Source organism: Eulemur rufifrons, chromosome 8 (genome assembly GCF_041146395.1).
Source record: "Eulemur rufifrons isolate Redbay chromosome 8, OSU_ERuf_1, whole genome shotgun sequence".
Classification (NCBI taxonomy): domain Eukaryota; kingdom Metazoa; phylum Chordata; class Mammalia; order Primates; family Lemuridae; genus Eulemur; species Eulemur rufifrons.
The window spans coordinates 80,372,240-80,474,476 of record NC_090990.1 but is presented as its reverse complement, the minus strand read 5'-3'; the positions used below and the strand labels follow the sequence as shown (position 1 = coordinate 80,474,476).

General features: G+C 37.7%; 1 protein-coding gene and 1 pseudogene across 2 annotated transcripts; both read left to right on the top strand.

Annotated features, from left to right (window-relative positions):
• The first annotated feature begins 27,524 nt into the window (after window positions 1-27,524).
• Window positions 27,525-28,721, top strand: LOC138389736 (keratin, type I cytoskeletal 19 pseudogene; annotated as a pseudogene). The gene has a single exon (XR_011234510.1). The product of XR_011234510.1 is annotated as a keratin, type I cytoskeletal 19 pseudogene (transcript).
• Window positions 28,722-59,450: 30,729 nt separating this feature from the next.
• Window positions 59,451-93,688, top strand: DPH5 (diphthamide biosynthesis 5). The gene is made up of 8 exons (XM_069478301.1): window positions 59,451-59,536; window positions 59,738-59,895; window positions 65,546-65,670; window positions 74,070-74,178; window positions 83,239-83,359; window positions 88,996-89,035; window positions 90,829-90,932; window positions 92,776-93,688. The coding sequence occupies exons 2-8, from the start codon at window positions 59,761-59,763 to the stop codon at window positions 92,970-92,972; spliced, it is 831 nt and encodes a 276-aa protein (XP_069334402.1). The 5' UTR covers window positions 59,451-59,536; window positions 59,738-59,760; the 3' UTR covers window positions 92,973-93,688.
• The last annotated feature ends 8,549 nt before the right edge of the window (window positions 93,689-102,237 follow it).

Below are 102,237 nucleotides of genomic sequence, written 5' to 3'. Positions count from 1 at the left end.
GATAGCTCGAGGTCAGGAGTTGGAGACCAGCCTGAGCAAGAGTGAGACCTTATCTGTACTAAAAAATAGAAAGAAATCAGCTGGACAACTAAAAATATATAGAAAAAATTAGCCGGGCATGGTGGTGTTCACCTGTAGTCCCAGCTACTCTGAGGCTGAGGCAGGAGGATTGCTTGAGCCCAAGAGTTTGAGGTTGCTGTGAGCTAGGCTGACGCCAGGCACTCTAGCCAGGGTGACAGAGTGAGACTCTGTCTCCTCCCCCCCCAAAAAAAGCATTGTGGTTTTCTCTTTAGACAGCCCACCTGTGGCCTATTCTGGCATGCCAGGGTGAACCCTAATTCCTTGGGAAGAAACAACTAATAGACAACTTTTCTTTCACCTGTGACACATAGTACTAGCGCTAGAGGACAAGAGCAGAGGCAGTTTTGCCTCCGTCCACAACCCCTGACCCTGAGAGAGCCTGGGGGTGTGAGTTTTTCTCTCATTTCTGTATAGAAAGTAAGAAAATCAGAATAAGGGGAAAATAAGAGCAAAAAGGTAGGATAAAGTCAGAAGGATGATAAAAAAATGCATTCAGTGCCACGTACTTATGAGCCATCACAGAGTGATGAACAAAACAGAAATGGCCTGTGCCTTTACAGCATTAACAATCTGATACAGAAAATAAGAGATATAAGGTAAACTACTAAGTAATTATCAATGGGGGCAAGTCTAGTTTGTGCGAGGCAGGGTGGGGAGAACCCCAGTTAGATGGGCTTGCATAGAAAGGCTTCTCCGAGAACGAAAGCTCGAGCAGGATGTAGGCAGGGAGGGGCTGGGAGAAGGTTCCAGGCCGAGGAACCACATGTGAGCAGCGTGGCTTGGGCCAGCGAGAGATCTCCAGGGAGGCCCGCACCACTAGAATGCGGTGGCGGTGGAGAGAACGCAGTGAGATGTCCTCGGAGAGAGGGCAGGGCCAGGCCACCTGGCCTCATCAGGTATGATGAGGAATTTAGATTCTCTTCAACATGAGTTGGGAAACTCTTGGAGAGTCTTAGCGGGGAAACAGCATGACTTGATCTGTGATTGTGAAAAACCTGGCTGATTTGTAGAGAATAAACTAGAAAAAGGCAAGAGTTGAAGGGACTAATTAGGAGGCCATTATAGTGGTTCAGGTGAGAGATGGTGGTGGCTGAGCTTAGGGTGGTGCAGTGGCCACGAAGTGATGTGGATGGATTCTAGACACATCTTAGACGTCGACATGACAGAACACGAGGGACTGGATGTGGGGGTGCGGGGCAGCAGGGAACCCAGTGTCTGATGTGAACAGCTGGCAGATGGCAGGCTGTTTACTGAGACAGGGAAGGTGAGGGAAACCAAAGGGTAGGCAGGGAAACAGTTTGGTTGGGAGACTCAAAATTTCTATTTTATACAGTTAATTTTAAAAAATCATGTGGTAGGCTAAATAATGACCCCCTCTAAAGACGTCCTAATCCCTAGAACGTGTGACTATATTACCTCACCTGGTCAAAAGGAACTTTGCAGATGTGGTTAAGGGTCTTGAGATGGGGAGATTATCCCAGATTATCCGGGTGGATGCAGTGTAATCACAGAGTCTTATAAAGGATCCTTATAAGAGCAAGGCAAGAGGATCAAAGCCAAGGGGAGAAGATATAGGGGCAGAAGCAGAAGTCAGGGGGAGAGAAGATGCTACGCTGCCACTTTTGAAGATGGAGGAAGGGCCACAAACCAGGAATGCAGGGAGCCCCTGGAAGCTCGAAAGGGCCAGGAAATGGATTCTCCCCTAGCACCAAAGGAACAGTCCTGTCAACACCCTGACCGTAGCCCAGTGAAACTGATTTCAGACCTCTGATCCCCAGAACTGTAAGATAATAAATTCATGTTGTTGTAAACCACAAAGTTTGTGGTAATCTGTTGCAGCAGCCATGGGAAACTAATGCAAAGTCCATGAAATATATAAGTGGAGATGTGAAGAAGGCACTTCTTAGAACTGTGGCATAATTGTGGCTCTGAGCTTCCTAGCAGCCAATGGAGAAGGGAAATATAATCTGGCACACATTACACTGTGTTCCTAAAATAAAAGCAAGCCATTTGCCTATGAGAAATTTCCCCTATAAACCTTCGCTAGGAAAACACTGTGTGATACAGTGACTATTGTCCTCCCAAACAACCCACAAATTCTGGTAAGACAAGGATCCCTGCCTTCAAATAGTTTTACAATCTAGGAGAGAGAATAAGACATATGCTTAAGGAATTTCAATACAGAGATGTGAAGTGTTTTGAAAGCACCAGTAAGGGTGATAGTCCCACCTTATCCACAAAATTTATGAATTGTTTATTTCTGGAATTTTCTATTTAATATTTTTGGACCACAGTTAACTGTGGGCAACTGAAACCATGGAAGATGAATCAACAGACAAGGGGGAGATTACCGTAATACTGTTTTTCTTATTAGGTATATCCCAAACAGTGTGTTCCTGTTAACCAGGTTAGCACAAGTCTCTTCAACCAGTGGACCCAGGAAAAATGGCTCTTCGAGAAAAGAGTATGCAATGGCTGGGTGGCAAACCCTAAGACAGGGCCTTCTAACAATAAAAAATGGTCTACACTCTCTTCACTTTGAATCTGGCCTGTCTAGACAATGACTCCACTTTCCAGCACTTCCCAGGACTTTCATACAGTTCAACCTAATATCAATAACATAAAATCCTTTAATACATCTATATAATATCTTTTTACTTGGATGATTGTGTTCTGATTAATAAATATCTTACTGTAGACAATTTTGAACAATATAAAGAGGAAAAGAAATAAGAAAATATACCCATAATCTCAACATCCAGAGATGACCTCTGCTAACACATTGGACATACATATTTTTTGTTATTTGCAAATATATGCATACCTTTTCCTTTAAAAAGGGGATTCAAAAATGCCTCTGGTTAGACATGGCAGATTGAATGCATACTTTTATGTCTGCTCCAAACCCCTCTAAGATGGCACTAGGGTAGTATAAAATGTAAACCCACAAAGCTGCACAGTGCAGGAGAGGAAGCAGCAGCAGACAAGAAGTAGGAACAAAATTTTGGAAACTGAAAAACAAATGCCTGAGGGGTAACTGATGGAGCAGATCCCAGAAACCTATGTCTCGGGGGAGAAGCCAATAAGAAGCAAGACAATTTATGCCACAGAACTCTGAAATGTCTCAGGGATTGGATGCATCATTAATTCTGAAGGGAGAGGGGTAGCTCTGGCTAGGACCAAATAGAAGGTATCTTAAAATTCTATCTTTTATATAAGAAACAGTTAACCTTTGAGATCTCACCCCTCAGCCAGGCAACTGTCCCTTCCCTATTGCAGCAGAAAACAAGAGACTGGCTTTCTGAAGGGAGTGGACCTGGGAGGGTCTGTGCTGAGAGACACCAGTCACTCATGGGGGTAGGGGTGAGGACCCTACTGAAAACAGGGGATTAAGAGGATTACACTCCTCAGGTAAGAACTGGAGGATTCCCCAATGAAAAATGAACTGGCCCATCCCCAGTTCCCGACTCCCCCAGTCAAGTGTGGAGAGCCACATTTGTAAAGCCCTGCTGTGCACAGGGGCGCCCTGCTGGTGTTTGTGGGTCTTACCCCTAAGCATGACCATCAGACATCACACATGGAAGTCAGAGACCAAAAAAACAAACAAAAGAATTCTGAGGAAACAGAGTTCATGGAGGGAGCAGAAGATAACAAAAGAAAACAAAACCAAAAACTATAATTTTTATGCCCTTAAAGTTACAGAAAAATCTCATTTATGAAATAAGATAAGGGTATGTGAGGAAGGGAGGGAGAGACGGAGGGAGAGGGGAAGAAGGACAAACATAGCAGCTTAAAACAACACACATTTATTATCTCACAGTTTCCACACGTTAGAAGTCCAGGCATAGTGTAGCTGGGTTCCCTGCTCTGGCTGGGACTCACATGACTGCAGTCAAGGGGTCAGCTAGGGCTGCAATCTCATCTGAGCCTTGGGTCCTCTTCTGATCTCTTTCAGATTGTTGGCAGAATTCCAGTCCCTTTGGTTTCCCTTTGGTTGCAGGACTGAGGCCCTCAGTTCCTCAACACTCCCTGTCTCCATTAGCAGTTTAGAACTTAGCTGTTTGTTTTCGGCCTCCAGGGTAGGAGGAAACTGCTGCTGCTGCTGCTGCTGCTGCTTGTCTAACTTAGCTCACCTGATTAGGTCAGACCCACCTAAGAGAATCTCCTTTTTTTTTTTTTTTTGAGAAAGAGTCTCACTCTGTTGCCCCGGCTAGAGTGCCGTGGCATCAGCCTAGCTCACAGCAACCTCAAACTCCTGGGCTCAAGCGATGCTTCTGCCTCAGCCTCCCTAGTAGCTGGGACTACAGGCATGCACCACCATGTCCAGCTAATTTTTTCTGTATTTTTTTTATATTTTTAGTTGTCCATATAATTTCTTTCTAATTTTAGTAGAGATGGGGTCTCGCTCTTGCTCAGGTTGGTCTCGAACTCCTGAGCTCAAATGATCTGCCTCCCTCGGCCTCCCAGAGAGGAGAATCTCCTTTTTTATTAACTCAGAGTCAACTGATTAGGAATCTTAATTACATCTGCAAAGTCCCTTTTGCCACATAATGGACATAGCATAATCACAGTAGTGATGAACCATCATATTCAGAGGTCCTGCCAACACTCGGGGGAGGGGATTACACAGGATATGTATTAGAATAACATGGACATCTTTCCAAGCCAAGCCATAGGCTAGACACAAATGCTGGAATGTCTCTACATACTTATCAGGATGATGTACACCAGGGGGCAGGAATCTTGGAAGCCATCGAAAAATTCCAAAAAGAAAATATAACTACAGACCACTGCAGTTCAACTAGAAACACAGTTGTAAAATGTAAATATTGGCCAGGTATTGACTCACGCCTGTAGTCCCAGCACTTTAGGAGGCTGGGGCAGGAAGATGGCTTGAGGCCAGGAATTTGAGACCAGCCTGGGTGACACAGCGCAACCTTGTCTCTACAGAAAATAAGAAAAATTAGCTGGGTGTGGTGGCACACACCCATAGTCCTAGCTACTCTGGAGGCTGAAGCAGGAAGATCACTTGAGGCTAGGAGTTCAAGGTTGCAGTGAGCTGTGATTCTGCCACTGTACTCCAACCTGGTTGGCAGAGGGTGACCCTGTCTCTAAATAAATAAATAAATAAATATTGAATATTGATTTAATCACATATTATGAAATTGGGGTGATGAGAGGAGGGAAAGTTTGTATTACAGGAAAAGAGATGCTAAATTTTCACCTTCCATGGTAGGAAGATAGTAAATAATGGTAAATTATATCAAAAATGGAAAAATTGAGGAATAGCAATAGGCCAGGCATGGTGGCTCATGCCTATAATCCCAGCACTCTGGGATGCTAAGGTGGGAAGATCACTTGAGGTCAGGAGTTCTTGACCAGCCTCTTGAATGGAAAAAGCCGGGCATAGTGGTGCATGCCTTAGTCCCAGCTACTCGGGAGGCAGGAGGACCACTTCAGCCCAGGAGTTTGAGGTTGCAGTGAGCTCTGATGACCACAACACTGCACTCTATCCTGGGCAACAGAGTGACACTCTGTCTCTAAAATTAAAAAAAAAAGAAAGAAAGAAAGAAAGAAAGAAAAAATGAAATAGCAGTATAAATATAATGCTTAGAAACCTGGAGGTAAATAGCAGAAATAACATCAAAAAGAGAGCAAAGTCCAGGTGTGGTGGCTCACGCCTGTAATCCTAGCACTCTGGGAGGCTGAGGCGGGTGGATCGTTTGAGCTCAGGAGTTCGAGATCAGCCTGAGCAAGAGCAAGACCCCCCAAAATAGAAGGAAATTAGCTGGACAACTAAAAATATATAGAAAAAGTTAGCCGGGCATGGTGGCACATGCCTGTAGTCCTAGGTATTCAGGAGGCTGAAGCAAGAGGATTGCTTGAGCCCAGGAGTTTGAGGTTGCTGTGAGCTAGGCTGACATCACGGCACTCTAGCCCAGGCAACAGAGTGAGACTCTGTCTCAAAAAAAAAAAGAGAGAGGAAAGTGACTGCCTCTGGGAAGAGAGACAGATGAATGCTGGGTTTGTTCTTTATAAGAACTTTTTTTTAACTATATAAGTAAATATAAAAAGCTACTAAGATTTATCATTTTGCAATCTAATTTTTTAAACTTTACAGTGTATAAAGAATATTTTTTCTTGTGTCATCAAATAATTTTCTACCTTATTATACTGACATTTGCGAATTATCCCATCTTATAATGAGTCATGTTTTATTTAATCTTTATTTAGTCTTCTATTTATATATTTACTGTTTCTCTGTTTTTATAATTTTAAACAATTAGATTAAAATTCCAGACAATAAATATTTGTGAACACCCAGGATTGTATTTTTAGAAGTATTGCTAATCGACAAGAATAAAATATATTAGACATATTGACATCTCACTTATAAAATCCTCTAAGGCTGAGGTCCCCAACCCCCGTTACCATGGCCCAGTACTGGTCTGTGGCCCGTTAGGAACCAGGCCGTGCATCACCGCCTGAGCTCCGCCCTCCGCCCCCCCCCCCCACCGCCGACCCCTCACCCCTCACCCACCCCATCCATGGAAAAATTGCCTTCCATGAAGCTTAGGAACTACCAGCTGCACAGCAGGAGGTGATCAGTGAGAGAAGCTTCATCTGTATTTACAGCCGCTCCCCATTGCTTGCATCACCACCTGAGCTCCGCCCCCCATCCCCCAACAAGGTCTGTGGAAAAATTGTCTTCCCTGAAACTGGTGCATTGTGCCAAAAAGGCCAGGGACTCTGCTAAGGTAAAAGGTATAATCATATCCATTTTACAGATGAGAAAGTTGAAGGTCACAGTAAGTAACTTGCCTATAGACCGCTAGCCAATGAGTAGTAAGGCTGGTATTTGAGCCTAAGGAGTAGCTCATGCTCTTAACCATAAGTTATACTGAACAGTTACTATGTACTGGGCACTAAATTACATGCTTTATATACATGATCTCATAGAATATTCATAATCTTGCAAAGAACAATTGCCACCACCTTTTTTTTTTTAAAACAGGGAGGGCACTGAGGCTCTGAGGGATTGGATATCTTGTCCATGTCAAATGTCCAGTAAATGGTAAAGCCTTTCTGACCTGGGTCATTCTCATTCTAAAGGCTGGGTACCAACCTGGAGTCCAAGCAGATAGACTTTATTTTAACCCTTCCATCTGCAGGAATTAGTTCATTCAGTGTCATAATGAGAAATTCAGGAGATCCTATTTACCTCCATATTATAGATTTAAAAACCAGGTAAGAAAGGAAAAAAGACTCACCCAATAAGCAATGAAGCAGGAGAAAGGTTAGAAAAGGAATGACCTTCCCACCCCCAATTTATCTCCACCTGAACACAGAGTACCCAGGTGTACAAATCGTGTCACTTTTAGGGAACCAGAAAGAAAAACTGTCATATGCGCGGCCCTCCATCCCCTTGCTAGACTGCATTAGCAGACGACTAACCACCCTGCTATACTTTCTTCAGCCACAGAAATTCTTTTTTTATGTATTATGTATTGGGCTGCCATGGAACTTTTTGTTAGGGAAAAAAAGAGGTGGGAGAGTGTTCTCACATTTTAAAAATTAGACACACAAATTTTTTAAATAAGTTTTAAAATTCCTGGACCATGTGATGCCTAAGATATTTCCTAACCCTAACAATCTGGCACTTCCTCTAAGTACTGATGGTACTGCTGTGATTGTTGTTATTTTACTTACTAGCAAGGGACCAATTATTTTATGTATATATTTGTTAAGAGCTCATAACACTTCATGGAAGCCTCATCTTCTTCAGACATGATATTCTGGCTTTCTATTATAGTGGGTTACTGCTTTCTGAATTATTTTCTAAGAGCTTCCAATTTGTGTTTCTGGCATATTACATAAGTAGGGAGTTCTGGTCAGTCTGCTTAGAAAACGTATCACTCATATTTTTCTCTCTTCCAATGTCTTTGCAGCACAATGCTTCCATGAAACACAGAGTTAAATCTTAGGCAATATGTGATATAGTATCATGTCTTCAATATTTGAAGATAGAGACTCATGTCTGCATCTTAGAATTAAATTACTAAATTGTTTTGTCTCTAATATCATAATCTCATGTTACTTTAACCATAAAACCTAGTAGCTAGGACCTAATAGGTCTTCTATTAGTATTGTTTGACTTATTATTTAATATATCAAGATATAATGAGGTAAAAACTGATATTATTAAGAAAAATAACCATGTTTACTTAGTTATATACATTTAGAGGCATCAAAATGTATTTTTGAGACATTTTTAAGAGAAAACTAATATTTAATAATCTTTTCAGGAATATTTTTGTTTTTAAACATTTTGCTATATTTGGGATCATCCAAAGGAATTTTGATGAAACATGTTAAAAGACACTTTTCCTTTTGAAATCTAAAAACATTTTACAAAATAATGAACAACAAAACTGTTATGTTTTAAGTTAAATGTTATATGCTTCCCAGAAGTGTGTGCACAAAAGTCAATGCAAGTTTTAAAAAACCTGACAATTCTCAGTCTATGAAGTTATGCCCTGGTGATTTAACATTAGCATGGAGATAGATGAATTGAGATGTCATGCAAAACACTGAGCACCTTAAAACTGTGGCTTAGGTGAAGCATTCCAGGAAAAGAAGAATAGGCCAGGCGTAGTAGCCCAGGCCTGTAATCCTAGCACTTTGGGAGGCCAAGGCGGAGGGTCGCTTGAGGCCAGGAGTTCGAGACCAGCCTGAGCAAGAGTGAGACCCTGTCTCTACTAAAAATAGAAAAACTAGCTGGGTGTGGTGCATGCCTCTAGTCCCAGCTACTCAGGAAGTTGAGGCAGGAGGATCACTTGAGCCCAGGAGTTGGAGGTTGCAGTGAGCTATGATGACACCACTGAACTCTAGCCCAAGTGACAGAGCGAGACCTTGTCACAAAAAAAAAAAAAAAAAGACAGACTGTCAGAGTGGAAAAGAAGGAGAATTAGAGGAAGGCCCCAAGAGTGATTGACAGGAGTGAATCAAATTAGCCAGGCACAAGAGGCACTAGAACTGCTTCTCTCACTGCACAAGGGTGTCTCATTCTCACACTAAACAGCTCAGTTTCATTCTTATGAAAGTCTAAGTGCTGAGGCAAATATCTGAGTTGCTTTTTCAGCTTCTCACCCCAGAGCTCCAGAGAGTGAGTAGCACGACCGTGGCAGGGCCAAGGTGGGAGCCCCAGTCACTTGAGACTTCCTCCTGAGCTCGGGGCCTGCATGTGCCCACCTGCATGCCCATGTGGGCCACCTCGTCAGGAGGAATCTGAAATGTTGAGGTCCATGTTATAGCCTAAGATGCGAGAAATGACCATCTAAAGACCGAATTGAGCCAAATTAGGAGTCTTTATTAGCTGGCCAGCGACCACCCCCTGTCCTGGGAAAGTCCAGAGACAGAGAATGGCCCCGAGCTTAAAGTGAGAAGGGGTTATATACCTTCACCACTAACAATACTAACAATACACATATGGCTAAAAAAACATGTTGATTACAATAATTCATAAGCAAGCAAACTTACAGAAGCAGACAGCATCCATTAAATCAAGGAACATTTTCTTATGGAACATCTAAGGAATATTTTTCCAAGGAACTGCCAAGTGTAGTACAATGTAACTATACACCTAATGATTTTAAACAATCACTTACAAATTAATCACTGTATAAATTTTTTTTAACTTTATACAACAGTGGGTCCGTACACAAGAGGGCTGCACTAGCCTGCATACAAGATGGCCTCACTGTGGCTCACAGAGCTATACTGATTACTGTGCCTTATCACAGTCCACAGGAAAGAGTAAAAGAACATGGGTTCTAGACTCTACCATGAATAATACTGTATCCACAGGCAGTTAATTTCACAGTGCCTTTTTCTTCACATGCTGGGAAGAGATCTCCCAAACGTCCTCTGAATTCATCATGGGACTCAAGATGACAAGGATGGAGGCAACTTCCCTGCCATCATTTCATCTGTTCATTCTCCCAACATCACCGGGAGCTGACTTTGTGCGAGGCAGCACATCTGACCTCAGGGAGCTCACAGTGAGGCAGAGACCAACAAGTTTCTTGCAGTGGAAGTTTGGAAGGGGAGTTGTCTAAGGACGAGCAGAAAAGAGAAAGTCTGCCACTCCCTGCAGGAGCCAGAGGCACCTTCACAGAGCAGAGTGTGACACGTAAGCTAAGCTGAGTTTTGAAGTAGAAGTTTGCCTTGGGCACAGGGAGGAACTACATTCCTGGAAAAGAAAATATTCCATGAAGAAGGTCAAATGGCTTTAAAGCATTGAGTATTCAATAGCAGCAAGTTCGGCCAATTGAATACTAGACTAGAGAGGAAATAGTGAACTTTGAAAGTTCAGTATTTCACACAAGGAAACAATTTTAGGTGGCACATGGACTAACATTTGCTATTATAAAAGTTATACCAGAGAAAGGCAAATAGACTGTGAAAGCCATGCCTTTAAGGAAAGTATTCCTTAGGACAAGTCAGAGGTAAAACTAAAAAGAGAGAGTGGTATTTTAAATTAAAATGCTAACATAAAGGAATAGTGGAGGTAACACTTGAAAATCACAAAAGGTGGTAAGAAGATGGCTGAAGTTTAAGCAATTGCTGCTATAGGTGATTAAGAACCACTGGATAATTTTAATCAAGTAGACAACCTGATCGGATTTGCATTTTCAGAAGAGCGTTTCGGTGGCTGTGTGGCAGCTGCATGGGAACGGAACAGGACTGCAGGCAGGTGAGGAGACTGCTACAGAAACCCTCAAGATGGGTGGCGAGGAGGAATGGGCGGGCACAATGCAGGAGGAGAGGACGCAACAGCAGTAAGAGCTATTTGGAGGGTAGAACCCATGGGAGTCAGTCACCACTGGATGTGGCTACTAAGGGAGAAGGCATCCAGCATGATTGCCCAGGTGTCCAGCTGGACACGAACTTGAATATTTGGAACTGGGAGCTGGGGAAAGGAGATGCCCAGTTCTGTTACCTCTGGCCTTGAACCCTGCTGAAGGGATTAAGATCGCTAACTGTTCCTCTTCTGCCTGTCACCTTAAGTTCTATCTCACAGGCCCAGCAGCCTGGTTGTTGGCAGGGATCGGGGGTGGGGGTGATGAGCTATTAATTAAAGTGTGCAGTCCAGCTGACATCTGATAGTACTGCTGTGTCCTCTGGCACACAGTGGCCCATGTCTCTGACTTAAAGGACAGAAATTAAAAGCCATGCAACCTGAGCTCACGAGCTTGAGGCCCCCTGAACTGTGCCTGGATCCCAAGGCACACACCAGGCAGAAGCCACGTCTGCACATTCAGTCCCTGCAGCCTGCAGAAACCTAACACCTTTCTCTACCCACCAGCGGTGCCACCAGGAAATTAACACTTACCCAGGTACTTGGTCATAATTAAACGGAACAAAAAGACAGCTGCTCCTACCTTTCTTTTTTAATCACCAACATGCAGCCTTGGGGATTACTACCTTTTGGATGATTTAGGGAGGATTACTCTTTCATTAGTCTCTGGGGTCAGTTCCAATACTATGTCATAGGAGCCTTTTAAGATACCCTCCATGTCAACAGCTCATCCCTTTCCATGTCTGAAAGGTTAGGTTTTTGCAAGATGCTGGCAGCCTGCCATATGTCAGACCCCCACATATCTATGACTTTTAACCAGAAACATCACCCCAAAATGATTTCTTCACTGAATTTCTAGGTATCTGTGAGTGCAATGGACAAGCCTCACCCTGAGAAAACCACCTTCGTGATCGTGGTATGTCCCCTACCAGGTAAGTATTTAGGTATCTATGAGAATAGTATTCTAAATCCCCAGTGTGGTTTCTTGATAATGATGAAAAAGAACAAATTTGGGATAGGAATATGGCTGATCCTCCATGTTGGCAAAGTTAAAAGATCCTTGACTTCCCCATAGTTACCCACTGTACATCTACCATGCCCTCATGTAGCTTAACCAGGAGACACAAACATGCTGACAACACAAGCAAAGGCCGGGCATGTCAGAGACTGAGGGAAAGGAAAGTCCCATGTCCATTCAAGGGCATCAAAAGACAAAGAACTTTAACTGTTGTAGGGGATAAACAAAATGTGTCTGTAGGCTAAACTCTGTCTGCCTGTTCACAACCTCCTTTACCTATGTATACTTTCATGCTTTCAGCAAATATTTTTTAAGTGCCTATTCTCCCTTGGGTGTATGCTAAGTGCTGGGAAGATGGTGGTTAGCAAAAATAGACACTGCTGAGAACGATGCTACTGAGTCAGGGAGGTCAAGGAAGGCCTCCCTGAGGACGTGAGGGTTTCTCAGAAATCTAAAGGGTAAGTAGGGTAACTTGGCACACAGGAGAAATACAGGCAGATGAAACAGCATGTGCAAAAACCATATGGCAAGAGGGAATATGACAAGAGAAACTATCTGGGAAAAATGAAAATGAGAATGGAGGTGGAAGCCAGACCATTCAACGCCATATACAGTCTTAGAGGTCAAAGTACAAAACATAAGAAACAATGGAAAAGTGCATTTTGCAAAGATCACTTCACTCTGGCTACAATAAAGAGGCTGTGTTAGAGAGGGTGTTAGAACACATGTGGATAGACAAATCAGTAGACGGCCAAATAGCCCCAGCAAGCCATGGTGGTAAGTTGGACCGCTTGTATTATCTCTCAGAATCACAAATGTCTTGTTTACTCCCCTGCTAAATAATGTGAATCTGAAATGGCCTCCTTTAATCTTCAAGAAGTGACTCTACTTCTTGGATTCAAGGATTTGGTGCACCAGTCTGCTTTCTCATATGACTCCCATTCTCTTCACAGAGATAGAGTCTTCATTCATAGCCCCTTGGCTAGTTTCATTTTTCTATCCTAAAGATAGAAAAGATATCCTAAGATCCCAGAACATTTTATTCTGACCCCATTCAGAAGTCCTGGGATTTTGTGAACCATTTCTAGCTCTACCACAGCTTTCTTGAAGTGGGCAATCAGAATTGCACCTACTGTTTTGGAACAAAAACACCATGGGGAGATTTTCTACTTTGTTTATAATACCTATCCATCAATGTCCGAAAGGACTCCAAAGTGCCTTTCAAGGTCTGAAAAGGCAAGCTGGAGCCCACAATCGTAAACATAGTTTAGGCTGCTTTCACCGAAGAACCTATGATGCTTGGTCATCTCCACTTTTCTGTTCATTGATAAGATTTGGTTAGTTTTCCTGCACTTTTACATCAGATCAGAATTTTTACTCTTCAGGTGAACTTTGCCCCAACTATAAATTTTTCAGTTTTACTTTGTAATTCCTCGAGGAATATGTATATGGAAAGGTTAAAATAGAAGTAACCTCAATTTTGATCCTAATGTGCCTCACTATTTGACATATTCCTTATTTCTTACTTTAATCTCCTCAACCTCACAGTAATGTAGTAGAGTTTTACTTGTTCAGAAAATAAAATATTTCTATGTAAACTTGCTATTAATGATAATTGTTTTTAGGATATTGCCCGTTGGTTGATTGTCTTACCTACCTTACAAGCTGTTTGACATTCTGTGTAGGGGCAACATTTTCCTCTTCTTCTTGAGCTGGCTTAGGAATAAACATGACTCTGGAGAAGAGAAGCATGATCCCCATGAAACAGCTCAGAAGAAAATAAATTGAAATAATTTGTCATGGGGTTAGTTTAAAAAAATGTTTTATTGAAATTAGATGTTAAATTATCTACTATGTGCATATGTAAATCTAATGAGAATCACTTTTAAAAATAGAAAAAATACAGCCAGGCACAGTGGCTCACACCTGTAATCCTAGCACTCTGGGAGGCCAAGGCAGAAGGATTGCTTGAGGCCAGGAGTTTGAGACCAGCCTGAGCAACAGCCAGACCCCGTGTCTACAAAAAACAGAAAAATTAGCCAGACATGGTGCCTGTAGTCCCAGCTACTCTGGAGGCTGAGGCAGGAGGATTGCTTAAGCCCAGGAGTTCGAGGCTGCAGTGAGCTAGGCTGATGCCACTGTATTCTATCCTGGGCAACAGAGTGAGACCTGTCTCAAAAAAAAAAAAAAAAAAAAAAAGAAAGAAAGAAAGAAAGAAATTAATATAGCAACTCCAGCTTTCTTTCCTCTTTGTTGCCTGGGCTAGAGTGTGCTAATGTCATCCTAGCTGCCTGCAACTTCCAACTCCTGGACTCAAGTGATCCTCTCGCCTCAGCCTCCTGAGTGGCTGGGACAACAGGCGCCTAACTAGTTTTTTCTTTTCTTTCTTTCTTTTCTTTTCTTTTTTTTTTTTTTTTAGAGAGATGGGATCTTGCTGTTGCTCAGGCTGATCTCAAACTCCCTGGCCTCAAGTGATCCTCCCACCTCAGCCTCCCAAAGTACTGGGATTACAAGCATGAGTCACCTCAATTGGCCCTTAATTTCTGACCAAGTAAATTTCAGAACAAGGATTACGAGGGATAAAGAGGAACATTCCTTATGTATCAACATATCAAAAAGACATAATAATTCTAAATGAGGACACACCGTGTAATAAAGAGTTGTTTTTTGGGGTTTTTTTTGTTTTAATGTTTGCTGGTATCTTTTAAGGCTCCCCGCTTCCTCCCCTGCCGGGCCTTGGCCAAGGCATAAGGAAGCCTGTGTGCTGCCTTCACTGGAGTCAGCAGCAGAGTCCAGCCAGGCGAGCTCCTGTGCACAGGAGCCTTTGCACTTTCCTTGCTCTCTCAAGCTATGTGAACCTGCTTGGGAAGCCTCCCTTCCTCTCCCCAGAAGTAAGAAAGTAATAAACTTCTCATATTGTCAGGTCTGGCCTCTTGGTGGACTGTTGTTCTGGTTCTTTGGCTCCTTGCTTGGAAAATTCACAAGTAGGGCCGGTGTGACAGAACGATCGCAGACAAGAAGGAATTCCACACTAACAGCTTTTATAGCAGAGAATAAGGGAGCTATACAAAGCAAGAGTATGTGTCAGAGAGGAACAGGTCAGTCTCCAGGCCTGGAGAAAGACATTGACTCCCAGGTGGTTTCGTTTGATTGCTCTGGTCCAGGGGAGGGCTCACGGGAGGTGTGGGATGTTACCAGGTAATTGGTATACATGATTGACAGGTGTCCTTATAACGCCGTTGCAGCTCCACAGGTGTGTGTGCCTCATACCTCAAGTTCCTGCTCTTAGCGGTTGTTAGCTGCGTTTTCCTGCAGTCCCTTCCCACCCCCACAGCCCTGCTTCTCTGCCCCTAGGAACCGCCCTCCTGGCCTGTATCGGCCACCTGCAGATTTGGTCCCTGCCTAACAATATCCTTTTGGTATGTGTGGCATCATGAGTCTTGATATCAAACCAAATTTTAGGTGGAGCCCCTCTCGCTTCTGTGGAGTGTCACAGCACACTAACAAAGCCTCAAAATACATGAAGCAAAACTGATAGAATAGAAAAGAGGCATAGCTAAGTCCAAATTATAATTGACACTTCTCTCTCAACAAATGATAGTAGACAGAAAATCAATAAGGTTAAAACATGAACAACACTATCGATCAATTTGACTGAGTATTTATAGAACACTCCACCCAACAACTACAGAATATACACTCTTGAAGTATACATGGAACATTCACCAAGACAGACTAAGATGGCAGGCCACAAAACAAGTCCCAATAAATTTAAAAGGATTAAAACCATTTAGAATATATTCTCTGACTACAATGAAATTAAATTAGAAATCAATAAAAGGTATCTGGAAAATCCCCAAATGTTTAAAAATTAAACACACTTCAGAGTAATCAATGTGTCTATAAAGAAATCACACAGGAAAATAAGAAAATATTTTGAGCTGAATTAAAATGAAAACATTGTCAAAATTTGTGAGATACAGCTGAAACAGTACTGAGAGGGTAATTTATAGCTTAAATTATATTAGAAAAGAAGAAAAGTCTAAAACCAATGATTTAAGCTTCTACATTAGCTAGCTAGAGGGCAAATTAAACCTAAAATATAAGGAAGAAAATAATAAAGAGGAAAAAAGTCAAATAGCAGATAATGAATAGTGAAAAATCAATGAAATCAAAAGCTGGTTCTTTTATTGTAAAACATATCAGAAAAGTAAAGAAACAAAAAAGTTATGTATACGGCACAATGACTTATCAAATACCTTGTACCTACCACTTGATCAAGAAAGAAGACATGACCAGCATCGGGGGCACCCTGTATCATGTCCCCTCCCAATCACTACCCTCGCTGTCCCTCCCAAAGTAATCACTATCCTTTTACTGAGACAGAGTCTCACTCTGGTGCCCGGGCTAGAGTGCCATGGCATCAGCCTAGCTCACAGCAACCCCAAACTCCTGGGCTCAAGCAATCCTCCTGCTTCAGCCTCTGAGTAGCTGGGGACTACAGGCACACACCACCACGCCCAGCTAATTCTTTCTATTTTTAGTAGAGTTAGGGTCTCGCTCTTGCTGAGGGTGGTCTCGAACTCTGACCTCAAGCGATCCTCCTGCCTTGGCCTCCTAGAGTGCTAAAATTACAGGCACCTAAGAACTTTAGAGTTATTTTACCTGTTTTTTTAAACCTCATATGATTATATAGTATATACTAGATGTGTTTTTTAGCTATTCATATATCTTTGTTAAATGTGTGTTTAAATCTTCTTAACCAAGTTACTTGTCTTCAAAAAGACCAGTTTAAAAAACTGATAAACTCCTAGCTACATTGACCAAGGCAAAAAGAGAGACAACTCAAACTATCAATATTAGCAATCAAAGAAGGGGCATAAATTCAAATATTACAGATATTAAAAGAATAAAGAAACATTATGAACAACTTTATGTCAATTAATTTGACAACCTACTTTACAGAAAATAACTAAACCTGCTAGGTGGGCAGGAATATCCCAAAATAAACACTTAAGGAAATTTCTTACCTTTCAAAAATCTTCAAAACTGTTCTTAGACCCATGTGAAACCCTAAAACCCTGAGAGGACTACGTATCAATTTAGCTCCCTCCAAAATCTTTAAGTGCCTACCAGGTGGGCTATAACACTACAAACTCAAATTAAAGATACGATCTTTTCTAGCAGTTGTGCAATCTTCATTTTTCTTAGTGACTCCTGGAAAAACAGATGTGAATAAGAGACAACACTAGATTTATTAAAGATTATGCTACCATTTATTGGAAAAAGAAAAACAGCAAATAATAATAATTGTGATGGAGGAGGGGAAACAGCAACATTCTCTTTGAAATAAGTTAGTAAAAAGAAAACAAGATTCATTATATGAAATAGATTCTCAAGGTAGGAAAAGTAGTACTCAAGAATATATTTCTGGATATAAAAATTCAGTTATACAATGAGTAGCACTGAAAATTACTTATGAGTATCTACACAATTACAAAAAACTGATTCATGTTTTAACAAAGTATTTTAAAAAGCTCATCATACTAAAACAGGCACAATGTTCTGAAGGCATATAAATTCACCATGGGCTTTTGGACATTTTCACTCCCAACTTCACAATCAGAATTTACAAAAGTAGCAAAAGATCAGAGTTCAGAGCATTTTTTCCTTTCCTTATTTAAGGTTGCTAAGTCAAGCAAACACATTGAAAAAGGCAAAATAAACACTTTTCATAGCAGAAAGACCACAGAATTGAACGTAAACTATAGCTCTCCTTTAGGAGATTACACAAACACAAGGTTCATTTGTATTTAGAACAAGGCTCATTACCTCTTGTAGTACAGACATTCAACAGGCAGAGAGCAAATTTACCCAGATACCAGCCTCAACGTGACCTTTAGATGCCTCGCAAGGATGTTATGTCCAGGTAGCCAGTCCTTTTATAACAGAGACCATTTGTCCCCCCTTTTTAATAGCTGTTTATTAAATGTAGTGACATTACTTTGTTGTGAATATATACATCACTACTGTTTGTTATGATGCTGTGAACTGTCCTTTCATTTTAAATAGCAAAGTCTGTCCTGCCTAGTGGACTCACTCTTCCCTGGTTTCAGACCATCCTGCCCACAGAAAATCATTCAGTACACTTCTAAGCCCATTATCCATTTATCAGTTCCTAGTAGAAAAAGATATAATTTTTTTTGTCAATTTACATTAACAAAGGCTTTGCTGCTCCCCATTTGCCTCACTGCAACGAAAATCTGATAAATCAAGGGTAAAGCCTAAGCATCAGGGACTTCAGAGTGTCACCTATGCATTTATTAGAGAACTGGAAACAACCAAAGGGCAACCAAATACCCTATTCTTGAGTGAACTGAAATCAAACTTCACCACACTTTCTTCTTTACTCAACTAAAACCACACAAGATCTCAGAATTTCATAAAAGTATTAATTAGAAGGTACTTTAAAGTCAAATAATTTGACCTCCCAACCAACTTTTTAAATAAAAATTTCCAAAAAATTTAGACTTCTAGTTTTTATATCTTACCAAGAGTTACACTGCCATACATAAATCTGTATTTAATTTCAGCTGAAGGTATCTATTAACCTTTTAAAAAATGCTATCTGCAAATAAACTACTGCACATCTTAAACTTACAAAAAAAAAAAAAAACGTGGAGTTTTAAATTTTAAAAAAACTATGCCAAAAATCTAGCAAATGGCTTTACAGATCTTTAAACTCTGAGATTGGTTTTTTTGTTTGTTTGTTTTTTGCTGAAAATGAGGTTTCAGAATAGGTTGCGAATTTTAAAGTAGTGATAATCCTGCAGCTGACTCTAGTCAGCAGAGAGAAGACAAGGAAAGCCTGGCGTGGACTATCCCACAGAAAAGGAAACCCACAGCCACGGGGCTGAGCTTCGGTTTTTGTATTCATTCCACCAAGTCTCATCGCTATGCTGCGGCATCTGTCCCTTTCATGGGGCTATCGAAAGCAGAAGCCAAACGAGTATTTGCCACACTTTTGAAGGTATGGTCTCTTATTACCTATTCTAATCGAAGTATCACAAAGTAATCTTATTTAGAATGCATTTCATGATTTTATTTCCTGCTCCCTGAAGATACAGTGATTAGGGTGGAAGGGAGGTGGCACCGGAGGATAATCCACAAAGTCACCGTACGAGGGTGATGGATAGATGCTCCAGCACTTGAGATAATCAGCGCAGTGGAAATCCTAAACTGGGGGTAGTGTTTAGCGCTTCCCAGACACCAGACGGCTCGAGCTGCGGTCTGAGCAGCAGCCACACAGAGGAGCCCGAGAACTGAGAGCTGCGCCCGAGCACATGCTGCAAAGGGGGAAGCCTTTCCCATAACAAGACGGGAGACAGAGCTAGCGCACAACCTGCCTGATACCCAGTGAGCAGTCTCGAGGGCCTGGGAGAAGCGGAGAGGGGACAGGAAGCCAGCTCTCCTGGTCCAGAGGGCAGTGCTCCTCCCAGTAAAGCACCCAAAGAGCCAACAGCCGGGGCAGAGGGCACTGGGGCAGGGTTTCCTCACAGTTGCGCATGTCCCTGCCTGCGCGCCACACTCCCACCTGCAAAGGTGTCACCTTAGTGGTTCCTTCGCTCCTAAAACGTAGTGTCGCCTCCTTCACCCAGCAGTGAACAGCTAGGATGGAACGCGGGGTGTCCGGGAAACAGACCACTACCAGCCAAGCCACAGTCTGGAACCCTAATTCTCTACTCCTGTCTCACCCACTAGGTTTGCTTTTAACCAGTGCTGTTGCTTGGTAACAGATTTTAGCAGATTTGAAATGGATACCTTCCTCCCACTGTCCAGACAAAAGCAAGCAGGGAAACAACCAAAGGATAAGGCCACAGAAGGAAACACTCAGGAGTTTGGAAGATGCTGGAAGGCGGAAAGCGGCCATAGTGTCCTGACCGGAGCTGTCTGAGCCAACTGGCCACAAACCCCCGCCTCCCTGACGCCATCTACTGGTGAGATGTGGTACAGGCCCCTGACCCTCTGTGAGGCTGTCCGTTCTCTGTAATAATAACGGAGACGATACCATTTGCCTGGCAGTCATTGTGAATACTAAATGGGATAAAATGTAGCAGTGTCTGCAGTGCTGGACACACAGTACTAGACAAATAGTTTTTAGATAAATTAACGGTCAGTCTGAGACATTCATTCTGTCACCTTCCAAGGTCATCAGTTATTTTGGGGATTAAACTAACACCTACTCTTTACTGAGACTTTACTTATGCTGGTCCCATGCTAAGCACTTGACACACACCTCACTGACATGATGCTGCAGGAGTTATCTCCACCATTTTCAAACTGAGGAACCAGAGGTTAAGTAACTTGTTCAACATGACACAATCAGTATGTGATTGAGCCACAGCTCACACTCAGTCTGACTTCAAAGCCTACGTTCACTACTACTATGATATACGGCCCTGGGGACATCTTAAAAAGGCAATTCAGCCTCGTGTCCCTCAAAGTCAAGTCCAGCCATTAAAAAGGGCACGAGGGGTCAGCCCTCTAGGTGTACTGCTCAGGCTGTTGCAGCTCCCGGTATCCAGCCAGGCCTGCCTCACATCAGCTCTGAAGAGAAGGAACCGTGAGTACTCCTGACACCAGAGCCCTTCTGAGATCTCAACTGCTTCCAAGAGGCACCTGGGACATGAAGAAACCCCACAAAAGGGGTGCTCAAGTGAATTAATCTTTGTATTTAGGATAATGTTATCTGTTCTGATTTCAGAGTTGTTCTTGCTTGTAAATAAACTAATTAAAATAAGTTGGGACAACAAAGAAATTTCTGTGCTAAAAATGTAGATATTTCCACTGGCTAATATATACAAACACATACCAATAACATTGTAGGAAGTTTCTCGAGGCATACGGCTTCATACGAAATACCCCCAAAAGAAGCATATGTACCAACAATTATGTCTTTATTGTGGACATGATAGAGTACGTTAAATGGAAATCTAAAATTATTGCTGGGTTGGAATCAAGCATTTCCACATCTTTATATCTTTTGCGTACATGGTTCTCTTTGCCAGCAATGTGCTCCTGCCTCCCAAATAAATCCTATTCCTCCTTCAGGCTCTGCTCAATCATCTCCACGTTCACTCATTCATTCATTTATTCAATAAGTTTTTACTGAGCACTATTTGCCAGATTCTATGCTAGATGCTAGGGTGAACAAAATAGACGTCCTTTTCTCATGGAGCTAATGGTCAAAAGTGAATCCTTCCTTCTTCCCTGACTTCCTCAGATAATCATTTCATTCTTGGTATTACCATCATTCATCAGTTTAACAAGTATCTAATGAGCACCTATCATGTAGGATGCTCTTGCCATATCATCTTGCAATTATTTACTTACAAATTTGCTTCCCCTATTTGACTATAAGCTCTTTGAGAAAAGAGACTTTATGTATCTTTGTATTCCCAGTACCTAGCACAATTCCATGGGATATGGTAAATACAAAGTAAATGGTGAATAAATAATTGAAGTAAACTAAAATATTCCAGCACATAGAACAGACTTTCTGCTATTTGAAAACTATCAATAATGTACCACAGATTTACAAAAGTATCATCCCTGCTTCTCTAAAAACTTCTGACAAACATTTAAAGATGTGAAAGATGGAAACCTGAGAAATGGTCAAGCTGTTCTAAGAGCTCCTGCCATATTACCAGGCAAGTCTTTCCAAAGATGGAACTAATAAGCTTATAGCATGATCCATCTAAATTCAAAAAATAATCCAAAGTAGAAATTAGTCTTAATTGGTTAAGACAGGTGTTACAGCAATTTGATTTGGGAATATTTGAATTAAAAAATACAACCCTCTGCTCCAAAGGCATCTCCCTGGGAGTGAATGCCCAAATCTCTACTGCAACTTGTAAACTGTAACATCTGCCACCCTGTCCCACCTCCCTGACCTCATCTCTTGCCGCTCTCCCCCTGCTCCTACAAATTAATGTCCTTGCTATTCCTTGAATATGCCCACTAATTCTGCTTCAGGACCTTGGCACTTGCTGTTCCCTCTGCCTGGACAGCTGTTCCTCGGATACCTTGAAGGCTCACTCTCTCATTTCCTCACTTCCTTCGGGTCTCTGCTCAAGTGTCAATTTTCTAGTGAGACCCTCCTTGACACCATGTCTCAAGCAGCAGACGGCTCCTTTCACTCTGGGTCACTCCTTAACCTACTTAGCCTGCTTTAATTTCTTCATAGTACTTCTCACCATCTGACATACTATGCATTTACCATTTTTTTTTTTTTTTGGTCTGTCTCTCCTACTGGAATCTAAATTCTGTGAGGCTAGGTATTTTGTGAATTCTACAAGCTAGGGATTTTGTAAACTCTACAAGGCTGATATTTTGACAATATTTCTAGTGATTAAAAATGTGCCTTACACATAGATAAATATTTGCTTAGTGAATGGATTTGACCAATCTATCAATAACTGTGTATTCAGCATTAACTCTCTATATTGTACAGTGCTAACAATACAATTGTTACAATAACAATTGTACAATATTGTAACAATTGTAACAATATTGTTACAATAACAATTGAAGACTACAAATCTGATAATAGAAACCCCCGAATTTGTGCCTTCAGAATTTATTCTTTTGATATCTGATCTGCACCCTAATACTGATTCAGAAACTGAAATCTACCTAGTAAAACTGTATTGCTGAATTTTTTTTTTGTCTCTCCAAATCATCTTGTTTCAAAATCATTGCACTAGAAAAGGTATTTCTGTGAAGAACAACAGATTTCTAAGCACTTAGCAGTCTATATGAAAATGGAGATAGAAGTAGGGACATGATTCCTCCCACAAGATAGTTTTATTCTACTGGGGAACCTCAAAGTGAAAGTACCATTTCCTCTATAGAGAAATTCTCATGAGAAAGTCTTAAGCATAGCTAATTAGTTCTAAGTGGAAAACAAAAGAGCTTTAAATTAAGAAACTCATTTTATTGACTATCAAAGGAAATTTTCATTTTATAAAAGCAGGTATAGAAATAAATCAGTAGTTATAATGTGTTTAGTCAAAGTCATCAAATGCATAAGGTTGTCAAGGAAAAGAATATTAAAAATTTCTAAGACATTTAAGATTCATTAAAAAATATCAGTTATACAAAAGTTCTAAATAAACACATCTAGTCATCTCTTTTCCCTATTTCTGATAATTATCCGAAGCATCTCAAAATTCCCTGTAAAATATTAAAGTATTCAGTTGGAAACAACCAATTATCTGCTTTGGGTTTATACCAGATATTATCTTATCCTAGGTTCTCATAGACATATAATAAAAAGCACCAAGGGCTTACTTAAATTTATGATAAAAATAAAAGTGAGAATATTCTATTAATTAATTAATTAATTTTCCTACTTATTAAGTTGACCTTCCCTCTTATAGCCAGTTACTACCTTAATTTTACTCATTTTTCCAAAATTTTTTCATAGTATTTAACCCTCTCCCCCATACACAAATATGCACATACATGTGTACACACAGTCACACAAAAAGGATCCTAGTCAAAACCTACTTTTCAGTTTATCTATGACAGCACATAAACCTTTCGCTCTAGCCATCTGGCTTTCTTTCCTGGCCCCTAAATTTTTTTAAGCAGGAAGCTGTTTTCATTTGCAAGCTGGTATTGCTTTATAATTTGAAACTGGCTTGGCATTGTCTCTCAGTACTAATACATTTCAGGAACTCAGCTATAATATGTATGATATCTTTGACCCTCAAAATACTGAGAAGACAGCTGGGCATAGTGGTGTGTGCCTATAATCCCGGCTACTCAGGAGGCTGAGGCAGGAGGATCACTTGAACTCAGGAGTTCTAGACTAACCTGGGCAATATAGTGAGACCCTGTCTCCAAAAAAATAAAAAATAAAAAAAATTGAGAAGACCGTCAAACTTTGGATTAGGTTAAGCTGCAGATACATTGAGAATTCAGAAACAAGGGCTAGAGGATAGGTCTGGACCAGGATGGTGGTAGGATGACCAACACATCCGGCTTCACCTTGATTTTCCCAGTTTGGGCACTGAAAATCTCTTTTTTTCTTTTTCTTTTTTTTTTTTTTTTTGAGACAGAGTCTCACTCTGTTGCCCAGGCTAGAGTGAGTGCCGTGGCATCAGCCTAGCTCACAGCAACCTCAAACTCCTGAGCTCAAGTGATCCTCCTGTCTCAGCCTCCCGAGTAGCTGGGACTACAGGCATGCACCACCATGCCCGGCTAATTTTTTTCTATATATATTTTTAGCTGTCCATATAATTTCTTTCTATTTTTAGTAGAGATGGGGTCTCACTCTTGCTCAGGCTGGTCTCGAACTCCTGAGCTCAAACGATCCGCCCACCTCGGCCTCCCAGAGTGCTAGGATTACAGGCGTGAGCCACTGCGCCCGGCCTGAAAATCTCAATGTCTCAGAAATCCCTGGAGTCCTGGGCAACAGGAGACAGTCATCTCGTGAGTGAGAGGTTGAAGGAAACTGAAATGACAGCAAATTGACATTTTAGGGTTGTCCAGTGAAGTACTTTGAAAGGAATGGTAAGTGTAGATGTGGTTCTGAGAAGAGACAAGGAGGGCCGAAGGAATCTAATTCAGCTCGTGAAGCAGGATGGCAATGACTGCAGACAGACAGCAAAAACTGAAGCCCAGTAATCTGGACTGGGTTAATGTGGCCTTCTGGGTGTTTATGGGGCAACAGGATACAAAGCCTATGGTAGGAGACAGCCCAGGCTCCATTTATTTGGTAGTACTGATGGTAGCGAAATGCCCTCTGACCTGGGGGAATAACTTTGCTAATGGAGAGCTTCAGGTTATATCTGTGAAATACAGTATAAGAGAGATACAGATGAAATTAAGACTCAAGGGGTCACAAGGTTACATAGCTAAGAAGAGGCTATGTAAGTTAAAGAAGAGTTAAATTTTAAACCTATATCTTTTGGCCCAAAGTCTGTTGCTCAGACAACTTTTAAATAAATGGTTATGATATTTGCAAGCTATACATCTGATAAAGGGCTGATAACTAGAATCTTTATAGAACTCAGGAAAATCAGCAAGAAAAAATCAAACAACCTCATTAAAAAGTGGGCAAAGGAAATGAACAGAAACTTTTCAAAAGAAGATAGACTAATGGCCAAAAAACATATGAAAAAGTACTCAACATCTCTTATCATCAGGGAAATGCAAATCAAAACCACAATGAGATATCACTTAACCCCAGTAAGAATGGCTTTTATCAAAAAGTCCCAAAACAACAAATGTTGGTGTGGTTGAGGAGAGACAGGAACACTCATATATTGCTGGTGGGACTGCAAAGGAGTACAACCTCTATGGAAAGTAGTAAGGAGATACCTTAAACGACTAAAAGTAGAACTACCATTCAATCCAGCAATCCCACTACTGGGTATCTACCCGAAGGAAAAAAAGACATTCTCTACAAAAGACATCTGCACTCAAATGTTTATAGCAGCACAATTCACAATTGCAAAGATGTGGAAACAACCTGAGTGCCCAATGATACAGGAGTGGATTAATAAAATGTGGTATATGTATGCCATGGAGTTCTACTCAGCCACAAAAACAATGATGAACTACCTATTGTATTATCCTGGATGGAGCTGCAGCCCATTCTTTTCAGTGAAGTATTAGAAGAACAGAAAAACAAACACCGCATGTACTTACCATTAAATTGGTACTAACTGATCAACACTAATGTGCACGTATGGGAAGTAACATTCATAGGGTGTCCGGCAGATGGGAAGTGGGGCGGGGGATGGGTAAATCCACACTTAATGGGGGATTAGGTGCCCTCTGGCACACTTCTCAAGTGGTGCAAAGGCAATTTATGTAACCAAAGCATTTGTACCACCATGATACTCTGAAATTCTAAAAAAATTCTATTTTTTAAAAATCCATTCTCTCTCTTGTGTCAATGTCATCTCCCATCTCTCTGATTATTAAATTCTTTGATGGTGAAAACTATTTCTTATTTATTTTTGCACCTTTTAATTAGCAAAATATTCAAAAGAGAATAAACTTTTGATAAATGTTGAATTAAACAAAATTAAACGAGACTTGCACATTCCTACCCTGTTACTTTTACTTTTATTCAGTGTTTTTGCTTGCCGCATGGAATGCCCTTATTCAGATTCTATTCAACCTTAAGGCCCAGCTCAACTTCCAGAATCTTGACTTGAGGTCACAGAGATCTCTCCCTTCTTGAAAATCTACCTCAGCATTTCATCTTTTCATGTATTTAAATATTATTATTCTAAAAGGTATTAGTATCTCCTTTGTATCTTTTACTATTGTGCTTACAGCAGACGTCAATCAACACTGATCCTTGAAATCTGAAGCAAAATCTGTCAATAAATTTGTTCTCTTAATCCACAATTCAACGCAGGAATGAACATTGAAAACAGGAAAAGGATTCTAAACTTCCTAACAGCAGCCAGACGTCACTAATATAGGCTTCTATTTAGTGTACAAAAGAATTCCTATTGTTCTTTATGAGGAACTAAGCTGCACCACGTCTGAAACATAGTCATGTTGATAAGCTTATCTTTAAATGAACAAAAAACTGTCATATGAAAACAGATTCTAAGCATTTTTATAAAATAAAAATATTGATATGCAGTTGATACCAAAGTTGTTAAAAACGGAATGCTTATAATAAAACTTAACAAAATCCAATTACTTTGTGTGTGTGAAGGGGTATATTACAGCAAACCAAGTTCTGAAAATCAAGTTTACGTCTTCATTATTTCTAAGTGTCAGACCGAGGAGACAGCTGAGACAATAAACAAATAAGAACTATACCACTTACTAAGTATAAAAGTAAAATAAAATAAACACTTTCTACTTTATTTTATTTTATTTATTTATTTATTTTTTTGAGACAGGGTGTCGCTTTGTTGCCCTGGCTAGAGTGAGTGCCGTGGCATCAGCCTAGCTCACAGCAACCTCAAACTCCTGGGCTTAAGCGATCCTACTGCCTCAGCCTCCCAAGTAGCTGGGACTACAGGCATGCGCCACCATACCCAGCTAATTTGTTAAATATATATTTTAGTTGGCCAGATAATTTCTTCCTATTTTTAGTAGATACAGGGTCTGGCTCTTGCTCAGGCTGGTCTCGAACTCCTGACCTCGAGCGATCCACCCACTTTGGCCTCCCAGAGTGCTAGGATTACAGGCGTGAGCCACCCCGCCCGGCCACTTTCTACTTTTGAATAAAATTTTTGCTTAACTTACTTTTGTTTTGTAATCATTAAGACCTCTAAATTACAAAGGGATTTTTTTCATTGGTCCAAATCCCTACTAACTCAATTTGTTTTTCACAAGGCTGGGGAAACTCAGTATGTCATGAGAACTGACCTGGTTTTTGTCAGCAGCAGATAGCTCAAGTAAGAGTAACACCAAGAATTGTTACCTAATCACTGTTTTCAGTGCTGGAAAAAAAAAAATTCTATTCCAGACGCCTCCTGAGATCGCAGCTCCTCTGGCCTGTGTCACTCTGTTCTCCTCCTTGCCATGACTTCATACAGCTATCGCCAGTCGTCGGCCACCTCATCCTTCGGGGGCCTGGGCAGTGGCTCCGTGCGCTTTGGGGTGCGGGGCGCCTTCCGTGCGCCCAGCATCCACGGGGGATCGGGCGGCCTCGGCGTATCCGTGTCCTCGTCCTCCTCGGGCTATGGCGGGGGCTACAGCGGTGGCTTTGCCAGTGCCCGGGGCGGGTCCGACGTGCTGTTGGCGGGCAACGAGAAAGGCCAACATGCAGAACCTCAACGACTGCCTGGCCTCCCACCTGGATAAGGTGCGCGCCCCGGAGACCGCCAACGGCGAGCTGGAGGTGAAGATCCGCGACTGGTACCAGAAGCAGGGGCCCGGGCCCTCCCGCGACTGCAGCCACTACTTCCAGACCATCGAGGAACTGCGGGAAAAGATTCTTGGTGCCACCATTGAGAACTCCAGGATTGTCCTGCAGATCAACAATGCCCGTCTGGCTGCAGATGACTTCCCAACCAAGTTGAGACGGAGCAGGCCCTGCGTCTGAGTGTGGAGGTCGACATCGACGGCCTGCGCCGGGTGCTGGACGACCTGACCCTGTCCAGGACTGACCTGGAGGAGCAGATCGAGAACTTGAAGGAAGAGCTGGTCTACCTGAAGAAGAACCACGAGGAGGAAATCAATGTCCTGAGGGGCCAGGTGGGTGGTCAGGTCAATGTGGAGGTGGATTCTGCTCCGGGCATCGATCTTGCCAAGATCCTGAGTGACATGCGAAGCCAATGTGAAGTCTTGGCCGAACAGAACAGGAAGGATGTTGAAACCTGGTACATGAGCCAGATCGACATACTGAACAAGGAGGTCACCAGCAATACGGAGCAGCTCCAGATTAGCAAGTCCGAGGTCACTGACCTGCGGCGTACCCTGCAGGGTCTTGAGATTGAGCTGCAGTCACAGCTTAGCATGAAAGCCGCCCTGGAAGGCACTGTGGCAGAGACAGAGGCCCGCTATGGAGCCCAGCTGGCGCAGACCCAGGGGCTGATCAGCGCTTTTGAAGCCCAGCTGGCTGATGTGCGTGCTGACAGCGAGCGGCAGAACCAGGACTACCAGCGGCTCATGGACATCAAGTCGCTGCTGGAGCAGGAGACTGCCACCTACTGCAGCCTGCTTGAGGGCCAGGAGGCCCACTACAATGACCTGCCCACCTCTAAGGTCATCTAAGCAGGCTCCTGGGCATCCACCCACCTGCAGAGGGATTCCCTGGGTAGGAGGCATGGGCAGGGAGGAACACTTACCCCTGGCTCGTCCCCTAACCTGCCAATAAAATTTTATGGCCCTGGGGGAAAAAAAAATTCTATTCCAGTCCAAGATTATAGTTATAAATGAATAATTCCAAAATATCAATTTTATATGTGACATAGAATGATTATGATTTTAAAATACTGATGGTAATGTCAGAGGCAAAATTAGTGGGAAGCGAATGAAGCACAAGTGACAGGGCCCCTTTGCACAAACCCCTCCCAAAGCCCAGAGAGGAACCCTAGCACTGTATTTAGTGATATACACTTTGTACAATTTGTAAAAATAAGATACATTAACTGCAATCAGTTAAGACCAGTGTCTCTTTTCATTACGACTTCTCCATTACCTCTCCTCAAGATAGGTGTGTTGGAGTGGCCACACGCAACTTAAGATCCAGCTGAGAGGCAGTTCAGTCAGGGATATATTTAGCTTGGATTGAGTGGGATAGGTTTATGTGATCTGCAGTCTTGTATATGGGTAATTAAAACTAGCCAAGCAAGATCAAGACTGGCTTCTAGCAATACTCCTGTGTATTGACTCATCCAGAATCATGACACAAAGATGCAGGTCCAGAGGTATATTATGGTGTGAATGTGTCCTAGGGTGCCTGGCACTGGCAGTATGTGACCAAGTCAAGAAATTTGAAAGAGGTTTTCTCAAATTTGACAACAATTCTAAAATTTTAGAAGACATTATTAATAGCAAGTTGTAAAACTAAAAAAAGCTTTTCTTCTATCAATAACAACAAAATAGAACTTTAGATTCCACACATAAAATACTACCTGCTGTTATGGTCAGAATGATTGTGTTTGCCCCCAAATGAGTATGTTGAAGCCTAATCACCAATTGATGGTATTAGAATGGGGGCCTTTGGGAGGTGATTAGGTCACGAGGGCCCAGCCCTCATGAAAGGGATTGGTGCTCTTATAAAAGAGGCCCCAGATAGCTGCCTTACCCCTTCCACTATGTGAGGACATAGCAAGAAGACACTATCTATGAACCAGAAAGCAGGCCCTCACCAGACACCAAATGTGTCAGCACCTTGATGGTGGACTTCCCAGCCTCTAGAACTGTGAGAAATAAATTTATGTTGTTTATAAGCCACACAGCTTATGGTATTTTGTTATAGTGGCCCAAACAGACCAAGACACCCAGCATGGCATTGTCCTCCTACTGTAAACAACTAGAATATCAGAAAGAATATATGAAACAACAGTTTTCAGATATTGCACAAAAGGTAGTGCTAAACTATGATCTCTAGAAAAAGGTTATGCATTAGTTGTGGGGTTAAATTTGTTCCAAAATGAAGGCCCACAATAACAAAGCTTAATGTCAAGTCTCAAAAAATAAAACTAATGTGCAAGTTACTTAATTGTACACCAGAACAAATACAGCACTCCTTCAAGAAGGGCAAGAAAATCCAGCAACCCAGAATAAAATCTGGTATGCAATAGTAAAATTCGCAAGGTCTGGCACCTAGTCAAAAGTTTCCAGACATACAGAGAAGAAATTATAACACACAGTAAGTAGAAAAATTAATCAATTAGAAATATACACAGAAATGAAGCAGATAATGGAATGAACAGACAGGGACCTTAAAATCATCTATTACAGGTATTATAAATATGCTCAAGAATGCAAAGGAAAATACGGAGATGATGGGGAAAAAATATCAAGTCATAAAAATATCCAAATGGAACTTACAGAGATTAAAAAATACAATAACTGAAATAAAGACTATACCAGATGGGATTAACAACAAATTAGACACTGTAAAAGAAAAATCAGTGAATTATAGAAACATCAACTATTGAAAATAAGGCACACAGAGAAAAAATTGGAAAAAATAAACAGAGCACTGGTGACCTGTGAGACAATATCAAGCAATCTAACTTATACACAATTATAATTCCAGAAATAAGGACATAAAATTTTTTAAAGGACATAAACATTTTTGAAAAATAATAGCTGAAATTTCTCCAAATTTGATAACAGTTATTAACCCTACAGATCCAAGAATCTCAATGACTGTAAACAGAAGAAACAGAGAAAACTACTCTATGATAAATTATAATCAAATTGCTGAAAACTAGTGATAAACGGAAAATCTTAAATACCCAGAGAAAAAGAGACACATTATATCAGAGGGACAAAGACAAAGCTGACAGTAGATTTCTTATCAGATGGAATGCAGGCCAGAAGATAGTGAAAAGGCCTCTTTAAAGTACTTATAGAAAACAAAACAAAATAAAACAAAACTGTCAACCTACAATTGTAACCCAGCAAAAAATATCTCTCAAAAATGTAGGCAAAACACGGACTTTTCCAGATGAACAAACGCTAAGAGAATTAATCATCGAGAGACCTACACAAAAAGAAATGTGAAAGGAAGTTCTTCAGACAGAGGAAAATTATGGACCTACACCAAGGAATGACAAGCACCAAAAACGGTAAATATGTGGACATGTATAAGACACATTTTTCTCATTTTTAATTTCTTTAAAATATATTTAAGTGTTTATTTACAGCAAATAGTAATGTATTATGAGGTTCATGAAATACATAGAATAAAACATGACAATAAGAGCACAAAGGATGGGTATTATTATAATATTATTTGAACATCGACTGATATATTAAAAATATTGAAAAACATAAACCGACAACTAAAAAAATCAGCCGATAGTGGAGATTAAATAATCAGTTTTTTAAAAGAGAAGAAAAGGAGGGGGTTAAATAGGATAAATACAAAACTAATAGTGAATGGTAGACATAAACCAAACAGTATCAATAATTACATTAAGTATAAATGGTCTAAACACTATAATGCAAAATATATTTCAGATTGGACTTTCTAAAAGGTAGTATCCAACTATATGCTGTCTACAAGAAATTCAACTTAAATATAGAGATAGAGATTTGTTAAAAGTAAAAGAATGGAAAAAAATATACCTTGTAAGTATTACTAAGAAGAATGGTAGAGTAGCTATATTAATCTAACCTAAAGTAGACTTCAGAACAAGGGATATAGTAGATGTAAAGAGAGACATCTCACAATGATAATCAATTCAATTAATAAAGAAGATACAACAATCTTAATGTGCATGCAATAGAAGAGCTTTAAAACACACGAAGCTAAAACTAATAGAACTGGAAGGAAAAATATCCAAATCCAGTTACAATTGGATTTTCTAACATTCCTCCCTAGTAAATGAAAAAAAAATCATTAAGCATATAAAGACCTAAACATTATCAACCAACTTGACATAATTGACATATATAGGACACTCTACTCAATAGCAGAAGACTGTCCATTCTTTTCAAGTGCCAATGAAACATTCATTAAGAAAAAACATTTTCTGGGCCAGAAAACTAGTCTTAATGAATTTTAAAAATAAATCAAATAGAGTATTTCTCTGACCAAAATAGCATTAAACTGGAAATTAATAACAGAAAGATATCTGAAAAAAATCCTAAATACATGGAAATTAAACAAAACACTTCTAAATAATCAAGCGCCATAGAAGAAATCATGAAAAAATTTTAAATAATTTGGACCAAGTGAAAATGAAAATATCAAAACCTCATTAGATATAGCTAAAGAAGTTCTTAGAGGGAAATTTACAGCATTTAATGATTATATGAAAAAGAAGCCTCTCAACTTAATTATCTAAGCATACACCTAAAGAAACTACAAAAAGAACAAATGAAGCCTAAAGTAAGCAGAGGAAGGATATAATAAAAATAAGGATACTAATCAATGAAATAGAAAACGAACAAAAAACCAAGATATCTTATTTCAGCCTAGGTTTGAATAGATCAATGAAATGAATAAATTTTGAGGTGGATTGAACTGGAAAACAAAAAGACTAAAATGACCAACATCAGAAAGAAAGGAGGATATGTGATTACAGATCCTACAAACATTTCTGGATTTCTCTATTTCATTATCGCAGTCACTATAGATCAAGGTCATATAGGTGTTTTGCTTTCTCTCTCATTCACAGCAATCAGTCAGTCACCAAGTCCAATCTTTGCAATGTTTTCTTCATCTGTTCAATTTTTTCCCTTATCAAAATCACTTCATCACTCGGATTTTCTATTGTGTTATTGCCCAAGGAGGGATCGCTCTTCGTCTAACTTGTCTTCTTGCCTCTAGGGTCTCCTTCCTAAAACCCCCCATGTATAAACAAACTCATTTAGTTATCCACAAGGTATTGTGTAGCACCTAGTATGTACCAAGTAATGAAGTCTTCATTGAGTATACAAAGATAAATACAACATGGTTCCTGCTATCAAAGATCTCAGTCTAGTAAAAGAGACTGACATTTACATAAATAAGCATAATTCAGTATAACCAGTGTATTACAGATCTATATAAAGCTTAATAAGACAAACACAGAAGAAGTAATGAACTCTGTCTGGGACAGGAAGACAGGTAAAGCTTCAGGGATGTCATAATGTTTAGGCTGCATCTTAAAGAAAAAGTAATTCTCAGGCAAAGGGAATAACACAGATAAAGACACAAACATATACTTACCATATGGTATGATGTTTAAAGAATGGTGAATAGGAGGTATAGTGTGGCTGTAGTGTAGGGTTTGTAGGGTACTATGGCAAAAGATGAGGGTAGAGAGGTGGCAAGAACCAGAGTATAAAGAACTTGTATGTTATGATTAAGGGTTCAAACTTGGTTCTATAAGTAATGGGAAGCCATTGAAAAAGATTAAGTAGGTAAGTGACAAGATCAATGTATATATTTTAAAAAGAGAACACTTAGTGAGTATAGAAGGAAACTAGAGATGGAAAAAGACTAGAGAAAGTGATCGGGCACTTTCTACAATGGTACAAGCAAGAAGATAATACAGGCAGCAGGAATGAAAAAGAGCCAGATTGAACAGTTATTTTTTAAAGTGGCAGAAACTTGTCAATCAAGTACTGTCAATGTCAGGGATAAAAGAAGTCAAGGATAACTCCCAGGTTTCTGGCTTGGCCAAATGGAAAAATAGAGGAGCCATTAACACAGAAAATGAGTATAAAAGGAGAGGTAAATTATGAAAGAGAGTCCAGTTTTGAATATGTTGAGACTGAGGTACTTTTGAACATCCATATGGAGTTATCTAATAGAAGTCAAATATAGACCTTTACATAATATCATCCTTCCTAAAATATGCTTTAAATGTCACTATACTTTTAATTGTTCTAAGTCATGTGCTTAGAACTCTCCCACAGCTTCCCACTGTCTACAGGACAAAGTCCAAATTCTTATCTTGATACTGAAACTCCTCCACACTCTAAACCTAATGTACTCTACAGGTCTTTACCTTCACTACTCCCATATTGCCTGTAGCAGTCATTCTCACAATGTGGTGCTTGGACCAGCAGCATCAGCATCCCCTAAGAACTTGCTAGAAATGCAATTTCACAGGCAGCATGCTAGACCCATGGAATCAGAACCTGTAGGTGGGATTCAGCTGTGTTTCAATAAGCCCTCCTGGTGATGCTGATGCATGCTGAAGTTTAGGAACCACTGATCTATGCATACTATCAATTCTCTAGCAAAAATGGACTACTTGCCATTCACTCAAGATTCTTCTTTCTTGTCTCAGATTCATGCCATTTTCATTAAAAGACTTTTGCATCAGCAGAGTACTTTATATAAATCAAGTTTCCAGAGGCAATAGATTATTAATAATTGATGAGCCACATCACTTGCTTTGTTAAAAGTTATTTATTTTCATAATCACTTAGTATTCCTAGGAGAATTATATTTGTTAATTATTATTTAGGTCAAGAACAGTTTTTTGAAAAATGTTAGTGAAATCTACATACCACAAGTATAAAGTCACAAGCATAAAACAGATTTCATTTAGATGAACATATACCTAGTCAAAGAAATAACAGTGCAAAGAATTCCTATGGTGCCTGTGAAAGCAGTTGACAGACAGCCTAAGCATCTCCTTATGAGAAAATGACTTCCCTTTAGTTCATATTTAGACCAAATGCCTAAAATGGTTTCAGCCTACAGTATGGATCACAGAGCTTCTTTTCTTTCCTCTCTACTCATTTTCATTGGGATTTGAAAATGACAGGAATTTTGTTTTCACTGGATTGTTTTACGAAGGATAAAATGGTTTCTGGGTCTCAACACTGCCCTTTGCAGAAACTGGGAGCACAGTTAAGTGCACTGATTCAAAGGAAGACTACCTGGGTTCAAATCCCAGTGCCATCACTTATTAATGTGGGTATTAATATGGGTATTCTCAGGTGATTTAACCTCTGAGTGTTTATTTTCTCATCTGTAAAATGTTAATTTTGAGAATTAAGTATTTATGATATATAAAATTGCACATAAACTGTTTAACAGAGCCTGGAAGATAGATGCCACTACATAATTCTTCCTCGTCTTGGCTTTGGGAAACCCACTGAACCTCTCTGAATCGTCACTTCTTAATCTGAAAAAGGGCACAGATTAATGACCTCTATGGTCCCATATAACTCTAAATGTCGATGTTTATGAACCTTAATGTTATGAAATATAAACCAAATTGTATCTCAGGAAACATATTCTATTCTATTATTTTTTTATTTAAATCTATTTTTATTTAACCAAGCCTAACAATCTAAAAACTTTTCTCTGTTGTGAAAGTAGTGTTTTATTACATTCTAGTCATTCAAAATTGAGCAAATCTGTACAATAAAAAGCTAGAAAGGAAGGTTTCACATATTAATGTACAATCAGAATATATTTAATCTCCATGGATATATATTTATTCATTGATTTTCACAAAGAAATAAAACTAAATCAGGACACACAGAAACAAAGCCATTTCAATATAGAGAAACTTCACTTATTTAAGCTCCCCTTTCTCATGAAGATTCCCACAAAAGGTGACGTCACACTGAATCTAACCATGCTGAGAAGAGCATGAAATTGTATTTTAACATTGTCAAAGCTTTGAAATATACATGCTATCACAGACATGTACAATTTGTTATTGACTAGGATCCAATCTCTTAAGTACTTTTATCAAAAGAAGTATTTTTTGTATGCTTATACTTAAAGAGTATTAAATTAGTAGAGGTTCTAACTACTGTCAACTAAGTTCCTTGGTATGTCTAAAATGATATTTTCTATAAGAATATCATAAAACACAATTTGAATTCTAACATGTGGCTTATGGTCAATTTTAATTGTAAGCAATTCTTTTAGGATTTGCTTTGCAATAAAAGAATCTCTTTGATTGATATGTAACTGACATCTACAATTTAAAATCAGACAAAACACTAAGTGGATACTATTTTAAAGAATGTATGATTAATAATAGTTATTTGCTTCTTGAACTGCTATTCAAACTGCAAAATACAATCTGCCCTCTTACCTCAGTGGAATAGTTGTCCTGTCAGCTTTCCAACTAACTCTCCACCATTGTACTTGATAAACTTCCCTTTGTCACTCCACTGTTGCCTAAAAATATGCTTAGGCTTTATAACTGTATCAATATCTGTGTCTATATCTCTATTTTTAAATCTCTCTCTATAATTTATCACTATTGTCTTTCTTTCTCAATGTGGCTTTTGCCTTGAACTACAATCCTGTATTTCTTTTTCTTTTGCTAACGACTTTCCAGGAAAAAAAAAGAATCATTTTTTCTTTAAGCATTCACTAACTCATTCCTTAGTGCCTTGTAGTATGGCTTCCTACCTCACCAAAATTCTGAAACAACTAAAGTCGTTCATACTAGGTTGAATATTGTCCCCCCAAATTGATATCCATTGGGAACCCGTGACTGTGATCTTATTTGGAAATAGGGTCTTTGTAGATGTAATCAAGTTAAGGTGAGGATCAAAGTGGGCCCTGACTCCAGTGAATGGTCTTAAAAAAAGAGGGACAGTTGGACATAGAGACACAGACACACACAGAGGGAAAACGGTCATGTGAAGAAGGAGGCAGAAATTGGAGTGATGCAGCTCTAAGCCATGGAATGCCAAGAACTGTCTGCAACCACCAGAAATTAGAAGAGGCAAGAAAGGATTCTTCCCCAGAGCCTTTGGAGGGAGCACGGCCCTGCTGACACCTTGATTTCAGGCTTCTGTTTTCCAGAACTGTGAGAGAATGAATTTCTGTTTTTTGAGACAGAGTCTTGCTCTGTTGCCCGGGCTAGAGTGCCGTGGCGTCAGCTTAGCTCACAGCAACCTCAAACTCCTGGGCTCAAGCAATCCTCCTGCCTCAGCCTCCTGAGTAGCTGGGACCACAGGCATGCAACACTATGCCCGGCTAATTTTTTATATATATTTTTAGTTGTTTGGCTAATTTCTTTCTATTTTTAGTAGAGACAGGGTCTCACTCTTGCTCAGGCTGCTCTCAAACTCCTGACCTCGAGCGATCCTCCCGCCTTGGGCTCCCAGAGTGCTAGGATTACAGGCGTGTGCCACTGTGCCCGGCCAGATGTTTTAAATCATCCTGTTTGTAGTCATTTGTTTCTAGAAAACTTGTACATTCTAATCACAAAATCTATAGTCCCTTCATATTCTTCATTTTCCTTGGCTTAAGGAAGGCTTAACCATACCTTTTACAATAAAATTCCTGCATTAATTTTAAGAATCCACTAACATCTTCACGAGCTCTTTTCTCTCCTCTTTTACCTCATTGTGGGCTTGATCCGTAGCCTGTTGTTCTTTCCTTCATTCTTTTCTCCCACTGGACCACTCCTCTGCTTGTGATTTCAGCCACTGCTTCTACGTAGATAACTTCTAAACCTAAATCTTCAACTCTTCAAATTCAAAATGTTGAGCTTTAAATCCTATGTTTCTATAACAGTAATTTTAGTTCTGTATTTTTTATAAGCATTTTTTCTAACAAGAGCCACATAGCCACCCAGTGTGTGTGCTAAACACTTTACATGTATTAACTTGTTAAATATTCACAACAACCTCCAGAAGCCAGTATTCTTGTTATCCCCCCTTTAAAGATGAGAAAGCTGTGTGTAGCACCGAGTGGTGAAATAACTAACCCAAGGCCCCACACTTAGTGAGTGATGGAGCTGGGATACAAACCCACCATAGTAGGTCTTAAGTACTTAGGCACCCCAGACCTTTTTGAGAATTTGGTGAAAGCTATAGTCATTCTCCATAGAAATATATACAAAAAGTTTCCCATAAAATTTTAGAGAGTTCATGTTTCTCTTAGAAGTCCTAGATTCTGGATCCTAGATTAAGAACATCTGTACTGGAAAGACCTGAATCACTACAAATTTACTAGTAATAAGAAAAAATAGCTGGATTCAACAGTCTAATTTTACTTATCAATTTGATTTTCTAGGTAAGTATAATTTCTGCTTTTAGCAAATTAGATCTTTATCATAAAGAAAATGGTGAAGATCATGCTCATTTGTTCAACAGAAATGACTCCAAATCTAGAAGACAAAACATGTAAATAAATAATTGTGATACAATGCAACAGTTATGGTGAGCACATAACCTTTGTGGGCCTGTGGAGAATAATATGGAAGAAAAGAACAGTGGTGAATAAGGAGATCAAGTAAAAAGAATCCATTCAAGAGATGATGAAGGAGAGTTCAACTTAAGGCAGTAGAAGTGATGACAAAAAAATAGATTTAAGGGTTACTAAGGAAGAAGAAACTACCCAACCTTGGTGACTAACTCAAAATAAAAGAGAGAAAGGAATCAAGACCAGCTCAGAGATTTCTACATAGGATGATTAGGTGTAGAGATGCCATTAATTGAGATTGGAAATGAGGAGAGAAGAGAGTTGAGGTGGACAGAAAAAAATATTACATTAGAACATGTTGGATTTCAGATAGGATTGGGACATTGATGTAGAGATGTCTAGTAGTTGAAAATGTGATTAAGAGTTCAGATAACAGGGTAGGGTAAATATTCTGGAGTCAAAGATATCTTTCCTATTACATGGCTGGATACTTTCTGGACAGACCTCATATGTATATGGGAGTGTGTGTTTTTAAAGAGATTTAAATTTGAAAAACCATAAGTCAAACAATTTTAAGTCAGGTATCGTCTGTGCTGACAAGTACTCAGGTAGAGAACTTGAAGAAAGGGATCACAGAAGCCAAAAAAGCTGAGATCATCAAGATGATCAACACTGTCAAGCACTATTAAGGGGTCACGTCAGATAAGAGCTTAAATCTGTTCATGGACTTTGATAGTTAATTGTGACCTAGCAAGATCTTTTTCAGTGGAGTTTAGGGCAGGGGGCAAGGTTGCAGTGGGTTGAAAAGTGAAAGGGAGTTGAGGAAGTAAAGACATGATTGCAATATATTCGTAGGAACAATAATTGAAATGTTCTAAAAATCATTTTCCCTTCCTTCAGCTGGGGCTTCCCCACTACCAAATTATTTGGGTCTTCCCCAAGGCTAAAACCACTCCCTGAGGGGCTAGCCCAGTAACAGGTGCAGTCACGCTGTTTAGATGCCAAGCATTATGGAAATACGTTTCATGTCACAGATGACAAATTAGTATTACAATAGAAATACTAGTAATACTTTAACATATATAAGAGAATCTCTAGAACATTTTAAATTTTTTGTAGAAAGAAATGCAAATATATTCATTATTAAATAATATTACTTAAAAAAAAACAGTGTAATCTGTACACTTTTCTGGTATCAAGAAAGATTCAAACTATCTTTTACATGCCCAGTTTTGTTAAGTTGCTATACTTAAAGTTTGGCTGACTAAAGACAAGTACAATTAATAGAGAGTACATTTAAGACAAATGAGTGCATAGGATTATTTTATCATGATAATTAAATAGAACTTAAATTGGTTGTTTATGAAGGTAAGATTGGTTTATTTTTAATGAAGTCAAGGAGAAGTATTCATTGGAACAAAAATGCCATCTAAAATACTTGAAATTCACAATTGGTAGAAATTTGACATATGTTAATATCTATTTAATAATGTAATAATCTTATGTGTATTTCTTACTAAAAATACATACATAAATTATTTGGTCCTCCCTGAGGGACTTCTTCCAGCATTCAGGAGAAGGTCCATTGGGTCTATAAATTTTTTTTTTTTTTTTTTTTTTTTTTTTGAGACAGAGTCTCACTCTGTTGCCCAGGCTAGAGTGAGTGCCGTGGCGTCAGCCTAGCTCACAGCAACCTCAAACTCCTGAGCTCAAGCGATCCTCCTGTCTCAGCCTCCCGAGTAGCTGGGACTACAGGCATGCGCCACCATGCCCGGCTAATTTTTTCTATATATATTTTTAGCTGTCCATATAATTTCTTTCTATTTTTAGTAGAGGTGGGGTCTCGCTCTTGCTCAGGCTGGTCTCGAACTCCTGAGCTCAAACGATCCGCCCACCTCGGCCTCCCAGAGTGCTAGGATTACAGGCGTGAGCCACCACGCCCGGCCAGGGTCTATAAATTAAAATAAAAAATTTACAAAATATTTCTTTTTGACATTAATATTGGAATAAAGACTTGAACATAATTTATAAGCTAATCATGATACATAGGATTTTATTATTGATGAATATTCTTTTTTTAATTTTATTTTTGTTTTGCATATTTTATTCTTTTTCCTTACCTCCATTGTGGAATATATCCATGAAGAGTCTATTTAATTCAATAAATATTTCCACAGACACAACATGTGCAAATATTTTAATAAATGGGCTGCCTTTTATTTCTATTTACCATTTAAAAGAAAAAGACTAAGTAAGACAAAATTCCTTGAAAAAAGGAAGACTTTTTTTTTTTTTTTTGAGACTGTCTTGCTCTGTTGCCCGGGCCAGAGTGCCGTGGTGTCAGCCTAGCTCACAGCAACTTCAAACTCCTGGGCTCAAGCGATCCTCCGGCCTCAGCTTCCCGAGTAGCTGGGATTACAGGTGCGTGCCACCACGCCTGAACTCCTGAGCTCAAGCAATCCTCCCACCTTGGCCTCCCAGAGTGCTAGGAGGCATGAGCTACTGCACCTGGCCTGAGAAATATTTTTTGAAGGCAACAGTAACAACAAATACTATCCAAAAGCACAATCAAGGGCAAGGAAAGTGCCACTGTAATAAACAGCAACAGAATACCTTCTCAATAATGCAGGAAGGACTTTGTTATCATAACTGAAGGTATCTAAAAACCTCACCATCAGAGAGACTAAGAATTGTCCTTTGAAGGAGGCACATACAATTTGTACCGCAGGCCTGTGCACTGGCATGCAGCATCAACTGTTCTTCCTCCCACCCTCATCAGCAGCAGCAGCAGCAGCAGCAGCGGCCTCCCCTGGTTCTGAAGTCACCTTTGACCTCAAATTCTTCACTATTAATTATCAGTTTGCCCACATTAAGCTTTAAGTATAATTTTTTTTACCAAGAAGAATTGTTTTTGAGCCTTTTTCTACATGTAATCGTTCAAAAATTACTGAGTGTGTATCATGTGCAAAATACCATGATAAACATGGTGGAAAGAGTGAGTAGTGGTCACCAGGGTGCAACGATAAAATACAATCCTTCTCCTCGAGAAGGTTATTATTATTTTGTTCTTTTCACTTTTATTCAACTAAGCCTAAATGTGCTTTGCAATGGCAATAAAGAGAAAAGTAAGACACTAATCAAGTTCTCTAGCTTTCAAGGATTCACATCTAACTCTAGGTCTGTTTGTTGATCTGATGCACAGACATAGAATCTTAGCATAATAAAGTTGAAGGACACATAGATAAGCAGGATAACAAAGTGGTTAAAAACTTTGGAATCAAGTGGAGCTTCTGAATTTTAATTAATAAGATAGCCAATATTTTATACATATATATAACATCATAAGGTGTGCCAATTAAAGGAGAAAACTTACTTTCTAAGCATCTAGTATGGTTCCTAGTGTATGGGAGACAATCAATAAAAAGAAGTAATTATTATTATTAGAACATCTAGTCTAAACCTCTCATTTAATAGACAATAAAAACACTGAAACTCCAAAGGAATGTTTAAAGCTAGTGAGCAGACAAGCTAGGAATAAAACCCACTGTGCTTTAACTGGGGAAACTGGACTTCACTCTGAGGACTAGGCATTTGCAGAAAGTGTGCTAATGCATTTTTCATATATTTTGCAATAGTCTAAGCATTCAAGAAATGTAATCAGTTGATAATACTTTTACTAAAATAACAATAAGCCACAATTTTCTCTATTTCCTTTTCAAGACCTGTACAAATATCAATATTCTATCTCATGTCAGCAACTATCATAATTCTTTCCTTTGCTTTTCACTAGAACATAGGTTAAAAAAAGAAAAAGCTAAGCTTTACAGGAAGAGACACCTGTTTCAGTACACCTTCAATTGCCTTTGAGCTTACTTTCCCTTTTGTCTTCTGTTTCTCTGCTTTCCTCTTCTACTACTTTTTACCACAGTATAGAGACACAGTTTCTTTTCCCTGCTTTAGAAGACTGTATTGCACTGCTTTACCTGCACTCTTCCCCCTGGCTCATCTCTATTTTCAGTGTCGATGGATCACATTGGTGGAACCGTAACTGAACTACTGATGTTACCTGACTTTCACAGGAACTAAAGCAAAGTGATGAGGTACAGAGATTACTTGGAGGCCTGGGTCTGGCAGTGGAAGAGACATCTGAAGGCGTAGCCAAGAAGTCAGGGTCCTTAGACCTCAGTGAAGGGATCAATCCATTAGACCCTGTTGTAGTCCAGCCTGTAAATCTTAAACTGCTTTTCTACCCCTTCCTCACTGATTTCTGAAACAGAGGATACTATGGAAAGAGCTTACATTTTGGAGTCAGTTGAACTAGGTTCAAAAACTGGGCTAGACACTTACTACCTCTGTGTCTGTGATTAAGTTACTTAACCTTTCTAAACCTCAACATACTCATCTGTAAAATGAAGCTTAAACCTATTTACCAGGATTATGATAATGGTAAGGGTTAACGGAAGTAATAAACACCTAAACACCTAAACATAAAACACCTAACTGATAGCAGATTTTTAGCAAGACTCCTCCTGTGATCTTGATTTTCACTTGGCAGTCTGATGCTGATCTCCTGATTCTTTATTTCTATTACTCATTAAATGATAGGCATTTCATTTATGATGAAGGTAAATTGGAGAGAACTTGATTGATTTATTGATAAGTTATTTTTAGACAAATGGCTTTCCATTTGGAAGTGATTTTAGATCCTATCACACAACATGTCATTTTGAAAAATAATGCAATATTATTAACGGTATTCAGAGGTACTAGTAACTAAAGTGTTAAGCAAGAGAATTGCTCTGGGTTAGTTCTAGGAATGTATTGATTCTAAGTTAGGCAGATACTGAGTTTTTATTTTGTTTTGTTCAGTAAATTTCCACAGTGAAATGCACAAATCTTAGGTGTGTCAATTGTATAAGTTTTGACAAGTGTGTACACTATGTAACCGACAACCAATCGAGATGATCTCCCCAGAAAGATTCCTAGAGAACCTTTCCAGGCAAGCCTCACCTATTATAGGCAACCACTTACTCTATCACCATAGATTAGACTTTCCTGTTTTTAAATTTCACATAAATGGGATCAAACAATATTTATTCCTTTGTCTGGCTTCTTTTGATCAATATAATGTTTCTGACATTCACTCATCTTTCAATGTGTATCTGTAGTTCATTTTTAAATTGCTTATAGTATAGCATTCCATTATGTGACTGTATCACAATTTTTTTTAATCCATTCTCCTTTTGATTGACATTTAGGTTGTTTCCCGTTTGGGGCTATTATAAATAAAACCGCTACAAACAGTCTTGTGCAAGTCTATAAGCATATGTATTCATTTCTTTGGATAAATACTAGGAGTCAGTAAGTCATAGAGTAAATGCATGTTTAACTGCCAAACAGGTCTCCAAAGTCCTTTTGCCATTTTACACTATACCAGGAATACATGAAAATTCTGCATGCTCTATATCTTTTCCAACATTTGGTAGTGTTAATATTTTTAATTTTAGCCATTCTAATGGAGTACAAAGTGGTATAGTGTTATTTTGAATTTTTTAAGTGACTAATTACACCGTGTATTTTTTTCCTGTGCTTACTAACCATGAATAAATCTCCTCTGGTAGAGTGTCATTCAAGTTGTTTATAAAATTGGGTTGTCTTCTTATTTTTGAGTAGTAGGATTTATTTATTTGGATACAAGTTCTTTGTCAGATTTAGGTGTTTTAAATATTTTCTCTCAATCTGTGGCTTGACTTTTCATTTTCTTAACAATATCTTTTGATAAATAGTTTTTAGTTTTGATGAAGCCCAATTTATCAATTTTTTCTTTTAGAGTTAGTGCTTTTTTGTGCCCTCTATAACAAATTATTTTTTGATTTGTTCTTTAGCTTTAAAAAATTAATAGTTAATAAGAATGTATTTTAATTGTAAAGATATTAAAACTCAGCAAAATATTTCATGCACAAATTTTACACTGAACAAAAAAATATACTTTATAGTTTGTACTATTTATAAGTTTTAAACACAAATATAAACTCAAAGTGGTCACACAGAATAATTTCCTAAAGGGGAAACAAAAAAGATGTTCAAGGATCCCAATGCAACCAAGAGGCCTTCTTCCACCTTTTTCTTGTTGTGTTCTGAGTATCACCCAAAAATCAAAGGAGAACATCTCAGCCTATCCATTGGTGATGTTGCAAAGAAACTGGGAGAGATGTTGAATAACACTGCTGCAGATGACAAGCAGCTTGTGAAAAGAAGGCTGCTAAACTGAAGGAAAAATACAAAAAGGATATTTCTGCATACCAAGCTAAAGGAATGCTTGATATAGCAAAAAAGGGAGTCATCAAGGTTGAAAAAAGCAAGAAAAAGAAGGAAGAGGAGGAAGATGAAGACGATGAATGAATTGGTTCTACCGCAGTTTTTTTTTCTTGTCTATAAAGAATTTAGTCCCATTTTATACAATTCACTCACTTGAAATAATAAAATTGAAATGTAAGGCTGTGTAAGATTTGTTTTTAAACTGTACAGTGTCTTTTTGTATAGTTAACACACTACTGAATGTGTCTTTAGATAGCCCTGTCCTGGTGGTTATTTTCAACAGCCACTAACCTTGGCTGGTACAGTATAGGGGTTATAAATTGGTATGGAAATTTAAAGCAGGTTCTTGGTGGTATATAGCACAAATTAGTTATATATGGGGATGGTAGAATTTTTTATCTTCAGTTGTCTTGATGCAGCTTATACAAAATAGGTGCTGTTCTATTAACTAAATATCATTCTGTAATTGCAAAAAAAAAAAAAAGTTGTGCTGTTTTTTGACATTCTGAATGCTTCTAAGTAAATTCAATTTTTTTTAATTAAAAAAAAGAGTTGTGGGGTTTGAGAGAAACACTGGGGCCAGATCATAAAATGATTTATATACACTGTGTATGTATACTTACATCCATTTTATCTTCAGTGTAATGGGGAAGCACTGAAGGATTCAAGCAGGGGAATAAAACAATCAGAGATGTGTTTCAAGAAAGAAAAACATTTTGGAAGCAGTGATAAAGATGAATAGATTAAATGTCAGATGAGATTAGAAGTAGTCTCAGGAAGGGAATGAGGCAATTTTTTTTTTTGTTTTGTTTTGTTTTGTTTTTTTTGTTGAGACAGAGTCTCACTTTGTTGCCCAGGCTAGAGTGAGTGCCGTGGCGTCAGCCTAGCTCACAGCAACCTCAGACTCTTCAGCTTAAGCGATCCTACTGCTTCAGCCTCCCGAGTAGCTGGGACTACAGGCATGTGCCACTATGCCCGGCTAATTTTTTCTATATAGATTTTTAGTTGGCCAGATAATTTCTTTCTATTTTTAGTAGAGACGGGGTCTCGCTCTTGCTCAGGCTGGTCTCGAACTCCTGAGCTTGAGCGATCCACCCGCCTTGGCCTCCCAGAGTGCTAGGATTACAGGCGTGAGCCACCGTGCCCAGCCATAATGAGGTAATTTTGAAGGAAAAACATAAGGTCTAGGAATTAGGATAGAAAGAATGGTTAGAATCAAGAGATACTAAAAAGGTAAAATTGAATTGGATTTCATTGAATTTGAGAGGGTAAGGCCTAGGGATACAACAGTGATTTAGATGATGCTTCTCTTCACTAAAGGGAAATAAGAAAGAAAAGCCTACAGTGGGAAAAGGAGAGTTCAGTTTTGTGCATACAATACTGAGGTGCTGTGGAACATCCCAGTGAGCAGACACGCAGCTGAATGTATGGGATGGCAGCTCAGGAAAAATATCCCAAATGAAAATACAAATATGAAAGCTATAACTTTAAAAGTGATTTTGGAGGCATGGGAGTAAGATCACCAAGTAGGAATCTGTATAATGAAGGAAGAATGAGAACTAAATAGGAATGCTGGGAATACCAGTATTCAGGAACACACTGAATTAGAACAGATAGAAATTCAAAAGAAAATGGTGTCAGAAAAACCATGGAAGGATTAGTCAACAGAGTCAAAAGTTGCAGAGTGATTCAGTAGCAGAATGTCCCCTGTTTTAATAACACACAGATCACTGGGAGTCATGGCAAGAATAGTTTCATGGTAGTAGGGATGTAAATTAGGTAAGAATGGATTATGAAACACAGCAGGGATTAAGAATGAATTTGAGATGATCTCTGAACATGTTTTCAAATCAAGTGTGTATGAAAAGAAGGGAAAGTATTGAGAAATAGCTAGAATAGGGCAATGATTAGAGGAATGTTGCTTTGATTATTTTTAAGATGGGAGTATTCTAATATGCTGAAGGGAAAAAGCTAGTGGGGAATGAAATTATGGAAAATGATAATAGATGAAGCAAAGTCTCTGTGAAAGTGGAAGAGATTTAGAGAAGAAATTCAGAAAAGGAGTAGAGGGATCTGTGTTCAACAAGATGAGGAATACTATATCCTGAGTGAAAACAAAACAAAACAAAACAATGGTGGGGGAGGGCATTACAAAGAGAACACTTAAATTACAACTCAAAGATAAACTACTTACTGGGACAAGGAATTCACTGACAATGGAAATATTTGAAAATGACACAAAACAAGGAACAATTTATGTGTGTTATCTACAGAGACATACCATGCATAAATATCAGGACCAAAAATAAAGAAATATTTCCATGCCATGTTTCCTTTTCTTTCAACTACTGAAATGGAGATGTAGGCTATGAAAACAGTTTCATAAAAAAAATCTGCAAAAGCCGAATGAATTAATCCTATACCTAAAATTTTACAATAGAACTTTGGCAGTTTTCATGAAGAAAAAAACAAAGCCACCCTGAAATGATGGTGTTAGGTAGCTGGCAAGAATCCTTACAAGGTGAGTGGCTCATTCCTGCATACCAACCCCACAGGGCACCTTATTCAAATTTATGTCTCTGCAAATTACAAATTACCACATGATGGATCTTCAAGGTTGCCTGCAAACTAGGAAATTAAATCCAGAATACCAAATGTCTACTCTATTTCGTTCATTCAAAAGAAATATTATTACTGTGTCCCAGGTATTGTACCAGTTGCAAAAATCAAAAGAACACTGCCTGTACTTCCAGGAGTATAAACTCCATTGGTGAACCTGCAAATAATTAGTTGCTGTTAAGAGGGCATGTGCTACTAGATGTAGGAATGGAAAGATACAGAAAATGTACCACTTTATGTCTGAGTGTAAGAAAAATTTCCTGGAGCAAAGCACATTTAAGCTGACTCTTGAAAATAAGGTGACTCTAGGAATCTACCTGGTATATGGTTGTGGGGTTTCTCTAGAGAGTAGGAACAGTACGTGCAAAATGTGCAAAATGGTGATGGCAAGAAAAACCTGACTTCCGGAAAGTGAGGTCAGCCTGGCTGGAGTAAAAGACAAGCAACAGGAGAATGGAGAAAGAATTGGCAAGATAGGCAAAATAAGAAGAGTCTAATAAGAAGTCTAAATAAGAAGAGTCTACACATTATTCTAAGGAATTTGCACAGTTATATGATATTATGGAACGACTGAATATTTTTACAGAGATTACATAATGAAATTTCTTTTTAGAAAAAACACTATTGCAGTGTAAAAGATGGTTTAGGGAAATACTTGAGATGGGCAGACTAGTTAGGGAGGCTACTCCATAGTGCAGGTGAAAATGACAAAGGCCAGAATCAAAGCTTTAGCTACACACATAGGCATGGAGAGTACTAGAAAGATTCAATAGATATGTAGGAGACAGAACTGACAAGACATAACAATTAATTGAGGGGTAAGAGAGCACCCAGCGTGACTCCAGAATCTTTGGTTTGGGTAACAGATGCATCCTTGTGTAACTAAAGTGGAGATCACAGAAGTGTTATATTAGTGCCACCGTAGTTCCAGCCAACAAACTAACCTGAAACACAGTTTTTGTGTAGTAGCTGGAATTTGTTTTATTATTGGTAGTAAAACTATGGCTTTTTAAGCAGTACCAAAAAAGAATAAATGAGAAAACATCAAAACTTAAAATACAGACTACAATAAAGGGATGAGCGTAGGAGGACTGAAAGCTGGTAAAATATATCCACACATAATGGGATGAGGCTGAACTCTTCCACACCTTCAGAAACAGCAACTGGACCGTAGCTTAAACAGTGCTTTCAATGAATAGAAAAACTACAAAAAGGTCGGTCCATAAAATAGGGTTCAGAAAGGGAAACTATAGATATGAGGCTCATTAACTATAATAGCCTGCTGTACGGAAGACAGATATTTTCCTCGTGTCTTCCCAGCATCTAGGTAATTATACCCATTTGTCTGTTTGGATTTTATGCTCATCAAGTAATCTTCAAACTGGTATCTGAAAGAAGGGATGTCCCAATTAGCAATACCTATTACTCACCTCTCTCCAGACTCTAATAGAAGTGGACAAAATGGCTGCCAGATTTTTGTATACCAGAAACAGGTAAACATAAATATAATAGTATTAGACCATTACTGAGAAACTGGTATTGTGGGTATCCTAAAAAAATCCACTTAACATATTTGTAAGGATGAAGGCCATCTGTAATGCTGTCCCATCTTCAACATGTTGGGCTACCTGGAAAACATTCCACCAGTACAGTCTCTGTAAACCATGTCATAAATAAACTTTGGTTATCTGGTGACCAATCTTCTAAGCCATCAAGCATCCAGAAAGAGCTTCCAGGTGTTACCTAGATATTATAAAAAGAATAGAGTTAGACCAAGCTATTAGAGCAATATCCAGTTTAATTAATCTTTTTCTCCTTGTTCTCCAGCTTTACCACTTACACCTCTATTATAGCATGTATCACTGCACATATTGTGTTATCCCTATAGAGCACAGGTATTGATGCTGTGTTTTCTACTTGAATATAATCCCTAGATGGTACAGATGGTGACTTATGCCTCTCTTTACCCCTGAGAATACAGAGAACATAGCTTTATACATGACAGACACTCAATAAATATTTGTTGGATTGAACAAGTCACAATTAAGGCCAACTAGGTATCACAAGGCTTCAAATTAGTTGTGGAAAGAATTAAGCTAAATCTCTGCATGTGATCACCACTCATGAATATGCAAGAATCTGTCAAAATGTGATCCTCCAAAAATAAATTACTCTAGTTCTCAGAAGGTTTTTTGGGAGGGGAGTTTAAAAGTATTTCAAATGATTTGCAGCAATGAGTAATAATCTCAACTCTCTCTGCCTATTTATTTCTGTGTCTAGCTGCTTATTAAAAAAAGGAAGAAAAATCTCATGGCCCAATCTAGTTTTATTGAAATTTCACCATTAATTGGAGTGTATGTTTATAGCCATCACATATGACAGACAGCTCTACAAAGACTAAATGAGAACTTTTCCAGGATCCATTTCTTTGTGGTTTTAAACATTATTAAACCAAATGCTGAATATTGTTAATTTAGATCTAAACTTACGTTTATTTTCTTGACATTTGATAATAAACTTCTAAAAGTAAGAAGTAGGTTCCAGTTTGGATTATCCTCAATCCCTGCCCTCTCCTCCCCCATTTAGTTATGTTCACGGTCATCCACACTGATTTACATAATTAACATATCTCAACTTATTTTGCCATTGAGTATACTCAAGACTGATTATAACCTCATATACAGATCACTGCAATAGTTTATCAAATCACTTTTCTGTTTCTAGCTTCTCCCCTCTCAGTTCATTAGTGTATCTTTACTTGACAGTTCTTGTCAAATAGCACTTTCACTAAGACATTCTACACATACTCATTTAACACGTATTATGAGCAGAGCACCTATAAGGATGTTACAGAGAGGATAAAACATTGTCCTTGCCCTTAAAATCCGCAGTCTAACTAAAAACCAAAACAAACAAAACATATAATAGCGATAAAATATTAAAGAAAATCAAAAGAAGAAGGAAGAAAAGAAATTGCATCTTAGGTGAAGTGGGAAAACACTACGGATGAGAGGCTTCTAAACTAGAATTTTAAGGATAAAATTTTAAGGATGAGATAAAGTAGGAAAAGAATATCCTAGGTAGAGGCAATAACATGGAGCAATGGGTGGCCATTAAAGTTGAGACAAATTAACCAGAAGCAAGATACAAAGCAGATGAGATCACATAATTAAAGAAACTGAAGACTATGACACTGAGGCAAGAATCTTAGCACATGCTGTCCAGTGAAGACCACCAAGTAGGTGGTAGACAACAGTTCAAGATATAGGCAACTGGCCACTGGGCCACCATGTACAGTTGAGCAGGCTGTATGTGGTCTATGTGAATTGCATCTCTTGAAGTTGTGCCCACACCCCGTTCAAAAGTGCTCAGTGATCCTGACAGTTTCAGACAGGTGAGTGCCAACCTTTGCGGGGCTCTATCTTTGTAAAAGGGAATTCATTCACGGAGCGATGAGGTGAAGGGCAAGAAGTCAAGTCTCCCAGAAGACTGAAATCAATTGTAAGGTTCAATCTCTTAAAATAACAAGGCAGAGATGTAGATTCTGATGACTACGTAAAAGGCAAAGAACTCTATTACTGAGAACACAGGTAGGCCTGACAGAAGCACAGATAACAGGACAGTGAATGATGTCTGAATGATGGAAATATCAAGATTAGTGTGATATTTAATAATTTCTACATGAGATTTCTTATAGTTTCTCTGCCTAAGAAAAAGGATTGGCTCCAGAGTCTCACACAACCATGCTCTAAACACCTCAAACCTACTGATGGAGTTTAATTTGCTGTAGGACAAAATTATTAGAAACTAAAACATGTCATCACATCATTATTCAAGAAAAAAATGTTTAAATTTATTTAGTTTTTAAGTTCTTGATACCACTTTCTGCTTCCTTTCTTTGCAAATAACATTTCAACTACAATATAATTTTTAAAAGCTCTGAGCTTTAGCGTGAAATCCATGTTTTCTTAGTACCAAATACTCTAATCACAAATTTACTTTTTTATGGTGTTGAGGGGAGAGATGGTCCTAAAGTGCAATTTTACCTAGAACACACAGAAATTGTGTAAAACCAACAGGTCAGAGAATATCTTTGGTAGTAATTCTAGCTAATGTTAATGTGTACTATATTGCAGGCCTTTTGACATATTTACTTGTAACATTTAATCCTCACAAAAACACTAAAGGTATTAATGTTTATAATGATAGTTAACATTTATTGAACACTTACGAAGTGCAAGACACTGTTTATATGCAGTATTTACCTCATTTCATTCTCATGATGGTCCTATGAGATAAGCACTTTTATTATCCATATTTTATAGGTAATATACTACACTTGATCTTACCCAAAAGTCCGAGAAGCGATCACATTTTATGGGGTAGTATAACTAAGGGTTCAAGAATTTTCCTAAGGTCACACTGCTAGTTGGAGGGAGTCAGAATTCAAGTCCTATAGTCTGAGTCCAAAGCCTATGACATTAAAGCCCAGGCTGTTAACCGCTGCAATTTATTGCTTCTGTAATTGGTATGCATATCGTAAACAATATTTTTGATACTACTGATAGAATTTCATTAAGTATTATTTAATAAATGCCAGAAAAGCAATAGTTGGAAGTAAAGATATGATTAAAATAGATTCTATATGAGTCTAAATCCCAATAAACCATTATTTTCAGAAAATTTAATGAGCTCTTGATAGTGAGGTGTTAAAAATTGCTGAAAAAACACAATGCTACTCCAAGTTTCTAACAGAAAATATTACTGTAAAACAAACAAAAAATCCAAATAAAATAAAGTAAAATGCAAAGAAATAAGGGCATGCTGAATCACATCCTATGCCTGCCTAGGATTTAGAAATGCAAACTAAATCCACTTCAAGAAAATTAAGTTTGCAGAAATTGTGCAACTTGATACAGATAGGGGTTTAATTTTGGTTGAAAGAGTTTCTAGATTTATCATGAAAAAAATCACTGTCTGTAAGTATCATAAGTGACCATATTACTAAATTTGAAGAATCACTTAAGGTCTACCCAAGTCTACTAGTGTAAAATTTAATAACAATTTACATATTTTTTTTAATTTATATTTTGGTTATGCTAATTTCCAGGCTTGATGAATTAATGTATTGCTCACTGTTTCATATCAAAACCTATTAAAGGAGGAAAGGTAGGAAAGCAGGAGGAAGAAAAAGAGACTTATTCGGGTTTAGAAACTGAAACAAAGCAAAGGTCCACAAGAGCAAAAGTGCAAAGATCTCACTGTAGTTGATTTCTGGTCTAGTGTTCTTTCCATTCTAATCCACTTCTTCCACACAAGGAAATTACTAAATCCTACAATGTGACTTAAAAATCATCTAACCAAAAGCATTCATTTTACTAATAGCAAAAAACATTCCAAACTCACAGTCACTGGCAACAGAGCCAGAATGAGAAGTGGGTATTTTGACCACAGGTATTCTCTCCAGGTACACTATATTCTTTAGGCACACATAGTCACTGGTGCACCTATTACAGCCTCTTTAAAGAGAGTACCTTATTTGCGAATGTATTTATTCATCTACAAGTACAGATTCCGCACTTAAATAACATTGTGGTAAGGGAACTAAATACTTCTGCCTTAAAAATTAATAAATTTACTTAGAAGAGGTTTTAATTAATACTAACTTTATTTTATTTTATTTTTGAGACAGGTTCTCACTCTGTTATCCAGGCTGCAGTGCAGTGGTATCATCATAGCTCACTGCAACCTCAAACTCCTAGGCCCAAGTGATCCTCCTGTCTCAGCCTCCTGAGTAGCTGGGACTACAGGCACATGCCACCATGCCCGGCTAATTTTTCTATTTTTTGTAGAGATGGAGTCTCACTCTTGCTCAGGCTGCTCTCAAACTCTTGGCCTCAAGTGATCCTCTGGTCTCAGCTTCCCAAAGTGCTAGGATTGCAGGTGTGAGCCACCGCTCCCAGCCCGATACTAACTTTAAAAACTTTCATCCAATATAAAAAGTGATACTGGTTCTATTAATATTAAAGAATAAAGAAATTAAAAACAACTCAAAAAAAGATAAATTATATATGAGGTGGTCAACATCAGAGAACTGTAAGTTAAAACCATGATGAGATATCACTACACACCCACTAAAATTGAAAAGACTCACAATACCAATTGTCAGCAAGGACATAGAGCAACTGGAATTTGTATCCATTGCTGGTGGGAATGTAAACTGCACAAACACTTTGGAAAACTGTTTGACACAATCTATGAAAGTGAAAACATATTATATATGTCCCATAACCCAGCAATTCCAATTCCTAGGGTTGTAACACAACAGAAATGAGTACCAATGTCCAACAAAAGACAGATACAACCATGTTCACAGCAGATTTATTTATATTAGCTCAAAACTGAAACAACTTAAATGTCCACCGATAATAAAAAAGATAATTGTAGTACATTTATATAATACTAGTGAGCAAAGAAAAAGGATGAACTATTGCCACACAGAACATGAATGAAGCCAAGCCAAAAAAGCAAGACACGAAAGAGTACAAATTATATGAGTCCATGTATAAGAACAAGCAAAATTAATTTATGGTCTTAGAGGTCAAATAATGGTTACATTGGGAGGGAAGGACAAACGGGAGCCTTCTGGGATGCCTGGTAGGCCATATTTAAGAACTTTGGCTTTTGAATGAAAGGGAAACCACTCCCCTTCTCTCACCAAATCTTGGCTACTTTAGATATGTTTCCCCAAATAAAACTTAAAGGGACACTACGTAGTTTTTTCAGCACAGAAAGAGCGAACCATGTATCCCTGATTCTACCTTTTTAGCAACAGACTTTGGAGGAAGGAACATCCAAGTAAAAAACAGGGTAGAAACAAACAGCAAGTCTACACACACACACACACACACACACACACACAAGCACATAAGGGAACATCATGGGGAACTACTTTATACAAAAACATGCTCTGTAGGAGACTTCTTTACAATCAGTCCACATTGTTATTCTCAATCTATTAAACAAGGATTAATGACAAAAATTTCCACATTTTTCACAGAAAATAGCTTTACATTTGTTTGTTTTATTATTTACACATTTACATGATCACATTATTAATGTAAAATGTGTAGATGGGTAAACAAAATCACTGAATTAAAAATTTTTTCCAAGTAAACAAATGTACAATAAAGGAACTTCAAATTTTTTTAATCTTAGCAAATATAACTCCTTCTCCTAAAGCAATGCTATCTTTAACTATCATTTGTTTATAAATTGTTAGAAAATAATTACTATAAATCAATGCAAAGTCTTTGAGCTGTATGAATATTAATCAAGATAACCTGTAACAAAGGCAGTCTCTGGAAATATGTAGGTTAAAAAGCTATCTTCTGAGTAAAATAATATTCTCTATTCACAATCGGGTCAGATGGAGCTTAGTCAGTCATCCTTATGTCTTCTTTTCAACAGACAACCAAGGAACTCAAATAAGAAAACTGAAGGATGACTTCTTTTAAATGTAAGGTAATTTCAATTTGTCCATAATGTAATGCAGTGTCTCAACTACATTGTTATTACTTCAAAATAAAAGTAGTATATGATGTGTTTATGACAATGGAATGGAAAAGCCATCAGTGTTAACTTCTTATGACTATCTCCATCTCTCTCACATTTTACGGCTACCGCCTGAAGGTCTCAGATATAAGGAAGAATTTACGATAGTGAGAGTACTAAAAATGAGTTATTGACAAAAGCTATAAAAACATCTTAAAGATCTTTCAGTAAAAGCATAACTGTTCACCCTCAGGGATGATTTGGTATCATCCTACCTGAAAGCAGGAATATAAAGTAGAAAAATCTTCAGGCTTCATCTATCCTTGTTATTCTTCAAACTAAAAAAGGCTTTTTACTTCATCATTTTTATTTTTATTTTTTGGCCCTATAAACATCCTTCTCTATCACCATCCCTCTCTCTTCTGGTAGACATGAAACTTCAAATTTGCTATGACATTATAAATAAATTTGTAATCTGTCTGCTCTCGTTATCATTAAAACAATGCTACAATGTTTGTTAAAAACTAATTTGAAACTGTTTTAAAGTAAAATTTTCAAAGCCCTGCCTAAATTAGGTGAAGCAATGATATCATTTAATTGGCTATATGCTTAGGCATGTTTTGTTAATTTGTTACCTAGATGAAGAGTTTATCTTTCAAGCAAAATGTGATCACATGTGTATCAATGTCTGCAACTTCCTTGAAAATGCATTAAAAAATGAGATGGGTTGATGCCTGGACAAATGGATAAATACGTGAAAAAGCAAACACAGCAAAATGTCAACAAGAGTAGAAAACTAGGAGGTGACTATACAGATGGATGTTGACTGTGAGATTGTTTCAACTTTTCTATATGTTTGAAATTTTCCACAATAAATGAGGAAAATGCAATCACATTTGAAACTTGTTTTAAATGGCAAATCTCACAGCATAATTCAGCAAAAACACTAGGCAAAACTTTGCTGTTTGTTTGTTGAGTTGGGGAGGAAAAAAAAATTGCCATAACCCCTTAACTTTATCTGTCTGCCTCCAGAAAACTCCAAAATATTTAGACTCCTATTGAGAAATGAAGGTAGGTAGAAATATTTTTTTAAGAATTCTGTATAGTGAAAGCCATTTTCTCTGGCTAAATTTTGAAGAGTAAAAACTGATATTTCTGTATTTCAGATAATGTTTCACTTCCCTGCCTACCCAGAATAACTTTATTTTCAATATAGATTTACTTCCTGAAAGGAGATAAAGCACACCTTCCTTTGGATTACTTAATCATTTTTTTTTGCAATGTCCTTTCACTGTAAATCTACCTAAAATTATTTTTTAAAAATCTGAAAACAAAAAACACATAAAAATGATCAGCACATTGGAAAGTTTGTTTACCTACTCAATAGTATGCATATGAAGTATATGTTATATGTGTCATAAGCCTTTTAACATAAATGACTTTCTAAAGTGGCATGAGCAAGACATGTTTATGTTTGGTATTCCATTAATGAATTTACTGTAGTTATTTAAAATATAACACCCTCTATATTTCATAAAGATAGAAAAATACGTAACTCAAAGAAATTGCTCAGCTACTAGTAGATAATAATGATCTATTAAACAAAATTTATTGGATACCTACTATGTGGCAGGCATAATGCTAAGCCTTAGGGATGAGAATATGAATAAGACTTCATGAAATTGATGGTTTGGTAATAAAGAATACAAATGAGCAATTATAAAAACATTTATATTGGTCGATAAGTATATGCAGAGTGATACTGTAATAAGGAGGAAACATTTAAATTAGCTTACAGGGTTGGGGCTCTCTGGGAAGGCTTTCTGAGCTTGGTATTGAAGGATGAGTAGCAGTGACCTAGGCAGGAGAGAAAGGGAAATGGCATTCCATGCTGAGATGGCAGCACAGAGGCACAAAGCAGCATGTTGTGGCCACAGAACTACAAACAATTCAGTACTGCTGGAAAAAAAGCTCAGGGTATGGACTGGAGAGAGATGAGGCTAGAGAGGCAGGCAGTGGCCATACTATGAATGATGCTGTGGGCTACGTTAAGAAGCCTGGACTTTCTCTTGGCCTCAAAAGGATTTTAGAAGGGGAGCAGTATTTTCAGATTTTATATTAGCTAGAACTCCCTGGCCCTGAGCGAAGGATGAATGTGAGACGGACATTATGACCAGCTACACAAGTGATAAAATGAGGACCTGAACCAGGATGGTGTTAGAAGGTATGGTCTCTGCGGAGACATACAGGCAGATATGACAGATTGGATGTGGGGGTGGCTCCCAAGTGTCTGGCAATGCTCCCCCTTATTCCCCAACCAAAGTAGATAATATAGAAAGAAAATCCAAGTTGAAAGCAAAGATGATGGATTCAGTTTTGGATGTGTTGAATTTAATACACCTCTAGGTTTATCTAGGTGAAGATTTCCAGCAGAAAGTTAATATATGAGGCCAAGGGAAGAGGTCTGAATGGAAAGTTGAAATTTGAGTCAGCAAAATATCAGAGCTACCTGGAAGTATGAGTGAACAGTTTTTCTGAGGTTTTGTTAAATTTTAGCTATTCTAATAGGTGTGTAGTGGTAGCTCATTGTGCTTTAAATTTTTATTTTCCTAATTCCTAAGGATGTTTAATATATTTTTTTTTTTTTTTTTTTTGAGACAGAGTCTCACTCTGTTGCCCAGGCTAGAGTGAGTGCCGTGGCGTCAGCCTAGCTCACAGCAACCTCAAACTCCTGCGCTTAAGCGATCCTCCTGTCTCAGCCTCCCGAGTAGCTGGGACTACAGGCATGCGCCACCATGCCCGGCTAATTTTTTCTATATATATTTTTAGCTGTCCATATAATTTCTTTCTATTTTTTGGTAGAGGTGGGGTCTCGCTCTTGCTCAGGCTGGTCTCGAACTCCTGAGCTCAAACGATCCGCCCACCTCGGCCTCCCAGAGTGCTAGGATTACAGGCGTGAGCCACCGCGCCCGGCCCAGGATGTTTAATATTTTTAAAAATGGTCATTTGCTATTCGTACATCTTCTTTTTGTATCCGTTCAAATCTTTTGCCCATGTAAAAAACTGAACTGTTTTCTAATTATCGAATTTTGAGTGTTCTTCATATATTCTTGATACTAGTCCTTTATCAGATACATGTTTTGCAAATATTTTCTCCCAGTGTATGGCTTCAGTGTCTTAGTGTCTTCTGAAGAGTAAAAAGTTTTTATTTTGTTGAAGACCAACAGGCTGTAGTGCAGTGGCTGGATCCTAGCTTACTGCAACCTGGAACTCCTGGGCTGAAGCGATCCTTCTCCTCACCCCCTGAGCAGCTGGAACTGTAAGTCTGCACACCAGCCTAATTTTTCGTATTTTTTTCCCTAGAGATGGGGGTCTCACTATGTTGTTCAGGCTGGTATTCAATTCCTGGCCTCAAGTGATGCACCTGCTTCAGCTTCTCCAGTTGCTGGGATTACAGGCCATGAGTCACAGCGCCCAGCTCTACAATATTTTCTTTTCTGTATCATGCTTTTGGTGTCACACGTAATTAATCTTTGCCTAAATAAGGTCACAAATATTTTCTCCTAAGTTTTCCTCTGGTAGTTTTTCCATTTACATCTATAATCCATTTTGAGGTTTTTTTGGGGGGAGGGTATGGGTGTGTATGGTGTGAAAAATAGATCAATGTAATGAGAGGGGATAGAATCAGCCAAGAAAATATATAGATTGAGAAGTGCAAAGGCAGATGGAACCCAGGAATAAAACCCACCAACGTTTATGTAAGGGAGATGGGCAAAAAGACACACACGACATTGTAGACGAAGCACTACGAAAATTCTGAATATCAATACTGTCTACGATAAGAAATGGGAACTTACTTTTTTTTTTTTTTTTAACTTGGATGAGGTCACTAGTGACCTTAGGAAGAGCACTTTTTTCAGTCAAAAACAAACCTTTCCAATATCAAACCCCATCTAACCAACCATTTTATAAGAATTCCCTTTGTGGAAGCACTTCACACTTTGAAATCCCTGCGCACCCTTAAAGGTTACTTCTTTAGGCACAGGAGGGTCTGGGATTCCCAACACTGCGGATGACTGAGGGAGATCCTTGGGGCATTCCGGCCTGAGGTCTAGGGGACAAACCCGAGGAGTCACTGCCCCGCTGGGAAATTAGAATCACACTTAGCACCGGGTTTGCTAATCTGACGCCTCCTCAGGGAGGCAGCTGGTTAAACTACACCAGGATGAGAAGGCGGGGATTAAAATCTGTGCACTTGGGCAGACTCGGGCAAATTAGGGAAGTCCCTCCCACGTGCGACCCTCTGCTGCCAGGAGGAGCAGAGTCGCAGGGCACAGCGCCCCTACTGACTCTCCCCGAGGCACGTGACCGTCGACACAGGCTCCTCCCTGCCAAAGAGCTACGGCATTTACTTGGGCCCGCAGGAAGGGGAAGTTTAAACCTTTGGTTAGGGGGATCGTGGGCGCGCTAGGTCGTTTCCCCGAAGCCATGCAGGAGGCGCTTGACCGACTCATACCACCCCACTGACCTTTCGTCTCCCCGCCCCAGAGGCCCGCGGGTCTTTGCCAGGGGAGTCGGGATCTGGTCTCCCCTCTCCGGGAGCCCGCTCACCCACCTCTCCAACTAGTCGTAAAGTGCAGTAAACGCGCTTGCGTTTTGCGGCACCGTAGGTGAGGCTAGCGGCGTGCGTCCTTGCTAGACACGGATCCGGCTCTTTGACAATTGCTTCTGCGGGAAGGCGGCAGTTAGGAATTTGGGGAGGACTGAGAAAGAGCTATAATTCTTTCAGCGGGTAATTAGTTGCTCCTAGGTTTGCATATCAAGAGACAAAGCTGTAGGGTTGTTTAAAACACTTAACATAAAGTTCCCAAACCTCTCTCGTTGTGATATGCCGCTCCTCGTGTGCTTTGGTTTTCATCTTCGTGTTGATCACTGGATGTTAGGTATCTTTGGTGTAGCTGACATTGTTTTTCTTGTTCACTTCGTCCTGCAGTCTTTCCTCCCCTGGAGTTTGAAATGCTTTACCTCATCGGCTTGGGCCTGGGAGATGCCAAGGACATCACAGTCAAGGGCCTGGAAGTTGTAAGACGCTGCAGTCGAGTGTATCTGGAAGCCTACACCTCAGTCCTGACTGTAGGGAAGGAAGCCTTGGTAGGTGCTCAAGGTTCCCCAGCCTCTTGGGAAGAAAGCTATCTAACATTTGCTTTTCGTATACTGAGCTGAACAGAATTTTAAGGTCTGCTTGTTAAAACCCTTTAAAACATATCCCCTGCTCGTTAAGGATCTGAGGAGTTGGAGAATGAACATCGTACACCAACCAAGTGACTTGGAAAATGAAAGTGTGCTTTGTCCTACTTTACAAGTCTAATTTTGCAGCTTTTTTCAGTAAACAGGAAAGTTATTTTATACTCTTGGGGATAGTTATCAAAATCCCCTATTTCATGAGAGAGCTAAGAAATCCTTTCTTTGTTGAGTGCTAAAGAGGTGCTGACTCAGCCTTAATGAGTTGGTTAGATATTCAAAAACCAAGCTGAAATCTTACTCCTGGTAAGTATTTCCATAAGGAATGGTCATTGCCTTTCTGTCTGTATCATATTCAGAGAGCTCTTGCCTTTAGAGAGACATCTCCCAATAAGGCTTATACTCATACACTTGTATATATTGAGTGAACCTGGGACTAAGTAACCAGGGGATTTGTTAGTGTATTATATTAATACATTTAGCTGGCCCTGATAAGGGCTCAGGAAATTTTGGAGGTAGGGTTAAGTTCAGGTTCATTGTCAAACTCCAAGTAGAATATAGATTAACTTCCAGAGATTAATGGACGTGCTATGGGAGAAGGGAGTAGATTTTTAGAGTTATCTTTGTCATGTGTTCCAAACAAAAAAGTGACTTAAGGTTTTCAGGTCTTCTGTCCTCTAAGATTCACAATCCAGAGATTCTGAAGGTCTCAGAGTTTAAAATCTTGACGAAGGAATTAAGGAGTGCTACTTGAATTGGCCATTCATTGAAATAAAAGTTGTATCTAATTACCTGCTTTGATTTGGCTCCCACTTTTGTCACTGTTAGGATGGAACCAAAATATCTAATCTCAAAATGATGGAAATATGTCTCTCTAATGAGTGATCATAGAAAACTAGAATGGACTTCAACCTATCTAAGAGAATAGAGACACAACAAAACAGCAGTTTTATAGCATAAGGTGTCAGAGCATGACACAGAGGAAAGTTTGGACCTTGTTTTATCTTTGCCCTGTTACATGTTAATGTGACCTTGGACAAGTCATTGAATTTCTTACTGTGCAAAATGGGTTCAAAAACACCTACTTTGTAGTTTCTTAGCATAGTGCCTGGCACAAAATTGTTTAAAAATAGTATTTTTCAACGGTCACATTTTCAAACTTCTCTGAATCTCAGTTTCTTCATTTGTCAAATGGGGATAACCAGTTGGAGAGTTATATAGGGTTTCATTACAGTGAATGTGTGTAAGTGCTTTGTAAATTTTAAGTGCTAGCTAAATATTAATTTTGGTTGCTATAATTTTTTAAAGTATTTTTTTCCAAAAACATACTTGTAAGGTTATTAGTTATATAGTAAAGGCTTGGAATGAGCCCAATATCACTATAGGTAAATTATGTATACTTTTTTAAGGTGCTAGAATATCTATTCCTCCATAATAAGTTTTATAGAACATTTACTATGTATTGTTTTAAATGCTTTACATGTTGATTAGGGTTATTAATCTATAATTACTGTTCATATTTTATAGGCACAGAAAAGTTAAGAAACTTGTCCATGGTCATATGAATAGTAAGTGATAGAGCCCCAGGATATCAACCAAAACAGCCCGGAGTTGAGATCTACCACTCTTAACTTTTTTAGTATTCTGTATGTCTGTATTTTTTTTTTTTTTTTTGAGACAGAGTCTCACTCTGTCACCTGGGCTAGAGTGCTGTGGCGTCAGCCTAGCTCATAGCAACCTCAAACTCCTGGGTTCAAGCAATCCTCCTGCCTCAGCCTCCCAAGTAGCTGGAACTACAGGTGTGTGCCACCATGCCCGGCTAATTTTTTTCTATATATATTTTTAGCTGTCCAGATCATTTCTTTCTATTTTTAGTAGAGACGGGGGTCTCTTCCTAACTTATGTCACCTGGATACCAGCTCCCTCTATTACCTTGTCTTCCTGTTTAACTGCTGTGGATTGAGATCAGGGCCACAGAGGAAAGAACAGTAAAGGAGAAAAATGAGGCCATCAGCCATGAACTTTATAAAGTTCTCATCTGCCCTTACCATAAATCTGAATCTGTCTTCCCTCCAGCCTTAGAAAGTGACATTTAAGATGAGGTTCTTTTCCTGTCCAAGACATAACTCCACCTAAATGTGTTTTGTAAAACCCCTTCTTCTCCCTTTGGAATCAGTTTTTCTTTCTTTATTTTTTTTTTTATTTTTTTATTTCAGCTTATTATGGGGGTACAAAAGTTCAGGTTATATATATTGCCTACGTCCCGCCCATGCCCCCGAGTCAGAGCTTCAAGAGTGTTCATTCCCCAGACAGTGCACATCGCACTCATGTAGTTATACCCCCATCCCCTCCCCCCACCCTCTTTCTTCTTTATGTTCAACCTGTATTAACGTCCTTCTCCCCTCATCCTGAAACCATATTTAAACACTGTCCATTCTCTTTTAAACCTCTTTCCCCATAGTTATTATTCTGTCTCTATCTTTTCTTTGTCCAAAACTTTGTGAAAAAGCATACCTTTACTGTTTCCACTTCCACTCAGGTCTCAGATCCCTGCAGGCTAACTTCCATTCCTTGAGAATATTTCTCTATTTTTTGAACATTTCTTTACTAGCCAAGAACTTTGGGTAATGGTTTTGAATCATTATGTGTTTTACCTCTTTTGATGTGGTTAACCATTCCTTGAAACTGACTTTCTTGTTTTTATTCCTACTTTTCCATTCTTCTCACTCCCCCTTTTAAACTCATTATTTCTCTGTTCCTTCTTTAAATGTAGTTATTTTTAAAGATTTTGTCCTCGCATTTGTTTCCATATACTGCTTTGAGCTTCTACTCTTTTGCTTTTTGACTAGGTAATCCATTAAACAGTTTGGAAAAAAAAAAAAAAAAGATACTAAAAGATATATATATATACATCAAAAGATTTCTATCCCAATTTTTCTTCCTGGAGGAAGTTATTACTAATTTCCTGTATGTCCTTCCAGAAATACCTGAAAATAATTTTAATTTTACCCTGTTTTTCATATAGAAAAACTGCTAACTTAGAGCAAGAATGAATTTTTTTTTGTTTTTTTTTTGAGGCAGGGTCTCACTCTGTTGCGCAGGCTAGAGTGTGGTGGTATCATCATAGCTCACTGCATCCTCAAACTCAAACTGCCGGGCTCAAGTGATCCTTCTGCCTCAGCCTCCCAAAGTGCTGGCATTACAGGTATGAGCCACTGTGCTCAGCCTAAGAATGAATTTTGAATTTTACCTTAATTTTTCATGAATGGGAGATGATTAGGGCTGAGGTTGTATAAAAATTAGCTAATCAGTCATTGGATATATATGATGCAAATTTAAAATCATTTGTTAAATTGTACTGTTTGTTTTTTATTTTCCTTCTCTGATCACTGAGTAGGCTTGATGCTCCTGTAGTACATTTGATGTGGTAGTTAATTTCCCACTAGACAGTGTACTCTTCAAGGGCAGGGGCTATGTATGTCTTAGTCATCATTGTCTCCCAATATTGGGCATAGAGTTCAGCACAGAAGACGTAAGAAATATTTTTATGGTGATTGAGTGAACAAATAAATAAGTGGGTAAATTAAAAAATAATGTAGTACCAGTCTCTTACTGGTTTTGCTATCTCTTCCCTTTTTAACACATTAACTGCCATGTGAGTTGTATTTAACTCCCTCTAGTTTTGAGCCCAGGGCCTTGTGAAGCATATGTAACTCACATGTCTCTTTACTTTGGGAGCCACGTGGTGTCAGGCAACTCATGCTGCCATGCTGTAGCATACATGTTGCGTGATATGTGGCCCCCTGGGCAAAACCCTGCAGTTGGTTCCTGAAAATCTTTCTTGTCGATGTTCTTATTGATACAGTTAATATTGACAATTTAATTGCATATAACTCACAGAGAACAATAAAAATAACAATTTTTTCATTAATTATAAAGGATTGTTTTGTTTTCAAAGTTTTTGTTCTATTTTCATTATAAAACACTGTGGCTCCAAGGAAAAAAATTTTTTTTCTAGTGTGGCAGTCAGTATGTTAAACATTGTTATTTCAAGAGGATCAGCTGTTTGATTATATTGGGATATTTGAGTGTGTGAATAAACATTCTGTTGTCTCAGTTAGTGAAATATTTCTTAGGATAAATGTTAAGTACAGAGTGACGCATGATAGTCTTGAAGAGAAAATGGGTTTTATTGTTGCTGTTAAATCGTTGATAAGGTAGGTATGGGATAGCATTGCTACTGACATTTAAACTAGTAGCCTGTAACTTCTTGGTTTTTTCTCAGGAATGTTAGAAGTTCAAAAAAAGCCATAGTTTCCTTTAGTTTCCAGTAAACATTCATGTCTTCTCTTATATACGTGAATATAAATGTTCTGCAACTGTTAAGTTTTCTGGGTTCATAAAATCAAAGTAAAACATAAAAATTAGTGATTAAGGAAAAAGTACATGGTAAAAGTGAAAATAAAGAGAGCATTTTTCATCTATAAAAACATAGTCATTGGGGACTTGTGGAACATTTCTCTTGGGGTATGAAGAGAAAGGAAAGGATCTTTTTCACATTTTAGGAACAGATTCTGTTTAAGTATTAGGAGATAATTATTAGAGTTAGAACTATATAGCATTTATCTTTGGATGCTTAATCATTTGTTCATTTACTCATTTGTTTGACAAATGTTATTGAGTATCAGATACTTTGCCAGTACAGCAATCCTTATAACTTTTAACACTTCAAACAAACTTCTCAATATATAAGAAACCGTATTATTTATCTATGCATCCATTTTTACTCCATTTCAATTACGTATTACCCCACAGGAAATCAGTTGGAAGATTCATGATCTTGCATAATGGCCTGTAACCATTACCACATGACCACCAGCTTACTAAGTCACTCTCTGCTGGATTTTTTGTCTCAAGTTGAACTTTAGGGGATTAATTCAAAAGCGGTTTGTGTGGAAACTTCCTATGGATTTAAAAGTCAGTTCTTTCCCCCTGCAACTCTGCCTTTTTAGCAATAGCTAGGGAATACAGTTTTTAATTAGTTTTTTCTGCATTTAAGTAGGAATGTTCACTGGTTCTTTAAATAGCTAAATCTTAATTTTCTATTATTTCTCATTGGTGTTACTTTTTATTTTAGCTGAGATACCACACAGTTTTTCATAGAAAATTTACTAAAATCTAAACTACCATATTTCTTTATAATTATTGTTTAATATATTTATTCTGTATTATATCATGTTTCTAAAGTGGGACTCATGAATACATATTCTCTGTTCATCCTACAATGTTCTTCCCAGTCTATTAGAACCATATTTAGAGATACATTTAAAATGCAAAAAAGCCTCAGATGTTAAGAGGTCTGCCTCCTTTGGGATATTAAGATAGCCCCAAAGACAGAGTTTAATTGCAGTATGATATAGCGTGCTAGTATTGAGTGAACTATATTTGGATGGTTGCCAAGATTTGTACCAGACAAAGATTGCACCCAAAGATTGTTGTGTATGTGTATTGATATGGTCACCTGCTGTCTGTCATTTTGATCTTGGACTTGAATCTGTAGGAAGAGTTTTATGGAAGAAAATTGATTCTTGCTGATAGAGAAGAAGTGGAACAAGAAGCAGATAATATTTTAAAGGATGCCGATATCAGTGATGTTGCATTCCTTGTAGTTGGTGATCCATTTGGGTAAGTCAAAGCAAATATTTTGAGTTTTTAATTCATTTACTTTTTTTTAATCAGCAAGAATTATTCTATTACATTTAAAATTTTTACCTGCCAGGTCCTGACGTGGGACTCTATTTATCTAAGCTCTGTCTAAAATTTCATAGTTTAAACTTTCATTACCTTTGAGATTAAGATAATGGCATCCAGTCATTTATGATGTCCAATAAACAACAAAAGTGTTATTCAAAGTGAGGTTTGCAGACTGGTGCTGACCCATAAACTATTACCAGTCCATGACGAGATAAATACAAAAATTGAGTTAGCATTTAGAAACTTTTGTAGCCATTTTAAAAAGTATAATTTATGTCTGCTGAATATAAAAATAAAAATTGGGTGCTTGGGTTTTATGTTATTTTATATTTTATTTTTCTAATATAGTCATGTATCACTTAATGAAGGGGATACACTGAGAAATGCATTGGTAGGTGATTTTGTCATTGTGTGAACATTATAGAATGTACTTACACAAACTGAGATGGTGTAGCCTACTACATACTTAGGGTGTCTTGTATAGCCTGTAGCTCCTAGTCTACAAACCTGTACAGTATGTTACTATACTGAATACTGCAGGCAATTGTAACACAATGGAAAGTATTTAGGTATCTAAATATATCTAAACATAGAAAGGGTATGGTAAAAATATGATATTATAATGTTATAGAACCACCATAATATATGTGGTCTCTCCTTGACCAAAATGTCATTATGTAGCACGTAACTGTAGTTCATTTTTATTGCATTTGACAAAACTGTTGTTCTGTGACAATTTATAGCCCCAAAGATACTGTCTTTTCACCGTAGTTTGAGAAGCACTGCCATTGACTTTTGTTTTATCACCTTTTTCATGTCCCTTTATTCCTTTCCACTCTGGTTGCTACTATTCTACTTAATCCTTTGGAAACTTCACCTGGGCTCATACATGAGAACTTTATTATCTCCACCATTCGCCAGACATTAAAAGTACCACCCAACTTGCCCTTCTACGCATGTGCTGCCACTCTTGTACTAAAGCCCACATCATGCTAACCAGTTTGCCCCTCCTTAATCATCACAATTTCTCTCCTTCCTGCCTTTGTTGAAACTGCTTCCTTCATTTCTGATGCCCTCTGACCTGTCTCTGACTGTAAGAAGCTTTGCCATCTTTCAAAACTCAGCTCAAATAATCACATTCTCCATGATGTATTCCTTACTTACCCCAACCTGAAGTTATATATCCACTTAACTGCTGACATGTAGCATAATGCTAATTTTCATATAAAAACCTCACAACGTATTTTTTATAACTGTGTACGTCTACTCTTTCCTTAGATTTATAGGTTATCCTTCACATTTTATTCCCTAGCTTTCTTCACAATATGTGGCATACTGTACATACTAATTAAATATTCATTGAAGGAGTTTCTGGGTTTTTTTGCCTAAGGTCAAAAAAGAAAGACCACACATATCTTGAACTGACATTTATCCATCCAATAAATATCTTTTGAACACCTATCCTGTGATAGGAACTTCTACATGTTGGATGATAAAACACACGGGTTTATAGTTTAGTGGGAAGGCCAAGAGTAATCAAAGAAAAAAATTAAGTTTTGATAGGGCTATAAAGGAAAAAAAAAGGAAACAACAGATAAAGACTTCATATTGCAGGGTCATATGTCAAAGCTTTTCTGTGGAGGTGATATTTAAGTAAGTATTTGAAGAATGAAATGGAATAGCAGAAGAGAAGAACATTCTAAGCAGAAGGAAGATCAAGAATGTGTTCAAGGAACTGAAAGGCCAGGGTGGCTGGGGCATGGTGGGTGAGAGAGAAAAGATGAGGAGAAGGTGTTACAGAGGTAGGCAGGAGCCAGACCATGTAAGGCCTTGGATGGACTGGGAATTTTACTTGAAATACAGTGGTAAACGTTTGGAGGATTTGAAGCAGGAAAAATCACAATCAGATTAACATTATTAAAACAATCACTCTAAATGCTTGGGTGAATGGATTTTAGGGGGAGCTAAGAGTGTCTCTGATGGAAGAGAGAAAAGGACAGTCTGGAACGTATTTAGAAGGAAAAATGCTGGGGTGGATGTGGTAGATGAGGAAAAGGAAAGAAGTAAATCTGACTTCCAGGTTTTTCGTTTTATAACACAGTAGTTGATGGTGCCGCTTGAAAACCAGCAGAGAACAGGATTTGAGGAAACAAGAATTGGTTATAGAAATGTGTTGAATTTAAGATGTCAGGTAGTCAGTTAGATAGCTGCTGCTGGAGCTTAGGGGATGGGGCATCCTAAAGATGTAGCTTTTGAAGTCATAAGTATGGAGATGGTATTTAAAGCAGGAAGAACAGATAAACTCACCTTAGGAGAGAAGAATAGGATGAAAAGAGGGCCTAGGACCAAGCCCTAGGAAACTTTGGCATTTCATAGTCTGTCTATAGCTAGAGGGGGAGGAAAAAACAAGAGTATGTAGTCAGAAGCCAAGAAAAGAGACCATTTCAAAAAGGAAAGACTGGCCAACTTTGATACAGTGCTGAGAGTTTTAGCGTAAGGTGAGGATGGAAAATGTGCATGAATTTAAAAGCACCATGTTTGGAGTTCATCAATGGTGGCTTTATGGAGGAGTTGGTAGGTGACTTGCATCTAGATAGGGTTTAACAGGTGGAGATTACGGGGTGGGTCAGGAGGAAGGGGAAGGGAAAATTCCATGTAAATGAAAAAACGGAGGCTCAGAGAAAGTGCCTTGATTAGTTACTGCTCTGCTCAAAAACATTCAGTGACCTTTCATGACCTTAAATCTTGAAGTCTTTCTACTTTTTCCTCCAGCTACTCTTTGTGACTGCTATGCCATTAGCAAATTGTACAACTTTCCATTTCATAAGTGTTTTGTAATATTCTTCCACCATGTCCTTACTCATGCTTCTTCTTTAAAACAGACTGTTTTTCCCAGTTTCTAATTAGTAACATGTAATTTCACTAATTATAAAATTAGGACCCAGCTCAGATTTTACTCCTATTTTATTCAGGAGTAAGTACTATTTTGTTTATTTATTTTTTTAAACTCCTTTGGCAATTAATTTGCTCTATCTCAGTGACTCATATATAACCCTGTATTTATATTCAGGTTTAAGAAATATTTACGTCAGTTATTTTTTATTACCACTGGATTACTATTGGGATGTAATAGTTAGAAATAGGATGATGGGGAATGAGTAATTTTAATTGGGCCTTGAAGAATTAGAATTTGAGTGGATTAAATAGAGAAACCAGGAAAGGAATATTGAATGAAACAAGGCACTGAAATTCTTTCCTACATATGATGAAAAAAGTCCCTTGTTTAATTTTAAGCTCCTTTCTACTGAATAAAACTTATTAAATAAAAGGGAAAATTGTTCAGGATGCTCAATCTTAAATTTCTTTTTTCCTTAAATTTTTAAAAATTGTGGTAAAATACACATAACACAAAATTTTACATTTTAACCATTTTTAAGTGTACAGTTCAATGGCATTAAGGAAATTAACATTGTTGTACAACCATCGCCGCCATCCATCTCCAGCAATCATAAGTTTTTTAAGAAGATAATTAAAGGTCATAGTAAAGTAAGTTGATGTAGTGCTCATCTTTGCCCTTTTATACTTGTTATTGAAAGGAATGTGGAAATTAATCACATAAAGAACATGAATGACTCTAAATAGATACTACATCGATAGCTCTGACTCAATCATTGTGAGAGTTGATAGTCTCAAACATTCTATCCCTAAATCTCCCAAAAAGTTTATCAAACGAACTCTTTCTAATGATAGTTCTGTTTTGTTATTCCATATTCCATTCTGTATGTTGATATGCTCTTTAACTATGTGTATTGTTATAAATGAACCACATATTTTTTATCCCAACATTGTGTGCCTTTTCTTCAGTGGCATATGCATACAAAAAATATGCCTTTTTTTTTTTTTTTTTTACCTGTGCCCTAACATAGGACATTTGATTGCTTCCATTGCATGTAATGTGTTTAAACAATGCTTGGCACCTAATAACTGTCCAGTGAATGTCAGCATTATTACCATTAGGCCACTTTTGTCTCCAATATAAATAAAGCCTTTATGTATAAATTAATGTGTGTAATCCCTTCCGCCTCTTCCACTTCTTCATTCCCTCATTTGAGATTGTTTTCTCATGGTAGATTCTGCAAAATAGGTTTTAAGGTACAAAAAACAAAAGGTGTGGACATGGACATTTTCTAGTATAAAGCATATTGTCAAATTATTTTTCAAAAGGTTAGTACCAATTTATACTGTTTCCAGTAGTTCATGAGAACACCATTTTCACTGTATCATTCCAAATGTCAGTGAATTTTTGGGCCACCATTAATATCTTAGTCAAATATGATATTATATCTGCAAACTGATGTTATTATAAAATAAAATTTGAAACAAACCTACCTAGTCATAGACATTTAAATTGGTCACCTTTATATAATTGATTTTATTGATTCTATTAAAACATTTTTGGATCTCCTTTTATGAAATTGCCTTTAGAATAATTCCAAGTAACAAGCACATTATTAATTAAGACAAGTTTGTTACTTTTTCTGGGCATATGTACATGTACATATAAACATATGATTTTGGTTTGAGCCACATTCCTAGAAATAGCAAATTTGTGTATGTATGTAATGATTTTAAATAAACTTGTTGATATAGATATAATTTTAAACCACTTTTTCTTGTTCCTCATCTATTTAAATAACTTGCCAAGTAACTAATTCAGTTTTCATTATTCTTAATATTAAATAGCAAGATTCTGTTGAAAGTGATATGAAAAACATTCTTTATAATTGGCATTCATGTTATTTTTTAAAAGCTCGCTCTAAATCAGTTTAATGATTATTTTTCACACTAGTTTTTATTTTATGTATATGATTAAAAACAGACTTCCCTGGTGTATATTTGTTAATCTGAGTCTGACTGCCTCATGGGGTAAGAGCCCTTGATCTTCCTGCTTGGTATGCATTGATCGTTGACAAGTTCTGCTTGTTTGTATGTAATTTCTCAAACATGCAAATGTTGCTTTACCCAGTAGGGCCTAAAATTTTTACTAAGAGGGAAAAAGGCCTTTAAAAGGAGGTTGTAAATTGATGCGGCGTTACATTTCACAGTATCCATACTTATATATATTTTCTTTCTACCCCAGTCTACTTAATTATAGTCATGAGATTTATCTCAAAAAAGGAAAGGCACCTAGGCAGAATATGCATGTGCGTGTGCGCGTGCGCGCGCACACACACACACACACACACACGCACTAATCATGCACGGTAACCAACTGAAACAGTTATAAATAAAATGACTGTTAGATGTAAAATCCAATTAGGATTATATCAGGTAGAACTCTCACATAAAGACTGAAAGAATGACTGGCAATGGAAATTTCTGTACAGTCATACCTTGTTTTATTACACTCTATTATGCCTCACAGATATTGCATTCTTTATAAATCAAAGGTTTATGGCAACCTTGTGTTAAGCAAGCCTATCTGTGCCACTTTTCCAACAGCGTGTTCTCACTTTGTGTCTCTGTGTCATGTTTTGGTAATTCTTTCAGTATTTCAAACTTTTTCATTATTATTATATCTGTTAAGGTGATCTGTGATAAGTGATCTTTGATGTTACTATTGTAATTATTTTGGGGTACTAAGAACAGAATGCATATAAGGTGGTGAACTTAATTGACAAATGTTTGTGTTCTGACTGCTCCAACTGGCCATTCCCCGTATTGCTTCCTCTTCTCGGGCTTCCATGTTCCCTGAGACACAGCAATATTGAAATTAAGCCAATTGGTAATCCTATAATGGCCTTGAAGTGTTCCAGTAAAAGGAAGAATTGCACATATCTCACTTTACATCAAAATCTAAAAATGATTAAGCATAGTGAGAAAGGCATGCTGAAAGCCCAAACAGGCTAAAAGCTAGGCCTCTTGTGCCGAACGATTAGCCAAGTTGTGACTGTAAAGGAAAAGTTCTTGAAGAAAATTAAAAGTGCTACATCAGTGTACACACAAATGATAAGAAAGCATAACAGTCTTATGCTGATAGGGAGAAAGTTTTAGGGATCTGGATAGAAGATAAAACCAGCCACAACATTCCCTTAAGCCAAAGCCTAGTCCAGAGTAAGGCCTTAACTCTCTTTAATTCTATGAAGGCTGAAGGAGGTAAGGAAGCTACAAAAGAAAAGTTTGAAACTAGCAGGTTAATTTGGGAGGTTTAAGGAAAAATGTCTTCGTAACATAAAAGTGTAAGCTGTAGGTAGCAGCAAATCCTCATGTAGAGGCTGCAGCAAGTTATCCAGAAGATCTAGCTAAGATCACTGATGAAGATGGCTACACAACAACAGATTTTCAATGCAGATGAAACAGCTTTACGTTGGAAGAAGATGTCATCTAGGACTTTCATAGAGAGAAGATAATTCCTGACTTCAAAGCTTCAAAGGACACGCTGACTCTCTTGTTAGGAGATAATGCAGCTGGTAACTTAAGTTGAAGCCAGTGCTCATTTACCATTCCAAAAATCCTAGGGCACTAAAGAATTATGCTAAATCTGCCCTGCCTGTGTTTTATAAATGGAACAACAAAGCCTGGATAACAGGACATCTATTTATAGCATGGTTTACTGAATATTTTAAGCCCACTGTTGAGATGTATTGCTCAGGAAAAAGAGATTCCTTTCAAAATATTACTGTGCATTAACAATATACCTAGTCACCCAAGAGTTTTGATGGAGATTGTAAGATTATTTGCTTTTATGCCTACTAACACAACATCCATTTTGGGATGGGATCAAGGAGTAATTTTGACCTTCAAGTCTTATTATTTAAGAAATACATTTTATGAAGCTATAGCTGCCATAGATAGTGATTCTTCTAATGGATCTGGACAAAATAAATTGAAAACATTCTGGAAAGTATTCAGCATTCTAGATACCATTAAGAAGATGTGTGATACATGGGAGAAGGTCAAAATATTAACATTAACAGGAGTTTGGAAGATGTTGATTCCAACCCTCATGGTTGACTTTGAGGGGTTTAAGACTTCAGTGGAGGAAGTAACTGCAGATGTGGTGGAAATAGCAAGAGGACTAGAATTAGAAATGGAACCTAAAGATGTGGGCGAATTGCTGCAATCTCATGATAAAACTTTGACAGACAAGGAGTTGCTTCTTATGGTTGAGCAAAGAAAATGGTTTCTTGAGATGGAATCTACTCCTGGTAAAGATGCTGTGAACATTGTTGAAATGACAACAAAGGATTTAGAATATTCCATAAACTTAGTTGATAAAGCAGTGGCAGGATTCGAGAGGCTCAACTCCAATTTTGAAAGAAGTTGTATTTGTAAAATGCTGTCATTTTACAGCATTGGGTGCTACAAAAAAGTCTTGCACGAAAGGAAGAGTCAGTTGATGCAGCAAACTTCATTATTATTTTAGTTTAAGAAAAATACTTGAGAGGCTTAGGTGGGAGGATTGCTTGAGCCCAAAAGCTTGAGTCTAGCCTGGGAAATAGCAAGACTCCTTCTAAAAAAGAAAGAAATTGCCAGCTACTCCAGTACTCCAACCTTCAGCAACTACACCTGGACCAATCAGCAGCCATCGGCACAGAGGCAAGGCCCTCTAGCAGCAAAAGGATTACGACTATCTCAAGGCTCAGATGATCGTTAGCATTTTTTAGCAATAAAGTATTTTTGAATTAAGAAATATTCATTGTCTTTTTAGAATTGATACTGTTACACCTTTAATAGGCTACAGCATGGTGTAAATATAACTTTAAATGCACTGGGAAACCAAAAAATTAGTGTGGCTCGCTTTATTTTGATATTCACTTTATTTTGATATTGGCTTTATTGTGGTGCTTTGGAACTGAACCTGCAATATCTATGAGATGTGTCTGTATATTCTGTCTTAATACAAAAACAAAACCTTCAGAATATAGTGGAAATAAAGAAGTAAGGTTTAGTTGTTCCATAATTTAGAACTCTAGAGCAGTAATTAATTGTTGCTTGAGTTAAGTTGCTGAGCTTGTATTCCCACAGATGTCTTTTTCAGGTATTAATAGGACATCGAGCAAGTCAGTGTCCATTTTTTTCCAGTAGCTGCCAAGGCTGCTTTAAGAGTGTTGTAGTTGCAGTTTAACATTGTGAAGGGCATGTGTAGTGTTAACACTTTCTTGCTAAAAAGCTCAAGTGAAAGCCTTATGCAGGCATCTAGAAGAATTTGAAAAAATGCAGTACTCTTGACTCTTTGATTACATTGAACTCATGGAATACTATGGCTTTACTGTATTAAAAAGTCAGTGTTGTTTCCTTTAATCCAACCTGTTTTTTTCTCCCTGCAGGGCTACAACACACAGTGATCTTGTTCTGAGAGCAACAAAGCTGGGAATCCCTTATCGTGTTATTCACAATGCTTCCATAATGAATGCTGTAGGCTGCTGTGGTTTACAGGTAAATTTTTCAATGGAATTAAGCAAAAATGTTTTATTTTTCTACAAATTACAAGTAGATTTTATTGTATTCTTTTTTTTTTTTGCTTCTACTTGAGAAATATTGTATTTCATGAATTAGAAAACATACTATTATTTGATACTAGACTACTTAGTATATACTAACTTTTTATACTAGATTTTCCTATAACTTAGGGGGTTGTTCCCCCTCATTGGAATAGGCCATTTAGATTTAGCTAATGATTTTAATCTTATATCCAACTTTTACATACATAAAGGGAAAATATAAGCTAATTAAATTGGCTAAATAGTCCCCAAACCTTTTTACATTATTCCAAATGATTTACTCGCATCATTGAGGTCATGTTTTTCCACACAGTATTGTTTTCTGTGCCATAGAGAGCATTGCGATTCTGCATTTCTTAAAAAAATCAGTAAAGTGATGTTAGACTTTTAAGCCAGCTTTGCAATTATTGATGTGTAAAGTTAGTTATTTTTATCTACAACGATCTTGGTTCTGAGGAGTTAAAAGAGTGTTCCATACTTGTTTCCAAGATTTTCTTCCAAGCTGCGGGTGTTCATTTTCCAAGTTCGATGTTTATGTTCTGATGTTCACACATGCATAATCTATGACAACTATGATTGCTTCATGGCCAACAGTGGTTTTAAGATTTCAGTGATTGTTAAGACACATTCCTATTTCAGATATATTAAAATAGGAATATAATGTGCATCTTAGAATCTACGAAATAAAATATTCGCCAGTGTGTCTTCCTGAAATGCATAATTTAAAAATACTTACAAGAAGATACATGAGCATCAGGCATCAGTGCTATGTGTATAGCTTTAAAGGAGTCTATATTTTCTCCTTGACCTGGGAAGAATAGCTCAATTTAATTGACTAATACTGGCCATTCATCTCACAATATTGCCTGTGGTTGTAAAGACCAGAGAAAAAGTATAAATGATCACCTTTCAACATTCACAACTTGCTCCTGGTTATTAAGTTTAAATTGGCATAGAATTTTGTAATATTTTTGTCTAATGTGCATACTTAAAATTTGCCAGTTCAAGTCTTTTTTACAGTTTAAAACCCTTCTGAACATTTCTATGTTGGAGTAAGTTGAATGCTGTTCATAGCACTATAAAATGTTAGTGCTACAAGGAATGCTAGGGATGGAGAAAATGATTCCAAAAAAGTGTTCCCAAGGTCATTTGGATAGGTAGTAGCAAAAATGGAGTTAAAACTCTTGATTCTTAGTCTAGTAATCTTCGCTTTAGAAATTGCTACCTTTTAAGAATTGATTATTGCTAAAAGGAAGGAAAAAAGAGGGGAATAAATTATCATGTGATAGATAAAGATATATAAACCTTAAGGTAATGGAACATACATCCTTTTCATATTTCACATAGTTTTATGTCTTGTGAGGAAAATTACCTGGCCCTTTCTTCATCCTATTTTGCTCTAAATTGTAACTATTTTTATTTAAAATTGTTTTGCTTTCTTTTAAGCATAAAAATAAAACACATCCCATGTAAATCTGTTATATAGACTGGCTAGAACTAAGCCTAGGTGACCCTATCCTTCTGATCCTCCACCCTGATAGATAGATAAAGTGTAATTTTTCTTGTATCTAAAATGGATGAAGGTATTTGAGACGAATCTACTGTGACATTCGGCAGTCTCCATATAAGCCCCTAAGGTTACATCCACATTTAATATATTTTTCAAAAGATTTAAGTTTCTTACCATTGTATATGGGATTTCTCTAAGCAGCCACAAATCATTTTTATCCTATCTTAGTTTTATTATCTAATCTAGATATGAAATGACTTCCTAGTGGGAAAAACAGGAGTACCTTTCTAGGTTCTGTCTTATGTCTTGATGAAATTTCTATGAACATATATTTCTATACCACCCAAATTCATCATATTCCAAGAGAAAGGAGTAATTATTAATCCATGTTGTATAGTTTTCTAATGTAAAAGGCATTTAAAAATAGTTACATGCATAGCACACTTAAATTGTAAAATAAGTGTATAGATATCCTCTATAAGGCAAACACTTTTGCAAAGTCCCCTTCCTTATAATGGCTGACCTTTTTCTCTTTACTATTTGGTCTAGTATTTATGGAAGAAACAAAATCTATACTAGTGGTTCTCAGACTGTAGCGTTCATCAAAATCACCTGGAGTGCTTGGAAGACAGATTGCTGGGTCTTACCCTTAGAGTTTCTGAGATGGTAGATCTAGGATGGGTCTGAGAATTTACATTTCTAACAAATTTTCAGGTGATGCTGAAGCTGCTGGTACAGGTACCACACTTTGAGAAGCACAAACTTAGACACATAAAAATCTTAGAAAGTGAAAGAACTGTAGTATCTTTCTTTTAGCATGGCAGGATTGGAAGACTAGATTTTAATTTTCAGAACACACTTGCTAAATGTAGAATGTTAGCAGATTATCTTGTCATGCCCTCTTGCACAATTTTTAAGAAGGGAAGTGGGCACTACTTTTGAAAGGCATTCTGTCATCTCTGTGAAAGAGCTTTCCCATGAGTTCAAAAGCAGCCATCAAATTGCTGAACAGAAGTACTACTTTAGATTCTGTGACAGACAGGAGCAGTATATGCTTTCTAACCTCTTTGCTTTAGTAGTATGAAATTCCTAACCTAGAAATGGTCACAAACTTTTAAACTATCAGTTTACCAACCCTTTTGTACTATGGTGTTGTTTTTGTTGTTTTCTAAGGAAACAGCATGGAGAGTTCAGAATTAACCATTGAGTATTTTTAACGAACTTTGTATTATAGTATATTAGCCAACAGAAAATTCTTGTTTATCAGTATCAATGAATGGTAAGTAGTTGCATAAGCATTTAGTACTTCATATGTATATAATATACACACACATTTAGCCAGCTGATATGCATTCTGTTACAGGCATACCACAAATTAAAATTTATTTATTTATTTTTTTTTATTTTTATTTTTTGCGTTAGAATCTCACTCTGTTGCCCAGGCTTGAGTGCCGTGGCATCAGCCTACCTCACAGCAACCTCAAACTCCTGGGCTCAAGCAATCCCCCTGCCTCAGTCTCCCGAGCAGCTGGGACTACAGGCATGTGCCACCATGCCTGGCTAATTTTTTATACATATATTTTTAGCTGTCCTTATAATTTCTTTCTATTTTTAGTAGAGACAGGATCTCGCTCTTGCACAGGCTGATCTCGAACTCCTGAGCTCAAACGATCCACCTGCCTCAGCCTCTCAGAGTGCTAGGATTACAGGTGTGAGCCACCGTGCCCAGCCCATAAATTAAAATTTATTACCACAAACACCATATTCATTATGAAAATTTTCCTTGTAAAATGGCAAGTTTGTTAGAGGCTTCCAAGTTAGATATCTGTAAGGGGAATAGTGATCCATTCATTCAACAAATACTATTTACCTACTTACTGTTTGCTTACTAAATACCTTTGGATACAGTGATAAACTTGACCAATAAGATCCCTGCTCTCAAAGAGCTTCTATTTTAGTAGGAAGGAGAGACAATAATACATAAAAAGATAATTGTCAGATAGTGGGAAGTATAAAACATTCAAGTAGACTGATATGTTAGAGAGTGACTAGGTTGCTACTGAGATTGGAGGAGGTTATCTCTAAGAAGTTGACATTTGGATTAGGTATGAATAAAGAAGGGACTAGCATATGGCCAGTCAGAGGGAACAAAGTCCCTTAGTACAAAGTCCCTAAAGTGAGATTGAGCTTGGTTTGTTAAAAGAAACCAAAGAAAGGCTTGTTGGATTGCAGCAGGGAACGGGAAGAGTGACCTGAGGTTGGATAGGTGGGTAGAGGCTAGATCACTGGGCTCTCTAATTCAACATTAGGAGTTTGGATTTTATTCTAAGTGACATATATTGCCATTGGAGGGGTTTAAGCAGTAGCAATACTTAATCGGATAAATTTTTAAACATCAATATGCAGCAAATATTTGCTGAGTTGGATTTCTTGTTTTTTTTTTCCCATTTATTTTTAAGGAAATAATTCATCTGTGCCAGCGCCACCAGAAACCTTATTCCTTTCTCATATCACCTAGCCCAACCCCGCTCAACTTTGTTACTGTATGTAGTATTTTGCATAAGCAGAGGTCACAGACCTGCAGCCTACAGCCTAAGACCAGTCCAGAGACATGTTTTTTGGGCCCATAGATATTTTAAAAAATCAAGAAGTTTCACAACTGCTTTCTTCTCTTGAACTGGAAAGACTGACACCAAATGCTGGGCCGGGGCTCCCTCCCTCTGTGTGGGGCGGCCACACCCCGCCAGCTCCTCGCCTCCCACTGACTGCTGTCTGCCCCAACACTTTGATGAGTGTCCCTAAACGGAAAAAACCTGTAGCTCTGGGGACCTCAAGAAACAGGCTCTCTCCTTAGCGATGACGACATTTTACGCCCTCCAGAGCCTTGACAGCTTTCAGCAAGATCTGAAAGCTGCCAAGGACGCCTCACTGCTCCCTGTCCTCACCTAGGGCGCCGGGGTTTTAGCTCACTGCTACCAGCTCCCAGAGACCACGGCTTAACCCACTGCCCCTATTGCTACATCAGCTAGATACCAAGTCACAAAAATGATGTCGAAGTCAAGGTCAAAGCATCCCAGCAAAGCAAGAGGCAGCGCAGAGAGAATCCGATCTTTAAGGCCTTTAAGGCCGGAGCAGGTCCGTGGAGGCCAGCGCTTCCAGGCCTCCCGCTGGCCCGGCGCGGCGCAGCTGGGCTCCCTACCCAGGCGGCGGCAGGCGCAGGCGGCTCCCAGCGGCGAGGCTCAGCACCATGACCGGAGCCTCTTATTTGTTTATTTTCTCCCCCAATCCCCACCCCAGAGTTGGACCTTATCTTTGGAATTATATGCTTTAAATTGTAATTTTTTAATTTAATTCACAAACGGATTCTGTCATTTATGTGTAAGAATGTAAATCTTATAGCTCTTCTGCCTACATAGCCATTCAGCTTTATCTGTTTACCTAGGGTGTGGCCATGTGCATAATCTTTCTTAGTGTCAGCAAAAATCAGCGCTATGTTAATGTTAAGCAAAACGCATGTAGGAATAAAAACAACAACAAAAAACCCCAACCTCAATATCAGTATTCTGTATAGGAGAGAGAATTAGTCACTCTTGATTATGTGGTTTTGTGGTATATTTTTTGACAATTCTGCTGGCTCAGCTTTTTTTCACCTCACAGATTTAACTGATTTGATTTAGAATATATGTATACATGATATTTGTGGGACTTAATAGAGTTTTTAAGTTTAATTTTCCAATTTTTCTCTCTCTATATAAAATGTTTCTTAATTTAACAGATTTTTAAACAAATATTTTTATTTGTAGTATAAAATAACAAAGACATTGAAACATAAAGTGGATTTTTATAAAGCATCTATGTTTCTGAAAGGAAGGAAATATTGGTAGTGTTAAGATGAATTAGGAGACTGTTAAGGTCATTCAGGCAAGTGATATTGAGGGCTCAAACTAAGGTGGTAGGGAAAGAAATGAATAGTCAGCTTCTACATAAATTATACAGCTGGAATTGACAGGAATTGGCACTTGGCAAGATTGGCAAGATGCTAGGAATTAGAGACACATGTTAGAGGCAAATCAGGTATAGTTGGCTATTTCTAGATAATTGTTTAATGCCATTTTAAACATTGCTCAAGACTTCCCATCTCTGTTACTTTGTTCATACTATCTCATTTTTCTGCCATGTTCAACTTCCCAGTCTCAATCTTATCTATCCTTTAAGGTCTAATCTATCTCTTGTCTCTTTAGAAGTGCTGTCAGTTGCTTGCTAAATGGGAGAAATGTTGAACTCTTAAAAATACTAGAGTCTATCTCTCATATCTGATATGAGATTATTACTACCTAATACTATTTGCCTTTCTTGTGCATCTTTCACTCTAACTAGATAGTGCCTTATACATAATGAATGGATGGTTTTGACTTGAGGTTTTTTTTTTTTTAATTTATCTTCAATGGATTAAGTTTATCAGCTTTAGTAAACTGCTTTCTGTGTATGTTACTCTAGGTTAAAATTAAAAAGGCCTATATTTGCCTACTGTTTCTTAGGAAACTGCTATTTTTGTAGTCTTTAAATGTGATTTGTAGCAGTCATGATTTAGGGAAAAATGATCCCAGCACAAAAGGCTTACATTATAAGACAACTCAACACATAGGCTTCTGCAACTTCAGTTCTCATCACTCTATGATTTTGTTCCAGTTCCAGTTTCTTTTTATAGTTTACTGGTAAGTCCTTGGATGGTGAAACACAAAGAACTGATTCTTCTGTTCTTTGAAGTACTAACAACTAAATGGTGACACTGTTTGCATAATGTTCCAGGATTCATTGAAGAAGTTTGTACCACAGCCACAGGAGTGGTTACAGTTTATAAATCAAGGTCCTAGAAAGTAGCACTTGCATGAGGTTTTCCATAACCACCCAAATTAGACGATTCAAAGACACTTTTTACACAGAATTCTGCAGTTAGTGTTTATATATGACGAGCATCTCAATTCTCTTTTAAATGATCTATCACTTTCTTTTTCAATGAAGAACTTAGCTATTTACTTCCATTGACTATTTCTTGACTCTTAAAATAGTTAAGACCTATTTAAAGTATTTGTATGTAATTATATATATAATTTTCTTTAGCTTTGTTTTCCCTTGAAGTTTTTTCATTGAATAATACTAATATTTCAAAATTTGATCAGAGATGTGAATAATCCTTTTCAGAATATAAATAGTTGAACTTATCAGAATTAAATCATAAGTGTAGTTTCAAAAATTCAGTAATATTTTTGAGCTCATTGCAATAAAAAAAGCAGTTGGATTATAGCAGGACACAGCATTTTAGAACATCTTCATGTCATTGTTATCATTATTACATCATCAAATTTCTAACATTTACTGAATCTTTACTGTGTGTAAGGCACCACTAGGCACTCTGCATACTTCGTAACATTTCATTCTTACAAATCACATAGTATAGTGATGCTATACTATACAAATAGTATACCCATTTTGCAGAAGGGTTCCTCCCGAGGGTCAGGAAGGTTACTTGACTTGTGCATGGTCACCCAACTAGTAAGAACCAATGCCATGACTTCAGAGCCTTTGCCTGCTATATGAAGTATGAGTGAGACTATACAATCTGTGAGGGCCAGAGCTGTGTTTTGCTTATCACTTTAAACCTGTGTCTAGCATAATACCTGGCACATAGTAGATGATCTATAATAAATATTTATTGGGTAAATTTGCCTCTCATAGAACAATTATATTAAATAATATTAATGACAACCCCTCAGCAGGGCCAGGGACATTTCTAATAGCTTTGCACAGGGTGAATGTATTCTAGGAATCCCACATTGGAGTTTGAAATACATTTTTCACAGAGAAACCTTGTTACATGTGATGCTGAATACTTGGAGTTACATGGGTCTTGTACACTGACCTGTGAATTTGATTGCTACTGAATAGCATGGCTTCTAGGAGAGAATATGTTTTTAGACAGCTTTCAAATGAACTCTGGGAATAAAGCCCATTGGTTGGTAAGTTGGAGGCTGTGACCTATGAGAAACATGATGAACCTTCCCTTTAGAACTCAAGGTCACCATTGTGAGTATTGGTTATAGTTTTTAGGACCTCAATATATACAAAGCAAGAAATGTTGAGCTTTTCTAGGAAAGTAGAGGACTCTGAATGCCCCACCTTCTCTGTTTCCTTCCTGTCTGCCTTCCCCTCAACTCTTGCAGCACCCTCTGAAACTGGTTTGGGAAGCCTTAGGCTACTGGAAGCAGAGGAGGAGAAATCCTGCCTCCAGTTTCTTCATTTTCAAATGGAGAACCCAAGGTTTACAAAAATTAGGTGACTTCCTAAAGTCACACAGCTATTTTAGGCACACAGTTAATTTGTGGCAGAGGACCAGATGTGGTTTTCAGAGTCTAGTGCTTTTCAGCTCTATTATAAATTCTTTCAAGCACTGTTTAAATTGAAAAATTAAATCTTTACATAACAACTTTTTTATGATGTTTTATGTTAAGTCTTTGAAAATAAATATCCTTTGCACAGTGCCTACGGAAGAGCTAATATTAGCATATTACTTAACAGTCTGAATAACTTTTTACATGCTATTTGATCCTCACAACCCTAGGGGTAGGAAGGGGACAGTATTTTATACTATTCCTGTTTTAGAGAGAAAGACTTAGAGTAATGTCACACAACTAACAAGTTGCAAAGCCAGATTCAAAACTAGATTTGCTCAGCATAAGATTTTGGAGTTAGACTTACTTAAGTGAACTGGTTCAGTCAGCCTGGATCAGAGAAGTAAGCTTCTTGGTTGTAGTGATGGTGAAGTGGAGTGGGCAGGGGAGAAAGTAAGAGGGTTGGGGAAAAGCCCTCATTGAACTCTAGTGAGGGAATAAATAGAATCTTGCTAAATTAAGAGAGTATATGTGTGGAGCAATGGCTGGAGTAAGTATACACTTCTTGCATTTTATTGAGGTGTGATGGAAAGGAGCATTCTCTCAGACCTCGGTTTCAGTATTTTGTTTTATTAATTAGTTGTATTAATATAACTTTAGTTGATCTTTCTAAGCCTTTGGTGGTTTCATCTGTAAAATGAGAATAATATTAACCTTGTGAAACCTACTCTGACTGCTCAGAAGTCTTATTCTTTTCCTTTTTCTTTTCTTTTTTGCTTACTTCTGGGTTCTTGGTATTTTGGTATTTTTAGCAACTACATAGCTAAATTATGAATTTGTTACATATGTTCCTATACAGAATGCAGAAATACTAGAAGCTTACTACTGAAAGGGACATCAGAAAGGCACCACCTACTGTGAACTAAAGATAACTTTTGTCACTTTTTTTGTGTCAGATTTGATCCCCAATTTATCTCAAATCTTGTTCTCACTTTTTGTTTTTGGTTGCAAAGGATTAAATTCACTGCTTTCCTATGAGATCGTAGTTAGTGAATTGTCCCATCATTAATTAATGGTTTTTTTTTTTTTTTCCTAGTTGTATAAGTTTGGAGAGACAGTTTCTATTGTTTTTTGGACAGACACTTGGAGACCAGAAAGCTTCTTTGACAAAGTGAAGAAGAACAGACAAAATGACATGCACACATTATGCTTGCTAGGTAAGGGTTTTGGAGTTTTCTTAAAGTCATAATGTAGAATCATCATATTGTTCTCATTTTGATTTTGTGTTCAGGTGAAAACTGTTCTATCATAACTAGCTAGAGGTAGGAAAGGACACTGTCTAGCCATTCTATGCTTGCCACAATCTTTGCCATATTCTCAGGGAGACATACATCTTCTGCCTCAAATACCCCATGGCTATTCCTGCATACATGCTGTAATTCATGCTGCTCCTCCTTATGCCCTAATATATCCTCTTCAGTCTCCCACATCTTACCCATGTGTCCATGAAGGCCCTCTTCTTGTCACTTTACTGTGATTCAACAGACTTGTATTGAGCATTTGTTCTTATCAAGCACCATCCTGCTTCTTCCTAGGGATATTCTTTGAATACTGCAGTATTGATGCTGTCAGAATCATGGAATGATAGACCTGAAAGAGACTCTGGAGATCATCTTAAGGAAGTCTTTTTTACAGGTGAAGTTGAGGCTCAGCATATTGAATCATTTTCCCAATGTCACCCAGCTAATTGGTGACAGAACTGGTAGAATCAGATAGCCTGTCGTTCACCGCTTTTTTCACTGTACTATCCCTTCCAAATTCTATTTTCTATTTAGTGTAGAAAGAGCTGAGAGCACTGTCTTTGAATACCAAGATAATGATACTGAGCTTCAGAAGGGCATGGGGTTTGCTTTCCAGCTGATGTACTGCAATTGCACTAATTCACATTCGCTAGTCAGCTCTATTCTACTAGTATATGTTGTAGAAAACAATGTTGGTAGCAAAGCTTTAATCTGTGATTGATGAACAGAACACAGCTAACTGACATCTTTGATAACTGTGAAATGATACTTATATGTGAAGTCAGGAGGCAAAATCCCAGCACTACTACTTACTAGCTAGAGAATATTGTGAACATTCCTTAACCTTAGCTTTTGTATTCTTCAAATAGGAATAATCCCTCCTGCCTCATGGAGTTGTTTAGAGCAGTACTTCTCAATCTGTATGTGGTAAAGGACTAGGGTTGGGTGTTTTTTTTTTTTTTTTTGATATGTTTGTTTTTTAATTTTTAACCTTTCGTGTCAGTGTCAAATTACTATAAATATTTGTATTTATTCTCACTCCTGTAGTTACTTCATCATTTACTGTTCACATACTAGCATCGTTCCTTGGATCATACTTTGAATTGTACTGTCTTAGTGATACTGTGTATGATATCACCCAGCAAAATGTCTACCACATAGCACAGGATCAGGGCAGAGAATGAACCCATGATTTTGGCCTCTTATAGTAAGTACAGATATTCAGAACATTAGAAAAGATTTCTGTTTGCCAAAACTTTTACATTATTTGCATCATCTGGCCAATTCTCCATTAAATTATTATTTAATAATATATAATTTTAAGCAACCCAATCAGTATGAAACCCAGTCAGTATGTCTTAACAGAAAAGATAACTCAGTTTTACTAATGGTAGCTTTCTTATGGGGTAGAATTTGGAAATTAATATCTAGAGCAGCAGGTAGCAAGCTAGTGCCCATGGATCACATCTAGCCTGCTGCTCCATTAAATAAGGTTTATTGGAACATGGCCACACACGTTCACTTATGTGTATTGTCTATGGCTACTTTTGTGCTACAGCAGCAGAGATGAGTAGTTGTGACAGAGACCTTATACCCCTCAGAACCTAAAATATTTACTATCTGGCCTTTAACAGAAGTTTGCTGACTTCTGATGTAGAGTGAAATTTTATCTAATGTCATGTGCTACATCTTGAATCCCCTCAGTGACTCTTTTCCATTACCATATATTATTTTTTTCTTTGTCTTACCACCCATCTGAATTATCTTACTAACTTGGTAGACTTCTTCCCTGCTTCATAAGGGCAAGGCCTTTGTCTTGCTCATTGCTCTTTTCTTAATGTCCAGAAGTCTGGCACACTGTAGCTGTTCAGTAAATATTTATGGAAGTCAGTCGGTTGAAGTTTTGCTTAGTTTATTTTCTCAGACTTGGTCTTATTACCCACTGGCACAGAAAATTTTTAACTCTTTCTAGTTCATTCAATTTCAGCCACAGTACATTTTTTTTTATTCTGTTCACATTGATATCTACTTAATTTTAGGTCTAGATCAGGCCATAAATGCTTCTCAGACACATTTACTTTTGGCTTATGCCTGTGTTTCACAATTAGCTGATATGATGGGGTTTTCTTATTTTAGTATATTGCTAGTGTGATTTAGTGCTTCCTTAATAATTAATAGCTTCATAATTTTGTCCTTGGATTTTTTATGTGAAATGAGGCTGATCTTACTTTTTTGTAGTCCTTACTAATAAGAACATCACTATAAGGTACTTGTGAATCAGTATGGACTATGCCATCAGATATATCCATCTTGTTATCCCAAACTTGGATCCAATTAAGGCCAGCAATTGGTAGAAGGTCAAAGTACAATGATGAGGGAAGGATAGCAGTTAAAAGGACTTTTGTTAAAGGAAGGAGGAGAAGTATATGTAACTTCTACTGGAAGGGATGAAAAATGGGGATTGGAGCTTGGATACAAAAGTGTATGTACAGACCGACATGGTGGCTCATGCCTGTAATCCTAGCACTCTGGGAGACCGAGGCAGGAGGATCACTTGAGGTCAGAAGTTCGAGACAGCCTGAGCAAGAGCAAGACCCTGTCTCTACTAAAAATAGAAAAAATTAGCAGGGCATGGTAGCCTGTTCCTGCAGTCCCAGCTACTGGGAAAGCTGAGGCAGGAGGATCGCTTGAGCCCAGGAGTTTGAGGTTGCAGTGAACTATGAAGATGCCACTGCACTCTAGCCAGGGTGACAGTGTGAGACTCCATCCTCCCCCCACCCTACCCCCCAAAAGTGCATGTGTGTGTTTTACAAGAGGACAGAGAGTTTTTTAAAACATAACAGGGAGCGAAGAGTCTGAGAGGCAAGCTACCTGAAAACCTCCCCGTATATCCATTAAAAATGGGGGAAGGAGAGCAAGCAAGCAGCATTTATCTTTAGGAAAACTTTGGAAAAGCAGGTAGAAAATCAGTTTACAGGTATTTATTGAGGAATTAGTCTATGCCCAATGTGGCTCTTTTGGAATACTATGGAAGTATGAGACTCAGGTCCTGCCCTCAGAGTTTTGAAATCTAGTTTGGAACTAATTTGTTATGCACATGAAAGTTTAAAGAACAATTAAGTTCTTTTGTATGGAGAGGCAGGAAGGACAGACCAGAACTTTGGCTATGGAGTTCTCTAAGAGCTGCCTCTTTTCTTGACTTTCCTGGAAAAAGACAATCAAGGTTAAACGATATATCTTCCTTGTCAGGGTACAGGGTATGAAGTATAGGATGTCATGATTCCAAATCCTCAAACTATAGTTCTCATCATTTAATCATCTGGCATTCTCATTATTTAAGTTAGTAGGTATTTATTTACTGAATGCCTGTTATGGGCCAAGCCCTGTAGGGATTAATGAGAATAAATCAGGGTAGGAAACCACAGAGAATTTAAAATTTACTTAGAGAGGCAAGACCAATATATATGATGTAATGAGAGGTTAATAAAATTAATTGTATAGATTGTTCTAGGGGAAAAAAAGCATTTATTTGAGGGGAAATCAACAACAACTTTCTGAAGGAATTGGGAGTTATGGTGCCTAAAGGGTGGATAGTTTAAGATGTGCCCATAGATGGGTGGTAGGAGAGTCATATGAGTAAATTTATTCAGTAGACATTTGTGAAGTGTCTTCTGGGTACTTCACATTACGCTAGGTCCTGGTACTAAGATGAATAGGTGTATTAGTTTACATTCTAGCAAGTAGAAACAGAGAGGAAACATCATGGGCTGTGTGAAGACAAGGGAAAAGTAGTAAGACTGGTCTGGCTTTAGACTAATTCACTAATACAGTCTTATACTTGATTTAAAACTTGTAAAAAATTCTCAGCCTTATTCACTTTTAAAATCAGATTCTTTAGAGCATGTCATTAAAAAAGTAAAAAAAAAATTGAAAGTATAGGCCGGGCGCGGTGGCTCACGCCTGTAATCCTAGCACTCTGGGAGGCCGAGGTGGGCGGATCGTTTGAGCTCAGGAGTTCGAGACCAGCCTGAGCAAGAGCGAGACCCCATCTCTACTAAAAATAGAAAGAAATTATATGGACAGCTAAAAATATATATAGAAAAAATTAGCCGGGCATGGTGGTGCATGCCTGTAGTCCCAGCTACTCGGGAGGCTGAGACAGGAGGATCGCTTGAGCTCAGGAGTTTGAGGTTGCTGTGAGCTAGGCTGACACCACGGCACTCACTCTAGCCTGGGCAACAGAGTGAGACTCTGTCTCAAAAAAAAAAAAAAAAAAAAATTGAAAGTATGAAAAAATCTTACTATCACAACATTTCAGAAACTCAAGGTAAATGAATCAGTAAATGTGTTAAATTTTTAAAAATCTTACATAATTTAAAGGAAATCTAAAAGTTGACTTACACCATTAATTGTATTGGAGGCCACATTTTCAATAACATATATTCATTTTTTTTCCCCTTGTGTGCCAGACAAATAGAAAAGTTAAATAGGTAATGATATCTCTAACCTGAAAAATACTGTTAGTGCTGGATCCAAGAACATTTAAAGATACACATATAAGATTAATCTCTGGTATAATTTCCAAGTAAACTCTTTAGTATCCTTTATAAGAAAAACTCTTATAATCACTTAGGAAAGCTGCAGAAGTCTATCAAGGACTCCTCAGTTAAACTGTATTTATTTTTGCAAAAACAAACTTTGGCTGAACCATTTGTTTCCAGCATGTAAACCAGGAAGCAGCTGTTGCTCTTGCTGTCATGTACTGAGTTCCTGTGAGGATGTAGAGTGATTCTGCTTTTTTACTTTTTACCAAATAGTTCAGCTGAGCAGTAGTGATTAAAAAGTGTAAAGAATCACATATTTGTGATGCTTGGACTGTCAAGCTTCATGAGAGCAGATGTTATGTCTGATCAGGTCCCCTTGGTATCCCATTACCTATGCAGTGTCTGACACACAGTTGGTGCTCTAAAGCCCTGTTAAAAGTATGAATACTTGATATTAAAGTATTTATTCATAATAGCAAAAAAATCTCTTTTCAGAATTTGATAAGAAGATTTTTTTCTATTTGTGTTGCATGCACTGAAGCTTATATCTGGTGCCTGAAAAATAGGTAGTAATAGTGAATATATTATAACAAGGTTTTTCAGTTAGGTCTATGCAGTTACCAGCTAATAAAAATGAAAACAAAAATTTTGATTAGCTGTTAGGTGGTGTATATGCCGATATTTTGTATATGCCAATATTTATAATTCTTTCCTTTGTCTTCTTTTCCAACAGGAAATTAGATCCCAGCAGGATGGTCTCAGGGCCAAGCTCATGTTTGTTCTCTAACTTGTGGCCTTTATACACAAGCACAAGCTTCCATTCTTCTCTATATTTCTATAAGAAAGTGACTAGATATGAGTGTGAGGAAAGACTGTCACAAACTGTCAGATGAGCATTTTGGAGACTTGGGAAGAATGTTTCCCAAAATTTAAGTGACTCCTAACTGAAGTTTACATATAGGGTTTTGGATAAAGTACTTAAAAGAACTGTTTTTTTATTTCCTATAGACATAAAAGTAAAGGAGCAGTCTCTGGAAAATCTAATCAAGTAAGTTCTTATTCTGAGAATGCTTACATCTATTTTAATTACTTGAACAATTCAATAAATTCTACTTAAGTGACAAGAGTTCTAAAGATTGTTGAAAATCAACTTTCATTAATAGTTTAACACTTTTATTTTTATGAAATGATAAGCAGTATTCTAGAGTGGAAATAGATTACATAGATTTCAATACTGAGAACAGTGGCTGGCATCTAACAGACAGTAAGTATTTGTGTGGGATGAATTAATGCATTGGGATTCAGAAGTCATGAATTTGAGACCCAAGTCTGCCGTGTGCTCTTAGGCAAGTCACTTCCATCTCTGAGCCTTATTTTCTTCATATGTATAATGTAGTACTAATCCTTTTTTGCTGAGAGAGGCAGTGTCCAGTATAGTACCCACTATCCACATGTGACCAGTGAGCACCTGTAACGTGGCTAATGTGACTGAGGAACTGAATTTTTCATTTAATTTTAGTTATTTTAGAACTGATACTCAATTATTGAACACTTTTAAGTATGTTTGGAACAACTTCAGTATATAAGTATACTTTTACAACTGTAAATTTTATGAAATTTAAATGCAGATCAAATATTTCCAGTGAAAATTTACTATCCAAATTAAGATGTGCTACAGGCCAGGTGCGGTGGCTGACGCCTGCAATCCTAGCACTCTGGGAGGCCGAGGTGGGCGGATTGTTTGAACTCAGGAGTTTGAGACCAGCCTGAGCAAGGGCGAGACCCCATCTTTAAAAAATAGAAAAGAAATTATATGGACATCTAAAAATATATATAGAAAAAAATTAGCCAGGCATGGTGGCGCATGCCTGTAGTCCCAGCTACTCGGGAGGCTGAGGCAGGAGAATCGCTTGAGCCCAGGAGTTTGAGGTTGCTGTGAGCTAGGCTGACGCCACGGCACTCACTCTAGCCTGGGCAACAGAGTGAGACTCTGTCTCAAAAAAAAAGATGTGCTATAAGTACAAACCAGATTTCAAAGACTTAGTATACAACAATCTCTTTAATAATTTTCATATGAATAAATGCTAAATTAGAACAGCTTAGATATATTGTATTAAATAAAATACAATATTTAAATTTTTGCCTTTTTTGAAATTTTTTGTTAATGTGACTACTAGAAAAGTTAAGGTTATGTTTGTAGCTTGCATTATATTTCTACTGTGTAGCCCTGACTTAAAGAGTTGTTTTGAAAGCCAGTAAAATAACCTATATGAACTGTTTTATAAGCTGCAAAAGCTATATTTTTATCATTATGATCATTGAGCAAACCCGATAGGCTTTTGAGGCATACAGAAGTAACCATCCAAGATTTTCAAGAATCCAGGATGATTTAGTTTACTTTTCTCAGAGGAATAAGTAAAAAGAGGAATATGTGGATATATGATTTAAACTTGGTAATAAAAGGAGTATTATAAAACCTGATTAAGTTGGATTATAGACCAAGTTGCTACTTATTTTGAATTATTTTTGCATAAGGCATCACTTTGAATAAAGATAACTTTGATTTAGACATCTGTGTTTAAATTGTTGCACTTTTAAACTTACCATCATTTCAGTGAGATCAGAGGACAGATGGAGTAAAACAATGAAAAAAGCTTATGAAACTTAAACAGTCACTGTGTGCATGCTTTATAGTGTATATACTTAAAGTGGTTATCATGTAAAAACTTCAAGCAGAATGTAGGCTCTGGTACTTGAATATATCTAGGGGAGTAATTGCATTAATAATGTGTCATGTAATTTCATGGATAAGAACAGTGGCATCTAGTTTTATACTTACAGAGGAAGGAAGATCTATGAACCTCCTCGGTATATGAGTGTAAACCAAGCAGCCCAGCAGCTTCTGGAGATTGTTCAAAATCAGAGAAAACGAGGAGAAGAACCAGGTACTTACAACTCTATAAGGGCTCTCATATTATTCCTCTATTGCCTCATAAAGATGTGTATATGAATTACTATATGACACAGACATAAATACACCACCACTGAAGCAAGAGGTGGTGCTTTTGCATTGTACTGTTTCCTGTCATTTTTTTTCTAACTTTAATTTAAATCCCACAGGCTTCAAGTTGTACTAAAAAAAAAATAATGGAGTTCTATATAGTGAAATTAACACCATTCCAGAAAGTGAGGATTTTTTTCACAAATATAAATCAAATTTGATGTAAATATGGTAATATATATTTTGATAAAATATAGAACTTTCATTTTAGCCCTAATCAGTGGTGAGATCTATCCTGCAAAATCTATTTATTCTACTTTTTATCATTCTCAACACTGAGACTAGGAATAGTTTTCTTCAGCTTAAAGATAAGAGAACTTATTTTTATACTCTTAATATGTGACATATTTTGTGGAATATAATAAAGTGTTTATTGTTAGTAAATCTTTATTAAGAAGTTCTTAAATGTCATATTCTAGGGGAGAAACAGGAAAAAAAAATTCTTAAATGAACCTGTCATTATATTCTGTCATAAGGTGCTAACTGCCTTTGGGCACTTGTACCCTAATAGAAAAGATACATAAGAGATTCTTGAGTGGCCATTGCTTATTTTATTCTCATTAGTAGGCCCTGTTATAGTTGTGAAACAAGTGGTCTGCAAGGGTGTTCTATATCCATAACTTTGTACAGAGCTCCTTGCATTCCTGCTTGTTCTTGACTGAATCATTTGCCCCCTTTGATCATTGTTCAATCAGGACTTTTCCCACTAAACAATAAAACCATTAAAAGGGTCTGTCCTTTAGCTGTGGTACCAGACTGAATAATACTGAAGTTCACTAAGGTTGGCTATTTTGAACTTAAACGTATAAGTAAGGCCAAATGCCCAGTATTTATTAAGGGCTGTATAGTTTACTAAATACTCTCATATCCATTATCTTAGCTCTCACAACCACTATCTAAGATAGTATACATTTTAAAAAATGAGAAGACTTAAGTTTGTCTAATGTGGCCAAGTAGCAACTCAAATCTGTGTGTTTATGATATGAACATATCTCAAGCAAGTTATTAAAAATATACATATGTAATAAACATTGTTTACTTAGAATCTAAAGACAAATGCCATGCAATTGTAATGAGTATGGATATAGCTTATCAAGTCCTAAAAACTTAAACTCATTATAAGCCCTTGGAATTCTGAAAGGGTAAAATTGGGAAGTACTTTTTTATATGTCAGGTAGTACAAATGATTATAAAAAGCCTTAGATGGGCCGGGCGCGGTGGCTCACGCCTGTAATCCTAGCACTCTGGGAGGCCGAGGTGGGCGGATCGTTTGAGCTCAGGAGTTCGAGACCAGCCTGAGCAAGAGCGAGACCCCATCTCTACTAAAAATAGAAAGAAATTATATGGACAGCTAAAAATATATATAGAAAAAATTAGCCGGGCATGGTGGTGCATGCCTGTAGTCCCAGCTACTCGGGAGGCTGAGACAGGAGGATCGCTTGAGCCCAGGAGTTTGAGGTTGCTGTGAGCTAGGCTGACGCCACGGCACTCACTCTAGCCTGGGCAACAGAGTGAGACTCTGTCTCAAAAAAAAAAAAAAAAAAAAAAAGCCTTAGATGAATCAATGGATAATTGGTTCATGAGCAGCTAAGGATATTTAAGATATTTGGGGCTTCTTTAAATGTACTTGTGGTACTAATGTAAGTCTGAGTGTATGATTGACAGAATGATCCATTTGTTGAATTGAATGGCAGTATCTTGTTTTTGTTTTTGTTCTTTTTAAATAGCAATTACTGAGGAGACACTCTGTGTTGGCTTAGCCAGAGTTGGAGCTGAGGACCAGAAAATTGCAGCAGGCACTTTACAGCAAATGTGTACTGTGGACTTGGGAGAACCATTGCATTCCTTGATAATCACAGGAGGCAGCATGCATCCGCTGGAGTTGGAGATGTTGAGTCTGTTTTCCATACCAGAAAATAGCTGAGTCCCAAAGCATCGATGGATTCTGAACATAGACATTTTCTATAATCTTGTTAATTTCAGCCCTATATGGTTGTACACATTTTGTATAACAAATTAAACAGGTATTTTAGTGTATCTAATAAGTGTAAAACAAACGGCAGAAAAAAAAAAAAAGTTGACTCAATAGTGCTTGGTTTGCTGTGGCAATGAGTTTTTCGCTGTGATATCATTCATTGCTGCTGCTATTTCGACAGTTTTTCAGGATACGCACACAAGGAGCAGACCAAGCTGGAAAACTTGTGGATTGACATCCATTAGACAAGATCATTTAAAAGCAGTTTTTACTTATGAAACCAGTTTATACAAGATGGTTGTTACAGAGTATAACTTAGAGATTAACTGGAATGTGAATCACTTAAATCCCAGTTTTAAAGGATAAGAAATATGAAGAGTGGCAAGAAAAGCAAATAAAAGATAACAGTAACAGTTCACTTAATATTTTTATAATTTTCTTCTTTCTTAAAAAGTCATCTGTCCTGGCTGCAAGATGCGTTGTCCTGATAGCAGCTGCTGTTAGGGCATATAAACAGGTAGGAAGAATAAGTCTCTACCCAGCGGTCCTTCTTACTTAAAGCTCAGCTGAGTACGTGCCACAAAATGACACCTTTCTGAATTGGCTGTCTTGGTTAGCTGACATCCTAATTATGTGGCTCATATTCTGCTGTATTTTAGAGGTTATGTAATTGTTTAATTATAAATGTTTAGCCAGCCATGTATAGGTGCTGTTTGTTTTTAAATTGCATCTTTCACATCCAAGCAGTTAAATGGAAAACTTGCTGACTATAAAATAAAATTAAAAAAAATTTAAGTTTGAAGGTAATAATGGATTAGTCAAGATTTGTCATAGCAATTAATTCAGTTACTATGTCATTTATATATTGATAATCTATACACACACACATGCAAAGTAGTCATACTGTTCTTATAGTTTTAAATAACACTCCATTTATTGTATTTCATGGCCATAGAGTTTTATACTTTTTGTCAGTTCAGAATAAAAATAGCTTTGTTACATGATAGTTCAGTTGGTCCAACTCTGTTTTCACGGCTTAATCAATTTATCTGAGCTTTTTGCTTAGTAAATTTGTTGAAAGTTGAACAAAAATTTTCCTGCTTCCTGGAATCATCAGTTAGCTAAAGATTATTTTGACTGATTTTATTTCATTTTGGATAAAATATATTTTAATGTGTATGAAACATTCCATTTTCAATCTGTTAGACAAAAGGGGAGAGAGCCAAGTATGTTTAAGTACCAGTTCCATATTATTTTCTTCTGAGGTGTTAAACTAAACACTTAAGAGTTATTAAATGAAAGACTTCTGATTTTGGTAATAGTGGAATGGCTTGCAATGTACAAACCCTCCCAGTGATAAACTCTGAACCAAATATAATAAAATATAATAAACAATTGTCTAATGATACTAGAGAGTCACTGAAAGCAGGCTGAAAAGTATGCTTGTGTGGCTTTTCTCCTCAGGTCATTCCCAGACTGTCTGGTGAGAGGTGGTTAGAACTCAAGAGGAAGTTGCAGTCTTACTGGGCTTGAGCTGTTGGAGAATAGAATTGGGAGCTGCTAGAGGAGCTGAAAGTTGAAGTAGCAGAGCCTAGAAATGAAGGTGCCAAAGATGGTGGGTCCTTCCAATCTGCGTATAATCTCTCCTTAAATCCTTGGCTAACTCCTGAACTGTACATACCCAGGGAAGACTCCAAGGACCCTGATGGAAAGCCACAGCTGGAAGACTGAAGAAGCTGAACAGAGATTGCTGCTCTCTATTACAAGAGAAGACAGAATTTTGAGTTTGAATTCTGACACGTTAGAAGGGCTAAGACCCTTGATAGTTGGTATCAACCTTGACAAGTTGCTGAGAACCTTGAGCTTCCCATCAAAACCCCAGAATGCCCATATATTAGTAAAGACTGTACTGAGGGCTAGGGATTTGTGCTAAAACTAAGGACAAAAGCTTTAACATAACGTAAAATCAAGCCTCCATAAAATCAAGGTGATTAGTCAAAAATTTAAATTAGAACAGAGCTTAGCACTCTTCAGAGTATGATAACAAAATGAGTCTCCATAACATATCTATGACCCCAATACAACAAAATATTGTGAAGTATCCGAAAAAACAAGGAAGTATAGCTTATGGTGTATTAGCTAATGGCTAATGATGTTGAACATCTTTTCTTGTGCTTATTTACTATTCTTATATCCCATTTGATGAAGCATCTCTTTATGTGTTTTGCCCACTTTTTAGTTGGACTTTTTTCTTGTGGTTAGGTTTTGAGTATTCTTTATATGTTCTGGGCACAAGTTCTTTGTTAGCTATGTGATTTGCAAATATTTTCTCCCAGTCTATGGCTTGTTCCTTCATTCCCTTAACCATGTCTTTAGTAGAGCAAAAGTTTTTTTAATTTTGGTGAAATCCAATTGATCAGTTTTTTATTATATAGAGTATATTTCTGATACCCTGTCTAAGAATCCATCACTGAAGTCAAGGACACATAGATTTTCTCCTATTTTTTTTCTAGAAGTTTTACAGTTTTATATTTTACATTTATATCTGTGATACATTTTGGATTAATATTTGTATGAAGTGTGAGTTTTAGGTTGAGGTTCATTTTTTGCATATATGACCAGTTGCTCCTAACACCATTTGTTAAAAAGACTGTTCTTTCTCCATTGAATTGTTTCTGCACCATTGTCAAAAATCATTGACCATATTTGTGTAGGTCTATTGCTGGACTCTTGCTGTGTTGATCTGTGTGTCTCTCCCTTCCCTTTGCCTTTCCATATAAATGTTAGAATGAGCTTGCTGACATTTTGTGAGCTTGTGAGATTTTGATGGGGATTGTTTGAGATGGTGTCGATGTTTTGGGTATTATTCTATTTTGGGTTTGCTCAAGCTTCTTGAATCTGTAGGTTTGTGTCACCAAACTTGGGTGTTTTCAGCCATTATTTCTTCAAATATTTTATCAGTACTGTGTACTTTATCCTCTTTCTGAAACTCTGATAATATAAATGTTAGACATTTCTTAAGTGTCTGATAGGTTCCTGAACTCTTGTTCATTTTTTTTTTTTCAGTCTGTTTTCTATGTTACTCAGAGTGGATACTTTTTATTCATCTATCTTTGAGTTTCATTGATTCTTTCATTTGTCTTGTCCATTTTGCTGTTGAGTTCATTCTGTGTGTTAAAAATTTTGGGGACTGTTGTAAAATTTCAATTTGGTTCTTTTTATATATGCTGTTTTTATTTTAACATTTGTTGCAAGATTATTTGTGATTGAGCATTTTTCTATTGCTGTTTGAGCATTTTATGTGGAATTTTTATATTGCTTGTTTGAGCACTTTAAATAGCTGCTTTAAGGCCTTTGTTAGATAATTCCAACATGATGTTATCTTAGCTTTGGCATCTGTTGATTGTTTTTCTTCTGCAAGTTGAAATTTTTCACGATACTTTGTTATTTTTGGATTGTAGCTTGGACACCTTGAATATTATATTATGAGATTCTGGGTCTTGTTTAAATTCTATGGAGAATCTCAATCTTTTTGTTTTAGCAGGTAACCAGCCAGCTAGATTCAGGATGCAGTTACCAGTCTGCCTTCTGTGGGCTGTGGTTCCAATGTCAGTTTAGTTAATCCAAGCATTAGTGATTTGAGGATGATCCTTGGGGTTCATAAATAACATTATGAGGGTGCTCTTTGCTAGGCTCCTCCCTCTGTGTGATCTGCCCACTACTTCCCGTATCCCTCAGCTCCCTTTTTTGGTCAGTCCTCTGGCTGGTTCTGGTTACTCTGCTTTGTCGCTCTCTTTCATATCTTCATGATTGGGCTTGCATCCTGACCCATGTCTGGGAGAGGGAACAGAGAAAAAAAAATCAAAGGGGTTTTGCTCTATCTTTTTGAAACTATAGCTATACTGAACAGAATTCCTTTCTCTCAAAGTTGTAGATCCTGTGGGGTTTTATAGCTGCTGGCTGCCACCACAGGATTGCCTGGGGGAAGTTTTTGGAAGCCAGTGGGAATATTGCTCCAACTAATATAAACTACAAATGTAGTAACTTTGCCTTCTTTGAAGTCTGTAGAAACCAAATGACAACTTTGCCTTCTTTGAAGTCTGTAGAAACCAAATGACTTGTGTACAAATTATTGCTCATGGGGAAGTAGAATGATGCACATACAGGACAGATAACCCTTATAAAGTTGACAACATTACGCTTTAATTCTTTGCCTAGGATGGGAAGACAGTGATGGCTAATTAGACCGACCTTATTTTATTTATAATTTTGGAAGTGATTATGACATTTTCAAAAGTCCAAGACAAATGGCAGTTCTAAGTGCTGTCACACTGTACCTGTACTTATATGTGAATCTGAATTTGTTCACTTATAAAATGTCATGTTTTCAAAATACTGTCTTGTGCCTACGTTCAGGAAATACTTTTGTATTTGTATTGTTTTATTTTTAAGCCTTTAGTTTTAGCTGTGGGTCTCTCAAAAGAAGAGTACAATTCACTTTAACGATTCATAGAGAACCATTTTTCAAAGAGGAGTTAAACTTTATATTAACATAATTCATCCATTTTTTTATAAATTTTAATTGCCCACATTGTGCCAGACTCTATGAATGTATTATCTTGCTGTTAACATTAGTACTCTTGGTTATGGAATTTAGCAGATAAAAGTTGAGTTGTACATTTAAATGTTGGTAGCATGTACTGTGCCTGAACTTCGTGGTAGATTTTTTTTTAAGTCTGGAAGTGGAGCTAGATTAGCTGACAGTGTCTGAATGAACTAGAATCCCATTAAAGTGCTTTTTTTTCTTTTTTTACAGAGTGAAAGACAGTAAATTGCTGTCATTCTATCAACATCAGTTGCACCTGTTCATTCCTGGCTGTCTTTGCTGTTTCTCTGGTCTAGACTAATGAAAAGTTTGCTCATTGCCATATCGAGAGTAAAGAGATTGAATAAGGAAGGAAAGAAAAGCTTTATGAATTTTCAAAGTTGTTCAGAGGAATTTGTACTTCATAAGCATTAGGGAGCCACTCAAGATTCCTGAGCTAGAGGGCTGAATGTGGAAACTGGGAAGCTGACTTAGACTGTCAGTGTAACACAGGATGGCTTCTAGGGGGAAGGAAGCAAAAACCCTAGATAAGAAAGATTGGTTAATGCAGTATGGTGACTTGCCAAAACATGTGTGTAAATAGAAGAGGCTCCTCTAAAGGGGCGTTGCTAGCCCACTGTAGAATTAAGCCAGAGGCTGATTCCAGAGAATACTGGAAAGGCAGGGAGTCTAGCTCTAGTAAGTCAAAGTGCAGTATGCAGATGAGCCAGGCCACGGTAATCAGGAAGCCATGGTAGGACACATGTTTTAAAAGGGCCTGGACAAAAATTGGATTCAGCAGAAATTCCTTGTACTCCGTGCCCAAACCAGGATTGTTTGTGTGTATGTGTGGGCAGGGAGGGCAGAGATGGCTGGAGCTGGGCAGCAAAAGTGGTTCTGCTTGTAGTCATCGGTGAAGTCCTGGCATAGGGCAGTGGAAATTGAGAAAAGGTGAATTTAAAGTTCTCAAAGGAAGGAAGAGGACTTTGTGATAAGGGATTCAGGAAATGGAGGTGCCAAAGGCAATGTTTAGATTTCTAAGAATTCTGTAAGGAATTCTGACAGAAATTGGTAGTTGAGAAGAGATTTAAGTGGGAAAGATAAATTTACTTTTTCTCTATTTAGAATTTGAGATGCTGATAGTTCTGCCATGGATGTGACAAGAAATGAGCCACTGATGGTCTTCTACAAAATGGGGAAGAGTGAAGGCATCCTGCTAGGAACTGTGAAAGTGGTTAGAGAGGAAGTGGAAGCAGCACATGTAGACCACATATGAGGAATCCGACAGACACACTGTAAAGCCCTTATGGTGTGGTAGAGGTTGATAGCACAGAGGCTGCTTTGGTAAGAGTAACTCCGAGAAGGTGGGATGAATGGGGCCTGAGGTTTTGTGGAAGAAGTTACTTTAAAAAGGAATTGCTTCTGATGAGAAGGAAACATTTGGAAGGATAATGGAGGCTCATGTCAAATGCTTTGGCCTTCATTTCATATAAGATGAGGCTCGGTGGCTCACGCCTGTAATCCTAGCACTCTGGGAGGCTGAAGTGGGAGGATCACTTGAGGTCAGGAGTTCGACACCAGCCTGAGCAAGAGCGAGACCCCGTCTCTACTAAAAATAGAAAAAAATGATCTGGACAGCTAAAAATATATATAGAAAAAAAATTAGCCAGGCATGGTGGCACATGCCTGTAGTCCCAGCTACTCGGGAGGCTGAGGCAGAAGGATTGCTTGAGCCCAGGAGTTTGAGGGTTGCTGTGAGCTTGACGCCACGGCACTCTAGCCAGGGCAACAGAGTGAGACTCTGTCTCCAAAAAAAAAAAAAAAAGATGAGATCATCCATAGAGAATGAGGTAAGAAAAGAACAATTTAGGGTTAATAAACATATTTGGAAATAAGTACTTTGAGACGTGTTTCTGAGGTGAAACAATGAGTGAGAGCCACAATGAGGCTCTTCATAATGAAAAGGCACTTCCAACCTCCTAGCATCTGTTCTCTCCTAATGAGTCCTGCTATTTCCTGGCTCTGAGAATCATTCTTTCCGTATCAGTTCTTAAGTCCTCTAGAATCTACTCCAATAACTACTAGGTTCAGAGTGTTCTTTTCAGTTCATCAAAATGATAGACACAATTCAAGGAACGATTTTTAAACAGAAATTTTATTGAAAGAATTTTGATACAGTTCATGATTCTTTTTAAATACATGTAAGGTTAAACAAAATATATACATGAATGTGTTCAAGTAGAAAAAGTGAAATATACATTATGGATTTGTTGTATTGCACATAGGCAAATCGTAATTGCTCACTGTAGCATATTCAAACCAAATTACAACATAGCCTTTGAGATTTGAGATTACAACCTAGCCTTGTACCCAAAACATTTTTGGAAACATTTTGATGCCATAATCTTCACTGAAGGAATGAAACCCAAATACAAACTTGGCCATATGTTTAAAAACTACTAAAAGCAGGGAGGTAAAGTGGTGTTAGAGGTGTTTGGAATATACTAGAAAGGGATTTGGCAATTTTTCATTCACAATATTTCCAATATAAAAGACTCATTCTTTTTTTATCAAACTCACAAAAGTTGGGGGAAAATATTACTTGGGGAAAAAAATTCACTGAATTTTCTATTAGAGCAAGCAATGAAATTACTTGACAAACTGTTGACAGGGTATGTCTGGTTCAAAATTAGATCTTCATTGAGGCTAACTGTGAGATATAAATAAAATTCAAATACTACTAAAATTCAAAATGAAGCTTTTCCCCCACTAGCATGAAATGGAAGTTCTACAGTGGAAGCAACAATGAAAAGAGATGAAAAATAAGAAATAAAGGGAGGCTCTACTAAAATTTAGTATTTGGAAAGAAAAGGAAAAAAAGGTAAAAAGTATTCTGGGAATATTTAAATCACTTAATGAATACATGTAGTGTTGTTTTTATAGAAGCACCTTCAAGAAATACCTCTGAAAGAGTTCCAGATGATAATACATTTGCGATAAATGAAATAGAAGACACGTTGTAGTCCTTAAAACATGAATATGGCGAATTTCCATAATAACAAAGGCGACTATGTGGTTCCTGGTTTGGCCATACAAAATATAAAAATTCAAGTGGTCCAGGTTCCACAATCCCAGTTCTGCCAAATTCCTGTCCAACAATATACAAAATGAATAACATCTGTTTACTTCCACTGTTTGTATATTAAAAAGAATGAGCAGCTCACAGGGCTAGTTGAAAATAAAATGGCCAAGGTGAATATAAAGTCACTTATTTATGCAGAAATACCAAACAAATGCTGAGATGCCTTCTGTAATAAACAGTAAATTACTGGTTTTACCTCTCCCTAACCCTTATTTGTGAATCCACTACTATCTATAATACTCACCAGTTAGCCAAACATTTATTGAGCAGGTAAGTGTAAGCCCATGCTAAGTTTGGGAATAAAAGGATATATATAAAACAAAGACCTTCTCTCTTACAAGCCTTCCAACATCATGGTCAAAATTACAAATAAGTTTTAAAAGCTGTTGTAAGAGTTCAGTTAAATATTAAGCATAGATTACTACTATTTATGAAATAGATTTCTTCCTTTTGAAAAGATGTATATAAAATGTAATATAAATCAAATCCTACTTACCCTTCTCCTGCAGTGCAAAATTATTTATACTTCTTGGGAGATAATTCCCTAATAAACTAAGTTAAGGTCTTTTGGGCAGTTCAGTTTCTCTCCTCATACTAGCACAAAGGGCGCAATCTTTTGAGTCAATCCCTTTTAAGCAGTTTACTCGAGGAGTGTCAATAAAACTTTCTGCATCTTTTTTTTAATGGTCTTAAAGGTACCTAAAGGAGTTCTGATTCCTCTTTTTAGCCTGCACAGTTTAAGATGAATGGCAAAGGTGGGAAATAAGCGTAAGAGAGCATAGAAAGAAGGAATGAGTCTAAATACTGTATAGTGACTGTTCCCCGTACAGTTTTGTCATGGTGATTGTTCACTAATTTTACTGGAGAGTCTGTTTAGATCTGCTACAACTTCTCAGATCTTTACAACATTGTTGAATGACATATGTAAAATAGAGTAGCTGTCAGCACCGGATTAGTCAGTGCCCTACCACTGCCTAGCCGCTAGGCAAGTCATTTAAACAGCTTCCTTCTGTAAAATGGGGATAAGAATTCCTTTCCCACAGGGATGTTAATGATAATTAGAAGAGAAGCTGTGTCAATCATAAAGTCATGCAAAATTCTTTATAGAAATTTGAGGATTAAACGTGATGACATGAAGAAGGCTACACAAAGTGCCTGGCACATAAATCCTTAATGAAGGTTATTCTTCTCCCCACACGCCCCCCCTTATAATTTGCAGTTAGGAAATGGTTAAACATAAACCAAAGATGCCCTCATCAGAAAGACTCACATACATTTGGACTTTAAATAGAACTATAATTCTCTGTTCCTTTTCTCCAAATATTTTTCTAATTTTTCACTGTGTTTGAGTCTGTCTTGAGTCTGTGGTTGAGATCTGGACCACTAAGGCTTCTGGGAGATCACATCTTGAAATAATCCTTCCAACACTGATAAAACTTTTAATACATGTTCTTCAGAGAATGAAATAATTTCCTTTTTTACCAAAG

What these genes read in the sequence shown, in the direction of transcription:
- DPH5 (XM_069478301.1), top strand. Translation starts at nt 59,761, where the DNA reads ATGCTTTACCTCATCGGCTTGGGCCTGGGAGATGCCAAGGACATCACA. An exon ending in TCTCTGGAAAATCTAATCAA is followed by an intron (nt 89,036 to 90,828) that starts GTAAGTTCTTAT and finishes TTATACTTACAG; the next exon opens with AGGAAGGAAGATCTATGAAC. An exon ending in AAAACGAGGAGAAGAACCAG is followed by an intron (nt 90,933 to 92,775) that starts GTACTTACAACT and finishes CTTTTTAAATAG; the next exon opens with CAATTACTGAGGAGACACTC.